This window comes from Syngnathus leptorhynchus, chromosome 11 (assembly GCF_054491065.1).
Source record: "Syngnathus leptorhynchus isolate UIUO chromosome 11, UIUO_Slep, whole genome shotgun sequence".
NCBI classification, from domain to species: domain Eukaryota; kingdom Metazoa; phylum Chordata; class Actinopteri; order Syngnathiformes; family Syngnathidae; genus Syngnathus; species Syngnathus leptorhynchus.
The window spans coordinates 1,961,279-2,095,918 of record NC_141205.1 but is presented as its reverse complement, the minus strand read 5'-3'; the positions used below and the strand labels follow the sequence as shown (position 1 = coordinate 2,095,918).

At 44.0% G+C, this 134,640-nt stretch overlaps 18 protein-coding genes, 1 long non-coding RNA gene and 1 other non-coding gene across 41 annotated transcripts in view; 11 read left to right on the top strand and 9 right to left on the bottom strand.

The window, feature by feature from the left end:
• lactbl1b (lactamase, beta-like 1b) overlaps positions 1-4,979 on the top strand; it is a 5,960-nt gene extending 981 nt beyond the window's left edge. For 2 of the 3 annotated variants that reach the window (XM_085924657.1, XM_085924654.1), the window contains exons 2-7: positions 877-1,084; positions 1,611-1,717; positions 2,420-2,577; positions 2,834-3,081; positions 3,526-3,631; positions 3,872-4,979. In XM_085924657.1, the coding sequence (XP_085780783.1) occupies positions 877-1,084; positions 1,611-1,717; positions 2,420-2,577; positions 2,834-3,081; positions 3,526-3,631; positions 3,872-4,850 (1,806 nt within the window). In that variant the 3' untranslated portion in view covers positions 4,851-4,979. Of the gene's footprint in view, positions 1-876; positions 1,085-1,610; positions 1,718-2,419; positions 2,578-2,833; positions 3,082-3,525; positions 3,632-3,871 lie in introns of those variants that run through there. The other variant, XM_085924658.1, reaches the window with a different exon arrangement.
• A 1,909-nt stretch (positions 4,980-6,888) lies between these two features.
• Positions 6,889-8,608, bottom strand: nmur3 (neuromedin U receptor 3). The gene is made up of 2 exons (XM_085924449.1): positions 7,738-8,608; positions 6,889-7,295 (listed from the first exon to the last, which is right to left on the bottom strand). Exons 1-2 carry the CDS (start codon positions 8,606-8,608, stop codon positions 6,889-6,891), a joined length of 1,278 nt encoding a protein of 425 aa, XP_085780575.1.
• A 7,634-nt stretch (positions 8,609-16,242) lies between these two features.
• LOC147048784 (guanylate cyclase activator 2B-like) lies at positions 16,243-17,133 on the top strand. The gene is made up of 3 exons (XM_085924704.1): positions 16,243-16,317; positions 16,395-16,584; positions 17,055-17,133. The coding sequence occupies exons 1-3, from the start codon at positions 16,243-16,245 to the stop codon at positions 17,111-17,113; spliced, it is 324 nt and encodes a 107-aa protein (XP_085780830.1). The 3' UTR covers positions 17,114-17,133.
• A 1,164-nt stretch (positions 17,134-18,297) lies between these two features.
• LOC147048783 (guanylate cyclase activator 2B-like) lies at positions 18,298-19,550 on the top strand. Its single transcript, XM_085924776.1, has 3 exons — positions 18,298-18,363; positions 18,903-19,095; positions 19,480-19,550. Exons 1-3 carry the CDS (start codon positions 18,301-18,303, stop codon positions 19,548-19,550), a joined length of 327 nt encoding a protein of 108 aa, XP_085780902.1. The 5' UTR covers positions 18,298-18,300.
• Positions 19,551-19,789: 239 nt separating this feature from the next.
• Positions 19,790-19,861, top strand: trnap-agg (transfer RNA proline (anticodon AGG)). The gene has a single exon. It is a non-coding gene; the product is annotated as a tRNA-Pro (tRNA).
• A 1,577-nt stretch (positions 19,862-21,438) lies between these two features.
• Positions 21,439-31,292, top strand: LOC147048780 (uncharacterized). The gene is made up of 3 exons (XR_015067605.1): positions 21,439-21,594; positions 28,293-28,419; positions 31,063-31,292. It is a non-coding gene; the product is annotated as an uncharacterized LOC147048780 (long non-coding RNA).
• On the bottom strand, positions 23,463-31,132 carry alpl (alkaline phosphatase, biomineralization associated). Of its 3 annotated transcripts, none has more exons than XM_085924677.1 (13): positions 30,989-31,132; positions 30,171-30,222; positions 28,290-28,409; positions 27,829-27,948; positions 27,014-27,129; positions 26,153-26,327; positions 25,773-25,948; positions 25,530-25,670; positions 25,306-25,375; positions 25,112-25,246; positions 24,841-25,032; positions 24,645-24,764; positions 23,463-24,587 (listed from the first exon to the last, which is right to left on the bottom strand). In XM_085924677.1, exons 3-13 carry the CDS (start codon positions 28,366-28,368, stop codon positions 24,313-24,315), a joined length of 1,599 nt encoding a protein of 532 aa, XP_085780803.1. In that variant the 5' UTR covers positions 28,369-28,409; positions 30,171-30,222; positions 30,989-31,132; the 3' UTR covers positions 23,463-24,312. The 3 variants fall into 3 exon arrangements, with proteins under 3 accessions (XP_085780803.1, XP_085780804.1, XP_085780806.1); XM_085924678.1 differs by having other exon boundaries at positions 30,175-30,222; XM_085924680.1 differs by lacking the exons at positions 30,171-30,222; positions 30,989-31,132 and adding an exon at positions 29,004-30,148.
• Positions 31,293-31,701: 409 nt separating the features above from the next.
• Positions 31,702-41,959, top strand: LOC147048779 (endothelin-converting enzyme 1-like). Its single transcript, XM_085923437.1, has 19 exons — positions 31,702-34,963; positions 35,066-35,152; positions 35,546-35,678; positions 36,356-36,568; positions 36,645-36,769; positions 36,839-36,985; positions 37,086-37,151; positions 37,383-37,571; positions 37,664-37,806; positions 37,870-37,984; positions 38,508-38,618; positions 38,701-38,799; positions 38,893-38,970; positions 39,034-39,137; positions 39,252-39,362; positions 39,545-39,612; positions 39,691-39,881; positions 39,973-40,068; positions 40,282-41,959. Exons 1-19 carry the CDS (start codon positions 34,901-34,903, stop codon positions 40,456-40,458), a joined length of 2,316 nt encoding a protein of 771 aa, XP_085779563.1. The 5' UTR covers positions 31,702-34,900; the 3' UTR covers positions 40,459-41,959.
• On the bottom strand, positions 41,788-48,786 carry LOC147048778 (endothelin-converting enzyme 1-like). Its single transcript, XM_085923438.1, has 19 exons — positions 48,637-48,786; positions 48,190-48,282; positions 46,194-46,314; positions 45,908-46,120; positions 45,708-45,832; positions 45,495-45,638; positions 45,261-45,323; positions 45,008-45,196; positions 44,804-44,946; positions 44,552-44,663; positions 44,354-44,464; positions 44,170-44,268; positions 44,009-44,086; positions 43,832-43,935; positions 43,499-43,603; positions 43,165-43,232; positions 42,719-42,909; positions 42,527-42,622; positions 41,788-42,448 (listed from the first exon to the last, which is right to left on the bottom strand). Exons 2-19 carry the CDS (start codon positions 48,280-48,282, stop codon positions 42,284-42,286), a joined length of 2,220 nt encoding a protein of 739 aa, XP_085779564.1. The 5' UTR covers positions 48,637-48,786; the 3' UTR covers positions 41,788-42,283.
• Positions 48,787-50,239: 1,453 nt separating this feature from the next.
• Positions 50,240-74,771, top strand: eif4g3a (eukaryotic translation initiation factor 4 gamma, 3a). 11 transcript variants are annotated; one of them, XM_085923631.1, is made up of 35 exons: positions 50,240-51,039; positions 56,040-56,112; positions 57,460-57,567; positions 58,341-58,433; positions 59,196-59,228; positions 60,819-60,839; positions 62,106-62,285; positions 62,556-62,667; positions 62,766-62,926; positions 63,258-63,392; positions 63,768-63,930; positions 64,207-64,953; positions 65,104-65,192; positions 65,649-65,988; positions 66,175-66,308; positions 67,484-67,603; positions 67,797-67,952; positions 68,030-68,227; positions 68,361-68,507; positions 68,626-68,874; positions 68,989-69,093; positions 69,188-69,326; positions 69,673-69,785; positions 70,188-70,278; positions 70,670-70,793; positions 70,871-71,109; positions 71,182-71,279; positions 71,357-71,529; positions 71,614-71,739; positions 71,819-71,900; positions 72,083-72,181; positions 72,265-72,411; positions 72,685-72,766; positions 72,946-73,092; positions 73,305-74,771. In XM_085923631.1, the coding sequence occupies exons 1-35, from the start codon at positions 50,873-50,875 to the stop codon at positions 73,484-73,486; spliced, it is 5,373 nt and encodes a 1,790-aa protein (XP_085779757.1). In that variant the 5' UTR covers positions 50,240-50,872; the 3' UTR covers positions 73,487-74,771. The 11 variants fall into 11 exon arrangements, with proteins under 11 accessions (XP_085779757.1, XP_085779751.1, XP_085779750.1 ...); XM_085923625.1 differs by having other exon boundaries at positions 57,460-57,627; positions 63,771-63,930; XM_085923624.1 differs by having other exon boundaries at positions 57,460-57,627.
• Positions 74,772-75,331: 560 nt separating this feature from the next.
• Positions 75,332-80,992, top strand: hp1bp3 (heterochromatin protein 1, binding protein 3). Of its 3 annotated transcripts, none has more exons than XM_085925000.1 (13): positions 75,332-75,635; positions 76,622-76,702; positions 76,802-76,970; positions 77,397-77,474; positions 77,587-77,743; positions 77,915-78,052; positions 78,135-78,194; positions 78,268-78,407; positions 78,743-78,833; positions 78,903-79,062; positions 79,149-79,260; positions 79,492-79,641; positions 79,787-80,992. In XM_085925000.1, the coding sequence occupies exons 2-13, from the start codon at positions 76,636-76,638 to the stop codon at positions 80,376-80,378; spliced, it is 1,914 nt and encodes a 637-aa protein (XP_085781126.1). In that variant the 5' UTR covers positions 75,332-75,635; positions 76,622-76,635; the 3' UTR covers positions 80,379-80,992. The 3 variants fall into 3 exon arrangements, with proteins under 3 accessions (XP_085781126.1, XP_085781129.1, XP_085781128.1); XM_085925002.1 differs by lacking the exon at positions 75,332-75,635 and adding an exon at positions 75,783-76,136; XM_085925003.1 differs by lacking the exon at positions 77,397-77,474.
• A 470-nt stretch (positions 80,993-81,462) lies between these two features.
• Positions 81,463-85,306, top strand: sh2d5 (SH2 domain containing 5). Of its 2 annotated transcripts, none has more exons than XM_085924145.1 (10): positions 81,463-81,693; positions 82,282-82,347; positions 82,411-82,491; positions 82,569-82,643; positions 82,730-82,876; positions 83,005-83,205; positions 83,294-83,480; positions 83,805-83,910; positions 84,004-84,140; positions 84,503-84,658. In XM_085924145.1, exons 2-10 carry the CDS (start codon positions 82,297-82,299, stop codon positions 84,514-84,516), a joined length of 999 nt encoding a protein of 332 aa, XP_085780271.1. In that variant the 5' UTR covers positions 81,463-81,693; positions 82,282-82,296; the 3' UTR covers positions 84,517-84,658. The 2 variants fall into 2 exon arrangements, with proteins under 2 accessions (XP_085780271.1, XP_085780270.1); XM_085924144.1 differs by having other exon boundaries at positions 81,469-81,693; positions 84,004-84,163; positions 84,503-85,306.
• Positions 85,307-85,399: 93 nt separating this feature from the next.
• Positions 85,400-93,421, top strand: kif17 (kinesin family member 17). 2 transcript variants are annotated; one of them, XM_085924139.1, is made up of 14 exons: positions 85,400-85,545; positions 85,889-86,128; positions 86,352-86,498; positions 86,603-86,704; positions 86,824-87,013; positions 87,131-87,586; positions 87,800-87,870; positions 87,955-88,120; positions 88,469-88,518; positions 88,593-88,714; positions 88,999-89,227; positions 89,478-89,736; positions 89,856-90,065; positions 90,303-93,421. In XM_085924139.1, the coding sequence occupies exons 2-14, from the start codon at positions 85,898-85,900 to the stop codon at positions 90,440-90,442; spliced, it is 2,373 nt and encodes a 790-aa protein (XP_085780265.1). In that variant the 5' UTR covers positions 85,400-85,545; positions 85,889-85,897; the 3' UTR covers positions 90,443-93,421. The 2 variants fall into 2 exon arrangements, with proteins under 2 accessions (XP_085780265.1, XP_085780266.1); XM_085924140.1 differs by lacking the exons at positions 85,400-85,545; positions 85,889-86,128 and having other exon boundaries at positions 86,375-86,498; positions 86,610-86,704.
• On the bottom strand, positions 90,850-95,477 carry LOC147048773 (specifically androgen-regulated gene protein). Of its 2 annotated transcripts, none has more exons than XM_085924143.1 (4): positions 95,379-95,477; positions 92,438-92,571; positions 92,180-92,375; positions 90,850-92,112 (listed from the first exon to the last, which is right to left on the bottom strand). In XM_085924143.1, the coding sequence occupies exons 2-4, from the start codon at positions 92,486-92,488 to the stop codon at positions 91,100-91,102; spliced, it is 1,260 nt and encodes a 419-aa protein (XP_085780269.1). In that variant the 5' UTR covers positions 92,489-92,571; positions 95,379-95,477; the 3' UTR covers positions 90,850-91,099. The 2 variants fall into 2 exon arrangements, with proteins under 2 accessions (XP_085780269.1, XP_085780268.1); XM_085924142.1 differs by lacking the exon at positions 95,379-95,477 and adding an exon at positions 92,798-93,161.
• Positions 95,478-96,697: 1,220 nt separating this feature from the next.
• Positions 96,698-100,014, bottom strand: yod1 (YOD1 deubiquitinase). The gene is made up of 3 exons (XM_085923784.1): positions 99,888-100,014; positions 99,068-99,276; positions 96,698-98,858 (listed from the first exon to the last, which is right to left on the bottom strand). Exons 1-3 carry the CDS (start codon positions 99,893-99,895, stop codon positions 98,167-98,169), a joined length of 909 nt encoding a protein of 302 aa, XP_085779910.1. The 5' UTR covers positions 99,896-100,014; the 3' UTR covers positions 96,698-98,166.
• Positions 99,182-106,289, bottom strand: pfkfb2b (6-phosphofructo-2-kinase/fructose-2,6-biphosphatase 2b). Of its 2 annotated transcripts, XM_085923782.1 has the most exons (18): positions 106,148-106,289; positions 105,872-105,952; positions 105,460-105,585; positions 105,028-105,124; positions 104,440-104,506; positions 104,273-104,347; positions 104,108-104,164; positions 103,891-104,015; positions 103,587-103,794; positions 103,344-103,490; positions 103,166-103,270; positions 102,911-103,040; positions 102,771-102,833; positions 102,550-102,614; positions 102,385-102,411; positions 101,720-101,887; positions 101,047-101,151; positions 99,182-99,280 (listed from the first exon to the last, which is right to left on the bottom strand). In XM_085923782.1, the coding sequence occupies exons 2-17, from the start codon at positions 105,930-105,932 to the stop codon at positions 101,086-101,088; spliced, it is 1,587 nt and encodes a 528-aa protein (XP_085779908.1). In that variant the 5' UTR covers positions 105,933-105,952; positions 106,148-106,289; the 3' UTR covers positions 99,182-99,280; positions 101,047-101,085. The 2 variants fall into 2 exon arrangements, with proteins under 2 accessions (XP_085779908.1, XP_085779909.1); XM_085923783.1 differs by lacking the exons at positions 99,182-99,280; positions 101,047-101,151; positions 101,720-101,887; positions 102,385-102,411 and adding an exon at positions 101,983-102,314.
• Positions 106,290-106,537: 248 nt separating this feature from the next.
• On the bottom strand, positions 106,538-112,013 carry phtf1 (putative homeodomain transcription factor 1). Of its 2 annotated transcripts, none has more exons than XM_085923781.1 (17): positions 111,531-112,013; positions 111,277-111,387; positions 111,096-111,152; positions 110,957-111,026; positions 110,728-110,886; positions 110,393-110,582; positions 110,211-110,319; positions 109,989-110,153; positions 109,547-109,789; positions 109,349-109,477; positions 109,004-109,273; positions 108,640-108,726; positions 108,398-108,484; positions 107,960-108,115; positions 107,777-107,872; positions 107,588-107,713; positions 106,538-107,380 (listed from the first exon to the last, which is right to left on the bottom strand). In XM_085923781.1, the coding sequence occupies exons 2-17, from the start codon at positions 111,304-111,306 to the stop codon at positions 107,360-107,362; spliced, it is 1,995 nt and encodes a 664-aa protein (XP_085779907.1). In that variant the 5' UTR covers positions 111,307-111,387; positions 111,531-112,013; the 3' UTR covers positions 106,538-107,359. The 2 variants fall into 2 exon arrangements, with proteins under 2 accessions (XP_085779907.1, XP_085779906.1); XM_085923780.1 differs by having other exon boundaries at positions 108,595-108,726; positions 111,531-112,012.
• Positions 112,014-112,504: 491 nt separating this feature from the next.
• On the bottom strand, positions 112,505-113,443 carry LOC147048769 (olfactory receptor class A-like protein 1). The gene has a single exon (XM_085923839.1). It carries the CDS (start codon positions 113,441-113,443, stop codon positions 112,505-112,507), a length of 939 nt encoding a protein of 312 aa, XP_085779965.1.
• Positions 113,444-115,699: 2,256 nt separating this feature from the next.
• On the bottom strand, positions 115,700-116,632 carry LOC147048768 (olfactory receptor class A-like protein 1). Its single transcript, XM_085924553.1, has one exon. It carries the CDS (start codon positions 116,630-116,632, stop codon positions 115,700-115,702), a length of 933 nt encoding a protein of 310 aa, XP_085780679.1.
• A 2,268-nt stretch (positions 116,633-118,900) lies between these two features.
• On the top strand, positions 118,901-120,125 carry ora2 (olfactory receptor class A related 2). Its single transcript, XM_085924204.1, has one exon. It carries the CDS (start codon positions 118,907-118,909, stop codon positions 119,864-119,866), a length of 960 nt encoding a protein of 319 aa, XP_085780330.1. The 5' UTR covers positions 118,901-118,906; the 3' UTR covers positions 119,867-120,125.
• The last annotated feature ends 14,515 nt before the right edge of the window (positions 120,126-134,640 follow it).

The following is a 134,640-nucleotide window of genomic DNA, read 5'->3' as shown; positions in this document are numbered from 1 at the left end:
TCTCTGGACGGATCTTGGCAATCTTATCGAACACCTGAGCTTCAATTTATTGCATTTGGGTAGCATGTAAGCACCGCTTGTTTGGTTAAGGATTTTATTATTTGATCATGGCCATTTGGTTGTATTGAATCTGGCTGCTAGAAATGAAAAAAAATGAATTCCCCCAGTGAAAACCATTTGGACCATTTGTGTAGTCAGATGGATCATTTGATTTGAATAATAATAATAATAACAATACATTTTATTTGTATGGCGCCTTTCACGAATGCTTATATAAAATCTTCCACACTTTGTAGTGAATCTACATCGATATTTATCTTTGTGAACTCAATTCCTCAAATACTATTCAGTGATATTCCAACCACGGGTGGACCATGGCGACACATAGCAGCGGGAATCAAGTGAACCCGCACGGGGCCAAAGGCAGCCATCTTGCGCTCTCCCCTCGGCAGACTGGAGTGAAGCGAAGTGATTCACAGGGATTAGGGATTAAGATTCCCCCCCTGACCGCTTTGGTAGAGTAAATCTGGGGATTATGATGTCGACAGGCTGGAGTTACAGGAGAGGAAATTGAATTGTGATGGCCAAAGAGTGGCGCCGACCATCAGATTATAGCGCAGTCCCAGCAAAATCACGAGAGTCTGCATTTGTGCCTTTTGTCAACATGGGACGCTGACATTTTTGGCGGGTCTGAAGCGGAATGATTTTTAGGTGGTTGATTGAATGCTAAGAAGATTGCTGTGTCACTGTTAAGGTCGTCCGTCCTGCTCTAGGGGTGAGTATCATGTAGAGTGCCAAGTAGAATGCTTGTGTGTAGGCTTCAAGTTATTATTGAGTGAGACTTTTACTAGTGATTGATATGAGATTCTATTCAAGACGCCACCTGCCGCCGCCGCCGCCGTCCCGCCGGCTCCTTCTCCTCCTCCTCCTCCTGCCGCCGCCACCGTCCAGTTCCAAGGGGTCACAAAACCCAAGAAGATGAAGGTGAAATGGTCCCAAGTGGGTTTGGTGTTCTTTCTCATGCTCTCCATGGTGATGACGGGATGCTTCTTTTGGCAATATCAGCTTCCAAAAGTGCAGCCAGGTGAGTGCTTTCGAACAGGCTTCGGAATCCTCAAATAATCAAAACTAGTCAAGGAGAAAGAATTTTGGCGTACAGTAAATCTGTGGTAAAAAGGGGTGTGGCATATTACGGAGAATTTACTTTTTTATGGCTTCTATACAAGGGTCTCCGGAGCCCATGTGTCATCAACCGAACAATGAGCATGATGTCCATCCAACCATTTATAAAACAATAGTTTCATGAAACAAGGCAGGATTGAAACATCGCAAATGAAAAATATCAAGTTTGTAATAACTCCTGTTCTCATATGTGACTCATCATATCTGGATTCGATGTTCTCATGTTCAGGTTCAAAATGCAAATTACATCTTGAACCTTGACTGGCACGTATTATGTGAGCACAACGGGAAGAAATTGCTGTCCCCCAAACGCCGCATGTCTTGGGCCTGCTTTATTCTCTCAAACATGAGTTATCATTCCATGTCCCTCCATGCTCTCTACTCATTGTCTTCTCAATCCTCTTCTCTATTTCCATTCTAACAACCAGATGAAGGGCTGGGTGACAATGCCAAATCGGAGATAAGGTGTCCCCGCTTCCCCGACCCGGTTCCGCTGCAGCATCCTATTCCCGCTCTGAAAGAGGCCCTGGAAAAGGTACAAGAGCCGTGGAGTCAGCGGGGGCATCTGTGTTCAATGTACACTACAGCTGCACTCTAATCCTGAGTGGAGATAAAGCACAGAAAACGTGATTAAACATGCGGAAAGCGGCAATGCGATCCCTGCAATCAAAGACTTTCGAGATGATAATAAAGAGGGCTTGACAGTTGACAAATATTTTGTATAATAATAAATATTTGTGCATTTTTTAAAATCTTTTTAATAAAGTTATGGATTTTTTTTCAATTTGTTGATTCATTGTCAAAATAATACAAATAATATTGCCCTTTTTAATAAAGTGATGGAAATTTTATATTTTTAATTCAATTTGTTGAATTCAATTAATCGATGATAATAATAGAGGAATGCAATTTGGCTCCTGAGCTGGAAAAGTTAAGAAAAAGGGGAAAAAAAGTTAAAAATCGCATAGTTTAAACAACCCTTCTTGGCCCCCATCATTATTTTCTGTTCTAAATAGAAAAAGACACATCTCGCTTTTGCACTTGAATATCTGTTTATTTAAGTGTGCTGCCAAGCCAGTGAGACACATCGGAACATATAGAAGCAGATGGCATCAGTATAAAGGTCTCTGAACATTTGACGTCTGAGCATATGTTGCGAGAGGAAGGGAAATTTTTACCATCCTAACATGCTTTAAAAGTTTAACATCCTCGAATGTGTCCTCTGTTCCCCCCACAGGTGGACATTTTGCTTCGTCAGAGCATCAAGCCAATTAGTCTGCCGGCTCTCTCCGCCATCGTTATCCTGAATGACACTGTTTTATGGACCGGCAATTTTGGCAAAAGGAACATCTCAGATGTATTCTCGGGACCCCCCAATGAGTACACCATCTACAGGTAGGTGACTTAAGAACACAACAGGTTATCCGATCAAAAGTAGACTTTTGGCATTCCGCTCATAATCTCTCAATTGGTTAATTGTGCATTAATTAATTATCAAGTTACGCTCCACAGTATATCAATTCCAACATAAACCCAAGTGTTCCATTTCGAATGTTCCAACACCACTGCCACCTACTGTAGTGGATGTGGAATTACACGATTCTAGTATTACCAGAAAAATCACGCAGAACTTTGCTTGATGGTGTTTCAGAATCGCCAGCCTGTCCAAAATCTTCCCCACGCTGATGCTGTACCGCCTGTGGGAAGAGGGCAAGGTCGGCTCACTGGATGACCCGCTGGAGAAATACGTGGACAACTTCACCATCAAGAACCCCATGGGGAGGTCGCGTGACTCAGAGCTCAAATACGTGACGGACGGTCTGATCTTCCTGGACAGCGGCGAGGTCCCTGTTCGATCCTCCTCTGTGACGCTCCGCAGGATGGCCAGCCAGCTCTCTGGTACCTTTAACACCTAAACTCACTGATGTGTAATATTTTAGTAGATATGAATCAAATACCCGTAGAATAGAAATTTGATGGAAATGTCCCTTATATCAAATATGTATTTTTTTAAATCATAATTCAGACGTGAATTGGATAGATTGGACATAACCAGACATTGGGGTCCTCATTTACCTTGTCTCACTCTATTGATATTATATTCACCTTGATAACGGGACCCAAAAGGTCATAACTACGACATGACTCTAATCTAAACAGCACAGCAGGTCCATAGCTGGCCCGATGAGAATCATATCTGTTTAATGGCACCATCAAATAGGAGGATCGATCGTTGCAAGAAGAACAGGGGAATTGCAACGTGTTGACAGGAGGCGGCGTACGTGTTTGTGTAGGTCTGTGAGCAGAATACAAATTTGCTGTTCAACTGCGTTCATTTTCAAGGTTTGCCGAGGAGACTCAGAGCAACAAACCTTCTCTGGAAAGGGAAGACTCAGTCGGCAATCAATCTTTTGCAGGATGACGTCCTCGTTGCCGATCCGGGAACCAAGTAAGCTTTAAATACACCTATTTGGGTCATAACGAGTAAATCAGTAGATTTCCATGAGAAGCCAGGCTATTGATATAGCAGCCACGTCATTTCAAATACAGACAATGCCCCTCCATTACTGAGGTCACATCATAGATATTGGTTTTTCATTCTATCTGAAAGCCCTAAGACAAATGATTGTGTGCTAGCTCCATTTAATCATGTACATCAATCAGTTCAACATAACATCTGTCTTTTCAGATGTCACTACAGCAATCTCGCCTTCTCGCTGCTGGCACACGTCATGTCTGAACGAGTGGTCAACATGGACTACCAGCGTTGGGTTTCGGAGAACAACCTGGACCGCCTGGGCATGGAGGACACAGGATTCGACATCACGCCAGGTCTCCAGGGCCAGGTGGCCGTGGGCGTGTACTCCAACGGAAAGCCCGCTCCGCTGTACGACTTGGGCTGGTATCGCCCGTCGGGTCAGATGTTCTCCACGGCGGCGGACCTGGCCAAGCTGGCAATGATGCTGCTGGGTGCCTATCACCGCAAACTTTTGGATCCCGACTCCTTGAAGATCATGCTTACGCCGCTCTTTAGGTGCGACAAGGACTACTTCGCAAATCGTACGGGGACACCGTGGGAGGTGAATGAGCTGCTGGGTTACGAGATGGTGCGTAAAGACGGCGACCTGGACGGCTACTCGGCCACATTCTCCCTAGTGCCGCGGCTCAAGCTCGGCCTGGTGGTGCTCATGGCTGGGGGTCGTTCCCAAAAGCAGGACGTGGTGGCCAAAGCCTATCGCCACATCATCCCTGCCTTAGAAAACGCCTTCAGGGAAACCCGCAGGGAACTCTCGCCGCCCCCGAACCCAGAGGCCTACGCGGGCTTCTTTACCTACAGCAACATCACCTTCTACGAAATCAAAGCCGGCTCGGACGGCGTTCTCACCATGCAGCAATTCGGCCCTCAAATCGAAGAGCTGATACCGCAAACGTACCGGACCATAAAGCTCAACTACCTGGTAGAGCGCGTCTTCAAGGTGGTCTTCGAAAGGGAGTACCCCTGTGTTCTCAGGGTGGGTTCGGCCACCGTGTCTTTGGAGGCCCAGGACGGACAACTGTTCAACTTCTACGCGTACGACAAGCGCGGCGTTTCCCCCGGGTTCGACGCGCCAGGTCTGAACACGTACAATGTGGTCAGGATAGCACGCAAGCCGTCCTTCTCCAGCTGAGTCCCAGCTACCTCAAGGGCACTTAGCGTCCTGGCCTTGAGAGGGTTGCTACAAATGAAGATGGAGGAGGACGTGTTGTGAAAGTGAATCATCTCCGCTTCCCGCACATCATTTTGCCCCCTGTCTGGACTCATGGTTTATTTTGTTTTTCAGTTTCCATTTGCTCTCCATTCACGCTTTTGAATCGTCATGTCTTTTTGTTGCTGTTTTTTATACTACCACTGAATACATATTTTACCGTGAACCCTCGCCAATTACAGTTACTAATGCAAAGCTTCTGACCAAACCCGAAATAAACATTTCGGGTCGGGATTATTCATGTAATACTCTGTCACACAGGTCGAGGCTGATGACAGACCTGAGAGGACAGAAATAACGCTTACGTTTAACCTTTTCTTTTCTGCTGTCTGCCTCCCTTGCCTATTCAGAAAATATCCTGAAAATGTCATCTGATGGAAATGTAAAGGAAATGTAAAGTGACAAGCATTTCAATGTGGTTTTTAGCATGTAAGACTGAAGGGAAGCAAATGTTGACACAGTGAAACAGAGCAGCCACAATACCATTAGAAGAAGATATAAAAGAAGCTAGGCGAACTATTGAATTTACTTTGGCAGAAATAAACTTCCAGTCTCTGATAAATCACAAGCAAGTTAATTCAAGCTATGTTTTAGCATGTCCTAAGTATTTTTTAATGCTCTCAAACCAGTCTATGTATCATTTATGTAACTAACCAAAGGATAATCAAGCCATGGGATAATCTTGTCTTTGCTGACTTTTATTGCAAGGGAAAGAAAATAATGCCGATTGCATGTAGCACATTTCAACTGTATTGTGATTTGTCATGTTACTGCACAGTCAAGTCAAGTTTATTTGTATAGCCCTAAATCACAAGCATTCTCAAAGGGCTTCACATAGACAAACAATTGACAGTTATTCTCAAAACAATTATTCACAACAATCACGATTACTTAAAACACAAGCTCACGGGAAAATCATGACAGTGTTTGACTTTTTTTTTCCTTTTACACAACAAGAATGACATTATTTCAATCTGATCCAGCTCCGTCTGAGTGCTTTTAGCCTGGGACCAGCAGGTGGAATATAAGATGAGCTGCTGAAATATGCAGGGTGCTTTTGAACAAACCAATTACATTAGGCAAATAAAATATCCTCACACACCCTTGTCTAAGTGATTGTACAGGAGAATCGCACATGAATAGTGACCAGGATCATGGCAACCCCATTTAATTTTACATTAGACAAAAAAACAAACACACACAATCTGCCCTTTTCCAAATGCAGTCTTCTCCTGGTGTCCTTCAGTCGTCTTTGGAGTTAAACGCGACATTAGTAGTGATAATTAAGTGCAGTCTGCATTAGATTTTGCTGCGATGACATTTCACTTCCTGGCTAGGGTTGAATAATGGCAGGCTAGACTCTCACAGTTAACACTCACCGTAATGTGCGTGAGATTTCTCCTTTCCACGCTTATGAATGATAACCGCCACCAAAAGAATGATGATAAGATAACACAGTCATGTAGTATGGTTAAATAGAATATTTATATGTTTTTTTTTATTTATATAAAAAGAATTATTAGAAATGAATCATGATCCCTGGTTAAAAAAAGAAACATGCCTCTAACGCACCTGAGACCCTTGTGAGGGAGGATAAGTGCTTCAGAAATGGATGGATGGATGGACGGACGGACGGACGGATGGGAAAAAATGGCGACAGTATACAAATGCCAATGAACGTTATCTGTGTCTTAAAACCATAAGAGTCTTTGAAGATAATTACCAACTTGCACAATGAAAATACTAAAAATCGGAGTCCCAACAGATGCAGTGCTGCAACATCTAAAGAAGCAATCCCACAACCGAAACCTCTGAGACACTTTGAATTGCCTTGGCCTGTGAGTACGCCATACTAAATTATTTTCCATGTTGTCTCTTTGTGTCACTCACCGCAACAGTCCAGGTAGCATGACATAAAACAGAAGTAAGGATCTGAATCTGTATCCAAAGGAGTATTATCTCAGAACACTGAAGTCTTGCAAGCCGTCTCTTGGCAAGCGCTTGAGAGTAACGAGGTGTCCAGTCCCCGCTTTGTTGGCGGAGACAGTAAGCTGAGCAACGAGTCCTGACCTCTGGTTTGGACCCTGGAGGTGGACAGGACCAGTGAACTCTTCGGGGGCGGCGGAGAGTCAGGTGTGCCGACCCGTGAGCACACGAGGTCTCGAAAGCACTCTCTGAAGCGTGTGGAGATCAGGCTGTAGATGACTGGGTTGACGGCAGAACTGAGGTAGAAGAGAACCCCCGACAGAATGTGGACGTACTGGTAGATGTTGTGCATTAGGTCGGTCCACTGGCTCACGGAGCTCCAGAGCAGACGCTCCATGTGGAAAGGCGCCCAGCAGACGCCGAACACTGCCACCACGATGGCTGAAAGATGAAGACACCAGTGAGTTTGAAATGAAACTTTGTTGGATGGCTGTGGACTCAACAGCAGACGGGGCTTTGATACAAATGATACCTGAAGTCTCTTTAAGCTGCGAAGCTCGCTAGAGACACCTCTGCAAATAACCATGACACCGAAAACATGCCTTGGCAATGGCCGCGTGGATTACAAGATCACATTCTGGCGTCAGTAAAACGTGTTTACCCCAAGAGCCAATAGCCCAAACTATTTGTATACATTGTATGTTTGAACACTGGGACTATTGGTGCTAAGTTTTAACACGTCAATGGAGTTTTCCATTTTGTGTTAGCATTAAGCTAGCAGGAGCATTTCTTCAGGCAAAAATGTTTTGATGTTTTAAATATACAAGCTAGGTGTTTAGTTTGACCTTCAACTGCAAGCTCAAAGCCTCATTTTCGAACTCACAGAGCATCTTGACGACGTTCGTCCGCCGACCGGCCTCATTTTGGACGCTCACACGGGTGTCGCTGAGCCATTTCTTCCCAAAGTAGCCTTGCCTCTGTCTTCTTTCCCTGCCCAGGTGCATGCCCATCACGAGGTAGAGCACAGTGATCACCACCATGGGAATGAAGAAGAAGCAGACGGTGGTGATCTGCATAAGCGTGTGGTACATCCACACTGGTTTTTGTATGGTGCAAATGGCCGACTCCCTCATGTAGCCCGGGAGGTAGTAGATACCGTGCAGGGACGTATTGGGTATGGCGCACACCATGGATGCCGCCCACACGGCACCGATGACCTGCTTGGCGTGCCTCTTGGTGGTTAGATAGCGGGTCTTGAGAGGGTGCACTACGGCAATGTATCGCTCCACGCTCAAGGCCGTGACGTTGAGGATGGACGCAAAGCAGATGGTCTCAAAGATGAACGTCTTGAAGTAGCAACCGCCGGTGCCGAAGGGGAACGGGTAGTTCTGCCACAAGTCGTAGATCTCCATGGGCATCCCGAAGGCCAGCATGAGAAGGTCGGACAAAGCCAAGCTGACAAGGTACAAATTGGTCGGGTTGCGCATCTTTTTGTGTTTGGCTACCACAGCGCATGTCAGAAGGTTCCCGCTCAAGCCCAGCACGAAGATGAGCAAGTAGACACCGGCCACCGGGAAGAAGAAGGGAGAGCGTTTGGGGCCGAGGATGTCCAAGAGATTGGCTTCAGTGTAGAGGCTGGTGCTGGCGCTGGTGGTAGCGCTGGTGGTGTTACCCACGTTGGAGTTGGGGGACGTGCTGGCGTTGCGAAGCGGTCTGGACATGTTTGACGAGGGACCTTGCCAAAAGAGATCCATCTCAGGACTGGGGATCAATCGATGCTTTGACGGGTTGCTCTCATTGAACTGTTTCAGAAACATTAGAAAAAAGAGATATGCTTGAGGGTCACGGGCATGCTGCCATTCATCCAGGTCACTTATCGATCTCAAATGCACAGCTCTGGTTGTCTTGAAATATTCACTTCTGATCCGAGAAGGCCTCATCAGTTCATGCAATCGAAGCTTAGGACAGACCATAATGTGAAAGCGGAATGAGAGAAGCCATCTTGTTCAAGATTGAAAGACCATTTCAAAACAGAAGAAGCTTATAACCTATCCCCACATACAATGATCTCGCCTCCGACAAACAACAAAAACACCGCCGCCTTAATTGAGGTTGTAGCTCCACTGCCTTTGTACAAGAGATCAACAGAACTGTCCATTTGAGATCGATTAACTGCCCTGGGAACAAACAAATCGGCAAATTCATGCCAATAGTTGAAAAATTCTGTCTGTCAAGCCGTCTGTCTGATGTCCAAAAAAACAAGAATTTCTATAAATCTAAAGGTGGTTTGAGACACATTGATTCGTCAAATGTCTCATTTTTCAAAACATTTAATGGTGTTCATGGTTGACGATGATTCTCATGACTCTCCGTCACTTTTGTGTCAGTTCAAATGGTATGAAAAATCTAAAGATTTTTGACAGTACAGAATTGCGGTTGATGGCACTTGCTTCACACTGAACAGGTTCTGGCTTTAAGACTTGACTCAGGCCTGCAGTGTGGGGGTTTGATTTTTCTCCCTAAGCTTTCTATTTTGCAGTTTGTTTCCATCCTGCTTTCAGTGGTACTGAGAGGAGCAACATCCTCTATGTCCTTGGCTTCACGCCTATCGACAATTCAAATTGCCGCATCAAGCTAAGGAGCATGTTTTTGTGATGCGATATAAAGCTGGGCAGTATATAAGACTCCATTCGGGAAATTCGAAGCTGACATTTGAACCCAGAACTTCTGAAGTGTAAACCACTTGTGCTGCACAGAGAAAGTCAAGCGAGAAATCTTTGAATCCATCTGAGAGAGAGAAACCTTTTTCTTCGTTTGGTCCCGCTTAATGGGAAGTAAAGGAAAATGCCTGATGTTGGAACGCAATATTATCTTTCCCTACCGCACTAATGAGCTCCAAACCGGCGACGCTCTGAGGATGATTAAAATTAGATTCCCTGCTCTGGTAGGTGCCAATCACCTTTTTTTTTTTTTCACCTCAAGGTTAATTTGGCTGCCTCATGTTCATAATGCACAACTGACCCTCGAGTCTTTGAAAGTGAAACTAAAAGTGCATGTTAAGATATTGTGCTTAAGATCACTGAAGCAGAATTACAAAAGGATGGTCATTTTTGTTCCGTAAAAACGTTTTCCTCCTGAATACCTTGAATCGTCAACAATCTAGATAGGCACGAACAAAGACAAATTAAGTACATTTTATGAATTAAAACTCACCTTCTGACTCTGCAGCTCTTAAGGCGTCTCGCGGCTCGCATGCAATAGTGGTTGGGAGGAGAAGGCAGAGGATGCACATCCTCCCAACCGACCATGTCGTACAGAGGAGAGAGAAAGAGAAAGAGAGAGAGAGAGAGAGAGAGAGAGAGAGAGAGAGAGAGAGAGAGAGAGAGAGAGAGAGAGAGAGAGAGAGAGAGAGAGAGAGAGAGAGAGAGAGAGAGAGAGAGAGAGAGAGAGAGAGAGAGAGAGAGAGAGAGAGAGAGAGAGAGAGAGAGAGAGAAAGAGACAGAAGGAGAATGTGCTGCAGGTATCCATAAAAGATGAATGAATAAAATCAAGCTGATGCTGAAAGGCATGTTGTTTAGAGGCTGAATTAAAAAAAAATCAAACGGTATAGGGTTTTTTTTTTTGTTAACTGTAGCGTCCACTCTCCAGCATAGCATGCCGAAGTAACAGGTGGTGCTGTAACATCTACTAATAAGAAGGCAAATGAGAAACCTGAAGAAAGTCAATTGACACACTTCAGTTACTTTGTAGATATCAACCTTTTTAGAGTTTTTGTGCAGTGATTTTGAAGCTGCTGTTTTTTTGTTTTCAATCATTTCAATAGTAATAATAATAATAATATAAATAAATAAAAAATGAATTATGTAAATGATGGTTCAGCAACAGGTGGATTTTTTTTCTTCTAAAATTTCATGGCTGTAGGTTACAACGCCAGTCGCCCTAAATACTATATATTCACCTCTTCCCAAATTGCTCCTCTACGGGAATGAGAGAATAAAAAGATATGCAAGTGACCTCCTGTTCTTTTACGTGTGCAAAAAGTTGAAATGAGTTAACCTTTTTTGTTCCCGCTTATGAAATGATACCTGAACAGATTGCAAAGTGCTGTTTTTCCCTTTGGGAACACAAATACATATAAGTATAGAATGTGAAGGCTTACACACGAAAAAAAAATTTTAATTTCTATCAAAAATTCTAAATTGCGCATCAAGACCTGCGGTGTGAACGTTGTCATAGTGAAACTTATTCTTGTGCATTTTTCCCTAGTCAGATTATTTAAATTTATGTTTTATTTTTTTTGCCAATGGGAGGTACAAACATTTTTTCATGGCCTTACTGAGTCAAATAAAAATGTGCAAGTAACTGATGGCCCTACCAACAAGATCACTTTACCGTCAAAATGAAGCCCCTCGACGCCAATATAGTTCCATGCTAGAAAGATGGCGCTTCAGCCTTGCAATAAACATCGCCCTATGAAATATAAACTCGATTCCACCAGCATTCAGATGTGCGTTCATGAGTATTTGTCAAACTGTAATCTTGGCTTGACGTAAAAGCACTGCGGAAGTGATGATTTACGATAAAGGCAAATACAATACGGGCCTGTGTGAAAATACAACAAGCCAAGTGCTGTTTGTTTTGTTACCTCCATAAAAGCATTTAAATATGGACATATGAGGAACGCAAACTGTTTGGTTCACATAACTTAACTGACCTTGACCACTTTGTGTCATTTTAACTGGTATGATTGTTACCAGGACACTGCAATGTTAGTGACAATGAAAAACCTTGGGTGTGTTTTATGGGATGACGCAGCATACAGAATTTCAATCATATCCCCAGGAATTCCCGGGAGGGATGAGAATGCTAAAAAGGATGCTAACAAAAATAACATTTCTAATTATATGTTGTTTGAAAAATCTATTGTCATCAAAGTGTCCTTGAGCAAGATGCTGATATTCTACCTTGCATGCCATTGGTGCCCATTGTTGTATGAATATGTGTGCGTCAATGTGTGCTTTTAGCACCATGTGGTGTACATAAAAGCGCAATATAAGTGCAGTCCATTTCCCATGTGAATAAAATGAGTTCATTTTAATCGCATAGCTCAAGCTTTGCCTTATTATTGTGGAAATAAATTCAATTTGCGGTGACATTATGGGCCATCCTCCAGGTGGTAGATGGGATTGGTGAGGTACATTAGCCTGAAGCATAATTGCACACTGTGCAGGTGTTCGGCCGTGTCGCAAGGTGTTAGGACTTTGGGTTTTAAAGCTGGGATCCAAGAAAGGGTCAGGATTTTAAAGTAAGCTTTCAACAGTAGGGTTTAGATCAGGGTTATGGCTTCACTTTTCATAATACTGTAAACAGATGTGACAAAACTGTCAAAAACAGCTGATGAGATTTGCAACTACTAAAAAAGCAACTTCCTTTGCTTCTATCGAGCTTTCACGAACTGTAGTTAGTCCAGTTACTTTTCGCGCTTTGCGACGTTAGCCTGTTGGCCTCATTGTTGCCAAATGTTGTTTTGTTCCCGCTTTCATCTTGTTTTTACAACACAATACGGAATGGCTTTCAACCCACCTGCTGATAATTAAAGCCATAAATTTACTTGGAGTCAGCAAAGGCGTTAAAGCCATGTGTAGTATGCTTACAACATGCAGGTGCAATTATTGGACCTTGTAATACGCTCCAATTGATTCGTATACGTTTTAGACACATTAAGGTAAAGGAGGTAAACAGCAAATATAACCAAACATGATCAATGCAGCCACCTAATAATAACTCGTACTGCTCTAATTGTCTACGCCAAGGCGACCATTCTGGCTCATTTTCCATAAGCAGATAAGTCAGTCACACCTAGTTTATCTAGTGGCGACGATTCATCTTTAATAAAAGAAAATATAGTCGAAGCCCAAGCATAGGTAGTGGTGCTGCTGGTAAAGTGGACAAGGCTTTAGTGGGGAATAGGTGTTATCAAGTAGATGATGGGGAGAGGCCCCACGACAGATCCCTGTGGCACACCAGAGGTGTCAGAGAAGGATGGGACTGGAACTGTTTATACTTTGCATGGAAAGAGTGTCCCATCCATGTAGGAATGAGGGTGTTGTGAGGATTTGGAAAGCGCTCTGGCCACCATGTCGTGTAGATAATCCGCCATACAAATCCACTTCATTCAAGGGTGATTGTTGAGAATATAACTTTTTTTTTTTTTTTTTGGGAGAATTTCTGAACTGAAAAGTGGATTGTTTTTTTTGTTCAAGTTGGAGGCATAACTGGAACTAAAAAGATGGCAGCAGTTTAAAATATTTTTGAAACTGTTCCAGTGTTAAGTGAGGAATGGATGTTGTGTGGGGAGGGAGTCCGGTCGATACGTGGATGGCTTGGATTTCCATGAGTTCGGTGATTGCTGAGAGCTGCAAGGTGGAAATCAGTTTGTGAATGCGTGAAAATTAGCTGACATGCTGAGTTAAGTGCTCCATCTGAAGTTTATGATGGATTTTTTTTTTCTCATTTAAAAATGACAATGGAATTGTGGAGCCAGGTTGTGTGCACTCCAAAAAAATAATCTTTTCTTTGGATGAACTTAATCACTTGCAACGTGCATTCGAAACTTAAGTACTCTTTAGAAGTGTTTAGGTGAGGGCAAGGGAGTCCCAGATTTGGCTGCCTAAAAATGCAAACTAAACAAAGTAATCTAACAACATTTTCACACTAATTATTAAATAAGTCACACAAGGCAAGACTATTTTAATTCATCTTGACGTCAGCAAGACAAGAGGTGTCCTGGCATGCTTCTCTGCCACTGCCGCGGTTGGTCTTGGAGGTTGCTATGGCAACGACAAGGACGTTAATAATGTGAGGGTGATTTTTGTAAATGGAAATGTGCGTTTGTGCATCCTATGTATTTAGTATACCCAAATGTCACAGTGCCTGTGGGATGAAATAAATGTGTCTGATTTATTAGCCGAAAAAAAATCCAGTAGTTTAATTTGCTTTTTATGGCATTGTAAAAAAAAAACTGTTGGGTTGGGTCTCGAAGGTCACATGGTGAGGCTTGACATTTTACAGAGCAAAGAAAATCCTATAAAATGTATACAACTCTACTCTGAATTTAGATTCTTCAGCTGTGCTTTAAGTTATGACTGTCACCTTTTATATGTTGTGTACTTTTGCCTTACATTTGACAATATACAGCACTACAGTAGCATGGGAACTAATAGCATTGTTTATTTTGATAATCAAGGATGATATAAGAGTGTTCAAAAATCTATGACTATTATGTAACATGATTGACCTTGTCATCTTTATAGCTTCTGAAAAAAAAATAGGTCGGCTGCACAAGAATGTCAAAAGCAATGAGAAAAGAAAAAAGTTAGCGCCTGAAACAATTCATGTGAAGTTTAATTATAGCACACATGGATTTGTTACAAATATTTGTGTGGTTGACAACCCAAAAGCAAAGAAGCAAGACGGCAAGGCAGTATTACAATTAAAAAAAAAAAATTAAATGAAGAGAAAGGTAAACAAGTTACAAGTTAAAAAGCCAAGTTCCCCTCAAAATCAATCTTCAAAGGAGCAAACAAACACTAGGACAACAGGAAGAAAAAAAATGTTCCCCTCACTGTCTGAACACTATTGCTAAAAAACAAAAGTTTATTATTTGTGCCGCCCTGATATGTGTCAAAAAGTCCCAAAACAGATCGAGGGGGTTTCGTGATCTCGTGAGGGAGAAATACAATGTTTAGACAAGCAATCACGTGGCAACGTGCTCAGGTAAATGTTGAAATGTATTCTTTTCATGCGCGGCTGATAATTTACTCGCCCCTAGTTGTGCTGTTTGTTTTCACAGTTCAAACACGGCACAAACTGTTTTGACAATGTTAGAAACAGGTTTTCCACGGTACCGGCATACATTTCCAGGTTACAAAGTTTGCTACCAGACTTATTTATTTTCATTTAATTGTTTTATATTTATGGTCTAGACTCTAGACCATGAAACAATCAATATGAACTGTTATCATGAGTATTACTGCATTTGTTTTGCTCCAGCGCTGCACACTCCAATTTAATACAATTTCAGTCACGTCAAATGGAATGGAATGGAATCTATATTGGCTGTTTATACATGAACACATTTATTCAGATTAAAAGCCTGGAAAAAAAAACCAGGTAATTCTGCCATACGCCTCACATGATGTTTCTATTCATGAATTGAACCCCATGCAACAATCCAAGATATGCTATGTATGTGTCACTTTACTGTGTTGTTGTAAAGACTAATTTCCTCCTTGATATTTCAACACAATCAGTCTGTCGTCGTCTATCGCTGAGCTATTATCTTGACTTTCTGTAGTTATCTGTACAGACTTACATCTTGTTATCTGTTGAGGGCCAGTCTTAGACATGTCTTCATGCACACATCATATTCATATCTGTGCTTGTGGGAAATAGTTAGTCAGGACGCCATTGAAGTGACTCCATGTTTATTTTTTTATTGTTGCTGATACTCTATATCATGTAGCTCCTTTTTCCATGGAACTATTATGCATAAACTTTGAAGGGTATTGTTCACATATTTTGTTTTTATAGAGATTCATGTCATAATTTCAGTATAGTTTGAAACCACATTTTTGCGCACCAAAGGAAATAAACAAAACATTTTCGCGAAAGAGCATGAGCAATAAATGTTTGATTTGCAAGAGCTTAAAACTTAAAATCAAAATCTAAGTACTTGAAGAACCCAATTCCACAGAAAATCAGGCTCTGCAGAAAATGAATTGGTAATCGTCAGAGTTGTTTGAATTCCTCAAAAATCAGTTTTGCCACTTTAGTCTTATTATTAGTTGTTTCATTTCCAAAATCCCAAATTAAACTCAATCAATAGAGACCATCAATAAAGCTTTGTGGTCATATGGCTTAATGGATGTGGCCTAATTGATTCGCCATCAGTCCAGCTTGAATCTCACGTCTCCCCCAGGGATAGGCTCCAGTGATGATGTAAAGAGCTAGAAAAAAATTAAACAGGATGGATGACGTTCTCCAAAGACCTACTTAAGTTTGTCTGACTCAGCAACAGTAGCTATGGGGTGAAACATCAAGTTCACATAATTACTCATTGCAATAAACTACATTCTGTGTGCTCTGGCAAAAAGTTTTGACGCACAATACCTCATTGGATCAGACATTATTATTGACACGAGAAACCTTCCTAGCTAGTGTTGAGTGGAACAAGCTAATTGGCTGCAGCAGGATTTATGGATGCGCTACTTATTAACCCGTGAGAAAACTTTGCTCCCATTGGCCACACCTCATGTCACATGCAGTAAGGATTTAAAAAGGTGCCTTGGTCCCAGAGAAGCAAGCAGACAAGATCAACATCGCAGAAATGAAGATCACACTCGCTTGCGTCGCTTTCCTACTTCTGGTCGTGGCCCGGAGCTCTGAGGCCGTGCAGGTGGAGGTAAGTGAGAAACCAGAGCTGATAGTCATCCTCAGGAAATAGCAGGACCTCAAAGTTCTTCTTGTGTTTCCCCTCAGGAGAACGGTTTGTCCTTCTCCTTGGAAGCCGTCAAGAGACTCCAGGAGATGTTTGAGAGCGCCAGGACACCGGTGCTGAATCCGCGGCTGCGGGCCAGCTCGGCGTCCATGTGTGAGGAGCCCATGCTGCCCCAGGAGCTGCTGCCCCTGTGCAAGCAGAAGGGGGCGTCGGCATCACTCGCCAGACTAGGTGAGGATCCTCGTTACTTCTCCTTGCATTATTATAAATTGTAGATCTAAGTTGTTTACATGTTCAAAGGGAGTGGGTGGAAGCACAAAGACCTTATCTGTTTTTTTACCTTCATAGGAATTCAAAAAGTGATGTTTGTCACTTTTCAGTCGGATAAATCTTACTTCATGTCTATTATAAAAATCATTTTGATTGTTTTTGATTGACAAGGGATTTGTGGGCTTTTCATTTGCTGTGAGTCATCGTCATAAAAATGACTTTTAGATTTGGTACAGCATTTGAGCTCATCAGGGTCACCTATAGACACTTTGAACCTTTAGTTGAACTATGCAAACTTTTGACAAGAGAGCAGTCACATCCACATGCATGGACAATTTAAAAAGGTTTTCAGTGTCAGGTGACTTTTGGTGAGTGTCACTCTTTATTTGGCAATGTACTGTAGATGCTAAGTGGTATTCTCCTTGTTGCAGCATTGGTGCCGCTGGACGTCTGCGAGGTTTGCGCCTTTGCTGCCTGCAGCGGCTGCTAAGCCAACACCACATATGTGCTTTATTTCCTTATTTGTATCTTTCATGTCTTCATGTCCTTTATTAAAAAAAAAAACAAGTTCTTAAAGAAGAAAAAAAGGGCCAAAAGTAGACCAGGAATCCATAAGGAGTTTTTAAACTCAAACTGTTACTTAAGAAAACAAAAAAAAACAAAAAAATTGTTATCTTATATTTGAAATAGTTTTTTGTTACATTTCTATCTTACCATGCTTCGTGTGCCTATTTAAACATCCTCTTCTATGTTGTTGTCTGGAATAAAAATGTGTGTATTGCAAGTCACATATGCGTATCTGTGTCTTTCTAACATCAATAGACGAATGAAGCGGAATAAGCACTTTTTTTTTTACCTCAAAGGGAATGTTTGCACTCTGTTGACACATCTATTCAACACACACTCTGATAAACACATTTTCTTTTCTGCTCCATCCAAGGTCACGGATATAGGTCTGAATAAGGAAACCAAAAAATCAATACAAACTACAAAATGATAGCCTGCATAAACTCAGTGCCATTTCAATCTATCTCAAAAGTGGTACAGTTCGATTTAGTTTCATTCAATGTGTTTGTAAATTCTGTGGCGTTTGCATATTCTCCCCGCGCCTGCTATGTATCGTGACAAAAACATGTAAGGTCGCTTAAGTGAGCACTCTTAAGTTTTTCATGAGTGTTGTTTGTCGTATGCGTGGCCTGCCATTGGCTGGCAACCTCTTCAGCGTTTTAAGATAGCTGGGATTGGCTCTGGCACACCTACCAACCACTCTCGTGAGGTTATACGGTTCAGATAATGAATGGATGATTTTCAAAAAGTCAATATTTTTTTCCCTTTACAATGAATCACTAGATTTCACTGCTTGCAATATTTCAAACTTGCAGCAGAGATCAAATAAATGATGACTCTTTGGAAGCTAAAGTCAACAGTGAAACTTTCCTTTGACTGGATGAATAAATGCAGAGATGTCATTGGTGCAGTCTTTAGACTACTCTTAAGGATCCAAGAATATCCCAATGAGTTTTATTTACACACACGCCTTCATTCCTGGTATAAATCAATCATTCCTAAGCCTCTCCATGCCCTTTATAAGCATCGGCGCCGCCCTGCAGGAGGTACATGAGAAGAAAAACCCTCACCTGAAAGCATCTCTGCGTTTTGGTCCTCATCTCTCTCGCTATGAAAGGTTTGGTGGCTCTCATCTTGCTGTTGTGCAGTACAGCCCTGTGTGTGCAAGTCAAAGTATGTATTTATTTGTTGAGTTCATGAAGAGCTGTGATTGTATACCTTATATAAGTAAATTATATAACAGATCACTTCATGAACAACTTGAAGCTTCTTTCATGCTAACACACTGCAAAATTGTTGCCCTGCCAGTTAAAATAATATTCCAGTTCAAAAAAAAGTTTTGTATAATGATTGTGGTTTTGGGAAGGGGGAATCTGGACACAATCTTTTAGTGAATTTTATTTATTGAGGGAGTTAGTTAGTTAGCTAGTTAGTGAGCTAAATCTTTTGTTCGTTTGTTCGCTCGTTGAAAAAGAAGTGCAAGGTCCACAGGTTTGCATGAAGTAAAAACAAATTGTGCACGCATGCTATGTTTGCACGGTGCAATCAACACTTGATTCCAAATCTCACCTGACATTCCAATCCACAAACAAGGTGGCCAGTTGTCATGTTCAAGTTTGTCTCATGCCTTTTTTTTGTTTGCCCATTCACACAAAGCACACACCCGATGTATGAAGAATGCTTTTGAAGCTGAACTCTCTTTCTTCTCGTAGGATGGTGACAGAAGCTTCCCCTTAGAGGCCGTGAAGCAGCTGAAGGCCCTGATGGACAGGGCGGGGGCACGTCTCGGTCCGCAGCTCGCTCGCAGCCACGGGGTGCTTGCCGTGTGCGCCCACCCCGTCTTGCCTCGGGTCTTTTATCCCGTGTGCCGAGGCCAAGGTGCTGCAGGGGTCTTCTCCAGACTTGGTAAACATAAGCAAAGACTCATATATTCAGTGGGGGGGGAATAAATAATAAGTTCGGAGAAAATTACAGCTTCATTTCAGTACGTTGTAATTTATTATTCTTGCAAACTGCATTCCCGTAAAATAATGACATTTTCTTTAGAAAAAAGAATGATGAAATTCCGTATCATATAATTGGTTATTTTATTTTTCTTGTAAAATTGCCCAAAACAATTCTTGTAAAATGAATTACTTGAATAATTTGGTAAGGCCATAGAAAACAAATAATGGACGGCTTTGAGGAAATCCTGGTCCTCCATCCGAGGTCTCAGTAAAGGGAAGCAGTGAATACTTTGAAGACCTGTCCCCACAACAATTATGACTTTTTGTTGGTTGTCCTTTCTAGTGAATGTTCTCATATCTTCTGACCCATGTGAGATATGTGTCAACCCCTCGTGCTTTGGCTGTCTGCGCTGAGGCTGACTTTGGAAGAAATAATCATCATTGGCAAGCAACAAGAAAATAATGATACTTTTTTTTTTTTTTTTTTACTTTATAGAATTGCAATGATTATTTTTAATGGTCAACTCGCATTTTATGTTGGACTGTTAATGTATTGATGGAAATGTCTTGATGATAAAATGTGCTTTCTTTGCATACGATTGCTGGTTCCCCTGTATTTGAGACCTAAAAACGGGACTGCAATAGGAAGGCGTGGCTCGTTGGTCTAGGGGTATGATTCTCGCTTAGGGTGCGAGAGGTCCCGGGTTCAAATCCCGGACGAGCCCAACTTTTAGCTGATAATATGTATTTTAAACAAGTAAATGAATCAACAAGTTTAAAGATGGTGTCATAGTATCTAAAGCGATTGGACTTGGCGAAGAGATGTTGCAGGCTCTTTTATTTGGGGCATGTCAGTTTTGCTACTTAACCACCAGAGGGCAGCAGCGTCTCATTTATCCTTGCACGTTTAGGGTGTTCCTCTTGGCCATTCATTTGGATGAGTTCGACCGAGCTGAATAGTTTGTAGTTGAGTAGCGTCTAAGCATTCACACCTATCTTCAACATATGCACTTTTTATATGAGAGGAAGCCAAAGTATTAAGATTTGAAAAAACAAACACACACTCTTGAAGAGATAACATTCAAAGCCAAAACCACAGATCTGTGAAGCAGACTTGTCAAGCAGTCAGTGTCAATAAACCATAAAGCAATTTGAGATTCTGGACATTCTCTTTAAGGCACTGACAAATTCCCAAGTCCATGTTGCACATCTCAGAATAGGAATGTCATGTTTTGCTATTAGATAAGGGAGAATCACCCCCGTGTCACCACGTCTCCAGTTCAGGGTCAAAATGGTTTCCCAACACACACAGCCAGAGTAAGTAACATGAAAATCCTAAATTACGTTTGCTATCAGGAACTTAGCTCCGCTCTCTATTATTCGTCCTTCGCAGTGGATAAGAGATATATTTGGCGATGAGTAGCGCTATATTATCACTTTCTATGACTTGCTGGACAGTTTGTGTTCAGGGATCCATTGGCAATTGTTAGCCCGAGAGCTGTTAACATGAAGGCCGTGTGCTTGCTTTAAACACAACATGTAATCATATATGCACTGCGAGGGGGCCGTTAACATTTTTCAGCCGTAGCAAGAAAATAGGAAACAGGTGTCCGATCACACTCACAATTTGCTTTCCTTCCCTAGAGACTTTATACAGTCAAATTCATTTTCCCTTGAAAGCTGGCTCAATGTTTTTCAGATAACACTGCACACCCTCACTCACACACACATGCAAGGAAAAAGGGAAGTGAGTGATATTTCCCACCTCTCTTGTTTTAGTTTTGAAGGAGTCATGTGAGGTGTGATTGAAGGACTGGAGAGAGATTTTGATTTTCTTTTTCATTCTTTTTGGCAAACATCTTGAACAAGATAGTAATACTTTACGGTCAAGGCCAAAATGATTGATTCATTGATAACTAATGATCAATTAGTGAATAAATGATTTTCGATCAGTTGATAATTTAGATAATCTTGCATTGAATAATTTCCGATGTGTGTCATGCCCGATTCAAGCAGCCTGATTATCTTTGTGTTGAATCAAAATAAAAGATTTGTTTTGTTTTGAAAACCTATGATCAAAATTTTGAGACATGTGAGATTGTTTTGAGTGATGACCATGGACAGTAAAAAAAGTAACAAGTTGTTAACTTGTGTCTTAAAGCCATCGGATTGTTATCATGGGTCACGAGGAATATTTTCCTTTTCGATTGACCTAACCTAACTCCCTTGACCTCAAACATGGCTATTTGCTCAGGTGCATGTGATAGTGTCTGATCGCATTTCTCCAATGTCTGACATTTGTTTTAAGGACACATTTGCGTGACAAATTGTCTGCCGGGCCTCATTCTTTTTTGTTTTATATACCTAAAACCTGAACCATGGGTGGAACAAAGGAACACTGGCCATGCATGAAATAAATAAAGATTGGCCCATCCCACTTGAACAGAAGCCATTCAAGGTAAGCGATGAATCCTTTTCTACTCCAAAACTGTCATTTAGGTAGCATGCTTAATAATGTTTAAACTTTGTTGGTTACTTATTGACAACATGTTACATTGAGTAGTCACCCCCTTCACCTATTTTAAGTTAGTTTTTGCTTCTTCTGGGTATCCTTCAAAGACATTGATCAGTTGTAAATTTAAAGCATGACTAATTGTCCAATCAAAAGTAAGCATGGAGGCTGCTTGGCTCACTGCTCCACTTTTATATTTACAAAGCTATTCTTGAACTTGTGCCCACTAAGAGAATTGTTGATTCTTACAGTTTGCATTCAAATCACATCTTGTTGCCAAATGTTCCATTTGCCCGCACTGAATTGGGGGAAAAGGGCTTTTGTCCTCTTTGCCCTGTCTACATGAAAGTTGTTGCAAAAGGCCTGGAAGCTAAAAGAATGTATTTCATCCTGACTGAGAGCGCTCGAGACAGTCTGCTTAACCATATATGTCTGGAGGTAATTGTCATTTTAATTGTATTGAAGTTTTTTGTCTCCTCTTGGCCAGGACTCCTTTGAAAATTACATTTTAAATTTAATGGGGGGGATTCCTAGAAAGGAAAAACAAAGTTATGCCTGAAAAGATCCAGGAAGTGTGTTGTTTTGGTATGAAGCTGCATTTTTGCTTTTTTCAAGGGCTCTTACTGTCAGTGTACCAATTCCCACCCAGTGTAGGTTCCAAGACGGGATGAAAATGCATCAAGTCTCACTGACAAGGAAACACGCAAGTCACGTCTTTAAAAAGGAACTTGTCTTTGGGATTTTGACCGATTGCAACTCAATTTGAACCTGATTGTTTTTAAACTGCGAACAAGTCATGGCCAGTACACTTTCCTTTTTCCTGAGGAAATCTTGGCCTGGATAGCCACAGTCGGCAAGGTCAATGATAAGGGCATAACAAGCATAGTGGTTCACTTCCTGTGAGACATGCCAAAGTCACTTTTGAAATGCTCGTATGCAAATAGTTGGATCTTGGGCGGAGCCATCCAAATGTAACGTTTTGCTAACGTTAAGCAAACACTTGATGTGACATTCCGGGCTGTTTCTGTCCAAATTTCATTTGTGCTCGACTCAGAAAAAGCTTTCGAGCTGTCTCGAGCCTCATAATATTGTCGTGAATTGAGGACCCCCTGTAGTTAAAATGCAGAGTGAGAGTCAGGTGCCTTCTCACTCTCCCACTGTTCCCCGCGTAACTACAGGCGCTGGTCCAAGAAGGAGTGGGAAAGGGTCGCTCATTCACTGCAGCTGTGATGGTACTGAATGTGTATGGCCGCTCTCAGGAATTGTAAGAGGAGCCAGAGTTTAGAGGAAGCTCAGGGTAAGGGAAACTGACTGGAGCTGTGAATAATATGACCTAACAACAACATGCATCATTCAAACAAAGGCATTCATTCAAAAGCCTGGTATTGATTTTAATTTTAATTGAACCCAGAGCAGTCCTCAGACTTTTGTGTCTTGCTCTAATTCATGTGCAACCCATGAAATCTTTTGGACATTATCCCAGAGCCTGTCATCAGCTACAGCCGCCCTGCCCTCGAGGTCATAGGTAATGAAATTCTTTGGTACAGATCATATGCAAATGAGTCAGAACCATGGTGCAACAGTAATGACGCTTTTTCATCACTTCACTGGTTCTTTTATGACGCTGAAGAAGGCAGAAGTACAAGCCCAACATGTCAGGTAATGCAACCTAAAATATCTTGTTTGAGATAAAAGAACCAGTGAAGTGATTGACGAGTGAAAACAAAATGAACTTAGTCCAACAATGACGCTTTTTTCCTCAGAAATTGTTGAAGCTTACACATTTCACAAACTTGGAAAGAGAAAATGTAGACTCTCAAAGATTTTTTATTAGACACCACTTGAGGAATAAACCCAATCAAACAGCCAATCATGGGCGCCCTACAATTCAACATCAATCCAACTGCTGCCACAGAGCAAATGGAACAATGCACCGATTGAGATTTATTTGGGGATCTAGTTTAGTGATTAATGATACATTCAAAAGTGACTTTATCTTCACACATAGCACATTTCATCATCCCAACACGTATGAGGTAGATGTTATTGTTTCAAAAAACTCACAAAAACAGCAAAGCCAATTTCAGCAATTTTCAACCACTATGCCATGATTTAATTCCACTTAATTGGTGAGAAAACGACTTATTTACAAAAACTACAATGTCTCACAAAAGTGAGCATGCCTTTGACACTTTGAACCCAATTTGGACATTTGCACTTCAAGGTCTAGTCACTTTGTTTGCCAGTGGTGTAAACATTAATGGCTGTGCTTTATTTTGAGGGGACAGTCAATTTTGTTATACAAGCTGTGCACTACTTTCTACATTTCTTGTGCTGCAATGTATGAAATATATACAAACATGCAAAGTTTGTATTCGCTTTTATAACATGGATCCTTTCTTCATCTGTCTATGCAAGCGACATATATTGACAAACAGTCGATGACAACTATCTTTATACCTGTTGCCTTTTTTGTGTGTGTCAGATTTGAGTAAATCTTTTTTGTGATATTTTTCTTCTGTGGTGAGTTTTTTGTCATGTAAAATATGCACAATAAATGCTTCACTATTGCAGAGGGAGATTGTTGAAGTGTTATCGTAAAGATCAACTCAAGGACAGTAAAGAAGGAGATCAACAGAGGGCAAATAAAAAAATGCATTGCCGTCAATAGAGCAATCGTACGACTGCCAACGCGACGACAACAACAACGGAGAAGCCGGGGCGTGTGGCGTCATCAAAGACGTAACCGCCCTGCTCGCAGTGTGCCTTGTTGCTCCCGATGCAGCCCGCGTACGCCATCATGTGCGCGATGTAGTTCTGCTCGTGCACGCCGTGCATCAGGTGAGCCAGCGGGCCTTTGGCGAACACGGGAACGTCCTCGCCGCCGTGGGTCTCGGAGCTGAGCGGAACAGCGGCCTGAGGCTGGTAGTGGATGTCACCTGCGTTGGATTTGATGGTCAAATTTCAGTTTTGATGATATTACGATGACCACTTACCATAGTTAACGTTGGAGATGTTCTCCCTTTCGCCGTCGACCAATTTGTATCCGGGGCCGTTGCCGTATGCGATGGCGGTGAAAGGCTTATGGTCAACGTCGCTCACCTCGGGGGCCAAGCCTACAGAAAGAGACAAAGTATCGGCGTCTTAATATTCCCACAACATTCATAATACTCATATAAATATCACGCCTACCGAAAATGCTGTTTCCTCGAAACGTGTAACCTCCAAAGTTGAACACGTGCGAATGGTCGGCGGTGACGACAGTCAAGGTGTCGTAGACGCTGGTCAACAAGTCCGCTCGGCCGATGGCCCGGTCCATTTCTACGGCGTCGTGCAGAGCCAGTTGGGCCAGACCTCCGTGGTGACCGTGGTCGATACGCCCGCCTGAAGGATAGGCCATCGCGTCATTTTGATTAGCCAACCAATAGGCTCGGTTATAACTAAGTGTGGTGCACAAAGCCACCTTCTACAAGCAGAAAAAATCCATTGGGGTTCTTCCTCAAGATCCTGATGGCCACATCCACCATCTCCGTGAGTGACGGATCGCTTTCATTGTTCCTCTCCAAGTCATACGTGAGATCCGACGGTTCAAAGAGTCCTAAAAGGGGGACAATACTCAGCGGACCGCAAGCGGAAGAGAAACACGGCAAAACTCACCCAGTAAGTAATTGACATTGATTGGGTTGAGCGATAAGAGCTGAGACCTGTTCCACACGTAATGGCCTTTCTGCACAATCAAAACAAGAGTATACTGAATACGCAATATACAAATTTAAAAAAAATCTCATTTAGAAACTGAACTCTGGCTTGAATGTTCATTTCAAAATAACTCAACTAAGTCAGAAATGAAAGCCTAATTTGGAACCCGTTTTTTTGTTTACATTGTTCTTGTTTTTGTTGATCCACTCCTGCACCAGGTTCCGACCGTCGTTGCGCGTGCCGTTATGTTTCTCGACGGTGGGGTACTCCACGTCCAAAGTATTTTTGGGAAACATGTACTTCCTTCCTCCGCCCATCATAACCTGCACAGCCACAACATCTTCAGTGCTTTGCTATGCTCTGCTCTGCTTTTTTTTGTTTGGTGGATGGGTAATCTCAACCGGCTGTGTTTTCGTACAACTCACATCAATGTTTGGGATATTTTCAAACAGTTGCCTGGCGATGTCTTTGCAGCCGGCCTGCAGCGCCTCAGCCGGCATCTCGTTATCCGAATACCAATCCCGGTCTACGCTGTGCGCGTAAGCGGCGCTGGGTGTGGCGTGGTTGATGCGAGTCGTTGTCACAATGCCCACCGACTTGCCTGCGAATACAGCAAGGATGAGAATTCCCTTGTACGATTTAAATCCACTATATAAAAAGACACTTTTTTTTTTCTTTGCTGTCCGACATGAAATGTCTGGTAGGATGAATTTCTACTTGCTAAATGCCAAACAAGTGTCCCATTATCTTCGACACTTAGCTAACAAGTATGCAAATTGTGCCCGCTAGTCGTCAGCAGCCCTACCTGCATCTTTGGCCCACTTGAGGATGGAGGTGACCTCGTTACCCCGCGTGGTGTTGCACTGGGAGCGGACGGCATTGGCGCTCACGCCCACCGTGCCCGCGTTGGCTTTGACCCCGCAAAGGAAGGCCGTGGCCGTGCCGGCGCTGTCGGCCACCTGCGCATCCGTGTTGTATGTCTGCGCAGATCATATCATGGTTAGTCTAGAAGCGGCATCTTCTATTAAAAGTATGTATAGAATGCAATATGATTCCCTGCCAAATATTCTCTCACTACTTGGCTGCCTGGCACGCACCCACTCACTCCACTCATAAAGACATGCAATATGAACCATTTGATTTTACAACTAGCATCCCGATGGGAGATTGTTAACGCATTCCAAACAATGCGGAAAACTTCCAAAGGTTGCATCATTTCAAGTAAGACGAAGAAAAAAAATGAAGAAGTCAAAGTCATTCACCCCAAAAATGTGCACTTTAAATTTAGACTATGGTTCAAGTAGGACTACAATTTATTGTTTTTAGGTTTAAAGTTACAAATCTTAAAATTGGGCAGGTTAAAATAAGACTCTTGTAAAAATACCGCCAAAGATTGAGTCGGTTAGATTACAACTAGTACAGTTTAAAGTAAGTACTGCAACCTATCACTAGTCTCTTAATAAAATGTTGCACTAATACTCATTTTTGTTGATGAAGCATAATATAAAAAATAGTCTGTCGAAAATGTGGAAGGGTGAGTGGCATTACACAACTTGAACAAAAAAGGCACACAAAAAAAGATTTTCAAGTTGCATTAGTTTTCTTGTGCAACGATTATTTTTTTTTTCTTCAATTTATTTATTAATTATTAATTTATTCATTTCACCTTGGAGAAAGCCACAAAGGGGAACTTTTCCATCTCCAGCACAGTCTCCTCTCCAGACTGTCCGCTCAGCTGACCCTTCAATATCCGAGCGGCAGTTACCGTGGGAACGCCCATCCCTTTAAACGCCACAAACAGGTCAACTGTTAACAATGCTTTGCCCTCACAAGGAAATCAATAAAGCGATTCATCAGTCAATTAACCATATGCCATTCATCGATTAACGTTTGAGCATACCAAGTTATTTCAGCTCTGATTCATCGCAAATGTTTCTAAATCACCACAGTTGCATCACTTGGCTCTTTCCACAGATTCCTTGAAGTGACATAACATTTCCCATTGCAACGTTCTTTCAAACAGGTGAGCCGCTCATTGGTTCTACGTGAATAAGTATGCACGCCATGCTGGACAGGAATGTCACATTGTGGCCCGCATCCAAAAAGCCCAGCGTAGGGGCCCCGATGAAAGACTCCACTTATTGTTCCACTGATGAGCGTGCAACGTTGTTTGCTTTTCCAGTGTTGGTTCACCGCCGCAACGTCTGAGCTGCGTTACACTGCGGCTTCAATTTGGATTTAATGCTTATCGAGTAGAGCTGAACGCTTTAGAAAAATAATTGAATTCAGATTTTTTCCGCCTCGCTATCGTGAATGCGATGAAGTCCGTCCCTGTGTGTATTTTAACACCCAAAAAATTATTCATTCCGTATGACAACATTTTGGCCTTCTAGCTTATTGCGCTAAAATCGAGGCGTATCCGCCATGAATTAATAAGCTGATTACGTACACGCTAGCCGTAAGTGAGGCGTCGTGACTCACCATCACCGAGGAACATGATGAGGTTCTTGGCTCTATTCTGGTTGAGTGTCTGCAGCCTTAGCGCGTTGTTCAGGGTTCTTTGGGCCCAGTCTCTCCAGAAATTGGGATCCTTTTCTTGTGCTAATGAGGGAAGGTTAATAAAGAGCTCACAGTGAATTTGGTAAGAAAAACATCCATTATGTTTTCTCATTAATTTCAAGGCTGAGTGGGCGAGAGTAGTTGTATGCACGACAGACTCGTTGCCAGTCAATCGCTGGGCACGTAGATAAAAGCCATTCACAACTTGGGACAATTTGGAGTCTTATTTACCTTGCATACACGTTGGTACTAGTAACTCACAAGTAAACATTCTATACAATATACATTTGATGGTTGGGAAATGCTGATACCATTTGCCAAATATGTACCTCTGAGCTGACATAATGATCATGTGATTGACAACAAAGTTTTTCCCATCTTACCAGGAAAGCTTGGCTGACTTGAACATGGCACAGCCAACAGAGTGCAGCAGATGACAACAAGTTGCAATGTCCCCTTCATGTTGTCAACTCAATGTGTCCAAAATGTCGTCTTGCTCTTAGCTGCATCACAGTGTCATAAGAATGAAAAAAATAAATAGTCACATGAAGAGTACTGAGTCACAAATTTTGTGATGGGGGGGAGGGGGGCAGAGCAGTTGGCTCTTGCATAAAAATTGCCTTTCAAAGACATGCATTGATGTAATTTACCTCCATGCCACTAGAGGAACTCTTGTGCATTGTACTGGAAAGCATATAATTGAATAAATTTGAACACCGGAAACGTTGACAGGAAGCCAACAATTTTCGACTGTGTAAAAGCCTATCGGTGTTTCGGTAAGAAATATACGTGGCTATTTTGGTTACTTTTATGTTATGACTTATTTGACCTGTTGATCGCTAGGAAACATATTCCTGCAAGTATTCTCTTTAGCCAGTCAGTTCAATTCCTGTTCCCTTCCTGTGAGCTTTCCTTAGTCATAGTCTTATGTAGTAGTTCACATCTCTTAGACCATATGAAAATGTTTTGCATGGAAAAGAAGTCTATCCACTTGGAGAGCAATAAAATGGCACAAAGGAGCTAATGGAGGTAATACAGGTCTTCCTATGCCCTTCTGCTGCCAAGATTTGTGAACATCTGCTTTAGCAATGACTTACCAACAGGATGTAATGTCTCAGGGGCCCGTGTCAGACCTTGCAAGTCTTCCCAGTGGCCTCGCTGTGCTAGAAAGTGCTCACAACGGGAGCTTTTTGTAAAAGGGTCTGCTCAGTAAGGCTTTCAACTACGATTATTCACACCCTCCCTCTTTCTTCTTTGGCCTTTATAGCTTTCAAGGTTGTTTTAATGGGATTGAGCTCCATAACGCCAAGAGGTTTAAGGGCCAGAACAAAGCCGATTAAAAAGCGATGATTGACTGCACACACACAAAGCAAATCTTACATTGGGGAATGGTTCTTTTTTTCTTGCATGGCTTGATAGAATTTTGGACAACTATTGCACATCTGCATCAGTTTCGAGTTTATGGGTTACAATCTCAGGATAGTTGTTTTTTTGGATCTGAACTGGGTCAGCTGGTATGAGCTCTATTTCGCAAAATAATATGACCGCTACGGTAGCAGGGTACATCTGCGCAGTGAGGCAGATTGTTCGCAGTTCCCTGAAAAGATGCTTGTTGTGCTCGCATCCAGCCATTTATTATTGTAAAATATGTCCAGCATTGCATGTGGGAAGAACAAAAGTGTGACTAGTTCCCTGCAGGAAGACTCACATACATCATTCAGTGTTTGACGAAACAAAACAACACCTAATATAGTTATGGAAGACGTCAAATCCACCAGATACTCGTCAAACTAAAACCTAAAACACTTAAACATAATAAATTTAAACCCCAAACATGTTAGCCAACGTCAAATTTAACTCCACAAAGTCAAATGCAAATTTTGACTCAAGGGACTACCCGGCTTGCAAACTAGTTCGTTTCCTTCGGAGGACCAACCCAAATAAATGTATAAACGTCTACACACCAAACTGATGAAAATCAAAGACTAGTAAAAAAAACAGTTCTAATTTAGAAAAAAAAAAGAAGGGTAATAAAACTTGCTAGCAACATCTCTATTTGTAATTTTAGTATTGACACAAAGTTGTTGCAGTATATGTCTTGGCGGGCCAAATATAATTAAACTGCGGGCCAAATTTAGCCCGCGGGCCATAGTTTGATAGCCATTTTACATAACATTACATATAAAAAAAAAAGGAACCTGCCGTAGGTTCTTGTCAGTGAGCGCAATTCAGCATGTCACAACCAACTAAAGTGCTGCACCAACCTGCCTCAGTCAGAAGGTACCCGGTCCGCCCAGAGGTAGAGATCCAGCCAGCCTGCACATGAAGAAACAGAGCAGTGCCACCACAGCCATCAGTAGGAGAGCAGACAGCACGGTGGTTAAGATCAAGTGGTGGGCCGCTTCAATCATGACTTCACCATACATCAAGTTGATCAAATAAAGGCGATGTCAAGACTGAGTACCAACACCGACTTCACTCCTCTCAATCCTCAAAGTGGGATTAGGATTTGGAGCACCGGCTCAAATGACCTCCAAAAGCAACAACAGACGATTCAATCTGAGCTAGTCAACGGTCCAAAGAAAGAGCAACATGATGTGAGGCCAACCATATTCTGATTCTGATTATAATGTTAAGGGATCCAAAAATAAGATATTGTTGTCATTATATATGTTATCTAATTAATTGATGAGTCATTAATTGAATAATTAGATGGTTATGGAGATGTTATTCTGCTAAATATTGCAACCCTGCATTCTATGCCATTAAGAAACCAATGAACTATATACCATTAGGAACCAAGCCATATAAATGCACCGTTACATAATCTTTCTCCCCACATTGACCAACGGCATGCACCAACCATTCCCCAGAGGAAAGTCCCCCATGCAAAGCTTTAAAAAAAAAAAAAAAAAATACAAAATTGCATAGTATAAACATTCAACATTTGAAATGCTGCATAAAAATAATTATTACTTAAGCATGCAAAGAAAGAGAGGGACGCAAATTGTTGAATGACTATCCAAAAACGCGCTCATTTTCCAATCTCACCCAAAAAGTTAAGTGCAGCAGTTCCACTTACTGCTCAAAGTGTCTCCTCAAACGCTGCCCTGTAATGTTTCACCTTGATTTGTGTCTCCTTGTCGTTGCTTTCAGCTTTTTAAAGGCCCGGAGTGGTTCTACCGAGGCTTTTTGAGGGGGACGGTCAGCAACCCATGTGGAGGAGGGGAAAGGCATAGAAATAACAGGCTTATTAACTGAGCGCTGGCTGAGAGGGCGCAGCGTGGACTCGGAGCGCTCCCTGTAGGAAGCCTTGATGCGTGCTTTCGTGACTAACTTTACCCAATAATGTATACCACGAATAAAAAAATAAAATTAAAAAAATAGAAATAAAATGAAATCAGACTTTGACTTTGACTTACGTTTGTTATTTATATTTTATGTACACATATACAATCACAATTTTAAAACAAATTATTACAAGTATAAATCAATAATCTTACTCACATTAATAGTTATAATAGCGTTAGCAAAAAGAATCACCCACCAATTTCTACATCCAAAATATTTCCCAGCGCAAGTGCTCGACAACTTCCGGTATGACGCTAAAGAGAGTTGGGAACTATCTTGATGCCGATCCGCGCATGGGAATCTTTGGATTGAATATCGAGGGGGGCTGGCTGGGTTGTTTGGCCCCCACCCCCTGCCCCTGCCCCTCGGGCCAGAAAAGAGTACCCGACCTAGTCACGCCAGTGGACCATCTGACGGCACTGTGAGTACACTTCCCTTTGTGTGCGTCTTCAAAAAAAAAAACCTTTTCTCTCGTATGGAAATGACTCAAAAACGGCACGGATTTCAATTTACGCTAACGGGGCGCTAACGTGAAATGGCATGTATCTTCGAATGTTTACTACTTCCAAGTTAAACTGTTATTAATGTGCGCTTGATAACTATATTGACGTCTGATGTGGAAGTAAATGTAGATTGCTGCCATGGGAAATTAGTCAAGAATACAAACGTGGTAAACAATCACAACTTCCAGCTCAAACATCAACTCTAACTTTACTGTCACATAGAGAAAGAAAAAATAGCATTTAGCCGTCATGTACTTTATAAAAACCATATAGTTTATAACCATATTTAAACCGTATACTAAATAAAGCAGTTTTTACATCACGAGTTTATGTCCAATGACATTTTCCTCCATCTGTTATGCACACGTTGGCCACCAGGGGGCAGTTTAATTCATGTATTCATGATAAACAAGGAAGAGTTTTATAACTATATCTCAGTAAGCTTCATTAGTAGTGAATAAGAGAGAATATGTCTTGTGAGTATTGTTATATTGTCTGTTTGCATGGGTTGCTGCTGCATTTGTGTTCAAATATACATTGTGTTCCAAATATCCAATGCATGTTCTGTTATCCTGCCTTATTGTGAAATTAAGTCAAAACAGCCCTGCACATGAGCGTAAACAAGTTTTGATAGAGTGACTGTACTGTACATCTTGTCACAGTGCATTGCAAGTCGTATTTGTGTCATATGATAGGGTAGTTCCACACTGTGGTTTGTTTTTTTTCTCTTCCTCATGCTTCCTTATCGTGTGCAGTAAAGCAATACAAATATTGTTACCACACAAAACATGATGGCACAAGTAGGTTCCCCTTTTCTGTGATTGATCGACGGTATAACACACACGCACACAAACACACGCACGCGCAGAGTGTGGCTTTTGAGTGTGTTGTTTGCTCAGCAGTTATTCATTATCGACGCGTCTGGAGAGTGTACGGCGGAGAGCCACAACATACAGCCGTGTAGTGGGGAGGGCCTCTTATCAAGGCCGAAAACACTAGCATGTACCGTACCGCTCCTTTTAAAGAACAAATCCCTTTTTCAAACAGTTGCTAGGAAACAAAGGCCCCTGAATGACATGTCACTTTTGTCAACGCCACATGCAAATGTGTTTGCCTGCCATCAAAAAAATTTCAGCCGTCATTGTCATTGCATTCTATTAGGTCACCACTAGATGGCAAAAACCTACACACTGACCTTTTAAACTTTAAAATTTAAAGGTCCAATGCATCCAGAAGGTATTCATAGTAGTAATTCTCTTTTGTCATATTTTATGCTTCGGGCTCATGAAATGAAAATGCTGCAGTGATTGTTGTCCCTTTGTGCCTCATAAGCAAATCCTGAGGTCTACGCACAATTCCTTTGCCTGCATGTCAACTGTGTGATGTGTGTGTGTTTTTCCCTAATCTTGTCCAATCCATTGAATTAATCACAAGTAGACTGTTGGGATTTTTTTTTTTTTTTTTTTTTAGAAATGTTGTTTATTTTACTACACAATACTTTGTGACCCTTTTTTAATCATACGTAATATTATATTTATATAATTATAGAATTTAAAAGACAAATACCTACAAAAATACAAACTAAAAATAACTGCACTAAATACAAACTAAAGCTAAAGCTATTGGAATTTAAAGACAAAATAAAATTGAACTATAATTGAAAAATAACTATTACAACCCTGACACACACACACCCCACACACGCACTGCGCACTGAGGAATGTAAAGAATTCCAGAGCTGCAGCGTGCACACTAATAACCACGTGGCTCCCAATACAAGCTTTGTTTGCTCTAGCAATGATTCTAAAAATAAACAAACAGATTTTTTTTTAAATTACTTTTAAATTTGATGTGAAAGCCGCTAAGCTGGCTTTATTTTCCCTGCCACCACACGCCCATAATTATCAGTGTTTTCCACTCCCAAAAGGAAATGAAACATCATTGCTGTGAGATAGGGGGGAAAAAAGCGACCTTTTCCTGTGCCGTGTTAACGTCAGAGGTCAGCAGCTAAACCCATGAGACGCTATCTGTCGCTCTAAGCGGGCCGGACGACCTCGGCCGTGTGAATCGTAAAATGTAAGAGCTGGTTTGGCGCGAGTGTTTGCTTGTTGAGTCACGGGCACAGGTTGTTTGTTTCCATTCCGTATAGAAGAGCAAACAAACAGCGAGCGAGCTGTGGCGTCCGAAAGGCAACAAGTTAGCTCATGTTGCATAACCGGGAGATTTTTCTCAGAAAGTATTTATCATTGTTTGGTGGCTGTTTGTTAGTCAGCGGTCGTGGTTCCGAGGAATGCGCATTTTACAACATGGTTCTCTTCCTTCAACTTTTCATTAACTGATAATGCAATATTCTTCAGCAGTTGACTGCTTGACTAGTTGTTGTTGTTGTTCTGCATCCACGTTAACCTTTGCCAGCATGAATATTTTGAGCTCCTTCCACCTAGTGTTGCTGGAACACGCGTCATCCTTCCAGGGAAAAGCAATTAAATGAAACTCTTTCTTTCCATGGAATGTCCAACGGCGGGATAAGAAGACCGTCGTTCCCTTGTGTTTATGTTAAGTCGTGAAGACAAATCAAGCGTGTGGCAGCAAATGGCCTTTGTGGTTTACAGGTAGCTGTCCGGGTCAAGTAAACATATCGCGTTACGAAGGTGTTGAGATAGGAGCCAGACGAGATGGCTCAGACTTTATTTACAGTTAAAGTCCAAGTCGCTTTTTTTTTTTTACATTTTTCCTCACATGGGAAATGATGTACAGTCAATCGGTTATAAAAAAAAAAAAAAAAGTTTATATTAGTTTAGGGGGCCATTGATGACGCTTTCAAGAAGAGACCAGGCCACCTATCAGGTGTCGGTTACTATGGCGACAGGAGCAAGCATGTTGTGGGAGGGGAATACGCTTTCCGAGGCGACTCCTTCTCAGAACTTCTTGTCCTATAGGAAAGAGACGAGGCGCGGCCTCGCCTGGCCTAAACTTTCTGGGAATGTGCGCAGACGCACAAGTCAGTTAGCACTCTTTCCTGTTTTTTATTTTTTTTATTTTCACGGGTTCCGTCTCTTTTCACACCAGGTGGAACCAGCAAGTTGTAAAAAAAGATTTAGGGGAGGTGTTAAGTGTTGTGACGTGCGGCGGCCACGGGGATGCCTTTGAAACGCTCACCGGCCGGACCGGACCGACCAGACTGTTCACTTGCCGCAGATGGGGTGATGAAACCCGAACCCCCAAACGTGGCGTAGACAGCTGAAGGAGGTCGAAGAACAAGCATGGAGACACTCAGGGACTCTCTTGTGCATCTGACTTTTCAGATGTCGTCCTACAAGAGAGCCACACTGGACGAGGAAGATCTGGTGGACTCCGGCGGCGATGACGTCTACCAGTCAACACCGATGCAGGTAAGACAGACTCAAGAAAATGTTTCCAAGGTGTTGTTTGGATCTGGATGAACCTGGTAAACCTAAGCGTCAGCAACTCAAGCGCACCTTCAAGTTTGTCAACCAATATTTCCATTGTGAATAAAAGGAAAATATTTTTTTGCATGTCTGTACTCGTGAGGAAAATGAATGAGTGGATGAAGCCAGAAAATTGCATCAATGATGCATATATATGACCTATGAACTGGACATGTTGATTTTTAATAAGTGGTGAACTGAACTTTGACCTAGTTTTGCAAAGAAAATGAACTTTTCCCAGCATTGCAAATCGAGAGTGCCATAGCTGTCTTTGTATAGAAGTCCATTTTTCATAATATGTCCCCTTTCATTTAAAAGTTATCAATGTGTGTACAGGTGAGTCTCCGGCGGGGCATCTCATGCTGGCCGGAGAGAACGGCGAGGGAGAGGCAGCTTCTGTTTCTGGTGTGTGCACTGTCTGCGGGCCTATTCGTATCGCTCATCACAACCGCTGTCTTCTACCGGCAAAGTGAGTTCTTCTTTGAGTTGTATAAAATTGGCTTTATTTGGCTTTTGTTTTGAAGTTAAACCAAAAGTATTTTGTGGAATCGTAGCAGCCGCACCTTTGGCTCTGCTACCCGCCTTCATAGTCTCTCCCGTGGGTTTCAACATCCTGATTTAGAAAAAAAAAAAAAAAAGCTTGTGGATGAGCCATTTTTCTCTGTCGGTTTTCCTCTGAGTTGCCATGGGAAGGCCTCATGCCACTTCCTGCCATTCACAAGTGTGTCACGACGTGTGGTGGCATAATGGAAGGAACAGAGGGTAAATCCTCCTCGGGGTGCTAACCTCTCGACTCGGACGGAACTCAAGTCTCCATCCCTGTCCGCGGCGCATCATATCTTACGAGGAAGCGTTTTTTTTTTTACTTATTTTTAGAGCTTGAACTCGCCAGCATGTATTCTGTAAAGAGGTGTCTGTCACTCTCTGACATGAATAATTATTAAAACAGACTTTTTATGATGAGGAGTGAAAAGTGCATGTTGGCGTGAGTACGTCCAAAATGATTCTTTCCAGATGCTCCTTCAAAGCCACATGTATCTGTTTGGCTTTTGAAATTTGCGTTTGCTCCAAAACGTCACGTCCCGCATGACACCGAGGAAGAATTCATGTGATTTTTTTTTAAGCCGATTTTGTTCTCCTTGACAGCACATCCGGGCGTTTGCCTGACCGAGCCGTGCATCAACGTGGCCAGCGCCGTCATGTCAGCCCTGGACCGCACGGTGGACCCCTGCCAGGACTTCTACAGCTTTTCCTGCGGCGGCTGGATGAAGAACAACCCTCTCCCTGAAGGCAAGTCCCGCTGGGGCTCTTTCAGCGCCCTGTGGGAGCGCAACATCATCGTGATGAAGCAACTATTAGGTGAGTTTCGCAAACAGTTGATTGTCCATCACGTTGCCGTGCTGGTTTCATTTTTCGGTTGTCGTGATTTGAGCAGAGAACACCACGATGAAAGGTCTGAGTCGAGCAGAGGAGAAGGCCCAGAGATACTATCAGGCCTGCATGAACGAGACAAAGATCAAGCAGTTGGGAGCTGAGCCATTGCAGCGACTCATCACGCAGGTTTGTGCTTGAGCGACGGTCGCTGTCTCAACTCGATCAACTTGACAAAGTCCATCGGATGTCCTTTAGCTGGGAGGATGGGCCCTGACCGGACCGTGGGACAAAAACAACTTCCAGGAAGTCCTACGTGCGGTGTCAGCAAATTACCGCACCTCACCATTCTTCACCGTGTTCGTCAGTACCGACTCCAAGAACTCCTCCACTAACATCATTCAGGTGAAGACGCTGACCGCTGATTTCTGAGTTCCGTGTTGGGGATTCGACTCCGATTTAATTTGGGGCCATGACGTCTGAGATGTTTCTTGTGCCGATGTAGGTGGATCAGTCCAGCCTGGGACTCCCTTCACGGGATTACTACCTCAACAAAACAGCCAATGAAAAGGTATTGTGGGGCATTATACGCATACAAATAAATTCATCAATGAGGGGACGTTTAAATCCACCCTGGGCATGTTTTCATAGCATTTTCATTTCAATTTGTTTGAAAGTCTTTCACAATCAAATCATCAAAACGGGACATTGGAGATTTGTATTTGCATAGTTGAGGATTACCATGGTAATTGTTTGGGGAGGGGAAGCTACACAACCACTCATTGCTTTGTCTTCTTGGCAGTATCTGGTGGCATACCAGAACTTCCTGGTGGAGTTAGGGGTCCTTCTGGGGGGCTCAGAGGAGACGTCTCGGCTACTCATGGGGGAGATTTTGGACTTTGAAACAGCACTGGCCAACATCACCGTACCCCTGGAGGCGAGACGGGACGAGGAGCTCATCTACCACAAGATGGAGGCCAAAGACTTGAAGGTGAGTTTGAGCTATTTGTCAGAGCACAATAAGATAAAAAAAAAGATTGCTTGCCATAGTGCTGAACTTGAGTTGTCTTTTTGTATGTGTAGAGTCTGGCCCCTGCAATAGACTGGATCCCTTACCTCAATGAGGTCTTCGCTCCCGTGCCCATCAATGAGTCCGAGCCGGTGGTCGTCTACGCCAAAGAGTATCTCCAGAATGTGTCGGACCTCATAACAAACACCAATAAAAGGTTCGAGTCTTGGCATTGTTGTTAAGTCGAATAGATTTTTACCGCCCAGTGACTGTTTTGCAGCCTTCTCAACAACTACATGGTCATGAAGGTGGTAAGGAAGATGGTGTCCGTCTTGGACCAGAGGTTTCAGGATGTTGAGCAGCGCTTCCTAGAGGTCATGTACGGAACTAAAAAGGTGAGTAAAAATCTGCTCTTTGGTCCTTCCCCAAGTCATTAAAGCGCATGTCTGACATAGTTTAACTCTTAATTTGACTTTACACGGATTATTTGTGGAATTACAGTGACCGAACAGACACAGCCCGAAAAAGGGAGCATTGTGGAAAATATAAAAACAAAAGCTTTGCGGCGGTACTAGACAGGAAACAGCTAGGCCCTCAAGTGGATTGGTGGCTTTGGTAAAACAGAGGAGGGGAGGAAAAAATGCAGTTGACCTTTTAGCATTTATCAGGGTGAGATCCTGTTTGTTTTGCTAGCGGGTCAAGCTGTAATAATAAAGACAACGCGTGCGTGTGCATGCGTCTCTTACTTTTACGGGCCTTTGCTTTGTTTGATCAGAAGTTGTGCATGCGTCTCTTACTTTTACGGGCCTTTGCTTTGTTTGATCAGAAGTCAAAGAAAATGCTCAAATTGGGTCCACGCCAATTTTTGTTTTGACCCTTCTCCCCTAATCGTCTGACCTCCTGCTGTTCGTAATGCAGAGTTGCACTCCTCGTTGGAAGCTGTGCGTCAGCGACACAGACAGCGGCCTTGGCTTCGCCCTGGGCGCCATGTTTGTCAAAGCCACCTTCGCAGAGGACAGCAAGGACATGGTGAGTGCAGTGCGTAAGTGCTCGCTCGTCTAGCGTGAGATGCGCCCTTCTCAACGCCCGGCCCCTTCTTTCCGCCCCGCAGGCCGAGGACATGGTCAGCGACATTAAAAGAGCGTTTGAGGACAGCCTGGAGTATGTGAGCTGGATGGATGGTGACACAAAAAAAGCGGCGAAAGAGAAGGTGAGAGGACATAGAAGACGGACCTTAGGGAAGCGCAGCAAACACTGCCCCCTGGTGTCTAAAAGTACTCACCGCTTTTTTTTTTTTTTTTAGGCGGATGCAATTTACAACATGGTGGGCTATCCGGAGTTCATCATGAACAACACCAAGCTGGACAAAGTGTTCAATGATGTAGGTAAATGTGGTGGCATTTAAACCAACCTCATCAAAAACAGCCAAACTCTTTCTTTTCAGTTCGAGGTCGTGTCGGATCTGTACTTCCAGAACGTCATGCAGTACTACAACTTCTCTGCCAGGGTGACAGCCGACCAGCTAAGAAAAGCTCCAAACAGAAACCAGTGAGTGTCATCCAAGGGGGGGGCTTAGAATAGTGGAGTACTGGAACCACAAAGTGCTCAACGTAGAGATTGACCAATAAGAGTATTGACCGGCACTTTTTACATTTTGTGCAGGTGGAGCATGACCCCCCCAACTGTGAATGCCTATTACAACCCCACTAAGAATGAGATTGTTTTGCCAGCAGGAATTCTCCAGATGCCGTTCTACAGCCGTCATTGGCCCAAGTAAGCCTTGAATTTAAAGTCTCCCCCCCCCATTTTTGCCAAAGGAGTTTTCTTTCTTTTGTTAATTCGATCTCATGCGGTTACAAACGGATGTTTGCGCCGATGTGAGGGTGGAAACAGCAACCTATGGAAGCAGCTCCTCTTATTCAATGGTAATCATCTTTTTTTTTTGTATGGTGCAGAGCTCTTAACTTTGGCGGAATCGGGGTTGTCATGGGGCATGAACTGACTCATGCTTTTGATGACCAAGGTTGGTAATCATTTGCCTCTAACAGGTCATGAAAAATAATTAGTTGTAGCGTACGCGTCTTAATTCTGTTTTTAAAAGGGAGGGAATTTGACAAAGACGGCAACCTGCGCTCTTGGTGGAAGAACTCATCCGTGGAGGCCTTCAAGAAGCAGACACAGTGCATGGTGGAGCAGTACGGCAACTACAGCATCAACCAGGAGACCCTGAACGGTCGCCACACGCTGGGCGAGAACATCGCCGACAACGGCGGACTGAAGGCTGCCTATGAGGTTAACACGAGCTCGCTTGCTTAAAGACAACAAGCTACATCTTTGGAAGACAATGCCCAGCTTGCGTAACGCCTCCCTCCTCTCCTGCAAGGCTTACGTGAATTGGATCAGAAGGAACGGTGAGGAAGCCACGCTGCCAGCTCTAGGAATGACAAACCACCAGCTGTTTTTTGTGGGATTTGCACAGGTTAGTTGCATGTGTGATTGACAATCTCCAAATTTCAATTGACCCATAGCAGAAATTTTGTCAATACATCAAATAGATAGATATAAACACAATAAATGTATGCTAATAGCATGTTGACATCCATTCAAGTACTTAAAAAAAAAATGAAATGGAAAAAGCAGAGGGACGGGAAGCGTTGTAGATGTCGAGTGAGCCTTCCTGTTTTGCCATCAGGTGTGGTGCGCCGTGAGGACGCCCGAAAGCTCGCACGAGGGCGTCATCACCGACCCGCACAGCCCGCCCAGATTCCGAGTCATCGGGACCGTCTCCAACTCGCACGAGTTCTCCAAGCACTTTGGCTGCAAAGCAAACGCTCCTATGAACCCCAAACATAAGTGCAAGCTCTGGTAATGCCTCGAAACGGACAGTAGAGGGCGGTATGAGCAAACTGACTGTGGAGGCTCACTGGCCCCGAGAACCACTAAGAAGCACTCCATGCCTTTGATGGGACGAAACGTGCCAATTTTGTGTCGAGAAAATCTTTTCTTTTTTCAAAGGAGACACATTCTACCTTTTCCCGGCTCACACTTTTAAACCAGGTGTTTTTTTTATTTTTTAAAAATATGGTTTTCTAAAAACAAAAATTGCCCAAGGATCAAGCTTTACATTTTCTTGTCTTGGTTAGTGGAATGTAAATTAATCATAGTTACAAATCAGACAGAGAGCAGATAGCAATATTTAGTTGAGTCTTTTCATTTCAAACTTGATGGGTTGTACTGGGCCCATTTATTTGTTTACGAGCCATTCAAAGTCAATTTTCATGCAATATAGTGTTCCCTCACATCCATTCCAAGCGGAGTGCTGGTAACTGGTTTGAGTAAGAAGCAAGAAAACCTGCAAAACTTGCTGCAAAGTTGCGAGGGAACACTGGATGCCCCTTTTAAGGACTTCTGAGCTACAAATTTTAGTGTTACAACCTTTGACTTTTTAGTCACTACTGTGCCAGGATTTCCCAAACGTTTGAATGCTAACAATACACAACACATATTACCGTAACATGGACGTCTATAGACCTTTTTAATCTATTACGTGTAAAAAAAAAAAAAAAAAAAAGTCATTGGACAAGAAATTCTCTGGTTAATGCTCAGTAACCTAAGTTTGGGGAACCCTTCTCTCACTTGGACAGTGGTGCCTTGAGATACAATTGACCCTAATTCAACGTTTTACAAGATAGCACAGTCTTAAATACATTTTGACACTTTGTGGATAATGAACAATTCTTTAAAAGAGCTTTATAATTCCATCAGGCCCATAATAGCATCACACAAATGGTGGACAGATAATAACAGTACTGGCTGGCATATATTATTTACCCCCTACCAATTTTTAAAGCATTTACACACTAATTCTTTACATTTTTTCACACTGCAAAAGCCATTTACAACGGCGTGTCCGCCAGAGGGCGACATTTCCCCGTTAGCGCTCCAGCCTGGAACTCAAAGTGTCAAAGATTGCTATTAAACACAAATGTATTTTGGGGGAGGATAGCCGAGATTAATTGCATTTTCATTCTCTTTTGTATCTTAAGGTACCACTGGATTTTATATGACACTGAATTCAGGACCGGTATGTTGATGTTGACTGTTGAAATATGAAAGTGAACTTAAAGATGATTTCAAAGCCATATTGAATGTCTTACACAAATATTGAGGGGAAAACCTGCACTGTTTGAGGTACAACTTGGTCAAGGTGTCATTTATTGGGAAAATGTTTTTGTATTATGACAAAGCCAAATTTGGACTGATTTAAGCATATACAGAAATAGAACGGCACTCACAACCAAAACCAGTTGTACCGAGTAAACTTGTATGTACGTGTCAGATTATTTTGTATATTAAAATGATTATAAAAACATGTTTTTCTTTTCCAAATCGTTTTCTGAATCTATTAGGGTTACGGGTGAGCTGGAGCCTCTCCCGGTTGACGAGAACTCATTGGCATGCTCTGAAGCAGTGTACCTGATCATGATCCTGCTCAAACAATCAGGTGTGTTGGAGGAGGGAAATCAGTCATTTCAAAGATTTACCATGATAATGCAATTGCAATATCAACCTATCTGCAGACAATTCATTTCCAATGGTCATGATCCGTCTGAGTGTCATTTTCATCTAACTGAATCTGCCCCTATCTGCACTATCCCTAATGTCACGGGGTCAATGACATCATAAGAGAGCCATTACCAAAGATTGCACTTGTGTTTAGGGTTCATGGGCGTGTTTTCTTTGCAGCCAAAGTGCTTGGAGAAGTCGTGCGAGTTGGAGAGGCTCCCGATGACTCGGAATCTAGGTGGGCTGTGCGGGTCTTTGACATTGTAGTAGTATTGGTTCACGGTGCACCAAATCTGATGGCGAAAAGGTACACTCAGATGTTTACTAACAAATGTAGTCTTAAAAAAAAAATCTTACAAAATGTTCCAAACCTGTGCAAATCCCACCAAAAACAGCTGGTGGTTGGTCATTCCCACCGCAGGCAGTGTCGGTTCCTCACCGTTCCTTTTGATCCAGTTCACGTAAGCCTTGTAAGTGGGGGGGGGACAGAGCATCCATCACGTGACACAGGCTGTACACTGACACCCAGAGACATAGCTGCATCTGTCAATAGGCGTGTTAACCTCATAGGCAGCCTTCAGTCCACCGTTGTCAGCAATGTTCTCTTCCAGCGTGTGGCTACCATTCAGGGTCTCCTGGTTGATGCTGTAGTTGCCGTACTGCTCCACCATGCACTGTGTCTGCTTCTTGTAGGCCTCCACGGATGAGTTCTTCCACGCAGAGCGCAGGTTGCCGTATGTGTCGAACTCTCTTGCTTTTTTTTTAAAACAAGATCAGGATGCGTCATTGAATATAATCAAATGTCATCTGTAACAATATTTGTCTTTGTTAATTGCTGTTGCTGATATTCAAAATCTGTGAGCCGTTTATACACGACCATTCCCAAAGTGCCGCTAACAACTCGAACCATACTTACAAAACTACATCAATAAGTGAAATCTAAATATTAGAGGATTATCGCATCTCATTGGTTTTTACATTGAACTATTACCGACAAATGATTACGAACCTTTTTTGCCAAAAGCGTGAATCAGTTCGTGCCCTATGACGACCCCAATTCCACCAAAGTTAAGAAATCTGCAACATAGAAAAAAAGCACACTCAAAAATGAAAACCGATGAAATTGAAGAAATCCTTCACAGTTGATATTTAGGCTTCAATATTTGGTATAACTTGAATGAATTTTATTTATGAAGGCAAAATTCTCGAGACCAAAACAAAGTGCCCAGCAACGAATCTTGCAACTTTTTGAAAACCTCACCTGCTTCCTGAGATGCTGGAGACGTTTGCGTTAAGCCAAAGTGGCTGCTACAGTAACGTGCGGCCACATATTCAATGCTTACTTGGGCCAGTGGTGGCTGTAGAACGGTTTCTGGAGAATTCCTGCTTGCAATACAATCCCATTTCCAATGCGGTCGTAATAGGCCTCTACTTCGGGAGGGGTCGTGCTCCACCAGCAAAAAAACACAAATTGCCAGGCCATTAAGTGCTGGGTCAAATATCAAGTAGGCTCTTGTGATACAAGTGACTCGACATGTTTTTTTTGAGACACAAAAGCAATTTAGCAAATCTATAAAAAGAGCCTTCAAGCTGTTCAATGCCACAAAAGGTGGAGCAACTTATGTAGGCAGACAATACCCTGTCTTTCTCGCACTCCGTGGTCCAGAGACACTCACTGGAATATTGTTGGAGCTTCTCTTAGCAGGTTGGCTATCACCCTGGCAGAGAAGTTATAGTACTGCATGACGTTCTGGAAGTACAGGTCCGACTCGACCTTGAGCTGGAAAAAAAAAAAAGAAAAAGGAGTTTTACTGTTTTGATGAGGAAAAGTAAATGCGACCACTTTTACCTACATCATTGTACACTTTGTCCAGTTTGGTGTCGTTCATAATGAACTCCGGATAGCCCATCATGTCGTAAATTGCATCGGCCTAAAAAAAAGACGGTGAATATTTTTAGACACCAGGGGGCAGTGTTTCCTCTGCTTCCCTGTCTTCTACGTCCTCTCTCTCACCTTCTCTTTGACGGCTTTTTTTGTGTCGCCATCCATCCAGCTCACATACTCCAGGCTGTCCTCAAACGCTCTTTTAATGTCGCTGACCATGTCCTCGGCCTGCGGGGCGGAAAGAAGGGTTCGGCTGCTGAGAAGGGCGCATCTCACGCTAGACGAGCGAGCACTTACGCACTCACTCACTCACCATGTCCTTGCTGTCCCCTGCCAAGGTGGCCTTTGCAAACATGGCGCCCAGAGCGAAGCCAAGGCTCCTGTCTGTGTCGCTGACGCACAGCTTCCAGCGAGGAGTGCAGCTCTGCAATCCAAACAATAAGAGGTCAGATGAGGTCAGAGGTGACATTCCAACTACCCGTTGAAGATTTACCATTACAAATCCACTTACTTTAATTCCGTACATGACCTGTTGAAAGCGCTGCTCGGTATCCCGAAACCTCCAGTCCAAGATGGGGATCATGTTTATTACTACTTTCATGATCATGTAGTTGTTGAAAATGCTGGAAAGCAGACACAGTCATTGCTGGTTAAAAAATAATAATAATAATAATAATAATAATAAATGTGTGGAAATGGAACAAATAATAATCATTCATAATAATCCACCAGATGACACGTTTTTTGCTTGAACTCAACAGACCTCTTATTGGTGTTTGTTATGAGGTCCGACACGTTCTGGAGATACTCTTTGGCATAGACGACCACCGGCTCGGACTCATTGATGGGCACAGGAGCGAAGACCTCATTGAGGTAAGGGATCCAGTCTATTGCAGGGGCCAGACTCTACACACAAAAAAGACAACTTAAGTTCAGTTACTGGTTCTGACAAATAGCGCAAACTCACCTTCAAGTCTTTGACCTCCATCTTGTGGTAGATGGGCTTTTTATTCTTTCTCCCCTTCAGGGGTACGGTGATGTTGGCCAGTTCCGTCTCAAAGTCCAAAATGTCCTTCATAATTTTCTGTGAGGTTTTCACGGAACCCCCCAGAAGGACCCCTAATTTCACCAGGAAGTTCTGGTAGACTGTCAGATGCTGCAAACATGCAATGAATGTGAATGTGTGTGCATGCTCGCGTGCGACCCAGTGCGTGCATTACATTTCCGTAGGCTGTTTTGTTGAGATAGAATTTCTGCGAGAGTCCCAAGCTGGACTGAGCCACCTACAAACAAAAGAAATGTCAGTCAGAATCACTCATCAGCTCCTTATATTTGGGTCACTTTAACAGTTGGTGGTTTCCTGCAATTCTATTTATAGGTTCATCAGATTTTATTTTTTTTAATGAATCTGCCTAACTACAACACACAACAAAATCTGTGGCAAGCTGGCTCACAAAAATGTTGTTCCGGGAGGACTTGAAGTCGGCATAGACCAATATGGTGAAGAACGGGAATGCGAGATGGCGTGCGGACACCGTGCGTAGGACTTTCTGGAAGTTGTCTTTGTCCCACGCTCCGGTCAGGGCCCATCCTCCCAGCTAAAGGACAGCAGAAGTGTGTGAGTGTGTGTGTGTCAGATGGACTTTGTAGAAATCTGAAGCACAAACCTGCGTGATGAGTCGCTGCAATGGCTCGGCTCCCAGCTTCTTGATCTTTGTCTCGTTCATGCAGGCCTTATAGAATCTCTGGGCCTTCTGCTCTGCTCGACTAAGACCGCTCATAGTGGTGTTCTCTGCTCAAATCACAACAACTGAAAAATGAAACCAGCACGGCAACGTGATGGACAATCATCTATTACGAAACTCACCTAATAGTTGCTTCATCACAAGCATGTTGTGCTGCCAGCGGGTGTTGAAAGGGTTCCAGTTGGACTTGCCATCAGCGAGAGGGTTGTTCTTCATCCAGCTTCCGCAAGCAAAGCTGTAGAAGTCCTGGCAGGGGTCCACCGTGCGGTCCAGGGCTGACATGACGGCGCTGGCCACATTAATGCAAGTCTCTGTCAGGCAAACGCCCGGATGTGCTGTGGAGCACAAGAATGCCTTTTAGTCCAAATACAACGGCGATGGTGGAAAACCAAAGCCCATAGAACTCACTTTGCCAGTAGAAGACAGCGGCTGTGAAGAGCGATAGGAATAGGACCGCAGACAGCACGCACCACAGAAGGTGAAAGCGCCTCATTCTTGGCGTTCTCTCAGGGCAGCAGGTGTCGAAGCCCTGTACGTACATTGACAAATTGCAAAGATGGATTTGAGGAGCTTCGTGAGGCGCTTGGCAACCATCTTGTGGTACCCGGCCCTCCATTATCTGTGCCCACCTTTTAACCTTAGTTTAGTCATACTTGTTATTTTGTGGAATACAGTGCTTGATGTGACCCAGAGTCCATCTCTAGCGGCGCCCACATAAGATGAATTTGTGACCTTCCAGTCTTGAACTTGCTTAAGAAATGTCTTTTTGGACTTTGAGTCCAGATCCAAATTGAAAGTGCTGCATCCATGAGCAAAAATAAAAGAAAAAAAAAACGTTTTTTCACCAATATTAAGAAAAGCTGCTTTATTTACAGTACAAGCACATAGTACATTTCATACACAAGGCTATGTGCTTCACACAAATAGACACAAAATCATTTATAAAAACAATTAACCACATTCAGAAGCAAAGCATAAGAAAAAAACGATCTTACCAAATTATTAAAAGGATGTACAGTACATTTCCAGCATCAACAGAAGACTTTTAATACAAAGATAAAGTAGATTTATATAATTACTAAAAGCTCGTATTGTGAAATTGATTTTTTTTTATTTAAAAAAAGGCCCAGTTAAGTATGAATAGGAAAATAAAAAATTTATCATTTTTTTCTGAGGAGCCCTCCATTCATGACTTGGGAGTCACTTGAGGTAGTGATCACTGTCCATTGGAAATCAAAATAACACGGATTAGCTAGTGTAACAACATTGTTAGATTGTGTTCCCAGGACTGTTGAGTTGTTGGGCAACACATGAAAGTGTCAGAAGTGTCTGTAGTCAGAAAGACAGAACACAACCAAACAGCCAGACATCTATCTCTACTTAGGCCCACTCCAACCTCGTAAAAGGATTTGCTTTTCCATTGCTGACCTTTCTGTCACAAGTCACCAAGATATGCAAACAATCGTTCTGAAAGGCGTTTTTCTAAGTTATTGTTCATAAGTGATGAGTATGACGATCTCTTCCCTCCTCGCTAGAAGTCAGGTGCTGTCAATCTTCTCAAGTTCTACTTCAATTTCAACAAGGCGGCCTCCTGGGGTGCTCTCGCAGTTATTTATCCGAAGTTGTCGCACACGGGCCGGCTGACTGGCGGCGCGCCGACGGCCACGGCTCGGCTGACTGCCAGAGGGACGTACGCCGCTGCAGCTCCTGCTCCGGCTGGATTGACGGCGGGCGGACCGTTCCGGCGAATAAGATGCCGCCGCCCTGCCATCGCCGAACGCAGTCAGTGGCGGGGAGGGAGCTTCCAATGCGGCCGGCAAATTAGGTAAAGAAGGTGTTGCCTGCCGCCTCGTCGGGGTCAGCGAATGAGGTCGTTGTCGAGAAGGGCGCTCTGGCTGTTGATTGAGACAGAGGCCCCATGTCTGGCTTGTAAGAAGCTGAAAGTGTTCTGCTCATGTTTTTCACATTTACAGGTTACATTTGTTTGTCAATGACTATTTCAGACACTGGGTGACGAGAGAAAGTGACAAAAAGCAGGAAACGCATTGCAACGGCTTGACAGAACAACACAAAGTGAGCTCCAAAAGTCAGTTTGTTGGAGATTTCACCTCCAAAAATCCATCAACTCACCAAATTCTTTTGTAGATGTGAATTTGAATGCAAATCTTTTTTTTTGTTTTTACACATAGACCTATTATATAAGTGCCTATGTTCAGTCCAGTTTACTATCCCATTTACGCGACCATAAGTGCTTTAAAGTGGAAAAGGTTTTAGACCATGGTGGATGCAAAAACCCGTGATCGCCAGAAGCCAACTAATTTTAAGATCCAACAGCAAAATTCACAAAGCAGGATCTCTCAGGTGTTATGAGGCAACTATACGATTTTGTTGTTGTCTGTCTTACCTGCACGGATGTTGATTGGTGGACATCATCATCATCACTACCAGAGTTAACCGGTTCTTCCTTGTCCAGGATGGCTTTCTTGGATGATGACATCTAAAATGTCCAGATACACACAAGAGTCTCTGAGTTTCTACATGGTATGCAACTTTTTCAAGATCAGCTGTCTACTCTGGTGTCCATTGCTAAGACATTCCTTGCCAGACGCAGCTTACAACACAATCCTTTCGAATACTTTTACAACCTGCTGGTTCCACCCGGTACGAAAGAAAATGTTTCTATACTTGTATACAACTGCTGTAAAAGGTGGAAAGGTAAAGATAATAATTTGGCCATTTCTTGTGGTCGATATTTTAAGGTCCATGATCGGTTCATTGGTTGGGCCCTTTTTCCAAGACATAAAATAGAGTAAACGTACAACCGTCTTCTTATAAGCACAAAGAAACTTACGAGTTTGTTCTGCTTACCGAGGGTGTTAATCCAACAATCAAGACTTGTGCGCTTTCTAATGTATTGTCTGTCCTGGTCCAGCCAACGTCCGTTGCTCCTCTTTTTCAAATCTCTGCGAGAACATCATTTAAAAGCTTTATGAGTCGTTTCAAAGCTTTGTGACATGTCATTTACAGGCACTTGCTTCCTATCACCAGTTTAAATTGTGCAGAATTAGGGGCGGGGTTTTCTTCCCTATATGAACACAAGGTGCTGGCAAAATGAAGCCTCCTGAACCACTATTATAAAAGAAGGTCCCAATGTGGCCGAATGAAGCTTTACGAATCCTTGAGGCTTTCCAGTGAGGTATATATTAACGCTTATTGAAGTTAAAATGTGTTTAAGTGTGACCTTTTGTGACTGACCGTCAGCCTAGAGTAGCAGAGTAAGTTTATTGAATACTGGATTGACCATCTGAGCCCGCAGGCTTTTGGAGGAGACCAAAGACTGATATATTTTACATGCATGTAACAATGTTTTTTTTTTTTTTTCGATATGTCGTTACAGGGAGCAAAATAGTCCAAATCTATCAATTGGAATAATTGCTGTGTACAAGGAATTGATCACTTTTTTAATTCTTTGTCCTGGATTTAAAGACTTTAATTGGTGGATAATAACGGAGCTGACTTGAAATATGTTTCTCTCTATAAACAATTTTCAATTATATTTGTAGAATATAAATCAATTTTGCAGTGTTCATATTTTAAGGACTAAAGTGTGTCATCTCATGAAAAGCCACTAGGTGGTGCTAAATCATACAAAAACTACAAATCTATTATGAAAAATTGCCAACTCTACAGTACATACTGCTAAAAAAAAAAGTAAGAATAAAGAAGAGAATGTATACAGAAAATTAAATAGGCAAAACAATGTAAATCTAAATGAAACTCACGTAATATTATGATTTAAGGGAAAAAAATCACGAGATTATCAAATCATATTTATTTTACAATTCTTCATTGATATTATCCAGCAAAGGAAAATATCTCTCAATTAACTCACCCTAATAATAAAATGAAAATATTATTAGCCACATATTCTTGTCATGTCCAGATTTGCAGATGCAAATAAATAGCTTGTAGAGGTCTATCCTCCTTCGGTGCAAAATAAAATGATATTCTGCCAAAACAGTCGTCCCCGAGTTGCTTCTTGGTTATAATGGGGGTGGGTCCCTTGGACAAAACTAGTTGAAAAGCCCCGAATTCTCACTCATTGTAATCACAAAGACCAGAACATTTGAAAAAAAAATACTCAATATTTTATTTGAGAAACATCACATAAAACAACGTTTTTAAACTCCATGCCAATGTTGAAACAGCATCGTACTATAAAACACAAAATATGCTCGACATTGGAGAAGATGCAGAGGACGACTAAGGACGGTAGAGGGCGCTACTAGCACACAGTCCCGAAGGGTGCCGATGATTAAAAAAACCTTTATTGTAAAAACATACTGTGAAAAGAAAACTGAAAGTATGGCACGCAAATGCTGTGTGGATTTGATTTCAATTTTTGACCGTTTCGTGTTTTTATTGTACATTTGTGGCGTGTTCGTCATATTCTTTCTTGTGTAAATGATTTGGAAACTTTTTTTAATGGAGAAAATGCTGACATAAACGTGCATGTGTACAGTCAGTCACAGCGGAAGCGGGTCGTCCGTCGCTCGGTTGATTAGCCGAGCGATTCCGTAATTGGCCGAGAATTGCCGAATCATCTGTCCTACCCGGACGGCTGGAGAAGCGGCAGGCAGCTGCGCCATGTTGGCCGACTCTCATGTATATACGGGCAAAATATGAGAGAAAACACACTTGACGAGCAGGCCAACTAAATCTTCCCGCGCGGGAGGTTGAAGACTCTGCGGTTTGTTTGTTCCCCCCCCCCCCCCTCTCTCGTGGAAAATAAGCAAAACCGGTGGGGGGGCCGGAGATCCGCAGAGGCTCCGGACGGACTTGGGAAAGCTCCCAACCGTCCCCATGAAGAGCACCGCTGATTCCGGTAGCGACTTTCCATGAAAAAAAGGAAAGATCCGTGTTGCTATTTGGGCTTCTTCTCCCGCTTCTCTGGGGGGGTGGGCTTGGGGCCTGCTTTGGCTCCATGTGTGCGCGTTAAAGCGACGGTCCTTTCACTATTTGTAGCACTATTTTGTTTTTACTGTGTTAGTTTCTCCCTCTTTCATTTTTGAATTGATTTTTTTACGATGAGTTTACCACCGAAAGTAGTTTCCAAACCCCCCGCCGCCGTCACCGTGAGTGGACCTGGAAGCGGACCCTCTCCGTCGAGCCAACTGCGGGCTACCCTGACCTCCGTGTCGCTGCCGCCGGGAGCCTCAGCAGTCCCCCTGCCCGGATCCGTAACGCCAACTCCGTATCCTTTGAGCCGCACGGTAACCCATGATGTTCCCCAACACGTCCTCTCCCTTTGTTTTGGGGCCAGGAGTTGGACTTTTCTTAACGCTACAGTGAAGGCTCCATATGATGGTGGTGGTGGAAGGGGAGGGGGACAATTAGCTAGGATGCTAAGTGTGCTAACGCTAGCCGGTTTTCGAACGCCACCAGTCTACATGATGATTGTTTGGGGGACACACCCAAAGTCTAACTAAATCTCCTGGTCAGTAACGCGTATTTTTATTCTATTGTAGTGTCAAAGTGGGCTGACATTGTTAGTTCGTGCCAGGCTTTCCTGGCTCTCGACACCGGTTACCGGCGCCCGGCCGGCCGGCCGGCTTTGTTCGCTTATCTTCGGTGGCTAACTGCATCGCTTCAGAAGGTTGCTAATGTTAGCCCCAAAATAAGGGCCGCTTTTGGGGAGGTGGTTGTCGTAGCATCTCCTCTCCAGTGGTTGAAGGGGATGAAAGGGGTTGCACTGACAGGCCTGTCAGCTCGATGAGCCCTTAAAAAAAACACGTTTCTCGGGTGGTTTAGGTGCAGCAGAGGTGGTACTGTTCTCATCATCCAAATCCCATTTTCTGTGAAGTATTTACATGTGTTTAAGTGTAATCCTCTTTTAAGTGACTCTCCTAAAGCCAACTTGGACCCGAGTTACCTGAAAACCCTCCAAATTGTCCGACATGTTGGCAGTAGAAAGGCAAATGAACTTCCAATGTTTGCTGATACAGCAATTCGTGTTAAAATAAGTGCAGTGCTCGTCAATGATAACGGTTTCCATCGTTTTCACATTTTGAATGTTTGTCCACTGCATAATCCATGGGACCGGCTGCTGACCAGTTCAGGGTGTACCCTACGTCTCTAGCCAAAATGGCGAGATAGTCACCAGCCACTACGTGCACCGACACGGCCAGTTCATATGTCGCGACAATTTATCGACACATTGGAAACTTTGACGTCAAGCTGTAAATATTTTTGTGAGATATACATCATGTGAAGAATGCCTGGAAGCGGTAAAGTCATGCAGGAATGTCATTATTTGAATTCATATCACAAAATTTATTGCAGATCATTAAAGTTTGAGAAGCACTCGTAAGCAGTAAGCAAACTATTAAAGGATGTCATGTAACGTGTCGCCTGGTCGTTGAACCTTTGTTTTACTAAATGGCTCCGGTGTCTGTCAAGCATTAACATCCATGGTGTGACGCCAAATGTCATTACCACAGTTACCCTCACCTGCATTGTTGAGAGGTGTTCACACAGAGTACACGCTAGCCTACTTTACAGTGGAGTGAGTCATGTCATCTCCAGTTACACTTCTAGCAATGTGTCAGTGTGACATTGGCCAGTGCCATCTCTGCCCAGTCAGTGAGTAATTGGTCCAAGATTGGTTGTTGCTTGATCTAAACTGCAAGTCCAAATGCAAAAGTAGGGCCGCAACAATTCATTGAAAAAATAAACAAGCAGCGATCATTTTTTCCGCATAATACAATACAACTTTCTTTACAACAGCTGCAACAGAGCAATATAGCAACGGGACAACCACAAAGACATTGAAAATAGTAAATTGAAACAAAAATTTGTATGCAGTCATAACAGTCGCAAGTTAGTCGAGACTAATGTTGCTGCAGTACTGTAAAGCCGTGCACGACTTTGTGTGGAAATGAGTTCGGGCCATGGGGGCGATCCAGGCGATAACGGTCAGTATATGACAGAATCTCTCAGTCTGGAATCATTTCAGACTTTTATTATGAAGAGGTTTGCATTGTTCAAGAAGACCATGTTTTTTCAACAGACTGTTAATTTTCTTTTCTAATTTCTAGTTCCTGTTTGTTAAATGACTACAAGAGGGTGGCTGATATTGGCCGCTGTCGCTAGTATCGATGAACTAAGCCTGGCAACGGTACCATTACCAGGTATCGGTACTCGACTTGCCCATCCCTACCATTTTAAGGTCGGCAGTGTTTGGGATCCGCATTGCCACCTAGTGGCCCGGCATGCATATTACGTTTTTGCAGTTCGGCTTTGAGCAGGGATCATTTTAAAACTGAATTGAAAAAAATTGGTTGTTGTAGTGTTAGGTGCTTGTTTGTAACCCAAAACTCCTGCGCATGGAACACAGTACAGAGACCGGTGTCCTTGTTTGACACTCTTGATTGTTGAATCTGTTTAACCTACTTTCCACTGCCAGGCTGTCAAAGTTTATCACTGGTGTATAGAACTTTTGATCATTATAGCATGTGTTATATAAGTGGAATGAATACATATGTATGGCTTGTTGAGATTTTTTGCTGCAGGGAGTTCCACCTTGACGTCTGTGCTATGTCATCTGACTTGTGAATGTCTCGTGACTGACTGCTGATGGTCCGATGCACCTCTTTCAATGATCTTAATCACCTTTATGTAAAAGCATTCCTCTTCCAGCCAGTGGTTATATCATCCAGTTAGTACCTTCATTGCGGTTACCATTATCCTTATTTCTCATGTAGTCACTGAATTGTGAGACATTTAGAAAAATTCACTACAACCAATTGCTTCTCGATGCGAATCCATGACGTGTTGGAAAAAAGACAAAATGTTTTTTCAGAATGTTTTTATTTTGATGAATGAATATATGAAAGGATGGACGTAAAATAAGTACATGTATGACCTGACCTTTTTTTCTTCTTCTAACTAACCTCTTGGGTCATATATACTTGACATTGCGTCTGGCACACGGCTCCCTAAGGGATCACCAATTCCCACTTGTTGGGATGGTGCGCTCCCTGTGGTTGTGTAGTTTGTTGCTGTTCCTGGTTGCCATAGGAACGCTCAGCACTTGCATCTGCTGGCGCGCAACCTCTAACAATGGCGGCGCTGCTTAGCATTCAGTGTGAGAGGCCAAGGTGGCGCTTCCCACCATCTGCCAACAAAGGGCCAGGTCAGCCAGCCTTGCTTGAGCGTTGAGCTCCCCCAGCCCCCTTTCCTTATTTCATTCCTCAGACCAATTAGATGATCGATAAATGGATTTAAACAAGTTCAAAATTAGGTTGAATATTCTCATCTTGATTTGGATTACACTGACGACATGACGCGTGTCTAAAGTGGACCCCGTGGGATGTTAAAAAAAAAAAAAAGCGGCTAGTGGCAATAGTTGGCTCTGCGACAGTTTATCCCACCACTCCCCACAAATTCAGCTATCTGCATTTTTGTCGTATGTACAAGTTGCGCATAGATGGGTCAGGTGCGTGTATGTGTGTCAACTCCCTGTGAAAATGTGGTTATGTCAATGCGCTCTCTGTGGGACGTTTATAAATAAACTGCTGAGCTGTTATGAGCCAGCATTCAAGACGGCGTCTTCCATAGCGGGCGTGCCCGTGATTAAAGACAGCTTCCTAGTTGATGTCATAAGACATGCTCGCTATTGTTCGTATTGTGCATCTCAGATGTGCTTTTTTTTTTTTAAAGGACAAACGGCTCCTCCGTGGGATTTTCGATGTTTAATGTGCTGTCTCGGGGTCATGTTGACGAGGTTGGATGCTGCAAGTGCTTTTTTGAGATAAATGTGAACTGGTTATTGATGGATTCCTGTTTTTTTTTTTTCTCCTCAGTTCCACCTGACACACTTTTTATTTCCCGTACAGGATGATGATTTAAAGCAGATGATGTGGTAGTCACCCATTCTGACATATTTATAATTGTGTTTTTCTTTATTATTCTTTTTTGCCGTTGCTGGCACTGTAATTGGAACTTTTGTAGCATTTTGGAGATGCTGCTTTGATGCAGACTGGATTTTGTCAATCATAGTGTCATGTGAATTTAACCTGTATCGGGACTGCACTTGAGTCACCTGGGGCTCACAAAGGCGGAACCTTGGCGATGCCTCTTGCTTTGCTGAGACGTTGACATTGTTTGACAAGTTTTTTTTTTTTTATGGCAGCAAACAAGTTAGGCCAAAGTTCCTCCATAAATTTACAATGGATCGACAGAATTTTTAACAGGCAAATAACCATGAAATAGAAGCTGGATGGCTTTCTGTTTGTTATATATCCCATGATAAGACTTGGTTCCCAGATTTTGGCTTGTGAGGCTTGAATTTACTAAGCTACCATCTATTGTTCGTATTGCCGTGGTCTCAGCTGCAGCATGCGGTGAAAAGCTTTGTTAGTGCCAAGTGTGTGTGAGTGTGTGTGTGCACGCGCGCGCGCCTTTGGGAAAGAACAAGCAAGAGGGGAGTGGACCAGCAGCAAGAAGACAGCACGTTTGCACCATCTGGGACATGTCCGTTCACTTCCTGCGCCTCCCATCTTGATTCGTCGTCGTCTTGCTTAGGCCTGGCAGCAGGCCAAGAGCATCATCTGGATTGCCGGCTTGTGAGAATAGCAAGCAGTAACTTTGAGCCAGGAGGAGGACAGCCATGTGCTGTTTTTTTCCCCGAAACCATGTGACCAGCAGTTTACGAGTGTGACAGACAAGTGGCCAAGCAGGTTAACCGCGGGCTTCCCTCACATGTCCCTCTTTTGGGTCCTCTGCGACGCCTCACTAAGTGGCTCTCTGCATCTGCCCATTCTCAGCGTTGCCGCTTGGTTAACATTCAAGCTGAGGACTTTTGAAGTGAGTCATAGCAGGACATTATCAGTTCACACTCTAGGCATAGTCTTGTGTGTAGGCTGAGAAAATCCACTTCATGTTTTCCCTTTGACACAGTGAATGGTTTAAGGTACATAGTGTACTCTGAGAGTAAGGGGTTTGTTTGGTGGTTGGGGTGGGACTTTGGGGAATCCTTGCAATGAAACCCAGCAAGGCTTTGTGGAAATCCCTTTTTGAAATAAACCTACTTCAGTATGGTTGATGCATTCATTCTATCATTTGGACCAATTTAAAACTTTCTGTTGGTGTCCTAAATGTCCTTGTGCCATTTGAAAGCCTCTCTCTTGAAATAAACAAACCAAGGGAACCATGTATCACCGTTGTGGTTTTCCTTAAAATGCACCTTTGCAGGATTCCTCGGGTTCCACAGTCACTGGATGACAGAATCTTCTCCACACAGCCTGGAGTTGCCGCCGTCTACAGTGTGAGTATACACACACACACACACACACACACACACACACACACACACACACACACACACACACACACACACACACACAGCTGTGCATCTTGACACATCTCATAGCAAAGTTAAAATATGAGTGCTAAAGACCATGTGCAAGTACAGTGGTACCTTGACTTGGTTTCTGTACTCTACTTTCTGCATGCTACATGTGCACCATTTAAAGGGCGTGACCTGCCAAGTGATTTCGAGTCAAGTTGGATGGCGTGAGCGTCCAGGTGTGAGTTGTGGCCTACAGCAGGTCCATCCGAGTCTTCTGATTTTGTATTTGGTAGATACCTACCACTCCAATATGTAGTCCATAAGAATCATAAAAGTCTCATTCCTAACGCGCGTGAGCATCTACATGGCAGATGGGTATGACTCACCTTGTCCGGCAGTTCAATTCAAATGATTCTGCTTATTGAAACCAGTTGTGCTTTTGGCTACAGGGGGAGCGATTAGTTTGCAGGGCACGCTGTATAATCACTGTAAGATGCGTCAATTAAAGCGATGCCCGTGGCGTGAAGCATTTGTTCTACGTGAGAGGAATGAACGTTACAGATCCTATACAGCTGCACCTCCCCCACCTCACGGCTCCATATGTCCTCCGCCTCAGCAGAGCAGGCTCCTCCCTTGGTAACAGCAGCGAGATTAGTTGCTTTATCCTGCCTGGGTCATGTGAGGGAAGTGTGCCACACAAAGGAGCTGGGGAGACCAGCATAAACCATGGCGGCTTCACCCCCGGGTCCTGGTGCCCGCAGCCGAGTTGCAACCATGAGCTAGCTGAATGTCATCGTTGTCAGGAAGAAAAAAGGCTCTTGTCGTGGATGGAACGCGCAGGCTTCTTGTTGCCTCGCTGCAGTGTCTGCTCTCATTCCGCCGTGCGTCGGAGTGGTGAGAACGCTGCCAGCTGTGGCACGCGAGCCCTTTTCTGACATTCCCAGCTCAAGCCGGTGTGCACTTTCACACAGCGTGCCCAAATCAGATGATTAGGGTGGATAATGTCAATAATGAAGCACTTTTGCTCCTCTGTGCTCAAAATCCAAACAGTAAATCGTAAAATCACATAATAAAGCCATTACTCCACCAGTAATATAGGGGAGGGAGATTCATTTGATTTCCATGCCGTCGCATTGATGAGGTAGATATATATAAATCTATCCTTCCACGCATGACTTCAGCACCAGTGGCAGACAACGAGTCGCTCTTAACACAACATGGCAGACGATCAGACTTCACACCCCTGCCAGCATTTGCGTGTTCCAAGTGTCTCATTAGCAGCACTGATGGGGCCTTAACCGCACTGTTTTCCCCATCCCGCAGTTCCCCAGGCACGCCGGCCCTCCTTACACGCCTCACGACATCACAAAGGGACACCCGAGCTTGGCGGGCACACCACCCGGTCATGCCCACTCCCCGGCGCTCTCTCAGGTATCCGTACCCACAGCTCCCACGTATCGCTATCCTAAGGGCTGGGAGACAGGCGGAGGGGTGAGTTTTGTGTGACGTTCGCCGCCTTCATCCTCTCTGCGTGCTTATGTTTGCGTTGTCGAAATGTTTCCTTGCATCCGGCACGTAAATATCTTTTTTTTTGTTTTGTGCTTATCATAGGTGCAAAATGTGCATAAGTTAAAAAAATAACCACCATGTGTACTGTTAGTGAATCCGAATAGATTCTAATTTTTGGTTACAATACCGTATTGTTCTAGGCTTAATTTAAATGAATGTTGGCTTTTTTGAGGGTGCTCATTTACATTTGTAATTTGTGATCAAGCAAAATACAATGGCAGCTCAATTGTGCATGAGGCCAATTTAGGAACATGAGTGCCATATATTCCCTGTAAATGTGTGAGCGCATCATAGGAATCTTCAGTGTTGGCAGTTTGGTCGCCCACTGTGAGTCCTGGGAGCAGCTCTGGTCTTAACGTGCTAAAAATAGCACACTCAGCCAGCACACTCTTAAATGGGCACAACCATACTAAGAAAAGGAGATAAACTGGCTTCTCGCATGGCTCTGATGAGCAATAATGCGCCGCAAGAGTTGAAGGGTGCCAGCCATTATGTACAAGATGTCAACCCCATTTTAATGACATTCATTGCCACAACATCTAAACAAACAGGCAGCCTACTTCATAGCAAGATGAGCTGTGGCTGATGAAATGTGTGGACCTCAACTGACTTAAAGCTGACCTCTGTCTTGACAGTCTCCATACAACCCTGGACAAAATGCTGGCTCCGCCCCTTTAGTGTATTCTCCTCAGACGCAGCCAATGAATGCACAGCCGCAGAGTCGCCCGGTGAGTGTCACCCCAAAGCCCTTTATTCCTCCCAAACCCGATAACTATGACGGTGGTCGGAAAACCTTTGCGCTCAAGGGTCGCATTTGATTTGAAAACAAGCCGATGGGCCGGCCAGATTATATCGTACATTAGGTGCAGAAGTAAAAACAGCGTACTAATGATAAAAAGTGATTTACATTATATAAATGGATAAAGAAATGAAGAAAGCAGTGTTTTTTTGTTGTTTTTTTATTGGCCAAGAAATGTCTTTCATACTGATACTTTGAGCACAGACTCAAAGCAGAAATATCCATTCACCAATAGTCTTAATTTCGAGTGGCATTTGAGTCAATTAAGATCTTGAATTCCAACCCCCAAAACCCCCACATCATAGTCCAAAAGATGATAAATCCAAATCTGCCCAAAACACTTTGTGGTACAAAGGCTCACACTTATCTACAAACTTCATCTATTAAATTGTGAAGCACTGCTTCTGTTTTAACTCCTGTGTGACTACGGCGTGATAGTATATTCCAAAGTGCATTGTCGCCGCAGGAGCGGATGTCTGTCATAAATCAAACAACTCCTGCGGTTTAATGTTCTCAATGAGTTCAAGCCCTGGTTAGTCAGTTAATTAAGACAAAGTTGCTGCATCATGCTCTCCTGCAGTTTGATTGCTCTGTACCGTCTCCCTGCTACATCGCTCATCTCTTGTGTCTCTTGTGCTCTTCCCTCTGCCCGCTTTGCCACCACTGCTTCAAACACCTCCCCATCAATCAGTTCGCGACCGGCCCACGACCGACCCACCATCAGGTACATACTTCTACGACTATCGCGTTCCACCATGAAATGTTGGCCATTTTATTCATGTTCAACGGACGACGCAGTGGAACCCTAGCTTTAAATGCACATTAAGGTTCTAATTTCAAAAAGGTTTTCTATTTCCATGAGAATTATGCTTTGTAAACTAGGTTTTATTGAAATGATTTGCATCCAGGGTCTTCACTTAATCACAATAATTGACTTACTCAGCCGTTCCAAGTGCCCAATTTCAATGCATCCCAACTATTGAACAAACCACATCGCATCGGCTTTCAGTTGGTTAGCTCAGCACTCGTGCTAAATGGCACTAAGTTAGTGCTTTAACCTTTTAGGCAAAGGCTTGAACACAAGTAACGCAGAAGCACTTGTATATCGTGTAACAATACTCAAGTCATATTTTTTATCCTATGTGACTATTGACTAATATTGCCGTACTGATAAGCTTGGACGAGTTGAGACATCTCGGTGAACAATATATGTCTATACTGCCCTCAGGTGGTCAATGCAGGCACAACCGAATGATCAGCACAATGGCCATTCATTTGCTGCAGGGAGAAAAAAAAATGTAAACTCCTTTTTTGTCATTATTATTATTACATTATGACACGACTCACAAAGCATCAAATATCAATTGCACTATGTGTTCCTGACATTTGACTCCTGTGATAAGGTGTCATTAGAGTCAAAGGAAAACCTGACTGAGATCACGTCTGATCGGTGTTGTTGTCGCTATGCGGATCTTAACTTGTCCAATTACCAATGACCTTTTTTTTTTTTGCGGCTTGCTGAGTCATCATGGCCATCCCGACCACGTAGCTCAACTGTAGTGTTCAGCTTTTGATGTTTTTGGTACCCCCTCCCCTCTTGACAAGTCCTATGAGGTCAATGAGTGTGGGTCGTTTGGTGTCAAGTGTGAACGCACATGCACGCAGGCACGCACCCACACTGAGCGCATGCGCTGGCTGTCACTAACTGGCGCTACGCTCTGTTGTGCCGCCACGGAAGTGGAGTCGGAAAGCAGATGAAGCCAAACAGTAAAGCTTTTTATTCCAATGGAGAAGCTTCCATTGTGCCCTGAGTAAGACACTCCATGTGCAGCCATGAAGAAATTCATTCATTTGGTGCAGAGTGGCCTATTCTTTTGACTTTAGATGCTTACTTATGTGGGCGAGTGCATTTGGGCCAAAAAACAAAACAAAACAAAAATTGCTTGGATTCACGCTGCTTGATTTCAGTGTCAGAATTCTATTGTGTGTGTCATTTTGTACTGTTTCCAAGTCTGTTTGTGTGCTGTGGCGCAGGTGTGTGGACCCGTTTGTTTGTCCTTGTGTGCGATTCTGTGTGTGTGTGTGTGTGTGTGTGTGTGTATATGTCGACAAGCCAATAAATTCTGACTGTACTCAGTAAGCGGTTTCCACTCGCCCTCCCACTTCGACGCTCATCCCGAGACTTGTATTTTTATTCCAAGTGGTCCGTGTCGGGTCGTCGGAAATGATTGCGTGCTTTCTGCGCGTGTGCGTGAGCGCGTCTGTCTGCAGTCTTACCAGTGCAATTGGCTTTTCTCTCTTTCCTGCTTTCAAGGGAGGATTCAGGCCCATCCAGGTAACCCGATTGCAGACCTGCATGGCATGATGATGAGTGAGGATGACGAGGAGGGGCTCTCCTGTACCCTCCTCACGATTCACACGACGGACCTCTGGCGTCGTCTTTTGTATTTGTAGACAACAGGGGTGGGGAACTTCTGTCAACATTTCAAGTATTTAGAGGACCAGACTAAATTTAGGAACAAATCCTGATGCAGAGATAAACTCCTATTTATTATTAGACACGCTAAACATTGTGAGCTGTTTTAGCCCACAGGCTGGAGGTTCCCCACCCCCTTTTTTTAAAAATTTTTTTTATAGAGGAAACGCTTTGACTTTTGTTCATTCATCATTTGCCATTTTCTTTTTTCTTTTTTTTTGCGTATGACTCATCTCCTAACCCGCTTGCTCACTTGCACAAACAGCATGCAGCATTCACAATGTATATTTTAGTCATCACATCTTTTTTTTCCTAGAGTAGTAAGGCTGTCTAGAGAAGCTGTCCCTGTTGAATGGATGGGGTTTATTTTCCATCTTTACGCTGATCAACTTGGCAGAGTTTTACTGAGCAATTTTTCAAGAAAGGCCATTGTACTTGTTTTATGTCAATTTTGAAATGCATCTTTCTCACCGAGTTGAAGCTGGATGAATTTCTGACCAAAAAAAACAACACTACAACACTGCTTATTTGGCGGCTTCACAAAGCCCGGTGCTTTGTATGATGTCACAATAGTAACCTTCCGTGTTTGCTTTCTTCATCGTAAATGCCAAGTACAAGTGTTTATTTAGTATATTAATTCATTAATGACATGGGGCTATTTGTCCTTTTAGGGCGTTGGGTTTATCATGCTCATGAGCGAATCCAGTGGAACTATTGCAACTTTTTAACCTCTTAAAAGCACGTGGTTGTTTGTTGGTAGGTTAGTGTGTTGGATATTTTGTTAACTTGCAGGCTTGTGCGCGAACTCCATATCTTGATTTCCAGGAAATATGGAAAGAATTGGTTGGATTTGAAATGCATTTTTGTCCGACAAAGCCTTGTCTTAATGCACATCACCAACACTACCAGTAAACGAGTGGTACACTATCATCTGGCACCTGAAAAAGTTATGTTTGCGTTACCACTCCCTCCCTCCCTTTTGGTTTTCATTTTTAAAAAATATCTTCCGAATAAGCAGTATGGAAATGGACGGTGGAAATGAGCATAACAAAGCAAGACCACCCAGCATTGTTGAGCAACAATAGCTTTAGCTTCCTCTCCTCCTTTCTGTTGTTTTCCTTTCAGTTTTTCCAGAGGACTCAGATGCAGACTGCAAGGCCCACCATCCCTACAAACACCCCCACCATACGGCCCGGCTCGCAGGCCCCCACGGCGGCCGTCTACCCGACTAATCAAGCAATCATGATGACCATGGCGCCCATGCCTTTTCCGTCACCGCAAGCTGCACAGTACTACATACCCCAGGTCAGGCGCAGTGTGTATACATTTGTTTACAATGTCTTTATCCCAAGCCAACAAAGACTTCATTAGAATCCATTTTTGTAATCTGTGCAAATTGTTTCTGCAGTTACACAGGCAATGTTGTGACTTGTCACCATGCTGATTTGCTTTTTGAGATAAAAAGTAGAAGGAAAGCTGTTTTACCAGTTTTCTCGTGAAACACACTCCTCTAAATGTGCCCGAGGAGTGGAGTGCTCTTTTCTCGTCCTTATTGACGTCTTTGTCTCTCTGCAGTATCGTCACAGCACTGCCTATGTGGCGCCTCCTCAGCAGTATTCTGTCCAGCCCCCGGGATCTGGCACCTTCTATCCAGGTCCAGGACCAGGGGAGTACCCGTCCCCCTATCGTGAGTTGGTCCAAATTCAAAACGGTCACAGCAAAACACCACCAATTGTGTGTGACCATGTAGTCATACTAACACCACCCCCCTCACCCCACCCCAAGATCCCCTCAGGTACCACCCACCTGTGTCACCTTCTGTCCCAGCCCCCGTGCCCACAGCCGGCCCGCCGTACTACCCGGGGCAGACGGTGTACTCGGCGTCGCCGCCCATCATAGTGCCTACACCACAGCAACCTCCACCAGCCAAGCGCGAGAAAAAAACAGTGAGGACGACCTTAGTAGTTCATTCAGCACCATTTTATCTCTTGGTCATTTTAGTACAAGTATGGTTTTTTTTTTTTAGTTCATGGCATTCCTGGCATATGCGGTTACAAGGTCATATCTAGTATACAGTCATTAATTCTCTTTCATTGTGTTTTCATGTTTTTTTTAACTGATAACCAAAAAGTATTTATAATACAAAAATGTACTTTGCCTATAACTTTACGACTGCGTTAGTGGCAGAGCACTGTATAAATGTGTGTTACGAGGAGCCTTCAGCAGCAGTTGTTGGACATGTGCGCTTTAGTGAGATGTGCTCTTTTCGTGCCATTGTCCTCCCAGATTCGTATCCGCGACCCCAATCGGGGCGGAAGGGACATCACCGAGGAGATCATGGCAGGGGGGTCGGGGAGCAGGAACTCAACGCCCCCTGTCGGCCCTCCTTCCTCCACTCCTAACCCCCCTCAGGTAGGCTCAGCGTACTATCGCTTTAAGAGCAGCCCGGCTCTAAATGCTGATGTGGTGGCTTTTTGTCCTCCCTGTGTGTTAACAGTGTGTCTTTCCTCTCCCTCTGTCTTTCTGTGTTTGATTTTGTTTGTTTTGATTTTTGGCATGTATCCGTGTCCTTTTGTGCCGTAATTACCGTCACATTGAACTTCATCCCGTTGCTCCGTTTGTCTTATTACACACCGCACCTCATTTTGATTCATTGTTTCTGCTTCCTTTTTGTTGTCTAATGCTGCCTGGCATGGCATCTGTGTGGCTTCTGTTGATTTGTGTGCTGCTTAGTTCTCCTGGCCCCACCCTCATTATTATCCTCACGTTTTCTACCTCAAACCGCAGCAGCCGCTGAGCAGCAGGCAGACTCCGGAGCTGCAGTCGCCCTCGCAGCTTCCCCAGCCTCAGCACGGCTCTTCTGAAGACTTTGCGCCGGAGCCCTCGGCGTCCCCGCAGCAGCCGCAACAAGCGGTGACAACCGGTGCCCAAGACGCCAAACCAGGGCCAGGTGGGCCTCAACACATACATTCTTTTTTGGGGTTGATCAACTTGTTTGGATTTGGAAATACTTGTGTTCCCATTGAAAATAAAAAGATACAAGTCCCCCAAAAATTTGGAATACTCTGCTTTCTGATAACATTTTAAAGTAAATCTAAACGCGCCTAAGCATCTTTTCCATGATTTGTAAATAGCGCTGGTAAACGCATGAAATGTAACTTTGTCCATTGATGATATCACTATTTTGTTTGCTAACATTTGTTAGCTGTGCTTTTGCTCCTTACAGGTGTGTCACCAAAATTGGAAGCACTCGTCCAAAAGTCTTCCCTAACTGGGCTCCTGCAGCCGGAAGCTCCATTGGAGAGCCTGGAAGCCAGCGCTCCAGCAACGGAACCCTCTTCCACTGTTGAACCCGAGCTTGCCTTCCCTGCATCTCAGCCCGCCCTCGGGGTCCTGCCGCCCACAGCTGTCGACACTGGTGACCAGCCGCCCTCGACTGCTTCATTCTGCTCTGGAGAGGAGCATAAATATCCTTCGACGGCGCCTTGTATTCCCACCGCTGACAACACACTTTCGGACGCCCACTCTCGGACTCCGACTGTCTCACCGTCATCGATTTCCAAGGCTGTGAACGGTGTCTCGGATCCTGACACCGATGCAGACGTGCCGTCCCCTGAGATGCCTTCGGTGTCCCCATGTGGAGCAAATCCTCTTGTTGCTTCTCCCTCTTTTCAAGAGACCTCTTTGGAAATCTCACCCTCTGACGTCAGGCCGGAGGTGCCCGTCGCTGCTGAGCTGGCTCCCATGACGTCTTTGGCGATGGTCGCCCTGACCTCCAGCCCCGTCGCAGCTTTGCGTGTCTCGGTCCCCCCCGGCCTTCCCCCTCTGGTGCAGGCCACAGCAGAGACTGATGAGCCCAAGCAGCCCCTGGAGAGAAAGGACCTTGCCACCGGGGTGGGGGCAGAGGCCACTGGAGTCGTTACTGAAGCAGAGCCCCAGCATAATTCATTCACTCGGAAGAGCCCCACTACAGGTACATGAACACAATGGAAACAGAGCTTACTTATAAACTTTGACTCCGTACAGTATGTTTGCTTTTAAATTCGAGTCATTTGAAATAATTGGCGTACCAAAGAAACTCCCGAAGGTGTAAAAAGCTCTAAAGTGTAGCTTTTATTTGCAGTAAATCAAGCTTCAGCTGCTACACCAAAGACCTGGAGGAAACCAAATGAATTGATTCACGCCAGAGAAACACCTCTGAAGGAGAATGAGGTAAGAGAAGGAAGATGCTTGGACATTTTTTATGTTGATATACACTTTTTTAAAATGAAAGCCACTGAAAAATGTCAGCGTATCAAAGAAGCATGACTGTTGGAAAGAGAGTGCGAAGAACAGAAAGGCACAATAAATCATGTGGAAAATGTTTCCTGGTGTGCTGCAGGAAAGCGCTTAGATGTGACTTTTGGGTCAAGCAAGGTGTTATCCATCATCCTCGCTGCTCGTTCAGCACACTGTTTGTAAATTCAGCTTCTTTCATTTCCTGCCTTCATTGATGGACAACCACACCCCTACTTTTTTTCATGGCTCGTTCTAGTTTAACGCCGTTGACAAAGCTTCAAACCACTATTATATTGGACATATATACAAATAAATGACCAGTCGCTGGGAATGTATAATGCCAGTACGGAGGTAAACTGAGGAACCTGCATATATAAACTCTTGCTGCAGGACAAGCCTCGGCTCGTCGACCCTGCCGTTGCGGATCCGGCGCTGCAGTCGACACTGCTGGGGGGCTCCGGGGCATCGCCATCGCTCTTCGCCTCTGCTGACGTCCCAGCTCCTGCCAGCAGCCCCGAGGCCGACAGAAGGCTGGCTGTACCAGAGGAGAACGGAGATGCCGAGCCGGAGGCTTTAAGGAACGGGGCGGGCCATACCTCTGAAACCGAGACCAACGACAGTGGCGCGTCGCCAAGGGACAAAGACGATTCCATTGGGGCCTCGCAGGACATAGAAGGTGGAAGAAACTCCACTCAAGACTCGTGTTGCATAACTCCAGAAATTAACCAAAGTATATACACACATATATATCTATTCATGCAAGAGTATGATACCTTTTAATTTTTTTTTTTTCAGTTTAAAATATTTTCAAAATACAGCTTTCCTCTTTGCTTTCCTACTCAAAAGAGCAAATCTAATTTGATTTGTAATGGCCATCGGTCTTATTTTTTTTATTTTCCTTTTCACAATGTGCTAGGTGGTCCTGACTTGTCCGATCCCAGCAAGAAGCGACAGTACGACAGGAGCTACTTATTACGTTTCCAATTCATGCCTGCCTGTGTACAGAAACCTGAGGGTCTCCCACCAATTAGCGACGTGGTGCTTGACAAGGTGAGTACCCCATTTGGTAGAAGTCGATGGAGGTTGCGTTGATTATTTTTTATCTACCATCTGGTCCTTATTTACATGTTTATTGTAAGGCCTTTGAGCATGGAATCCATTTCATTGGTACCCAGTTTAAGGTCCGCCTTTTGTAGTAAGAAAATTCAACACACTAGCAGGAAGTTGAAAAAAAAATGCTTTACAAACTCTTTTAGCCTTTATTTGACAACCTACCAAGTGTGCTGACTTGTCTTACTAGTGGGAAAAAAATGCCATGCAATATATGGACCGTAAGCTGATGCAGCGCTCAAACGGCTTTCTCTACTGGCCGCAGAATCTCTTCTATTCAGTTTCAAATTTTTTGATTGTGCAACAAATCTAATAATCCAATTGCGGGATGCGGTGTGAAAGCGTGAATAGTTGCAGCAAAATCCTACCTCCGCTGTGGAAACCGCAAAGGTAGATCTTCTGCGTCAAAGAGGCTCCTGATTTTAGTGTGTAATGGAGAGCGCGGGGTTCTGCCGAAATCCTGTTTTGATTAAAATCACGCTGCCATTATGTCACACTTGGCAGCATGAAGAGCCCCTCCCACCTATGTCAAGAGCCGCGAAACTGGCTGATGTCAAAACTCCTAGTTTTAGACGAAGAAGAGTAACAGAGAGGTCAATGAGTTGAATACATCCCCCCTCTCTCTCTCTCTCTCTCTCTCTCTCTCTCTCTCTCTCTCTCTCTCTCTCTCTCTCTCTCTCTCTCTCTCCCTCTCTCTCTTCCCCGCAATAGTCCCTCTTGCTTCTACGTTCCTTTCTTTCCCTCCACATCTGTTTCTGACTTTACTCACTGGACGGCACGGCCATTTGAGCAGGGGTGTTCCGTAAAAAAAATACACCAAGCAAAACAACTTATAATGTTGCAAGGCTGTCAGTTGCGACAAGTCACCTTTAGGCCAACCTTTGGTAGAAACAAACCCTTTTCTCCAATATTGGTGGAGGATGACTGCTCCCCCTGCTGTTGAAGATTCAGCCATTTTCTATAGTGCTTAATTTAAGGTCACGGGTGAGCTGGAGCCAACTGAATTTGGCGAGTGAAGCGGGGCATAACCTGAGCTGGACACATGTAGACAAACCACCATTCATATTTATATTCACACTTGATGAGTAATTTACTTCTCTGCATGCCATTTGCAGATGAACCAAAACAAGTTGCCTTCTCGAGCGGTGGATCCCAGGGTGATTTCCAGGGGACCCGATTTCACACCTGCCTTTGCAGACTTTGGCAGACAGATGAGTAGTGCAAGAGGCGCTATGGTGAGTCGCATAAATACCTGACAAACTCTTCTGGAGCTCCGTGACTGCTTTCATTTGATCAGGGCCCAAGTGGTCAACACTAATTAATGCCTCCCTCAATTACTGTGTGACTTTGTCCCCATGAGGAAAAATAAAAATACATTTTGAAAATATCTAGCTGTTGAAATCATTCACTTCCCATCTTCCTGCACAGCTAATGAACATGGGCACGCGGCGGCCTCCTCCAAGGAAGATCATCATGAGCGTGCCGGTGAATGATGAAGTTAAACTGCAGAGGGCAAAGAACGCCTGGAAGCCGGGCGCCAAGCGGGAGTGTGCGGTCGAAGACCCGGAGACTTTGAGGACACAGGTAGGAAACCCGATTTTACCTCCCTTCCACAGATGGAATTGCTGCATTTTTTTTTTGTGGGGTCTTGTCTCCTCCAGGAGCTGTTCAGGAAAGTGCGCAGCATTCTGAACAAGCTCACGCCGCAGAAGTTCAGCCAGCTGATGAAGCAGGTGACGGACTTGACCATTGACACAGAGGAGCGACTGAAGGGCGTGATCGACCTCGTTTTTGAGAAAGCCATTGATGAGCCCAGCTTTTCCGTCGCCTACGGGAACATGTGCAGGTGCCTTGCTGAGGTAAAGCTAAACTTATAATAATTTGATACCCACCTTTGAAAAACAACGTTGCAATCAGATTAATAATTGTCTATATTCTGGAGAGAAAATAATACTCGCTGAACAGAAGTTGCGTGCGTGCGTGTGCATACAGCTCAAAGTGGAAATTGCGGACAAGCCCAACAACACAGTCAACTTTCGTAAGCTGCTGCTCCACCGCTGCCAGAAGGAGTTTGAGAAGGACAAAGTGGACGACGTGGTGTTTGAGAAGAAGCAGAAAGAGCTGGACTCTGCTGATTCGGTATGTGCCGGAATTTTTTAAGTTGGTGATTTTTCTGAGCGAGAAATTAATAGTCATGTCATGGGAAATGATTCATGGAGCCATTCATAGTTTTTTTTTCTTTATCATGTCCATGCAGTCCACGGAGCGTGAGCGGCTTCAGGAGGAGTTAGAAGAGGCCAAGGATAAGGCGCGGCGACGGTCCATCGGCAATATCAAGTTCATCGGGGAGCTTTTCAAACTCAAAATGCTGACAGAGGCCATCATGCACGATTGTGTTGTCAAGCTGCTAAAAAACCATGACGGAGAGTCTCTTGAGTGCCTCTGCAGGCTTCTCACCACAATCGGAAAAGACCTCGACTTTGAGAAAGCCAAGGTGAGCCCCATGGTGAGATTTTGACGGCAAACATTTGTAGACGCGAGTGAAAAAAACGGATCGACGGAGCCACAGACACGCACCTCGCAAGTTTGAATAACCCACTTGATTTCATCCTCTCCCTAGCCTCGAATGGATCAGTATTTCACTCAGATGGAAAAAATAGTGAAGGAGAAGAAGACGTCGTCTCGGATACGCTTTATGTTGCAGGACGTCATTGACTTGAGATTGGTGAGTTTGTCAAAGGCCTGCGTGTGATTTTGGTCCATTTCTAAAGTGGCAAACACAATGTGAAACTGCTACGTGTTCACCCCTGTTCCTGTAGCACAACTGGGTGTCCAGAAGAGCCGACCAGGGGCCCAAAACCATTGAGCAGATCCACAAGGAGGCCAAAATTGAAGAGCAGGAAGAGCAGAGAAAAGTGCACCAACAACTGCTCTCCAAAGAGAACAAGAGACGAGGAGGTGAGGCCACCTGCGTAATGGTTTTCATCCCAGTCACATCTGCGCATCTCCAAACGTTCCAACTTTGTGTCGGCAATGTTTTACGCAGAAGCCACCGCTGAGCTGCCAGCTGTTACACAGACCGTCTGCATTTTATTACAGAAATCACTGAACGTTACCTCGTTGCCCCATATCGATGAATGTGACAGAAATAAAATGTGAAAATTCAGATGCATTGTTCAGGAAGTGAATTTGTATAGGATGGCTTCTCAGTCCTTTGACGTCCAGCTTCAATTATCTAACAGATTAGAAAAGTGACCTTACCCTCTAACCCTTTGCGCTACAATGGTCACATTTTGTTTGATAGATCTGCGAGAGCAGAGAGAGCCGCGCATGCCCAGAGAAGAGACCTGGAATACCGTGCCCATGACCAAGAACAGCAGGACGATTGACCCGAATAAAATCCCAAAGATATCAAAGGTAAGCTACCGCTGTGATGTCGGGTCTCTTTGCAGAACTTTTTTAACGCCCCCCATAGGAGCTTTTTGAAGAAATGTTCCCTCATGAGTTGAACCAAGTTAGAGGTATGCATGCTTAGAGCGGCGCGCTATGATTTTGAGAGCGGCGCGCCATGATTTTGAGTCCACAGATGCACAGATAAGATATGTTATATATTTGTAAAAAAAAAGTACTTTTTGGACAAATGAAATGAATTTGTCTATTTTCCTGCATTTCTCACGACACATTGCACACTGGTTGGGAATCACTATGAAATAGGCAGTGCCAAATTCTTTACAAACATTTAGAACGTGACCCTGATAAATCATTGACCTGTTCAATTTAAGTCTCCCTCAAGTTGGTGTCATCACACTTTCTCTCCAGCCTCAGATGGATGAGAAGATCCAGCTAGGCCCACGGGCTCAAGTCACATGGGTGAAGGGAAGCAGCGGTGGAGCCAAGGCCAGCGACTCAGGTCTGATCTTTAGAAATTGATTTTCAGTATCTTCATGTCTCTCTCTCTCTCTCTCTCTCTCTCTCTCTCTCTCTCTCTCTCTCTCTCTCTCTCTCTCTCTCTCTCTCTCTCTCTCTCTCTCTCTCTCTCTCTCTCTCTCTCTCTCTCTCTCTCTCTCTCTCTCTCTCTCTCTCTCTCTCTCTCTCTCTCTCTCTCTCTCTCTCTCTCTCTCTCTCTCTCTCTCTCTCTCTCTCTCTCTCTCTCTCTCTCTCTCTCTCTCTCTCTCTCTCTCTCTCTCTCTCTCTCTCTCTCTCTCTCTCTCTCGCACTTTCGAAATCTAATGTCTGATGTTGTTTAGAATTTGTGAAAGCTCCCATTGATCTGGTCATTCTTTTCTTCTCCCCACTTTTAGAACTGTTGAGGAGTGGCAGCAGCCTCAACCACTACTCTGTGCTGCAGTCTACACTGTCGTCTCAACAGCCTTCGTCTGCTGCGCCCCAGAACCCGGACTTTGATTCGAGGCGGACTCTCGGAAGGTGAGTTAAAATGATCATTAGTTTCAGCTATGGTTATTTGTGCTTTTCCCACAAAAATATTTTCTGTTCATTTCCAGCAATCGTAGCAGCGTTACGCGGGAGCGTAGTGAGAAATCACAGGTCCAGACAGCGCCATCGTTGTCGCCAAGGCTCACATCTTTCAACCGGGGTGACAGTTGTAAGAATCTGCAAGACAGCCTTCCCCCAAAGGAGACACGGAGAGAACGGGAGAATGAGGCAGCAGAGCACCGCAGAAAAAGTGTCACAGAGGACAAACCAGAGCCAGAACCAGAGCGTAGCAAGACCAGAGAGCCTGGTAAGCAATAATGAAACACAATGTTAAAAAAAAAAAAAAAAAAATCTCAGACTCATAGTTGTTTTACGACAGTCAAACCGGAGCCAGAAAGGCTGGTCCTGTCTGAGGAAGACATGGAGTTTAAGTCCAAGTCCATCATTGATGAGTTCCTCCACATTAATGATTACAAGGTACTGACATTCACTGGACTTTTAATCCATCACCTTCTTTGAGTAGTCCATTGAGTTGGCCATTGTGCTATCTGCAGGAGGCCGTTCAGTGTGTGGACGAGCTGGTTTCGGCCCCCCAGCTGCACATTTTCGTGCGTGTCGGAGTGGAGTCGACGCTGGAGCGCAGTCAAATCACACGGGACCACATGGGCCTGCTCTTCTTGCAGCTGGTTCAGCAGGGAGTTCTGCCAAAAGAGCAGTTTTACAAAGGGTATGTATATCCCGTGCACACTGCGCAGGCACAGCCTTTCCATCAAATTAGCTTTGGTACCAACCAGCCAGCATGCGTACACAGGTTCGCTGAAATACTGGAGCAGGCGGACGATATGGCTATCGACATTCCTCATATCTGGCTGTACCTGGCCCAGCTGCTAAGCCCCGTGCTGAAGGACGGAGGCTTCTCTATGAGAGAGCTCTTCAGGTACCCAGTGTGCCCGCTGCCTCCCTCGTGGCTTGGATGTGTAGACTCATTAGTTTGATCATGCTGTTTGTGTTCACAGTGAATTGAGCAAACCCTTGTTAGCTGTGGGAAGAGCAGGAGTCCTCATATCTGAAATACTGCACATACTATGCAAACATATGGTAAGCGACACGTTGATCTGCTGTCCAAACCTGCTTGTTTTGTTCGTGCGGACGAAGACAGACGCCGCAGATGTCGGTGGTGTCTGTCACAATGAAATGGAATCACCTTGCACTATTGTTACTCAGCTGTATTTCCATTTTTCCTTGTTGTCAATGTATTGATGGACTTATGCACACCTCAGAGCCATACAGCTGTGGGTTCTCTGTGGAGGGAATCTGACCTCAGATGGCCTGATTTCCTGCCAGAGGGAGAGGATGTCCAGGCCTTTATCTCACAACAGGTACCCCGAGCCGCTCCTACGGCCACCACTAAGCCTCGGTCCACGGAATTATCTTTGATTTATCTTTTACCTCTCGCACGCAGAGGCTGGAGTTTACCCAGTCGGACGCCACGCGACCCGAAGCAGCTCTCTCCAAAAAGACCATGTCCCCTGAGGAGCTGAGCCAGCAGCTGGACAGGCTTCTGCTGGAGGACAAGGCCAGCGACGAGCAGATCTTTGACTGGGTGGAGGTACTGAGGGGCGCTCGCTGCGTTCTCAAAGACTCGCAAATACTTGAAATTTGTTACTGTTGAGTTTATGTGCAGCGATCCCTCGCCACTTCAGCAAATACATTATTTGTAGTCAGTAAAACAAAATATGTACCATTTTGGTCACAACACACCTATTCATCTCTCACAGCACACTAATGCGCTGCAGCACAATGCTTGTGAATGTCTTATTTACATTCATGAAGTAGTTCTTTTGTGTTTTAAGTATTTTTGCTTTACGTATCTGCCACTTAGGCAAACCTGGACGAAACGCAGATGAGCTCGTCGCCCTTCCTGAGGGCTCTGATGACGGCCGTGTGCAAGGCAGCGGTGAAAGGTAAGCCCCGTCCGTTTGTTTCTTTGCCAGTCATAGATGAGTGGGGAGACTCACTCACTCACTCACTCACTCACTCACTCACTCACTCACTCACTCACTCACTCACTCACTCACTCACTCACTCACTCACTCACTCAACTCTTCCTTCCTTTCTCCCTTCCTCCTTGCTTCCTCGGCAGACATTGGCACCAACTGTCAAGTAGACAAAGCCATCATCCAGAGGAGGCTGCCCGTATTACTCAAGTACCTTAACTCAGACACTGAGCGACAGCTGCAAGCACTTTATGCACTTCAGACGCTGATAGTCTCCCTCGATCAGCCTCCCAGTAAGTACTCCTTCATTACTTGAGATGCTGCAAGTGTCCGCCGAGCAGGTTCTCTAAAGCAGTGAATAATGTGTTGCATTTGGAGGGTGTAAGCACTGCATTGTGACCAAACAAAGTTGCAAAGTCAGTATCATTTGAAAAAGACACAACACAACTTTCCTGACCCCAATAACCAAATGAATCTCCATGGATCTGTCTCGGCTATCTGCCAGACCTACTGCGGATGTTCTTCGATTGCCTCTACGATGAGGACGTCATCTCGGAAGAGGCGTTCAACAAGTGGGAGACCAGCAAAGACCCCGCAGAGCAGGAGGGCAAAGGTGTGGCCCTCAAGTCGGTCACGGCCTTCTTCACGTGGCTGCAGGAGGCCGAGGAAGAGTCGGAAGACAATTGAGGAGACGTGTACGGCCCCGCTCCATCGACAAAATGTTGAACGTGACCCATTGGTGTTCGCTGGAATTCCTTTTTCTGCGGTACGGTTTGGAAACATGCCGCCTTTTTCAGTTTGAATTCCAATGACGGAAGCACTAAATACATGTATTATACATAGAAAATATTTTTGTTTTAAATTTTAACTTACTTTTTTTGTTACTTTTTAATAAGAGACTTAAAAAAAAAGAAAAGCAGCAGCATAGATTCTGGACTCTTTAATTTATTATTTTTTTAAGGACTGCAAATATGAAAGCAAGAACCCGAAGCAGCAGAAATAATAAGAATGATAACAAAATATTAATTTTGACAAAGGAATAGAACAACCTCCCTGGATTCTGCACTGTTTGGAATGAAACAGGGTAGCACAAAATCATTTGGGGGTTGAAAAGAAGCCAAGCTTGCGGTTGGTTCAAATAATCCCCCCAAAACCTCCCTCGGCCTCTGCTTGTACTGGTCACGTCGGAGCGGCGGAAAACGGACAACCGCAGACGAACAAAGTGGACGCGGAACCATAAAATGCCAGGAAGGAGGACGGAGGCACTAAGGTGAAGCAAAGCGCTCATGACAAAAATGCTTGTAATACTCCAGCCCCACCCAGCTCAATGTAAATACATTAAAGATGGAGAGAAAAAAATGTTTTTGAAACTTGCAGATGATTCTGTATGTGTCTGTCTTCTCAAACCCCCTTCTCCTATTTGATGCTGAGACACCCTCAAAACTCAAATATCCACGTCATCCATTGAACTACTATGATTATGCTCTTAAGGAATATTTTCCCAACGACTTAATCGCCTACGACTTCCCTTAAAACACTGCTTTGAGTGTCCTCAGTGAAATGCTGCGTACTTGCATCAGATTGGTGTATGAGAGAAACAAACACCAGGAGGGTTAATGACCACACAAATTTGATCATGATGTGATTTGAATGTCTGCTTGATGCATTCACCTGCTTTGTGAGCATGGAAATGTGTTATTCTGCAGTATTTTCACTGTCTTGATTTTTTTTTTTTAAGTGCTTGCGCAAAAGTGTCAATGCAGCTTTGAAGAAATACCTTCAATTCATTGGCTGGGATGATTAAGCCGTTTGTTTATTGTCACATCTTGACTGTCCCTTTTCTTCGACAACTCTAGTTCTCTTTTGCCCACCAAGAAGTCACATTATCACAGTTCTGTTTGATAAGTTAGATTTTTTTTTCAATATTTACATAATATATATATTTGGTTTTTTTTCTTTTATATAAAATCTAATGTAAAATCTAATGTAATGTAAATTATATATTTGGGCCATTTCTTTATTGTAAAGAAAATTTACAACATTTAAAGTCTTAATTTGATTAGATAATGCTCAATTTAAGACCATTATTAGAATAATTTATTCAACACGTGCATTTTAGCTTACGTTTTATCTAAAAGTGATTTGGCAAGTCCATCCATTTTTTTTTAAAATCAAATGAATTCTCCAAAAAATTATTCAACTCCTGATTTTATTTTCCATGTCACTTGGAGGATTAAAAGAACTGTATAAAATCTATACAGAATAAAATAAGTGCAACTGCAAAGTACCAAAATCACAAACTCCAAAATAATATGAATGAACGACATAATCCTATAGTTTTGCGGTTCCCTGAACAACTCTACGCTTTTGGACCACAACTCCCATGAACCATAGGCGCAGTTCCTCCCTATTCACGGTCATGTTTGTAGTCCTGTCGCCGCTAAGCCTCGTAATTGGTTTGCCACGGTAAATAAGAGTTGCATTTTAATTACGGGGTACTGTTAAAAAGAGGCTTATTTTAATACATACGGGGATCAATTTGAACCATAATATTGAAGGAAAGCCTATTTTGTTCCCATCAATTTCAATTGACCATGATGTTAACTTGAAATTTGTGTGTTAATTCGATGAGATAGTTCTAATAAAACAAAGAACGAGGTGAAGGAAAGGGTGGGAGAGTCCACTGCCGGCCGGCGGTGCGCCATGACAGTCGAGACGCCTTGACGTCACCCAGCACTCGAGTGGGGCGGGGCCCGTAAACAGAGGAATCGAAATAAACCCTCGTACACTCATTTTTATCTCGCGAATATCTCCAGTTTTCCCCATAAAGTCAAAGGTAAGTTTGTGTTGCAGTTTCAGAGGAGCTCGGAATGCCGTACGTGGGAATTGTTGCAGGCCGGGGCGAGTTTTTGCAATGCTCGCGCGACGCCATCACCACCACCGCTCTATATGTGTGTTAACACTGTGTGTGCGTGGAACATTAACTAGAGGACAAAATGGCGAAATTGGCGATTTTTTTATCCGCCGACATTGGTCAGGAGTCGTAAGAGAGCAACCGTTTCGAAATGCTTTGTCGACCCCCGGGGGAGTTCGTGTATTTAACAGTTTTAGTCTCTTGAACGGCGCGGGGCCTCCGTGAATTGAAGTCAAATTTGCCTTTTTGAATCCTTTCACAGTGGTGGGCCCTGAACTACCCCCCCCAATTCATTTGTTTTCTGCCCATCCAATAGTGTGAATTTGGTGTTATTCATTTTTGAATTTTATTATTTGGGTTTTCGATTGATTGAAACCATTTCAACTTTGCTGCCACCGTTTGCACCTCGTTCTGGACATCTGGGTAGATATTTAGTAATACGTTACCAAATTTCCCTAAATTGAAAAAAACATGTAAAAGCAAGCTCCGGACCTCTGAACTGTGAGGCGGACGTGTTCACCATGCCGCACTTGTGATTGTTTAGTTTTTTCTCTTTTGAATCGCACATTTCTTGTTAATAAACAGTAATTGGGAAAACATGACTGTAATACACTATGCCAAATAAAATTGGCTGATACTTGATTGGAATAATAGAATTATTGATTATGAAATTACCTTATAGTGACAGCCCTGCATAACAGACAACTTTGCAAGAATAGGGATCGAGTATTGTACCTCTTTGCACATTTCTTGAGTAGTTCACAAACTAATCTTTTTAGAATCAATGATTGGTCAAGATAAAAGTTTGGTAGACATGCACAAGATGTTGGATCGCCCAAACCAGCTCTCCGTAGCTTCCTGTATGTATGTGGAGCAGCATTGTCTAATTTTTCCTAAAACATTTGCAGATCACCCTCCTGTGATGCCGATTCGCCGAGCAGCAGCAACTCCAGCGCAGGAGAAGCCCCCTTCGGCTGCAGTAGAGATAGGTGAGGATCAACTCTGAGCTTAAACGTGGCTATTTATGAAGCAACATAGAGCCAAAGTAACCTTCCGTGAATTTCCTTTTTTTGTTTAATGATGATCAGTGCACGAAGACACCCCCAAGGAGTCTCCATCCGTCGAAGGCGATCCGCCCGTGTCCTCCGCGGAGACCACCGCTAAGGGCGAGGCAAAGGCATGCGACGTGGCTGAAAACGGCGAGAAAGCGGACGATGGGGCTTGCGACAAGTTGGATGACGGGACAGAGAAAAAAGAGTGAGTTCTCCCCGAGTGCGCCCAGTCACCACAACGGGGGACCTGCTGCGATATTTCACTCTGATAGCTCTTTTATCTGCTCACATGGTCCATAGCTCCACCGTGTGATGGCAGGCTGCTCGCTCCTCCCTAGTGTGATGTTACATTCCCACTGTGAGGTGATTTTAGATTGCAGATTAGATCAATAGAAACAAAAGGTTTGGTTGACTCGGGGGTAAAGGGCTTTCAAGCGATTAAACTATTTTATCGCATTTTTGGTATTGTTAAGTTCATCTCACTTTTCTTTTTATTGTGAAAACATCTGGTCTATTATTTTAGCTTTTCCTCACTGTGGTAACGTCTCCTCTTCTTGTTCTTCTGAGCAAACGGGAGTGCACTAAAGTAGCTACGACTTATTTATTAAGACAGATGTTCTCAAATTTTCAGTTTATCCGGACAGAGTGACAAATGCAAGGACTGCGTGGCTGGCCAGTGCGCAACACACTGCTATGTTCTCCTACTAAGGTGAGGATGCGATAGAGATAAGGGTGGGAACCATCACAGTGAAATATCGCTCCTTGGCTTTGTTGAGCTACGACACTCAATTCTCCTCGCTGTCTCCTCTTCCCCCTTTTAGGCTGAAGGATGGCTACAAGTACAAGAAAGCCAAAGTCAAGAAGGTGAAAAGGACCATCCCAGTCTGGGCCAGCATCACTGCCAGAAAGAAGCTTCCCGTTTCCAATTACGCCGGCACGCAGAACAGACTGGATCATCTCCTCATCGAAGCCATCACGGTGTGTGTGTGTGTGTGTGTGTCTGTGTGTGTGCGCATGCAAGTCAATTTGCTCCCGTTACAAAGAGGTTTCCTCATTTGTGAAGGTTCATACAATCTTCAAGTTCAAGTTTTCCCGTTTCCTTTACCTGCGGGTAGGTGTTAGCATTGTCAAAACCTTCTTTTTGTACAGTCACAAGGGTCTGGAGTTTCCTACCAATCGGTCATAAAGTACATCGCCAAAAAGTGCCCCGACATGGAGCTAGACAAGAAGAAATTTCACATCAAGAAGGCGATGAAGAGGCACCTGGAGAAGGGCACCATCAAACAGGTGAAATAGCCAAATCAAGGCGCACGTTTCAAACCTCCTTCGCTGCTCATCACAACACATTTTTCTTCCATTGTGCTCTTAGCTGAAGGGCAAAGGCCTCTCGGGCACTTTCACCATCGGGAAGATGACCTCTGCGTCCAAAGTAAGTGCCTGGTGCTCCAAGAATTGATGTCACAAATGCTGATGGTGATGATGGCGGGCGCTGTGTGTCGCAGAAGGCCGGCTCTAAGCAGGAGGCGCTAGGAGACGCTCTGCCGCTCATCATTACGCGTCTGTGTGAGCCCAAGGAGGCTTCGTACCTGCTGATTAAGAAGTACTTGGAGCAGCACTTCCCCAGCTTTAACATCGAGAACAGGTGTGTGTGTGTGTGTGTGTGTGTGTGTGTGTGTGTGTGTGTGTGTGTGTGTGTGTGTGTGTGTGTGTCTGTGTCTGTGTGTGTGTGTCTATGTGTGTCTATGTGTGTGTTGAAGGACATTCTGGTTCTTAAATTGAATGCATTCTTCTCCTGCCTTGTAGTCCAAAGTACTTTGAGGCACATGTTGTTTCCATACTAATAATGTATATGCTGCAATGTTTGATTGCAGATTGCTGTGTGAAAGTAAAATACCGCCTTACTGCGTTCTGTATAACATGCTGAATCTTCTGTTGTGAAACTTTGGCTCAATGTACCGTCAATGATTTCCCCCCCAGACCAGAAGTCCTGAAGTCGGCCCTGGTGAAGGCGGTGGAGCGAGGACAACTGGAGCAAATTACAGGGAAGGGAGCCTCCGGAACGTTCCAGGTAAAGTCACCCTCATTTCTACACATCTAAGTAACGCAAGCATTTTTAACTCAAACCATTTTATCACAGCTGAAACGTACCGGCAACCAAGTGCTCCTGAAAGGCGGCACCTTGGAGGACGCCATCTTGGCGGCCATCACAGCTATGAACGAGCCCAAGACGTGCAGCACCACTACACTGCGCAAGTATTTAGTTGATGCCAACAAGGATGCCAAGGAGTACCAGCTAGGTAAGTCTGGCCCCCTCTAGTGGACATGCTTGTAAAACCGCCAGCCATGTTTTTGGATGACAAACTGGAATGTGTATACTATGAAGTGGCCAATCTGAGGAGGACCCTGACAAAATGTAAAGTCCTCGGCTGGATGGAGCAGATCACCGGTCATGGTTTCACGGGGACTTACAGGCTCTGCTTTCCGTTCTACCCAAGGTAATACTTGTTCAAAAAGCTTGTTTTTCTTCAAAATTCAAATATCTCACTATGAATGTATCACACTGGTTTTCTGTCTACATTGACTAAATGCACAAAAAGGCCAATCCACACTTTCCATGAAAATAAATCAAATAATAAACATCGAGACCTCTCGACTATTAGTGCAGACTACCACTAACTCGCTTTACTTCAGCAAAAAAGACAATTCATTTATTGGCCCGTGTTCAGCCCAACTACCCTGTATCCGGACAAGTTCAACAAGGTGTCCACCAAGCCCTCCTCCAGGTCCAGGCAGAGAGCTGCATCTGAAGAGGAGGAGGAGGAGTCCGAAGAGGATGAGATGGAAGACTCTGAGGACGAAGCTCCCGTGCAAAAGAAGTGCGTGCTCCAACTGTTCTCTTATCGATCCAATAGTTATTGTGCACCCCCAACTCTAATTTCTATCACTACCTATTTGTAAAACATGAGTTGAGAATGATCATTTCAATGTTCAAGTCTGTGACTCGTTTTGATTGGACTGCAGGTCCACGAAGAGACCCCCTCCCAGGGTCCGCCAGCTTCCTGCTGCCAAGAAGGCCAACACAGACAAAGGACGCCCCCTGGCCAAAACTTCTCCCGCCAAGAAAGTGGCGGCCAAGAAGGTGACGAAAGCAAAGGCATCGGCTTCCAAAGCCACCACGCCCGTCAAGAGGCGAGCAGCTGCCAAGAGGCCAAAGACGCCCACTGTCAAACGCTTGAACAGACGGGGCTTCAAGCGACCTGCCACCCCAGAAGAATCACCGGAGGAAGAGGAGCCCAAGGAGGAGAAGCCTGAATTGAAAAAGGAGCCTGTGGCCCCGAAGAAGCGGGGCTCTACAAAGAGCTCCAGGCCAGCACCACCAGCCAAGCGGCCTGCTAAAAGAGGCGCTGCCAAGCGTTCAAAGCAGGAAGACCCCACGCCTGAAGAGCCAGCGGAGCCTGAAGAGCCAGTGGAGCCTGAAGAGCCAGTGGCCAAGAAGCCAGCGGGGAGAGCAAAGTCCAGACGCTCTGGAGCTCATGCTAGCCGTAAGCCCCCTGCCAAAAAAGCAGCACCTGGCAAGGGGTCCACCCGGAAGTCCAAGAGAGGAAAGAACTGAGCCCTGAGTCTGTCACCACCTCCGTTTTCACCAGTGCTCCCTTATTTGTCTTCCCCTTTCTTAATGGGGCAGTAGTTCCTTTATTTTTTTCTCATATCCACCATAGAAGAAGGTGGTACCATCAGTTTGCTTTTAATACGTTTGTAGAGAAGCGCACTTCAGCTCAGGCCTGACATCCTATAAGTGAGGGCCTTGTAGCTTTCTATTTTTTTTGTTTCTTTACCTGGTCCGCTCCGTGTTGGCAGCTGGTTTTATTCCAGGAAGTGAAATGGTCATTTTAGTTCAGACCTACAGCCTGTTCTAACAGTGTGGTTCAAAGAACCAGCCTGTTAAAAAAAAAAAAAAAAAAAAAAAAAAAAAGAATTTGCGTTGTTGCGGTTCTTATACATCCAAACATCAAATGTCCCATGTTTTTTTTTTTTTTTTTTATGTATATACATATGAATGTATGTGTGTGATAGAAAACTGGTTTTAATGCTTCACAGCTGTAATTCGGTGCGCAGCTTCATGTTGTGAATAAGGAAAAAGCTGCTTAGGGTAGCGTCTCCACCCCCTGCATGTGTATTTTTTGTGTTGTTAAGCCTTTTTTCCAAGTAATAAAATGGCTCTTTGTACATGACTTCCCCCTTTGCCTGCCATACACAAGAACATATAACACAATTAGTGTTATTTTCTTTTTCAGTGCATTAGCTGTACCTGTACAGTACTTTGATATTGTTAGTTTAGGTTTTCTTACATTTTGATGCATTGAGGAGCACTCTTCAGTGCTGGTTTGAACAGAAATGAAAGAAACAGAAAATGTGTGCTAAGGCAATGTAACCATCATAGTGAAAAAAGACAATACACAATGCTGGATGAAGTTCTTGTATGACTAGATTACAGTAGAATGAAACTGACCTTTTTATGACTAAAATAGTTCCAATTTGTAAATAAACAAAGGTATAGAATAAAACGTTTTTTCCACAACTAAAATGATAAGTTCCAAGTTTCTAGACTGATTAAATTGTGAGCAAACATTTTTAGACCCTAAAGTTTAAAAGAAACAGCACATGATTCATTTAGCCGTGAGCGTGATAACAATTAGGGGGCGGAGCTATTTCGAATTCCATCGCGTGGAGGTGTGCTACTTCCGCCTTCTGACTTGTGACGTCGCAACCGTTAACAAGTAGCAATGTGAGAGGTGCGAAGGTGAAAAGAACATAACTTGGCTGCCCGTTCCTCGCCCTCTCCTCTAACCCAATACCCACCAGCTATCTCGGCTTGAACAGAATACCCGGGTCGAAGCACCAGCCGAACTCGGACAGCCGGACTTCAGGTGATTAAAGGCGGCGGGGGCGTCGACGAAGACGATCTCGGTTGAGAAGCGAGACGGTCCGCGACTGTTGAGACACTGTTGACTGTTTTTTGTTCTGGGGAAAACCTGTCGAGAAAATTCGAACTAAATGTTTTAATTAGTGTCTTCATTATATCCGCCAACTTGCTTGTAATTGTGGAATATGGTGAGACGCAACACAAGAAAAATGTTATCCATCATCCACATTCTATACTTCTTCCAATTTGGGATTTTTAAAAATGTTTACAACTGTTTTTTCCCCAGATGAAATCGTGTGAATGATTGACAAACCAGATGGAAATTTCAGTGTCTACTTTGAGTACATAGCATAAACATTAGGCGCAACACTGTTCAAATAACACATGCTATGTATAATTGCAATCTGGACCTTCAAAATGGATAAAAATCCAATGCTTATTAGCATCCTAAACACAGATTGGCTATCTCTGCCTTTGGTCTGTCAGTCTTCCTCTTTTGGTTTGATCTGATCAGATAAAGTTGACAAAAACTGCAGTTCAACTTAACAGCAAATAGAATTCTTCCTCTTTGTACATTGATGCATATGTGCAGAGATCTCACGACGACATGGGAGAAACAGCAATTAGAGAGGATGGTGCAGTGATCCGATCAGCGGAGGTCAGTACAATTAGTATATTACCGCCCTTATTGGACATCTAATGCTCCGTTTTGGCTCCAAAGTATGTCGGCTCGTTTTCGGTGGACGACAGCTGCCTGGATGACCAGATGGAGCAGTTGCACAAGAACCTGAAGACCCTGAAAGTAAGACCTGCTGCTTGACTTTCAAATTGTTCCAAGTTCAAAATCCATTTTTTGTACCGCTGTACCTCTGCTGTCAGACATGCAAGAAAAGGAGGCCTGTATACCTCAAGTTCTCCATCAAAGGCGTGAAAATGTACGACGAGGATGAAACGGTATGTATCTTAATTTCTTTTTTTTTTCTTCTCTCTAACTGCACTTAACAATGGTTATGCGCTCCAACCTGTCTTCCGTCCTGCAGACCCTCCTGATGGCCCACGCCCTTCGTAGAGTGTCACTGTCCACCGCTCGGCCCAGCGATTCCCAGTTCGCCTTCGTCTCCCACAACCCGGGCAGCGCCGACGCCCAGCTGTACTGCCATGTTTTCAGAGCCAGACACGCCAGAGCCGTAAGAGACCAGCTCGCAAGCTGACATCTTTGTCACACAAAAATGAGAATGTTAAACAGTTCATCGAGATAGATGTAGATTGTTTGGCGTGGGTGAAGAAAGTATGTGTTTGTCCGTTTTCCTTTTAGGCTCAGTTCCTCAACCTTCTGCTGTGCCGCTGTTTCCAACTATCTTATTTGGAGAAGCACCCGGACGAAGCCCAGGAACTTTCTTCCGGCTCCGCACCTCGACGTAACCCGTCGCTTCTCAACCATGGCTTCCCGCTCAGTGTTAGCGCCCTGGTGTCTTTCAGAAGAGCTCCCTTTCAAGGCTTGATGTTCGGATCCAAGGTCGCGTCAGACAAAGTGGTTTTACTTGTTTTTCGAGACAGTTATTAAAACACAATTGACGTTTGGTTTTTTTTTTGGCCGCATGCAGAAACATGACAAGGTTTGTGACGAGCAGCATCTCGGCAGCCAAGACGAGGTCTTTCCCACCTACTCGCCGTCCCTGGTGCGCAAGAAAGCCATTCGCAACAAAGTGTTGCGCTCCGGGGCTTACCGCTCCTTCACGTTCACGCCGCTCAAGCAGCGCCACGTGCAGGAGCGCCTCAGCGCCTCACAAGGTGGGCCCGCAGTTCACAAGGCGCTCTGCAGATTCAGGGAGTTGATTAGGTAATGCCTTTGCTCGCTCGCTCAATGGGGAGAACACCTGGAGGTGTTTCTTTGTGAGCTTTCGCAATCCTGTCACGGGTGCTCATGTTTGAGTCTTGAACAAGACGGAACATGTTTGTTTTTCCTCATGTTCTATGTTTGTCTTCACCTCTTGCGAGTACAGTGAATCTTACCCACACACACACATGAAACGCAGGCGGCTCAGTCTACATGCAATAAAAGATGTGTCCATTGCAACAACCTTCGAAGGATGTCTTCTCTTGTCCGTGCAATAGAAAAGGACCAAGACAAGACCCCAGCAAGACGATCCCGGACTCCGAGCCTGGCCGAAACTGAGGAAGCGCTGGCTCAAGCTGTGTGGTGTTGGGATGGTATCGCAACGTGAGTATGCTTTTCTTGTTTTTGCTTCCTATTTCTTCTCAGGTGTCTTGGTAACATGTATGTGGTGAGAATGCTCCTTTTTCTGCGTCACAGTGACAGTAGCTACTCCCTCCTAGCTGATGACGTTTTGGGATCTTACCTCCTGTGCCCGCACCCCAAGAAACCCAAAAGCGGATCACTCATCATTCGCTTCCCATCTGGCCTCATCACCCACCTCATTCAAAACACACGTAAAGGGAATTTTCTCTTGGAGGTAACCGGACAGAATGAGTGTGCAGCTCAATCACAAATCTGTTTTGTGATGACTTTACTCCCAGTATTTTAGTCTTTCCCAAAGGAGAAGGAGTATTGAATAAATATTGCGATCAATATTGATTAACTGGGGTAAATTCCTACTGAGGGCCCAGTCACCAGTTGCGCGGTCCGCTACGGAATTGTTCCATTTTTCTACGGCTACATACCACAATAGCCTAAGTTGTGAAAATATACTGCAACAAATTGCAAAAGGCAAATAATCAGTAAATGTCATCTTTTTCTCAAAGCTAAATAGAGAAATGTTATGTCTGTTCTTTTTGTCTATGGCACGTGGTAGAAATGCAAAGCTGAATTTAGTTCCATCGGAGAGCTGATTGAACATTACACGGAGAACCAGGATGGACTGCCGTGCCGGCTGAGCTGCGCTCGGGTCAACCACTGCTACGAGTGGGAGGAGGAAGACTACGCAGAGCCCAAAACCCAGGAGCTCGACACAAACTTGAACAAAAGCAGAATGCGGAGGATTATGCAAGGAAAGTGGATAAAATTTGGACACTAGAAGTGGGCAACTGCAAACCTTTTTTTTTTTTTGCACGTCATCTTTCATTAAGTCACATTATGTGCGGTGGGACATTCCAAAGTGTATTAATGCTTAGTGCACCTTTTTATTCACCCTGTTGGCACTTCAAGTATGTGTAATGTATAGGCCATTTGTTCAAGGCTGTTTTTTGTATTTGCTGCTTTTATGTTTTTATACGTGTATTTTTTAAATCAAGTTCCACAGTGTTTATAAGGCATGTACTTGTCTTTGTCTTCGACCACGTATTTGCTTAAACTTTATGGGAAAGAGCCCAGGTTGTTAAATCGGATGGCAAAGCTGTTTTTCCCCTCTGCTGTCTAGATGCTGCAAATATATTTGTTTAAATGAAATTGTTTTGTCAGTATCACTAACACTCATGTCAGCACTTTAACAGAAACCCAAAGAGCTATATTGTGATAATTGCCCTTACCAAGATGGCCACTGGACCAGAGCCTGCTGTTCTGTTGACAGGCATATATATTTCAAGTTTGCACCCACTGCGTAATGCGACACATTCACTAACTTATTTGATTGCTTTTGCACCAGTTATGTGATCAAGCTGCCCCTTGCAAAATGGCCGCCCTGGAAAAGAAACAGCAGGCTGCTGGTTGCTAGGCACCGTCCAAACCACTCTGGAGTGGCAACAGAAAAGGCTGAACGACACACGAGAAGCGGAAAACAAATTATGCCTTTAATCGGCTTTCTTTTGTCAACAGGCGAGTTATTTTCTACTGAACTTCAGCTGACGTGTTTATGGAACTGTTTGACATCAAGTTTTGAAACTACTGCAAGTAATTCTGGTGAGTGGTCAATTCAAATCAGCCGACCGGCCTCCATATTAGGCACACCATAAACTGTTTATAAAAAACAAAAGTATTGTCTACGATGTATTCTCACAAATGTGTTTTGCGTATTCTTTGGCTTTTTTTATGTGATGCTACCACAAATCCTAAAGGCGAAAGAGGAAATGTGTGATGAGAAAAAAACAAAACAAAAGCCTCCTGCAACCAATAAGGCTACTTCAATTTTCCCAATCTTTATTTATTTAATCAAGGCACATTTAAAAAAAGTCTCACATCACACAAAAGTGTCACATTTTAATTCAAATGAAAACAGTGATTGAGAATCTGATCATCCTTCCAGGTGGCTGACATGGGGTCAGAATCTGTGAAGGTGGTAGTCCGATGCAGGCCCTTGAATGACAGGGAGAGAGCTCTGGGTTCCAAGATGGTGCTGACCATGGATCTGCAGCGCTGCCAGTGTTTCATCAAGAAGCTTGCATCGGCCGACGAACCCCCCAAGCAGTTCACCTTTGACGGGACCTACTTCACCCATCAAACCACAGAGCAGATGTACAATGAGAGCGCCTATCCATTGGTAGAGGTGAAAATAAAGAACATCTGAAGCTAAACATACTTATCACAAGTGAATGTTGCCTGATGATGCGAATCTGGTCATTCAGCAAAACTCAATGCAGCTCTGCTTACCTTTTGGCTTTGACATGATAGCAACCCGTGGGAGATGTGACCCAATTCTTTTCATACAAGCGATTTAAAAATAACTTACATCTGTTCCCTTTAACATAAAATGTCTAAATATCTTACAGGGGGTCACCGAAGGATACAATGGCACAATATTTGCGTACGGCCAAACAGGAAGTGGCAAGTCCTTCACGATGCAGGGTGTGTCTGAGCCTCCGGCCCAGCGGGGGGTCATCCCACGAGCCTTTGAACACATCTTCGAGAGCATTCAGGTGGATTTGGCGGCACGTACATGATTGATTATTTGAGAGTTTGCCCGTGTATCAAAAGTATAAAGTAGTAAAAGTTCGACAAAAACTTTGCCTGTGTGCGCTAGTGTGCAGAAAATGCCAAGTTCCTGGTGAGGGTGTCCTACTTGGAGATTTACAACGAAGAAATACGAGACCTCTTGGGCAACGACACCAAGCAGAGATTAGAGGTGTGTGACGTCCTTTACTCTCTGTAACATTAGAAAGTCTGTGCTTGGAATACAATGAGAAGAAACACTCACTGGACAAAACTTTAATACCTCAACCACTTTTTTTTTTCTGCGGCTAGCTAAAAGAGCACCCGGAACGCGGGGTGTACGCTCGGGACCTGTCCATGCACACGGTACACAATGTGTTCGAGTGCGAGACGGTGATGGAACGCGGCTGGCGGAACCGCGCCGTGGCCTACACCTTGATGAACAAGGACTCATCTCGCTCGCATTCCATCTTCAGCATCCACCTAGAGATGTGCCGCACAGGTCAGGCCATATGTACAAAAACTGTACAAACACATCCTTTGCTTTTTGAGGTGAGAAGATGATGACATATTAAAAGCTTTATAGCGCCGGTAAAGAACTCTTGTTGTCTCACCACAGACGCAGCAGGCCAGGACCACCTCCGAGCCGGGAAACTCAACCTGGTGGATCTGGCGGGAAGCGAGCGTCAGTCCAAAACGGGCGCAACGGGCGAGCGTCTGCGCGAGGCCACCAAGATCAACTTGTCACTCTCGGCCTTGGGCAACGTCATCTCGGCCCTGGTGGACGGCCGCTCCAAATACGTCCCCTACCGCGATTCCAAACTGACCCGGCTGCTGCAGGACTCGCTGGGCGGCAACACACGAACCCTGATGGTGGCCTGCCTCTCGCCGGCCGACAGCAACTATGAAGAGAGCCTGAGCACGCTGCGCTACGCCGACCGAGCCAAGAGCATCCGAAACCGGCCGCGCATCAACGAGGACCCCAAGGATGCGCTGCTTCGAGAGTACCGGGAGGAGATCAAGAAGCTGCGGGCCCTCATCTCGGGCCAGCTGGCCTCTGATGGCCCCGTTCCACGTGAGTAGACAGAGGAATTCTTATATTTCAAGTTTAATTCCTGAAAAGTACATTTCATATTATGATTGTATTCTAGACTTTTCAAGTCTTCTCAATCCATAGCAACGACAACTATTTTATTTGGAGCATTAGGCTCGTATTTGTTTTAATGACACGGCGGGCCGGATCAAATGCTCCTGCGCCGAGTCACGTTTGAATGCTTAAATGCTGTAGCCGTCGTGTCCGAGCACCATGGAGAGGTTTCCGCCAGCCCCACCGATGGTGACAAGGAGAAGATTAAAAAGGTAGCTTCCAGCAGAACGTTCCCACGCTCACATATCACTTGACGTCACGGCCGTTGGAGTTGACTTACTACTCTGGCCTTTTAGGACTACGAGGAAAGACTGGCCAGGCTGCAGGCTGACTTCAGCGCCGAGCGGGAATCCAAGGCCAAGCTGCAGGAGGACATTGTTGCCCTGCACACCTCCTATCAGAGCAAACTCTCTGTCCTGGAGAAGATCAGATCCACCAGGGGAAGCTCTTCCCCAAAGAATGGTGAGATGGACAACTCGTGAGTTCTAAACGTCAGCAACACATGTGCAATACGGAACCAAGTACCTGCTACAAATACCGAAAAAGATCTTCCAAACGAGTGTGGTGGAAATCTAGGTCAGATTACAACAATAATACAAGCGATTTATCACTTTTGATGTTTCATAAAAAAATGATATGTAATTATGTGGACTGCGCTTAAGCATTGAACTAATGTAGACATTATATAAATAAATAAATAAATAAATAAATAGCTAAATAAATAAGAATACCTGAATTTACAAATCACAACCCATCAATAGGAAAAGGTTGATTGTTTTGTCTTTTATTTGCTTTGTGTCCCACCCCAAGAGAGCCCCAGCAGTGTGACAGCAGACCTCTCCCCCAACAGCATAAATGAGGTGCACACACTTGAAGAAGAAAAGCGCTCCGCCATCAACATGTAAGCCTGCCTAACTTCTGCTTTGCACCATAGCTGAGCCAGCCCACTGCGCCATGTGCTGCTGAAGGGATCCAAACAAGTCCAGATGGAGTGCCAGAAGGGTCACCTGGTGTCAGCACAGCAGGGGATGTGGAGCAGAAAGAAGCCCTGGAGAGGTTGGTGGCCTTACTTTCATTCAGCACCAAGCACAGTTCAGGTGGCTCGACCTATTTCATGATCCCCAAAACACTTTTCAATCGTTATCTTATTGTAAATTGTAAAAAAAATCTCTGTAAATTGCCTTTCCAAAAATACCTTTCCAACAGTATTCATTTGGGAAAATGCTACATTGACCAAAAGGGATTTCAACAAGACTAAAAGCCACTTTGAAAGACATTCAGACCTCCACCTGGCCAGAAGCCACAGCTGGACTTGAGCCACCTCATTGTCTCCTGTGCAGGCTACAGAAGCTGGAGCAAGAGGTGGTTGGCGGCGAGCAGGCCCGCAACAAACAATTCCAGCAGAGGCAGCGGCAGAGGAGGAAGGTGGCCGATCAAAGGAAAGCTCAGCTTGTCAAAGCTTTGTCGGACAATAGCGAGGAGAGCGACAACGTGCTCTTCAGTGTCTACGACTCCATTCAGGAGGAGCTTCACGCCAAAGGGCAAATGCTACTCAAGGTCCAGGGAAAGGTCGGTCACTGCGCCACAATTATTATTGTTGTTTTGGATAGTCTAAACTATTGATAGTCACCTAAATATAAAATGATGTTATTTTGTCTTTTAGATAAACATAACCCAAATTCAAGATGTGTCCTATTAAAAAGTAAAAAAAACCCACATTTAATCAAAACTCAAAGACTCACTGATGTAATTGTCAGTCAAAGCGGAGCATGATTCTTTTTGTAAGAGCAGCATTTTTTTTTTTTTTTTAATCAATCAGCTGAAAGCGGCCAAACTGGAGATCCGCGACCTGCAGACGGAGTTTGAGGAGGAGAGGAACGACTACCTGGCGACCATTCGTCGCCTGGAGCGCGAGGGCCAGCTCCTTCACTGCCTGCTTGAGCGCATGTCGCCGCTGGTTCGCCGTGACTGCAACTACAGCAGCTTGGAGCGCCTGAAGCGAGAGGCCGCGTGGGACGAGGAGAGCGCCGCTTGGAGGATTCCCGACGTGACCGTCCAGAGAACCACGCTGCCCTCAGGTGTTGTTGTTTTCTCATTTGGGATGCAGGTGGACTCGACTCACATAGCCCGTTGAAAGTGGTATTGCATCCCGACTGTGTGTCAATTTCAAGACGCTCTTCGTGTCCTCTTCCCTCAGCCGCGCCTTCAAAGCTCTCCCCGCCCATCGTCCCTGCTGACGATCCCGAAACACTTGCGGCCCAGTCTCAAGCGCGTGTTCCTCAGCAGGATGAGGAGGACCGCTACAAGGAGCTTCTGGACCGCAGCGACAGTGAAAACATTGCCAACACTTACTTCAGATTCAAAAGGGCCAGCCAGCTGCTCAGAGGTGAAACAGCTGCGGGACATGGTGAGATTTTTAAAAAAAAAAAATTCACATTGTCGGTCTTCATGCATCAGCAGATGCATATACAAGCATACGCAGCGACTACCTTCTGTCAATTCCACAGATTGCAATGAGTATAAAAAGTCCACACACCCCTGCTTTTGTGTGGTGTGAAAAAAATTAGTCATTAAAACGTTTTTGCATCAATTGTGTTGGACGAGGAAATGAACCTGAAGTCAACGAGAACCTGTTCTTCTGCAGCCACCCACGGCCCCACCCTCTCACCCAACCGCAGCGCAAAGGCAAGCCTGGACTCGATCATGCCACGTCCCTTCCGCCTGGAATCCTTGAGCGTCCCGGCGTCCAAGGCAAAGCGGAAAAAAAACAAATCTCCTCAATAACGGAAGCAAGTGTCACTTTCACAAATAATGTCCAACCTCACTAGTTTTACAATCTTACTGTTTCATTGAAGTCACCATTTTAGCATTTCTTCCATCCACTAATATATGGTAAAGATACTTTTAGGGCTGCTGGCCCTGTGTCACATTTCATCAACCTCCATCATAGAATGAGTTGACAGTAAGCGAGCCGTATCAGTTTCAGAACTTGACACCCCTTATTTGCCGTGGAAATATAAGCCAGAGAACAAACACACCCACACACACACCTATTAGCCAAGCCATGCGCCTCAGCCTGCGAAGGCGACAATCGGCCATTACATAACCACACAAGGAAGAAATTCAAACATGCAAAAGCGCAACACAGCAGGCAGTAAGGTCTGTCGACTAAGTTAACATGCGTGCCACGCTCGAGCTAATCTGATCATGGCAGAACAGCCGGGCCGGCCTCCCAAGTAAGACAATCCTCAGTGACTCCGAGTGGTTGCTGTCAAAGGTTTTAATTTTCTTGTTGCTGTGTGAAAAAAAGGACAGAAATGATCTTTGTACTTTTGAAAGCCATCAAGCATGGTACACACATACTGCTCCTTTAAGTTCTTCATCCTCTTCATTCTTACCAAATGGCCTCTTTTGACTCAGGAAGTGGACTTACTTCTCTGCTTACTTGTCCTTGAGCAGTCCCAACTTTCTGAGCGCCTCTTTTCTGTCGGCGTCCATTCCAGGCACCATCATCACTGTGTACGTCACGCAATCGGAGGCGACTGGCGGATCCTCAACCACACCTTTTAGTTCTGGATGCTTCATGTCATTTTTGTGCTTGACCAGGACACTAGGTTGCTCTGGAGTGGCCACCTTCAATCTGTTGACTTGATCAGGATGAGAAAGCGAGGTGGCCCTGGAGTAGTGGTGGAAACTAGCACTGCTCTGCAGCCCCTTGTTCCTAGGAGCGGGTGCTGGAGCCTGGCAAAAAGACGGGCTTCTTAATGGACTTACATTGGTGGGTCTTTTTGAAAATCCGTTGCCCGCAGACATATAAGACTTTGGGAGCTCCAATTGGGTAGTTTCTGAGTGTTGGTCTTTGAGGAGGCCTAACTTTTGCAAAGCTTCCCGTCTCACCACTTTGGGATCTGTGGCGTTCTTGAGACTGTACGATGAGTTTGAGGCGGGGGTCGCTTCCTTTTCTCTCTTCACGGGGATATTTGAAAACATTTTGGGGGGTTTGGGTACAACAGGTGGCGGGCCTGTCATAAATCTGCTCACCTTGGAGATGGCTCTGTCAAGCCTTCCCACATTTCCAGTGTTTGGATCTTCTAGGATGACAGGAGGGCCTATGGTGTGATCAACTGTGGGACATAAAGGGGTTTTCTTTGTGGAGGCGCTCCTCCGCAGGTAGACGAGTGCATCGTAGGATAAAGGTCCCCTTTCACCTGTCTTCACAAAGGTTTCTTTGGCTTTGCAGGAGGGAGGTTTCGGAACGTTGACCTCGTGAACACCGGCAGGCTTTTGGCTCAATGAAAGCCACTTCTTGTTTAGTTGAATTCCAGCTTTCACGCTCGGTCCAGAACAATTGGAGCCGCTCGCCAAAACAAAAGGTGTTGGTACAAGATAGTTCTGGATGGCTTTGTTCTCCACTTTCTCCCTGATGGTTTCCAAAGCATTGTGCTTTTGCAGACCTATAAGAAAAAAGATGTTTGTTAGCAACGAGGCAAAGAACATTTTTCACTGTCCAAGTGAGCTCACCATTGAGCTTAGTTTTGCTCATGGAGGCTGACAGGTGCACCAGTCGAGAGGCCAAGCAGCCTGGGTCGGGCAAGAGGTCCACTTCGTCGTTGGAGAGTCCGCTGTCGTCCTCTGTGTCCAGAGACTCGATGGTCTCTTCCAAAAACATGAGGCAGGCTTTCTCCTCAGCAGACAAGTGCTCCAGACTATCATCGCTCTGGAATGGAAAAGGACAATCCGGTTTTCCACCTTGGAGAAGTTTAGAACCACAAGACTTACAAAAGCCGATTGTCCGCTTTGTCTGCCGGTGTTGTCCATGTCAGCCAACATCTCCAGTCCAGTCCCACCTGGCCAGGTCTCATTTTTCAGGCATTTTATCCAAACGTCAGAAGGTCCAAAATAGCAGTGTCACTCTGTGATGATGGGTAACAGTTTGAGACACTTCTAGAAGAACACACTGACAATGAGTTAAGAGATAACTAAACGTTATTTCTTGAAATCTCTGCCAATGTTGACATTTTCAAATGATCAACAACGTCCCTTCGTAGTTATTTTTAGACCAGGCCACGGTTTAAATGTGCTGAACAAGTTCTTGATAGCATTGTGTCATGTAAAAAGATGGAGTAGATTTATACGAACTTATTCGTAAGTAAGACCAATTCTTTGTATCCCTAAAGCGAGTCCAAGTGATGATAGTGCATTTTAGTGTCGTGTTTGTGGCTCAGATTACAACACGCACGCCATTTCTAATCGTCCTCAGCATGATCACATTAATCGCAGCCTGCACCTGCAGCACACACAGCCCTACTAAATCCATTTGAAATTGCGAGCGAACAAAATAATATTTGTCCTTATAGGTTTTGGCTGCTTGTCAGCTCTTGAGATGGAGAAGACCGCACTTCATTGTTCACGCTGAGCGACCTTCAGCTGTCAGGATGTGAACGAGAGATAACATTTAAAAAATGTCAAGCTAATGCAAATGAACGTGCCCTCCAGATGATTGATGACGTTTGGCTGTGTAGTCTGCATCATACAACTGAGGTTTCATTCATATTACTTCAAAGACAACCAAAGCTCGTGAGTGAACGATCCGTTCAAAACAACGAGTCTTTTCAGTGAACGAGAGTGAACGAATCACTTCCTAAAGTGAAGCTTTGACCATGTTTGTCATTTTTTACACGTCCTGAGTGTTGTCAGTCACCTAAATGTTGAACAGAGGCTGTGATGTACCCAAGTCAAATTCCTTGTTTGGCACGCTCAAACATGGCGAATAAAATTTTTGAATGTTGACTCTTGAATGATTTTTCCCTAATGAAGTGGCCTGTTATTAGGTACACCTGAAAATGGCAGTGTACCTAATGGAGTGTCCAAGTGACGTCACAGATCATCCAGCCAATCAGAAAGTGGGGGTGAGGGCGGGTGTGGCACTTGACCATGATTTCTCCCTAATGAAGTGGCCTGTTATTAGGTACACCTAAAAATGGCGGTGTACCTAATGGAGTGTCCGAGTGACGTCACAGATCCAACAGCCAATCAGAAAGTGGGGGTGAGGGCGGGTGTGGCACTTTTCACTTTCACTTAAATTTTTTCCCTAATGAAGTGATTAGGTACACCTGTGTCCGTGTGACGTCACAGATCAACCAGCCAATCAGAAAGTGGGGGTGAGGGCGGGTGTGGCACTTTTCACTTTCACTTTTTTTTTTTTCCCTAATGAAGTGATTAGGTACACCTGTGTCCGTGTGACGTCACAGATCAACCAGCCAATCAAAAAGTGGGGGTGAGGGCGGGTGTGGCACTTTTCACTTTTTTAAACTTTTGACCATGATTTTTCCCTAATAAAGTGGCCTGTGATTAGGTACAACCTGAAAATGGCGGTGTACCTAATGGAGTGTCCAAGTGACGTCACAGATCAAACAGCCAATCAGAAAGTGGGGGTGAGGGCGGGTGTGGCATTTTTCACTTTCACTTAAAATTTTTCCCTAATGAAGTGATTAGGTACACCTGTGTCCGTGTGACGTCACAGATCAACCAGCCAATCAAAAAGTGGGGGTGAGGGCGGGTGTGGCACTTTTCACTTTTTTAAACTTTTGACCGTGATCTTTCCCTAATAAAGTGGCCTGTGATTAGGTACACCTGAAAATGACGGTGTACCTAATGGAGTGTCCAAGTGACGTCACAGATCAAACAGCCAATTAGAAAGTGGGGGTGAGGGCGGGTGTGGCACTTTTCACTTTCACTTAAATTTTTTTCCCTAATGAAGTGATTAGGTACACCTGTGTCCATGTGACGTCACAGATCAACCAGCCAATCAAAAAGTGGGGGTGAGGGCGGGTGTGGCACTTTTCACTTTTTGTAAACTTTTGACCATGATTTTTCCCTAATGAAGTGGCCTGTTATTAGGTACACCTTAAAATGGTGGTGTACCTAATGGAGTGTCCGTGTGACGTCACAGACCAACCAGCCAATCAAGAGGTGGGGGTGAGGGCGGGTGTGGCACTTCTCACTTTCACTTAAGCTTTTTCCCTAATGAAGTGGCCTGTTATTAGGTACACTTCATGGACACTTCAATAGGTACACTACATGAGGTAAAAAATAAATAAATGAATGAATAAATAAGAAAGTGTAGCGAACGATTCGGTGAATGATTCTTTTGAAGAAATCTTGAGTGTCACCGATTCTAAAGATTCAGTTCACTTTAACGAACTGGAATGCACATCATCACTACCTGTCACTCACTCGTGAATCTTCGCGAACGACCAATCAGCAGCGCGCGATAGATGGAGTAGTATTTTCTGATGTATATGGGTTGTTTCCACGGGATGTGATACTATAGAGAAAAATGTGTGCGTTGCCGTTGTCGACATTACCGTGTGTTTACTTGATTGTTCTTTGTCTGGTGTATTGTGAGGTGTATTGCTTAGTTGTGTGTGTCATTGAAAAAAAAAAAAACGGATCAGTGTGTATGTGTGTGTGTGGGGGACGATTCGTTGAACGAATCTTTTGAGTGATGTGGTTCTAAAGATTCAGTTCACTTAAAAGAAAAGGAATGCACATCACTAATTTTAACATATTGAGAATAGATATACGTACAGTAAGTACATGGCTGTGTAATGATCGTTTAGTTCTATACTAGTGATGTTGAAGATTATTTTTAGCTTGTACGCATGTCCTCTGTCAAGAGGCTATTCCAAAAGATGAAGGTTGATAATAAATGTCGTACCTTGAAGTGGTTTATGCTCCATGTATTTTGGTTGTTTGAGGCGAAAGTGTTCCTCTTGGGCTCGCTTTCGGTGCTTACCTGCGCGAGGGAGGGTTAAGCTGTCAGCCAGTCAGTGAGCGCTTCTAAGACGCGTTGTCATGGCAATAAGCCGAAACTAAGCCCACCTACTACCGCTTATTCGGTGAGAACCAATTGAGAAGCATCAGTGACTTTCACATACAATACGAGGGAATTACAATATTTTGAAAAATATTTTCCCCAAGTTGAACACCACTTGGAAACCCTCACCCTACTTTGATGCATCCTTCATAAAACAAAACAATGGGGAGAAAAAAAAACAAAAAACTGCTTGTTGTAGCTTTTAATTGTGACTCATCACTGCAGAAAAAAAGTCAAGTAAATCCAGTTATGTAATGTTCGGTGTGCAACATTCATGAAAGAGTGGTGATGAGAACTTGTGAATGGCAGAGTGAAAAATGACAATATATCATTGCAGTTCACATTAAAAAAATAAAATAAAAACCTGCCACGACTTTTTGGCAACAACTTGCTACCGAGCAATGTTCTCCAGTCAACATTTTCAAATTCATAATTTTGTGAAGTGTTGATACAGGACCATTATTTACCATCTCCTTGAAATGAAATCAACACGCAAATAAAACAAAACTAGTTAACTTAAGTTACACAATCTCAGAAAAGTCAAAAATCAGCAGTCTAACTAGTAGTATGTTGAACAATTCAACCTTCTCAGAAAAATCTGGTTTTAAAGGGGAAGTCAGCTCCCAAATATGTTCTGTGCAGCCCAACATTGTTCTGGTTAAAGTTTTGTTTGTGGAATATGAATGAAACATTCATTCATCTCTGGGGGCTGCCATTCTGCCCCTGAGATGAACAGGTGAATTTTGCTTCTCACCACTGCAATATTAATCAGAATGTGTCTTTTGACTATTAGGGGCACATACAACATATTATTGGGGTTGACTGTCCCTTTAAAAAGCCTCCAAAGTAAAACCGTTAATGTCGTTAAGGTCAGTAAATCTCACAACTCTTCAGCTCAGTGTATTTTTTTTTTTTTTTCCATTTCAAGCTTTCTTTCACTTGTTTCTTGCATTTTCATGTATGATGAGAAATGGTAATTGTGCCCTGCAAAGCACAATTATCAGAACTTGCGACACATAGGAAAGTAGTAGACAAGTAGTTTGACTTTCTTGTCCAAAATTAGGCATGTTAAAATGTTAAGGATTGGCATTGACCACACTTTCAACGTGGATTTGCTATTATTTTCAAACCAGAATTTGAAAGTCAAGTGTCACAGAACAGTAAGTGAAGTTCTACCGTTTCTTTTGTGTCATAGTTTTCAGTTGCACGTGCAACCACGGCTTGAAGAAACCAAAAAAAAAACCAAAAACAAATTGAGAACCATTTTCCTCACTGGAATTGCAAACACACTAAGCTTGGTTTTGATTAAAGGAAAGTCAATCTTCACATTTATCCAAAAATGCAAATTGTTAAGCAGGGTACACGCACACAGATAATATAGTAGGCTTTTTTTTTTCCTTAATGTATAAATGGCCATGTGCATACCCACATTCATTTTTCTGTTTTTCATTGAATCCACATGATAAACTCTGACCTGATCAGAGATGTAAACGCTTCATGTCAAGTGAGGTTACATTTGAAATGCAAACAATATTTTTTCTCCATGAAAACAAAATCCTGATTGACATTGCTGGCCTCGGGCAGAACCTTCAATATCCAAATTTGGTTGGATCCAGAAAAATTGGCCATTGGTCAATTCCCATGGTTATGTTACTTTTACAAATTGCTGACTTTCTAAGTGCTTGCCGAGTCATCAAATAAGCTTTTTTTTTTTTTGCTTGCTTAAAAATGTTCGTTTTGGATATATGAGGTTTCCCATCGACCGACGGCAGCAATGTGTGCAGACAGCATGTCGAAGGCAAATATTAACAGACTCGGTGAGCTGTATTTCAAAATGCAAAAAATAATGTTGACCGGTCAAAACTAGTCTGCAGGAAAAAAAAAAAGGCATTAGCAGTGGCAGGTGGGCAGTTAAAAGGAGAACGCTGAGTGTTGTGGTTGTCGGTGACTGACGTGAGGTAGACCAGTGATTCCCAAACGCTGTGGCGTGGCAATTTCACTTCATTGATTTGTAAATAATTTACTTCCTACAAATAATGTCGGGGCTGAGCATTTAATCGTTTTAATTGACATTGCACAAAGGCTTCAATTTGGGGGGAAAATAAACCTGTTTCAATTTGGTCGGTCGGCTTACGGACACACGTATAAGTGAAATATAATTATTTATACACAAGTGCTTAGAAGTGATTCTCATTTCCATTATTTGTTTTTTGATGAAACGAGAACATTTGGTGTGATGAAGCCAAATTTGCTGTTGTAATTGGACTAGTGTGATTTTATGCCACAGAGTTCGGTCAATTTGTCAGTAAACGCTTAAAACAGTCACTCAGAATTTATGAAGTAAATATCTCAAATTGAAATATATCAATCGAGTATATTTGACTTACTTATTACTTCACTTGATAATCAAAACCTTTATGTATAATCAATTTTGACCTAAACATAATTGCATATTAAAGGGCAACTGCAATCTTGGTGGGGAATCGCAGTGAGTTGATTTTTCCATTTTGGTGGCGTGCCATGGGATTTTTCTTGCGTTCAAATATGCGCCTAAGGGTCGGGAAACACTGAGGTAGACACGGCCACAGAGGTGGAGGGGTAGCACAAACGACCAAAGCAAGTCAACCTTTTAGATCTCGCCAAAATTGGTGTGGCCCGTCTCCTTGGCGTGCTCGCGTGCTTCCCTCTGTCCCACCAGGCCCGTCTGGCACACCATGCAGCGCAGCGCAAAGCGGTTGACGTCCGTGAACTGCCGCTTGCGGCGAGCCTCGTCGGCCAGCTCCAGGGACTGCGCCAGGATGACGTCGTCGCCGGTGGAGAAGACGGTCTGAGGGGGCGAGCCCGGCGCCTCCCTCTGCAGCGGGTCGTAATGGATGCCGTCGTAGATGAGCAGCACGCGCTTGCGGTAGCCGGCGTCCTCCCCGAAGCGATCCACGCGCACTGTCTGCGTATCCACCACGCAAATTTCGCACTGGTAGAACTTGGACAGGATGGACACCTCGATAGCGCCCCCCCACGTGTCGCCGCGCCGGATCCAGTCACAGTAGTCCTCGTTGCTCTTGCCCAGAACGGCCTCCGAGTACGCCGCCGGGTCGCTGGACACGATCTGGGCGATGAGGCCGCGCATTTCGGGAGCGCACGTCGGGTCGTACACGCCGCCCTCCACCACGTAGTTGACGCTGGTGAACAGGCAGGAGTTGTCGGCCGGCACCACTCGACGCGCCAGCGCCGGCAAGGCGTTCAGACAAGGCGTTTTGGTCACAACGGGATGGGCTCCCAGTTTGGGCTTGTTTTTCTCCTCCTCCACGATCAGCGTGTCGCCTGTCGGGGGAGGGCAAGTACAAGGTGTTAGGCCAGAAGAACCTCCACCGTCTTTCATAAATATAACCCCTTCATTGATTCTAAAACACCGTGCACCATTCAAAAAGTACTTCATTCATAAAGTAACATAAAAACGACCTTGTAGATGCTACTCGGGTCAAATTCTTCACAATGCCAATATTTCTTTCAAATAAAGAAAAACTTCATACCAGACTTGATTGGGTAGTCCTTGAGGTGAGCGTCCCCGTTGCGCAGGTCCAGGCTGGAAGGTGGGTAGCCCACCATGATTTTCTGCAACTCACAGGGGATGCCGGTCAGCTCCTCCACTTTGCTTTTTAACTCTTGCACGCACGACTGATGAGTCAATCCTTGCATCATGTGAGTACCGTTTTTGGTCTTACAGCGAAGACGCAACATCCTGCCTGACAGGAAGAGGACAAATATGGAAAATTGACAACAGCAGCAACAATTCAGACATTCTTATGACACTCCTAAATGACACATAGCCATTTGACTCATGTTTTATGCAATCTCTCTGTTTTTCGGCTTTTTTTTTCCTCGCTGATTGTTTTTCCTCGATTACTGCTTTATTCAATTACTCTTTGATTCCATTACTTTTTCACTCCCCACTTCATCAGATCTATAGCCATTTCACTTTTTCCATTCACAAAATTCACAAAAATGTTCGAAAGCCAAAAATTCACTTTTTCCATTCACTAAATTCACAAAAATGTTCGAAAGCCAAAAATTCTAAATTTTTACATATTTACCTCAAGTTTCCACTTTTTTTTTTTTTTTTAAACCGATTTGTATCCTTCTAACGTGAACATTTTCAGCTCATTCCATGTATAAGATTTCCTGCCATTCAGTCATTTGACATCATTGCATAGTATTCCACAAATCTTCATTCAGTCTATTAGCCTTCACAAGCGATTTCTCTAGTTCTGATTATTATTCTGAACGAAGGGTGGTGGGTGGCTGATGTGTAATTGTATTTCGAGCAAAGCTATACTGGGCTAGCATGCTAACCTGTCCATTAACTTAGCGTTCAGTGCACACTTTCTCTCCGAGCGGCCATCTTCATCCTCGATACAACCGATCACATTTAATGACAGCCGCTACAACTTAATTGGCCAGTGTGAAGCTTTCTTTTTGTTTTTTGTTACCTGTAGCCGCCCGTTTCCAACGCCTCGAACAATGCTTACACAGCTAGGGGGCGGGGCGAGACGTCATACGTAAGACACGTACGCGTGACGTCACGATGCGTTCACTACCGTAAATTCTCTAATAGCTCACAAACGGGCATTCTTACCGTGATATTGGGCAACACGTATGCCCATTAAAAAAAAAAAACACCTCACACGTTTTGTCATGCAGTCAAAGTTGAAGTAAATAAAACTCAGTCACTAGTGCAATAAAAGTGATTTAATTGCCTTTTAAAATATGACCAAAAGACGTGCAAATACAAGTGGGTTCAACAATATAAACGAGATTTTAAAAAAAACATTGTAATACTATACTATTTTAAATGCAATCTCTTTTAGCAATTAAAAAGGCACAAGTATCAGCATCTAGCTGATGGTTTCCACCATTCGGAACTGGAGTCAGGTTGGACAGTTGGTCTGCGTGTGAGCGCCTGTGCATGAGGAACTCCTTGAGAGGTTTTTTTTTTTTTTGGATCAGAAACAACAAATGGCTAAAAGTGCATTGGTACCTGCGGCTCTAAAGATTCAGTTCACTTAAAAGAACTGGAATGCACATCACTAGTTGACAGACTCAAATTACACTGATTTGATGACCTAGTATATACATTAATTCATTTAAGTAATTATATATTATATTGTAAAATATAATATATATATATATATATATATTTAAATTTAAAATATATTTTATTTCTTTGTTACAGTCAATCAATAATGCGAAGAGCTTTGGCGTGCTTCCTTGACAGACTAAACTGCTGCTCGTTCGGTCACGTGACTTTTTAAAACGATACGCGCACCGACACAGGGCTTCGCGCGATGAGCTCAACACATGCGCCGGATCCATCACTATATAATACAGACATGCAGCTAAGAGACACAGCAAATCAGTAAGCCATAATATAATAATAGTCATGTTTCAGAGGAGAAAATATATGCCTTTTTGCAGGGGAGTCAAAGTAGAAAAATAAAGAAAAAAACCTTACTGGTACATATTTTGTGCAAAGATGTTTCTTTATCATCATTCAGAAGCGGACGCAGCCGTTTGTTCCTTCATGGTTGTCAAAATCGATTCCTTCACACAGGGAACCCTGCAAAGAAAATCATTTTTAACTGAAGGTACAATTTTCCACATTTGATGTGAGTGCAATATGATGTAATGACAGGACCAGTCTAATAAAGGGATAAAGAAGACTAGGCTGGCTATTTGTCATCCAACATACTCACAAACAGCCGCTTCCTATGTAAGGCTATAAGGTTTAAAGAAAGAAAGACAGAAGAAGAATAGAAATGTAGAGGCAACAACAAGGCACACATACAAACATGCTTTTTTTTTTTTTATGAATGCAAACATATTTGGTGGCGTTTAGAATAAACATCCATGCAGACAAACAAAAAAAATGTGCCACATCACAAGCTTATGTGAAAAATTTTGCCTGACAGGAGGACAGGGTTCCCCTTACACCAGAAAAATAGTGTGGTCTCGCCGTCTTAGTATTCCATCCTATATTTAAGTGCACTTATCAATCTCTATTCTTTCTTTTCTTAGACAACACAGAGTGAAATATGATGAGGGTGGGGGGATAGTTCTAGATATGCCGACTGGGATGGGGGTGGTGAAGGGTTAGCAACACGGGCGGCGACGGAAGCGACACTGACTTGGCTCGACCGTTCCTCGGGCATCAAAGCCGACGGCGTGGGGGCCAGGGGCAGCCAGGGCTGGTTGCCGGCACTGTACAGCCGAGGACGCTTGACCTGGTCGTGACTGGACAAAGGTGTGTAACTATTCCGCCGGAGTAAGAGGGTCGAGTCCTTGGGGATTTGACCCTGGCACGTGTGGAGGAAAAAGAAAATGTAGAGCTGGGAAGAGGCAGGGGGTGCTGCACAGCTGGGAAACCTCACTGGACACGCTTGAGAATTCATTCCAAGCAAGCACGGCCAGCCATAAGATCAGCTACGTAATCATCGGCTCAAAAAAATGGAACATTCCACAATGAGGAAGGAAAGGAAGCAAAAGAGGTGCAAGTGTCATTAGACTTCAGAATAAAGATGGAAATGTAGGCATTATAGGGTGGTCCTGCGCGGACTGTGAAATTCTTACGGAATTGGGAATGTGCCGTAACCAACACCAGTCCACTAATCAAGTCATGAATACAGTAATGATTTGTATGATACCTTTGAAAGGCATAAATATCAAACAATCCAGTTCATTCATGCCATTGATGAGATCAAAACTTCAAATGTCTGGGACCCCCTGTAATGCAGATTAAGAATGGGCAGAAATAATAATTGGAGGAATTCCGAATGCGTTGGCGTAAACAAACCTGTTGTCTAGCCCAGTGTTCCCCGACCTTAATTGAGGCAAGGCACACATTTTACATTTACATCTCATGGTGGGGCCTCTCTCCCAAATAAGTCACAAAAATTGTGACTACGCTCTCGCCTCAGTTTTCGCACAAATCTAACTTTTATACTTGTGACATACTCACAAGAGGTCTGTCTCGATGGGTGTTCACTGCCTCCACGTTGAGATAAAACATTTCCACTTTACAACCTGGAGGGAGAGAGAGGAAGAAGGAGTTTGTTTATACATGGAAAACTGACTGGAATGTACACATTAGCAGCTTTTTTGTATTTAAACCACAGATGATAGCATTTTTTTTTTAATACTAATGTTTACTATCAACCAAATCTAATAAATGCTCTATACCATATGCCACTGGGGTGAGTTTGAGGACAGTGTGCAGCGGACATTTCATGTAGGGCAGATCTTCTGTGACGAGAAGAAAAGCAGGACATAATCAGCATCACAGTCAACATGTGGCACTGGCATGACTCCTGCGCACACACCTGCACTTTTGTCCAGGAAGTAGGCCAGCAGACAGCGCATGACCGCCTGGTGGCAGACCACCAGCACGTTGCCTTGCCTCTCCAGCTCCATGATAACAGGCTCCAGACGCTGGACCAGATCCTGGTACGACTGAAAGAGCATGCAAGGTCACCTCAATGTGTTTTTTTTTTTTTTTTTAATATGTTTTTTTCAGTCCACACATGCAAAGAGCTCAACTTGCATGTCACATGTGTGGTGTGCGTGTAGTCAGTCACCTCCCCGCCTGGGTAGCGATAGTGATATTTGTCCTGGTCCCTCAATGCAAACTCTTTTGGGAACGCCCTCTGGATCATCTCGTACGTCATTTCCTCACACACGCCCTGAAAAAAAAATAGAATAGAGTTCTCACGTTGGATCTCGTTGCAACTGAGATTATAACGCGACGCCGCTGACCGCGTCGATTTCGTTGAGTATCTTCCACTGTTCGTAAGGGACGGCCAGCTCCTCCGCTGTCTGTATAGTGCGTCTCAACTGGCTTGTCCACACCTTCAAGTCTGATAGCTCATGCTCCTCGATGAACTTGCGCAGTGCACGGGCAAACTTTAAATAAAAAAATCCACATTTTCCACAATTTGAAACAGTTCTGAAGTGTCTACATACATAAGTTTTGGTTTGTGAGCCCAAATGACCTCTTACCTGTTTCCCTCGGGGAGATAGTTCTGAATCCCCTCCAATGCGGCCTTCGAGGTTGTGGTGGCTCTCGGCATGGCGACACAAATAGATGGAGTGTGAGTGCACATGGATGTTCATGAGATAGTAGACGATCTTGCTCTGGATGTAGTCTTGAATCCGGTTCACCATAAAGCGACGCCCCACGTTCATGACTTTAATGAAAGACAGGTCCCTGCAAAGACAGCAGCAGCTCAGTGTCACCCTCTAGTGGCTATCAATGCATTGTAGTTGCACATGCTGCTGCTGCTGTCTTTTCTATAAATCTTACTTGTCATAATCATCAGGATCCAAAGGTTGGTAAGTCACCTTGTAGCATTCAATCCGTTTTAGGAAGTCATCCATGACCCGCTCCCGGTGCCTCTCGGGGTAGTCCGGACTGGACACCTTGACTTCCTGTTAGGGGGGAATTTGTCGGCATGCGAGCTCGCGGCTTATTACATAAGATTACAGCTATAAAGTGTGAATATGAATAGAAGCTTTCCTACCATGATATTCGCAGCAATGACCTCGGGGTCATCACACACGGACTCGACAAAGAACACCTGTCGGCAAGACAAATTTAATGTTAATGCATTTTTTATTTCATGTTAAATTCTTCAGAAAACTTGGTTTAGGTTTACCACTGCAGCTTATTGGTAGATGACACTCACCTTGAAAGAATTCTCCTTCACAAATGCTTGAATGAGGTCTCGGCGCTCTCTTGTTGTGTTGGTTGCGTCGAATACCTGACGAGCAAAAACTCGGATGAGAATTTGCGCTGAGTAAGATATGCTTTTAATGAATGAGAACAATAAAATAAAATGCCAGTGGGACTCACAGCAATCTGACCGCCCTCGTCTGTCAAGTACACCTTCACATCTTGCAGGGCCACAAGAGCACACTGCCTGAAAGACAGACAAAAAGTCAACTCCTATTAATACTGTCTATCCTATCTAAAGCTGTCCCGATTAGATCACATGATTGAGGCCACGAGCTTTCGCGCACATCCAGAGCTCATGATGGCAAAAGCGGCACAGACTGAGATGTGGAAACAATTTCCTACAAGGCCAATAGAGTCAGTGCAAGCTGAAAGTTAGCAAAGGCGCACTGAGGGATAGCCGGACAGCTCGCTAGCAGGTTAGCAAATGTCACACATTTAAATTGACCTTCAATTAGAAAGAGTGTGGAAAGTATTCTCAATATTTTGATCCATGGGGTTTGGAATAAAAAAATAAAAGTGCAAGACTAAATATTGTCCATATTTATTTTAAGCTTCAATGTGAGACAGACTCAGTCCGGCCGCGAGACAGCTGCAGCATTTGCTTTCATATTTGGGTCACGATTTAGCAGTAGGAAAGCCGTCCAGCGTCTGGCATGATGATACTCACGCACATGCCAGGTTCTGGTGACTGGAAGCAAAACTTACTTCCTGATCTTCATGGCCTCCTCGTTGTCGTGGCGGAAGAAGTCGTAGGACTTGTAGGCCCTCACAGCCTCTCGGCGGTACACACCAAGGTTAAACACTGCGGCGACACGTCAGAGGTGTTGTGAGGACGCCTCCGGAGCTAAATTTACCAGCATCACAATAAAACCAGCCCTATTTTTAATCTAATAACACACTGAAAACTTGAGGGTGTCATATAGCGTCCAACATTTCCTCACTAATGTACCACAGCAGCACATCTACAATCACCAACACAAGCTATTGTAGATATCTAATTGAAGACCCACCGCTAGTTAGATAAATAAGGATGCCACTGCTCTTTCAATCATTTTTTTGCTGTTAAAGAAATGGTGAAAACGTAAACACAAGTCCAAGTTGGAACGCCGCCTTGTACAGCCAAAACGACCACTTTACCTTTGGTGGGGACACCAATCCAGTTGAGGTAGCGTGTCAGCTTCTTGGACACGTACGTCTTCCCTCGGGCGGGCAGACCGATCATCACGATCACGGTGGGGGAATTTGTCATGTAGGACGCCCACGCTGCATTGGAGACAGGAACAATGTGAAATTACATGATCAATTGGCATTTTTAATGAATTATAAAACATCTCAAACGACATCATATCAAGCACATCATCAGATAATATTATCTTTGAATGCAATGTGTTTTCCCCTGATTATAATGGTGGTAGTTTGCAGTTATCCACAGTGCCTCTACAAATGATGCTGGGCAGCTCGTCAAACATGTTTAAATGTGTATCTCAAAATAAACATGACGTTTTTTATGCAGCCCTATAAGAAGTGTGTACCTAATGAACTGACTTACAGCATTTCTTCTCGTTCATCCTCTCGTCTGTTTTCTTGGTGTGGGGGCGCCGGTTCGACATGAGCAATTAAGGGATCAATTCTGCACACAAATGATAATGTTATATATTCATGACATATATGTTGCTGAGAGAATCGACACTGAACCGTTCGGACCACGAGAATCGGTTCTGCTGCCACATCATCGGCCCGACCGACCGACGGACGACGAGGCGGGAAACTTAGCAACACACAAGAGTCTGCCGACGTGTCAACAACTTCATCGTTTGCATCATACCTCGTAAATTGTACGTCCGGAACCGGAGCCGCTCGCTGGCGGTGGGTGAGTGCAGGTGTCGGTCGCACCGTCCTTGGGTACGGAGCGAGATAGCCCGGCTGGTGCCCTTCCAAGCCGACTGACGGAGGTGTGTGTCCCTACGTCACACCGACAGTACCGTAAAGATGCCTATAGACGAGACACATATTTTGACAAGGGGATTTTCGATGACGTTCGAATCCAGAGTTTTGTGATTAGATTACGAACGTCCCACCAATTTGAACATTAACATGGGGTCTAAGTATAGGAAAATGAAGGTATACTTGATTGGCGATTCAATTAAAAGTCATTGTACAGACATGTTTAATTAAAAATGTTACCTAAATAAAAATAAACATCACCAGTGGAGTGGAAACATTTTATTGTACTAATCATGATCTAAATAGGGGTAAGACCCCACCCCATTCTAAAAAAAAAAAAAACCTCAGAGGAACTGTTATTGCAAAAAGTGCACAAATGCTTATAATATAAAATCATAAACATGATTGCATCACTTTCTTTAAGACATTTTATCTAGAGTTTCAGGTTCACCCAACCACCCACCATGCATTAACCTTCTTGCTATCTTTGCTACACAAAAGAATGTTCACACGACAGTGTGACCCAGTGCAAGTTTAACATTCAAGAAATAAATCATCAATATACATTTTGAGAATGTTGGGAAATTCCTGTATAAAATCAGTGAGTTTACACGTCATTTTCCATTCTTTTATCCTGTTCAGGGTCACATTGAGTTGAAACCTACCCCATCTGACACATTGGGGAAAAAAGGCAGTCTACGCCCTGGATTGGTCACCCATCTATCAAAAGGCACATATTTTCACTGTCACTGAATAAGAACTGAATCTCCCAACTTGCATAGTGACTTTCATGACAGTGGTTCTTGATGGAAAAGGCAGATAGTGGTCATAGTCTATAAATACATACAGTAAGTGCTGGAACTTGAAATAAATTTAGAAAAATCTAAGAAGCCCACCTGTGTTAAATTACTGGCATTACGTGGCATGTTCTATGCCACAGTTGACTATACAGTATTTCTTTCACTTTCCCAGCTATGTTAAACCACATTCAAGTGGACGCTTCGTAGAATGAGCCGTCATGTGACGGTCAGTAGTTTTGCACGTCTGGTTGGAAGGCGACGGACGGGCAAGAAGTCCTCTTGTCGCGTTCACATCAAGGTTTGATTTTCCACAGCTACAAAAGATAAACACAAGAGATCGAAAGGTCGCATCATAGAAGAAGAGCAAAAAATGGAATTGCATTGTACGGCACTTCAAAGTTATACGCTGACCTGTGTTGAAAAAGTATATTGTAATGGGAGGAAAACCAAAACCAATCCAGGCTCTATTCAAGGGCAACACTCCATTTCAATTCTTTTTAATGATGACTATTATGACTCACTCTGATGTTGAAGCCCAGCAGGTCACTGACCACAGCAGACACAGCCGACAAGATGACCACCCTGGTGATGTTGTAGATGAGCGGGTTGACGGTCAGACCGAGAAGGCGGAACGGCGTGTCCAGCTCCTGGCGGGAGGTCGGGCGTTAAGGACGACTAACACAGCAAGACGGTTACACTAAAGTGCTTGCCTTCATCAGTTTGGTAGCCAGTTTCAAGACGTTGTTCACAATGTTGAGCTCCTCTTTCTTGTTGGGTTTTTTCTCTATTTTCAGATACAGATTGATCTGAAAGGCACACACCTTGGTTGTGACACCTGCTGGATTGTGAATCCATATTTAAACAGAATGTTCATGTGATTTGCAGGTACTCACTTGTTCGGTGAGGAGCACCGAAGAGTTGCTGTACTTGCAGTTGGTCTCGGAACCCAGCGTGGCGAACCGAAGCAGGAAGAGGATCATTGACGAGGCCCACAGCAACAGCTCCCAGTTGGTCAGCGAGTCCAGGAAAGTCTTGTGGCTTTGTAGAAGCTAATTAATAGATAAACGTAAACAAGCAAGCAAATCAATGAATATTTACACGTTGGTGACTTTTTTCCATCACGTGCCACGAAAAAAAAAAAAAGCAGTATATGCAAAAATATGAAAAAGAACAAGTGTCAAGTGCTTCATGCACTTAACAAAACAGTGCATACAAATGACTTAAGTATTATTTTTTTTCTATTTAGACCTTACTCTTTCTTACTCAAGGAGCTATTTGAATGAATATTATGGTACTCTAAAATGACCACTTTGTCAACATACTGCTATTACCTGTGCACAAATGATGAATGAGATGGACAGTGCGAGGAGGAAGATTGTGGACACGATAACGTCGACGGAGCGCTGCGGCCCTCGCCTCTGCAACGAACCAATGAGGCGATGGAAGCGGCGTGACAAACCGGCATCGGTGGTGAATAAGGTAACAGGTCCAGGTTGTGATAGGTCAAGAAAGGTGTGAGGTTACACACCCGTAGGAAGGAGCGCAGGGACAGCCACATCTTGATGTTCTGCACCTTTTTCAGCCGGAAGTGAGGGATCTCCGACTTCTTGGCCCTGCGAGCGGACGTCAGGTGGCTGAAGTGCTTGGCAAATAAAAGTCTCTGTGGAGGAGCCATCATAGACAGTCAATGGATGGAATATTTTGTGTTTTGGAATGAGTTGTTAAGACGTTTTTCAGTCATGAGTTAATAATAGAAGTACATGGCAGTTGTATTAAACAGTAGTGGAACCGAACAGTACTGGCAATGATTCTACCACTAGAGGGAGCCATCATAACACTTTTCTTACACACAACACTGGTCTCCATGATGTCCCTCCCATATTAAAAATGGTAAAGAGATGTATCATTTCAATAATACTGTCAAAATAGCCACTCACCTGCTTATAGGTCCTCTCGGCCACGCACATCATGAAGAAGAAGAGCCCCGTGAGGCAAAACCTGAGCACGGTGGTGATGAAGAAGAAGGCGTATGCGTGAGGGCTCGCCGGGCTAAAGGCAATCTCCAGGAGCTCGGCTGCCGATGGCGAGCTGAGGCTGGACATGTCCAGACGCTGCGCCAGGCGGAAGGCAAAGGGCAGGAGCGCCAGCGTGGCTGTCACTAGCCCGCCGAACACCAGGTAGCCCACACCTTGCTCCGCAAGCTTCACCTTGAGATGAAGAAGATGAGGTATTCGTATATTATAATATTACGATAATATCAATTGGAATGATGTATTCTGTACCCGAGTGAGGATAATCCCGCTGATCTCCAGCACAGACATGTCTGCTTTTTTGCATTCGCCCTGCTCCCATATGATGGCGCTGACTCGGTCCCTGGAAGGATGGCACGCTTGGAGCCAACACAGCTGGTGCTGAAGACGTACCACGTATGGTTATTAAAAAGCCTCATAATTCACACATGACATGGTATTGGGTCTTACCCCCGCGATGCCTTGCTGCAGGCTCTCGTCGTCGCTGCTCAGCGTGGTGGTTTGCTGTAGCGCGAGGCCGCCCGCGAACCTCACGTTGTCCTCACTGTCGCTGCTCCCCGTGGTGGCGGAGTCAGGGTCCTGGAGGAGCTCCTCCCACATGGTGTCATCCGTATCGGAGGCCGGTCGGGAGCCCACGCTGACTCGCAGGCGCTCCACTTCTCGAGGCTTTGCCTTCAAGGTCCCACCTCCTTCCTGCAACAATTGGGCCGAAAAAGAGCATCTTTCAACTCAAAGGTCCAAATTAAGCATTGCATTGATCGACATGCAGTTCTATAATTTTGAAACATTCCAAATCTTTGCGATACACGTATTGCGCAGGCCGATTTGTTTCTGAAACCTGAAGGCTTCAATAGGACAAAAAATGTTTCAAGTGGGGCACAAGAGGGTTCACCTGAGGCCTGACTGCTGCTTTGCTGTTGGACTTCCGAGAGCGCACAGAAGCTGGCGGTGCAGACGGCGGCCAGGAGCTGGCAGGGACCACGTCCACCGGTTGCAAGCCCTCTTCTTCCTCACTTGAGAGCTCGTCTGACGCGCCGAAGCCAGACTTTCTTTTGCTCTGTGACAATATTGATTTAGATTCCATGCACTTAACAAAACCTACTGATGACAATACCATTCTCTTGGGTCGTTGGACTTCCTCAAACTGCGATGAGCGTTGCTGTTCCTTGGCCTCGCTCTCATTCTTCTCATCGGATTTCTTCGAACTCCTGCCCTTTCGAGGCCTGACCGAGACAGAAAAGAAAGCAAGTCTGCTTTAGAACCTAAAGTGGTTGGCTGAAGCCCCGAGTAACTCACCTCCTCCTGCGGGTGGGATTGCTGCCGCTGTTGCCGTTACTGACGACAGGACCGCCCGCTGGCCAGCGGCTGCACTCGGTGGACACAATCTGGCAATGCACGGTGCCCAAGAGCAGCATAAGGCACAAGGGCCCAAACGCCTCACTGGCACTTGCCCCGGGGACCTCCACATAGAGTACCACAGCAGCCACTGCAGAGGAAGAGTGACATGGAAATGATGAAATGGTTATAGGGCAGAATATCAAAATCTACCTCTTTCTCTGGTGCTCAGGTGTGAAGATGAATTACTGAAAAAGCAGCCCTACTCTGTAATCTGTTGTATTTACATAGCTAACCTTGCATAAAGTACAGCAGCAGAATGCATGAGGAGATAGGCTTGGAGGTGACCTGGATCCACCACGGGAAGAAGAAGGGGAACAGCAGCACGCGGACCAAACCCTTCCGAGTCAACGCCGTCCAGGGACTCTGCGGTTTGGCCTTGCTGAACGTCGACCCTGCAAAGGGCGAAGCAAAGCAATGACGGCTCAGAATGCGATACGGTCATTTGGCAACTTGGAGTCTAACCTCGAACTAAGTCAACATCAATGAGGTCTGACTTGATGTGGCCGGTCTTTTTGGGTTTACTATCCAAATCCTAGTGGAGAGAGAACTTGGATTTAGGAAACACCCAGGAATCTCCTTTTGTTTTCCCCCCTTGTCTTACATTTAAATCTGTCTGCTCCAGAGACTTCTCCCAGACTTGTTGATCGTAGGCGCCAATCTGTGGCATCAACAACATTGTATTTTACTGAAGAGAAAAATCATTCAAAACTTTCTTAGCTTCATGATGGCTATTTGGCGCTGGCGGGCAATATATAGCCACTTTTATACATCCACATACGCACCTTCTCTTGATACCAGGATATTCTGGCCATTGTGTTTTGTTGCTGAAAACACTGGTCCCAGAGTCAGCTCATTTCAGAGTACACAGACGAGTTGAGGACAGGAAAACACCACTAAACAAACAGGAGGGGTGACGATGAACTCACTGACCTTAACTGGGAGGCAATTTATTAAGCGATGTGGCAGAGTATGTGGCTGTAAGACTATTATAAGGCTAGGCAACAGGTAACGCGGAAGACAGATCGTGTCGGCTTACCTTATAGGAATGGCAGGGTTGGCACATTTTGGAAGACGCTATGTAATCATTACAAGTTATTCTAATGTTTATTTGCTATTCTAAAGTTTTCTAATCCATATTTCAGTGCTCCAGGGTTGTATTGGGGCGTTGCCTTCAACGGCCCTCGACGCGAACATTAACCAAACTCCTATATGAATGTCTTTAAAAAGTGTTTACAGTTTACTCAGTAGCCATAATGAGTTTATGTCAGGCTTTCCGTAGCACCCATCAGTTTTCACAACAGTGCAAAACTTCCGCTTTTCTTTTCCGGGTTAGTTGTGAAAAAATATAATTCCTAAAGTTTGCTTGTCAGGCGAACTTGCTGCACCTTAAGAGCCACAATGGAAATGTCATCGATGGAATAATGAGAAATAACTCAATATTAGGGTATAACGAGAAAAATTCATTCTCTTGTACGATTCAACACACTTATTAGAATCACGCAGTTTGCAAAGCGAGAAGCACTTATTGCCTCTCAGACAAAGCCGAGGATTTCACACAAAACAGTTTGACCAATCAGAGAGAAGCATGGAACAATACGATTGCGTCTGCTTTACAGAGGGTCCTTGGTTTACGACAGGCCCGACATACGACATTTCGAGTTTCCGGCATTCTTTGTTTAATATTTGATTATTATTTCTGACACAGAAATGTTTTAAAACAGATATTGAACATCAGCGTACTACAGCTTTAGTGCGTTAGTGAAGACCGCACAGCCTCATTTGCCATCTTATCAATTTAAATTTGATTTAAAAGTGCACGTTTTACAATTTGTCTTTTATTTTGTCTTTATGCCATAACTCTGACCAAGAACAATATTTACAACATACATGAGTATAAAATGCTGCAATAAATTCATTGTTTGAGATTGTGGCTTTCCACTTCATAGCTGTCAGTAAAAGTCAGAGACAGATCAGTTGATGGATCACAATAGTCTATCATAAAAGAGAAAGTTAATTGTCGTGTGACTCTTGAGTGTCATTTGACACCAACTTGTCCTGCTCAGCGGCACACATAATTTTGTCCTTGACCTTCTTGTTGGAGGAGATGATAAAGTACGGACTGAGGAATGCATAACAGGAGGAAAAGAACACCCTCATGTCCGCCACCACTGGAGACACCTTAGCCTCGGTCAGCATGTAGATCCAGATCACATTATCGATGCCGAAAAAGAAGACGTACAGGACCACCAGGGTGATCACAGTTTTGCCCGCTCGGGTCTCAGCCGAATGGGAGCGACGGATGCCTCTCACCTGCCGGCCGTGGCGATGAAGAAGCAACAGAATGTAACCACTAGAGCCCAACATTAACGCCACAAAGGCAAAATCCCTCCCAGACACCGCAACCCCGTTGATAACATAGGACAAGCTGTCTCTGAAGTCCACGTGGCAGAAACCCAAGTTGAGCGTGAAGGCTGGGACGGTGCCGTTCCGCGGCGCCATCGAGAAGAATGGAGCTGCGATGCATATAGCCATGTTGAGCAACCACAGTCCGGCAAAAGTAGGGAGGACCAGTGAGGGAAGGGCAGGCTTCAGCCTGGACAAGTGAGGCCCGGCTGGGGCGATGGTCACCGCCTGGAACACGCTGAGCATGCAGGTGATGCACACAGAAAGCGCCCGACCAATTCGGTAGCCGTAAATCACCACCTTGCAGCCCGCGTCGTCCAGCAGGTCGACGAGGCCGAACACCGTCATGGTCTGGGGGACGCAGCGGGTCAGCAGGAGCAGGAGGTTGGCAAAGGCCAGGTGGCACAGGATCATGTCCACGGGAAGGAGTTTGCGCTCAATGAAGAGGATATTAGCGAACGCCAGCAGCACCACGGTGTTCCCCAGGATGCCCATTCCTGTTTGCAAGAGGAAGGAGACGCCTTTGATGGTCACGCACAGATCCATGCCACCGTGGCCCGGACCGGGCTTTTGGGTTCAAGCAGACAGAGGCGCACTTTGTCCTGAAAGGCACACGACCAATCTCACCTGAGCAAGTAGACAACAGGCTGATCGACAGGCTTTAACATTGCACTCGATGGCTTTTATAGCCTCCCATCTCCCAACGGAGATCTTTGAGTTCAACAGTTTCGATTAAATTAATTTGGCAAATTAAAACCACCAAACAGACGGGACGACGCTCTGGGAATATTTATGATATTATATTTATTCCTAATTATGTTGAAGGTGCGTACTGCTTTGAACAGTTTTGTTTTTCAGCCAAATTAAATGGAAAACTTGTTTCAGTTAGTTCAAGTCAAAAAGTGACACTTGTATATCATACAAACTCATTGAACAAAGAACTATTTCTTGATTTCATTTTGTATAATTGTAAAGATCATGGCTCACAGATTATGGTCATTCCTAATGAATCATTCAAATATGAATACAAATAAAATAGATAAATATAGTAACAAATATTAATCATGAAAATATAACATTTGTAAAAAAACAATTCACCATATAGTAATGGACCTGCATGCAATGTATGAGTATCTTGGTTTTGTGCATATCAATCTCCTCAAGTGTTCTAATGACAATTCCCACAAGAGTGACATTCTTCAAATCCGAGGACTCAAACAACGTTGTCACACTTGACAATAGTGCCACCAGCGCTCTCATCCTCTTCACATCCTGTTTCAGACGCAGACGAGCAAGACAATTAGTGATAACAACACATGTTGCAATTCATTGGGGACACAGGAACAACCTGTTGTTGTTCTTCATCCAACTCCAAAGGTTGTCATTGATTCAACTTCTAATTATTCCATGTTCGCACCATCAGGTTATTATTGCATGTTTGCGTTGCTGCTCATTTGTAGAGAAATTTCTTTCTCTAGGGAGAGATGTTATTTTCACTTCTGTGCGTTTTACATGTTTAGAGAGCTCATTAAAATGGCAAGTTCAAGCACGTTCTTTTGTATACCTTGGGTAAGCAATATGGCATCTGATTTGCATTGTAATTTAAAAACAATAAAAAAAAATAAAACCTCAAATGATCTGTTTGTTAAAAAACAAACAAACAAACAAACAGTGAAATGTTTAACTCTGAAATGCTTGCACCTACGAAATTATCCTTTTTTTTTTCTACGCAACCTCGAAAATGGAAATTATCCTTCTATGGTTTAAGAAACCAATCATCTTCAACAATATTTTAACCCACACAAATGTGAACTGACCAATAGTATAGATTTGTAAAATAAATGAATAAATAATTAATAATGATAACATTTTGGTCAAATAGGAGGTTTCAGCCCAATGTCACCGTTTTAACATTACGGCCCTCAAAGGCCTTGTTTTGTTTTAAAAAACAAAGCTGAACAAAATTTAACCCAAAGTTCTTCATGGATAGGTTGAGAAAAATGTACATGAGATAAATTAGGTGAACTTGCAAACTGATGCTGAAAAATAAGTTTGTGCTTGTGTGATTCTCACGCTGGACCAGTTCTGCTGTACTAGTTTCTGAAAAATACACTGTATATTATACGTAGTTTTCCCCCCCCAATTTTTTTGTTATGTGTAACTATATGAAATGTCTTCAGGAGGAAAGTGACACAAAAGGAATCTCGGAAGTCTTAGAATTAGAAGTACGTGCAAATGTATGACAATCAATGTTTTCCAACTTTCCAAAGGATGCTTCCAGCCTAGTCTTGAACATTCTATTAAACTAGACATTTAGAACCTCATGCCTGTATTGAAAAAAGGAACTTGTGATCTGGTTAGCACAAATATATACAGCAGTGCGAGGAATCATTATTAAATATATGTATTTATTTTCAATGAAACTGATTCAGTCTAGTCAAGCTTGGCTCAAACTTACATTCCTTATGCTTCCTAAATCAACACTTGGGACAGCTGCAGTTTCCACGAAGCAAGCGACAAGATTCAAGGTTGATTTTGTTTTATTGGAGCTCATTCTTGGAAATATACATCTGATTTAATTTAGCAAACAGCAAAGTTAAATGTTATTTTTCTTTTTAGAGCTTCATTCCAAGTTGGTTCATCATTCTGACACAAATTTACTGGATTATTTTTAATTGACTAGTCTACAAAGTGCAGTGACAATCAAATACATAGACAACGTTTTGAAGACATTTTGTAAAGGTAATATTGATAGTTCAGCTCACTGACAGAAGGTCTAGGAAAACAATCTTGTTCAAGAATTCATTTCGACTCCTGAGTGTCCATTGATGCTAGCTGTTCCTGCTCAGCCTGACACACAATTTTGTTCTTGACCTTCTCATTGGAAGAAATGATGAAGTAAGGACTGAGAAACGCATAGCAGGAGGAGCAAAATACCCTCATGTCCGGCACCATGAGGGACACCTTGGCCTCGGTCAGCATGTAGATCCAGATCACGTTATCCACGCCGAAGAAGAAGACGTACAGGACCACCAGGGTGACCACCGTTTTGGCCGCTCTGGTCTCTGTCCGATGGGAGCGTCGGAGGCCTCTCATCTGGTGGCTGTGACGGTGGAGAAGTAGCAAGATGTAACTGCTGGAGACCAACATCAGGGCCACCACGGAAAAATCCCTTCCAGAGACAATAACCCCTTGGATGATGTAGAGCATGTTGTCTCTGAAGTCCATGAAGCAGAAGCCCAGGTTGAGAGTGAAGGCAGGGGCGGTGCTATTGCGCGGAGCCGTGGAAAAGAGAAGGGCTGGAACGTATATGATCATGTTGAGCAACCACAGCCCGGCGACGGTGGGGAGCACCAGGGCAGGAAGGGAAGACTTGAGCCGGGACAAGCTCGACCCGCTGGGGGCGATGGTGACCGCCTGGAACACGCTGAGCATGCAGGTGATGCAGATCGACAACGCCCGGCCGATGCGGTAGCCGTAAATTACCACCTTGCAGTGCGAGTCGTCCAGGAGGTCGGTGAGACCGAAGACCGTCATGGTCTGGGGTATGCAGCGGATGGTCAGGATCATCAGGTTGGCAAAGGCCAGGTGGCACAGGATCATGTCCACGGGAAGGAGTTTGCGCTCGGTGTAAAGGATATTGGCGTAGGCCAGCAGCACCATGGTGTTCCCCAAGATGCCCATTCCTGTTTGCAAGAGGAAGGAGACGCCTTTGATGGTCACGCACAGGTCCATGCCACCGAGGCCAGGACCAAACAGGCAGAGAGACACACCTGGTTTGAAATGCACCACCCAAGCAGTTCCTAAAGCATGCTCACCTGAGCAAGAGTATGGCACACAACTCTTAAAGGCCAACGTTTATAGCCTCCAATGTCCTTGGAGATCTCATTTGCCTGGAGTTTCAGTAAAAAAACAACAAAACAAAAAAAAACCTCACAAACAATTGGAATCAAGTCGTCTCAAAGGAAACGTGTGGCCTGTCACAGAAGCCGAAGGGAATACGCTTGATCCGGGTTATGTTTTTCATCCCAATTTCTCAGCTTTAACAAAAGAAGCGACATAATCAAGGAGTAGTTTTGGACTTGATCAAAAGAGTGGCCGAGGCTTACATAAAGCCATCTTGGTATGAAAATTGCTAAGAAGTTCAATCCTTCCCATCGCAGCAAAAAGCAAACATTCAACTTGATCGGAACAAACGTTGACTGATGTCAGAAATGTTAATAAATAAGAATATGGGAGGAAACCGGATCACCAAAAGAAAACCCACGCAGGCACGGGGAGAACATTTAACAGTATGGATGGACCTATGAATCGTTCTTAAATCGAGATACATTCAATTTTACAAGGTGTGTCGCAAAATACTATGCGAAAGTATCTATACAGATGGACGGCGGGCTGATGGATGGATGAATAGATGAATGGATGGATGTGGCATGACGTCCAGCCTTCCACAATGTGATGATATAATGAACCTGAAAGCCAGAACTATATTAGTATTGCGTGCCATTTGTTTGTTTCTTGGATATTTCGTCAGTTATTTTTCGAAAATAGATCAATGTCATTCCGAGCGGATGCAGCCGAATCGGAAAAATGAAACCACACTGGCCTTAAATGAGCCATCAGGAGACTTTCGCATCCTTTGTGCTATTATGCTTGGTGACGCAGAGCAGCAGGACAATTAACGCGATAACAATTTATGTTGAACCCATTGGGGTGAGCCAACCTGTTATTTGTATGAATTGAAACCTCTTGCCTAATTATATTCCCTTTGCTGATCATTTGTAATGTTTTTTTTTGTTTAAATGAAGCTTCTTTAGTCTAGGGACAGGGTTGTTTCATTTTTGTATGTGTTTACATGTTCTGAGATCTCATTAAAATGGCAAGTTCAAGCACGTCTTTCTCAGTGGACTGCATCGTGTGCTCAAGTAGAACAATTACAATCGAGGCTTGCCGAATGATGTAAACGTGGTAATGACGCAAATCATTAGTCATGAATGCTGAAACTTAAATCCGAAGACTAGATGATTACGATTTAAACATTCAAAAATCAAAAAGTTGTGGTTTTACAAAGATGATTCGGAAACTGGGAGCATTTCTTCAACTTCACTCTTATGCTTGTGTGTTTTGGTGTGGGCCTTCTATAAGCCGCCCACACATTTGAGGAAGTTTCCATACCCCTATGATGAAATGAAGAAAAATTCATGGTGAATGGTTTTCAAACTTCAGAAAAGCTTATTTACTCTCTGAAAGGCATCACTTCAATTGATTTAGAAAATATACAGGCTTTTCCTGAAAAATATATACCAAATATCCACTTCAAATTGCAATTTTCATTTTGTAGTGTACAGTTTTTATTCAGTCCTGTGTGGCCTTAATACTCCATCCTTGGTCTTAATTCTCATTTAGAGTTCCAAAAATCCGTAAACGGTTGCAATTGCACTCAACATCATCAAGAAAATGTGTTACGGTGATGTCGCGATGAAGCAGTCATCTGGATTGATCTCAAGTAATTGCAGTCAAGTGCCACAACAGGGCAGAAGCTCAACCTCCGTTGAGCTGCAGACTATAAAAGGACCAAGCGAGTGAAAAGGGGGCACATCGGGGTGGGGTCCACACTGCCAGACGCTTGGCTCAGACACGGATGCGTTAGGTGAGTGGGCAAATAGGAGACTTTGCTTCTAAAATGTACCACTTCATTTGAGTTAAAGAGAATATTTTGAAACTCTTAAAAACGTGACTTCATTCTCAGTGTTACAATCTGAAAAAAAAGAAAAGAAAAAAACGTATTTCTTCTAATATTAAAACGAAGCTTTGGAAAAATGTCCACATTTTGATGACATTTGACATTTTTTTAGAAGAATCATGAAAAGTTTTTGCAAACATATACAGCATTGTTCTCAGAATATTACAACTTCAACGGACAACACAAAGACCTTTTAGACTTGAAACCATTTTTTTTAAATTCTTCAAACAAGCCAATTCTTTGGTGTGTGGCAGTTTTGCGAAGGAATGCTCTCAGAGGAGTTGGTCCGCGGGATGCTGTACCTGTCCCTGAGCGTGGTGGGCGTCCCCGGGAACCTGATGGTGATCCTGGCCTTTCTGTCGGCGCACTACCAGGACAAGCGTCTGCTGCCGGCCGACGCCATCGTGCTTCACCTAGCGTGCGTCAACCTGATGGTGGTGGCGGTGCGCTGTCTGCTGGAGACTCTGGCCTCATTCCGTCTGGCCGCCGTCTTCAATGACGCCGGCTGCAAAGGCGTTATCTTCGTGTACCGCACGTCGCGCTCCCTCTCCATCTGGCTCACCTTCATCCTGAGCGCCTATCAGTGTTTGAGCGTGGCCCAGCCCAACTCGCGCTGGGCCTCGGTCCGTACCTGGCTGGCTCGCCACTTGGGCCTGGTGTTCTTGCTCCTTTGGCTGATCAACACGTGCATGAGCTCAGCCGCCATCCTCTTCTCCTTCGGGGCCAGGAACACATCGGTCCCGACGAGGCACGGCATCAATGTGCAGTTTTGCTTTGTCAATTTCCCCTCCAAACTCTCCAAGGATAGCAACGGAGCAGCCCAGGTGGGCAGAGACGTCGTGCCCATGGCTCTCATGGCTCTCGCCAGCCTCATCATCCTGTTCTTTCTCTACAAGCACAACCGGCAGATGAGGGACCGACGCGCCGACAGCGGATCGGAGCGGAGGGCGGCCAAAGCCGTGGTGTCTCTGGTGACCTTGTACGTGGTCCTCTACGGGATGGACAATGGGCTCTGGGTATACACACTCACTTTGAGGACGCCCATGAGTAGCTCGCTGGTGTCGGACCTGCGCATATTCTTCTCGTCACTCTACGCCGCACTGAGCCCGCTTGTCATCATCGCCTTCAACAGGAAGGTGAACGGCAGGCTCGGGTGCGGCGTCCCGGCCGTCAAAGTTGGCAAGGAGCAAACTACAACACTCACTAAGAGTGCTCAAGAGCATTAGATACGTTTTCTCCAGAAAAAAATGATTTTTCATAAAAGGGAAATGTATTCTCCTAATATCAGAATGCATTTAATGAAAAATATAAAACTTTCTGAAATCATAAAGATTTTGTTGGGAAGGATAGCATTTTTATGTGACTACATCTTTCAAATTTCAATTTGAACTTTTTTTTTTTTTTTTAGCACAGGTCGAAGTGCATTCTGGGATGTAATCAGTAGGGGGCGACAGCCTTCAGGACACAATACTTAACTCGGGCAATACGAAAGTACATTGTCGTGATACTAAAAATCATGTTCAAATTTGGAATAAAACTCAAATGTTTTATATGCAACTAACAGAACAGACTGTATATATTCTTAAATACATTGTTGGTAACTTTATTCCTTTTTCTCATTCAAGTTACTCTCTGTGGAAGTTTACAGGAAAACTATCACAAAATAAAGAGAATTCGACAATGAATAAAGGCATTATTAAGTATCGGTACCCATAGTATCGGTGCATCTCTATCGAATCGTGAGGGGAGTTTGACTCGGGAGCTGCTCTTTAAACTCCAATTTGGAGTTTAAAACAAGACAAAGAAAGAAATGGAAAACAATGTTTGTCTTTCGTATGTTTAGGGACATCTGTTGGCATGGGAATTGGATTTCAAAAAGGGTGTGGAGGATTTAATAGGTGAGATTGTGTTGTCATCAAGTTTGGCAAAGCAAACATTTTACAGAGTGCTTGGGACATGTCATGTCATGTATCTGAGGTTTTTCTACAATTTTCCTCACTTAGTAAATTGTGTTCGAATCAAATTGAGGCATGTGCCCAAGGTGGACTGGCATCATTTTGTGCTTGTGCAGAACAGTTCATGCACACATCTTGTGTCCTGCAGCAAAGGTCACAAACAAAACAAAAACAAAATATTGAAAAAAACACAAAACAATCTGCAGATGATAAGTTCCATGTGTCTTACTCTTCAAACCACTGAAATCTGATTGACACAGATACACAGACTCCGGTGGAATGAAGGATAGAATACACGGATGGTTTCACGGATCGCCAAATTCCAAAGAAAAGGAAAGGGGAAATACAAATCTGCAGACTCCTTTAGGAACAGAAATGAGTCTTCCAAACCAGACGATTATTTAACATAACAGAAAAACAAAGCAAAGCTGACCATTTGATTTAAACTTACCTGGCAGTAACATGCATCAAATTAATGTTAGTAACTAACAAGGAAGTTCATTGATAAATGAGATTAACACACACACGCACGCACGCGCACACACACGCACGCACATGCGCACACACAAAAGCAGCAAAATGGCAGCTACTTGGAGGACATCTCAAGGATGAAGTAAATCCCAGTGGCTGTCTGTTTACCTGTGCAAGGTACAGGCTTTTTTGTCCGCCGTTCCCACCAATGATGTGGCGCTATTGGGAGCAAACACCGCCCTTGAGCCACGCCCCCTTGATCCTGCTGGCAGGCCACACCCAAAGTGGTTTTTGGAACAAATTCTGTGTGGAATTATTTTTAAAAATATGATCATGACTTTATTCTTTTAAAACTCTTTGTAAATTCTTTTCAACCACTCTTGTACTATTAAACCTGCCAGCAATATTTATGTAAACGCGAACAAGTTTTTCCTTCACGATAACGTCTTCACTTTTAATGATTTGAGTGCGTGACTAATTTAAATCGAATTAACTTTTTTTTTTGCATGTTGGATTTAATTATTATTTTTGCACTGTCATAAATAAACAACAAAAATGAAACAATGGCTGATTTGCAAGTGAGGAATGTTTTTTAGCCACTTCCTTGTGCGTTTTGACTGTTGACACGGTCGTCGTGTTGCAACTCGTCTGGAATGCACCCAGAGCTCTCTGCAGCTCACCTTGATCCAAGAAAACAGCAACAGCGTGCACATTTTGGGCCTTTATGTCCTCATGTGCAATTTATGCAGCAAGTCACGGTGGCTTGGACGCACGGCTTGAACCGTAGCGCAAGGCTCCTCAATTTCAGACAGCCAGCAAAAAGTGCTAGAATTCGGACATCATGTGGGATGATGAAAAGAAGCAAGCCAAAAGTGCAACATTTATGTTACCTGTGGGATCTAGTAAGAGAGGCGGACATGAGGGACCACACTGAAGGACTGGAAGGAGCCTTTCAATTTTGAGTTAATTCTTTTAAAATGACATTTCTTTTGTGGTAAAATTATAACTTATATGCAGTCAATTACAGGTTTGTATATATATTTTTTTACCTTACTAAATGTCTTATCTTCAATTATTTTTATGTCTTGTTTTTTTTCTTAACAAATAACAGCAGAATTCTCATGTATTTTTTGACACACAAAAGGTTTTCTTGTAAAATTTGATCTTACTCTTAAAAGTATTATCATCCAACTTTCTTTTCATCTCATAAGGTTACAGCTTTAATTTTTATTATTTAGTAATTATATTCCAGCAACGTTCTTAATTTTAATGTTTGTAAAACTACCCCGCCCACAGAATGACATAAAATGACTCGAAGATTACTTTTGGATGCTGGCAAGACATAAACAAAGCAGGCAAGTTCAAAAAGCACAAACTTGTGCAATCCGCACGATCTCAGCTAGTGTTTCGTGTACGGGCAGGCACCAGAGCGACGGGCTGGGAGCGGGCCGGCCTTGCCTCAGTTTGGCTTACATGAGCTGTTATGAGCAAGCCACTTGCACTGAGACTGGAGCAATGTGACAGAGCCAACTGCAAAATCCCTCGCAAGGTTTGCACTCAGGTCATTAAGCTGAGTAGCTCAAGAGAGAACATTGGCAATTGCACACCAGGGAAGGCTTTCACTGACAACTTTAAGGCCTTTGCCTTTAATGCAAAATGTCCCCCAGGTGCCGTTTCCTGCCCGACTTCTGACTAAATACATTCAAAACAAACTCGGCACTTTGATTTCCATCTCCTCAAGTGATTGTATTGAAATGCAATTGAAGCAGGGATAATTTAAGGCTTTTTTTTCTTTCCATTCTTAAAAGCAGTTAGCAAAGGCTGTTTCCAAAAGGGAAAGGCAGCGGAAACATTACGTGAGTAAGATACGATATTTAGATACCTGCAAATACTTTTCAAGTAAGTTGTTGATTTTGAAATATTGTTTTTTTTTTTACTGCATTTTTGCATTGCAATCATTACAACTACAATAAAGCTAGTAAACGTAAGCCACTTCAAACAATGCAAAATACATTTCAAAACAACACAGCATGCCAAATGTAAATAAATAAAGCGGAATCCCGTCTTGACGTTTTCCCCAGTGGAATTTTCCACAAGTCCCTTTTCTCCAAATGGAATGCAGACAAGATGCAGCAAGTTAGTTGAGAACGGCTTGCGGGTAGGAAGAGTATATGTTGAAAAGCGGCGCGGCCCGGCCCGGCCCCTTCATTACCCGCCGCGGGCCACAAGTCCACAACAAATAGCTGTGGAGTTGTGATTTCAGGTGAGCCTTGCTGCACATTTGGTCACTTGTGTTAATATCCAAATATAAAATATAAATAAATGAATTTCAAATAAGCAGGAGCTGCTCACTTCACATCTGCTGGGAAGCTTTTACAGCTCCACGCCTTGCTGAAGTTATACAATGAAGGCATGTGCTGACATGCTAGCATATTTCATCTTTTTCTGCAGGGGGAGCCAAGTGAATGACAAGCGCTCGGTGTATAGCCTGAATCAGATTTTTGGAGGGTTTCATTTCCATGTAGACAACATAATGGTTAGCGCACCTGCTTCACATTTCGGAGTTTTGGGGTTTTGCCCCCCGCCCTCACCGTCCCTCCCCCAAGGGTACAAGTCTAGTACAACATAAAATGAACAATAAAAGGTAAGATAGGGGGGAACATTTAAAATAAATGCGGAAAAGTTGCGACAGCTGTTGTAACAGGTTGCCGACTCACAGGCGCCGCCAGTACGGCAAGCCCAAAGTCAACTAGGATAAGTTCCAGCTCATTAGCGAATCATGTACGATCCAAACAGGAACATGATTTTTAACATTCGTTCAAGTGGGGTTGGCAAGCAGCATGCATATGCTATAAGAATAAATAATCATCATTTTTCTCATATTTATGATGCGATTGGCAGGCAACCAGTTCAGGGTGTACCGTGCCTACTGCCCAAAGACGGCTGGGATTGGCTCCAGCACGCCCGTGACCCTGAATTAAGAAATGAATATAATAGGAATGATTTTTTTTTCCTGCTGAAATGGAGCTATAAATTAGCATGCATGTTAAAATTCATATTGCGCAAGCTTTGATAGGTCAAACGTGAAAACAAAAAAATGAAAATTGAACCCCAGAGTTCAAACACATTAAATTCATCTTTTGACACAAGAGAATTGCAGCCTCCAAAACAAGATAAGGAAGGAGAGAGGGCCACCTGTCGACCATTAGTGGCATTACAAGAATGCCCAAGTACTGTCCCTGGTCCTCAGGTAAACAAAACTAGAATACAACTGAAAAAGTCAAATGTGTGACATCACGCGAGACTTCAGAAAATTATGCGAAGAATGGAAGGATTCATAACACGTATTTTGTGTGTGGGTGTGTGTGTGTGTGTGTGCGCGTGCGTGTCATTAACAGTACTGTATATACATATTTAGTATATATTAGATGAATCGATGAATTTGAATATGATGAGAGAAACTCACCTAGTAGTACAAATATTGGCTAAGCACATGCAATACTCTTGGCAGGGGCTAGGGGGTGCTATAGCCCTGTCAGAAATCAGTGTTATTTTTTTAATTATACTATTTATTATAGTGTGTATAGTATTATAGTGTGCATTATTTGACCAAAGAATGTCAAAGACATCTAAAGAAGTAGTAGTTTTAGACATCTGAGTAGTTTTTTAAAATTCAGAAAAATGCATCAGATGTCTCCTTTAGCAGGAGTAATATTGAAACGCTTTAAAGTTAATACATGTTTTCTAACGGTGACACTTTCACTTGGGAATCCATTCATTCAATTTCCCACGGGGGAAATTAGGAGGCCAACCATGCAGCTTCTCAGTAAACTAGCAGCTGCATTATAATATGCATCTCCTGTCTCTCTGGACCATCAATATCTCATCAGCCATCAACATTAATGCTCACATCTGGCCCATTCGGGGGGGAGACCCTCTCAACTCGCAGCTAATTAACGCTAGAGGTTGAATGAAGGCGATCCACTTGACCCCGGCCTGCCCGTGGAAGGTCGCTTCCCGGGAGATTGCGGGATGGTGAGGTTGAAGGTCGGCCTCATCGCAGGGCAAAGTGCGGTGATCAAAATCCACAGGGATTTTCTGTGGTCGGTCCTACGAGATGACTCGATGGCAAACGTTTGTTCAAGGTCTTGGAGATGTTAAATCGGGATCTAGCTTGTCGACTGGATTTTGGGGGGGCCTGGACTTGATGTTTTTCTATCTGCAATTTTGCATTGGAGGTCAGTGGTATTGGTCTTAATTTTCCACTTGTTGCAATGTCGCTGTAATCACATGCTAATACATACGATACGCGGGAAGACTTTAACAATGTGTATGCTTTCACGAGAAGCAGACGTAATGTGCCGAGGGAGCCAAAGGGATCGCAGAGCAGCAGCAAAGTGACACCTGGCCAATGTGAGCATGTGTTCTCCAAAGTGCTTCAATGCGTCACGCAGCACGAGTGTTGACACTCTCTACCAGAAAAGCACACTGCCGTTTGCTGAACCACATCTCAGCGAATGGGCTCATTTGCTGCATTGACAGAAGGTGTGTGTGTGTGTGTGTGTGTGTGTGATGGGAGCAGCGTGGTTGGAAGAAGGCTTACAGTAAGCCAAGCATCTCCAGGAAATTCTGACGTTTTCTTTTCCAAAAAAGGGAAAACCTTTGACATTTATCAGGTTGGGAGTCTGCAAAGGTCATTGCCTGCTTTCTTCTTCCCCGCCTCATCCCCTCTGGGCGTGTTAATGCCGCAGCATGGGATTGGCGGAGGGGGAGTGGAGAGCCATGATGTCCGACATTGACAACATAGGTCAGACGTGATGGAAGCAGGATATCAAGAAGCTTCTGCCTTTTACCATGCATTTGAATATGACGTGTGTGTGTGTGTGTGGATGGATGGATGGATAGATGGATAGATAGATGGATAGATAGATAAAAATAAAGAACAGCGCCGTCACGAATACCGAATTGAGTCCTAATGCCACCATAATGCATCATTTGATGTTATAACCGTACTCTCCACAAATCCCTCGCTGGACCGCAACCTCCTTATTGGAATCTTAATACAATTTCCATCAGTCATGGCTCAGTTTGCCTCGGCGGAGCTACGACGTGTTCAGGTTTTCCAGACGTTGACAAGGTAATTTACAGTTTGCTATTGTAACGAAAACGCCTCTAATAAATCATTCACCTGCCAGCTGTCCTCACTGGACAAAAAAAGATAATAGAAAGTTACAAATTAATCCACCTTGAGTCACAATTCAGTGAGCCTGTTTCACAAGTTATGATTTTGGCCCATCATGTTTTTTTTTAGGGGAGACACATCAAATACGATTGTGTCTACAACTATTCGTTTTGTTACCTTGACAACAGACCAAAGGGGACTGAACAAGAGAGCGTAGCTCCAAAAAAGACAATTAAAGTGTTTTCACTCAGGGCAGTAACACATCACACGCCACACAGTGTGTATGTGGCACACAAACACATCACCAAAGACAAAATAATCACCAGCAAGTCCACAATGTCACTAACTAATTAAGTATGTGGCACTTTTCAGTAGCTAACTGCTAGCTAACTCTCTGTTCACATTAAGAATACATGTAGCTCACTTTGAAGGCTCAAATCAATAGTATTGTCCAATTACTGCAACAGATGGCACACTCAGCTCCAAAGCCACCAAGGACGGAGGCAAACTATTGTGAATCAACCAACAGAGAGGATAAATAAATGAAGAGAGAGCAGAAGTAACTTAAATTGTCACTTGAAACGGCATTTGGAGGCGGGTGCATCCGTCCGTCCCCAGAGGCAAATCTCTATTTTTTGCCTTTGAACGCATACTTCATACACTCCCGACGCATTTGATGTTTATCGAGATGGAAATGATTCATTTGTCGAACACGAAATCCCCGCTGACCCACTCTTGATATATCAGGCTATTCTGGTGGTGGCAATCGGGTCACCGTGACAAAAACAAAGGGTGGAGTAGCGCAATCATTATTTCCCCAAACTGGTTTGCAAATTCAGTTTAGTGACTGCAATCTTGAGTAGCGCTGTCCATGGTCCTGAACGTGTTTGTTTACATGATAGTCTATCACTGGGAATTGGAGCTAGAAGCAAACAAGTACAGCGGAATCATCCCACTATGTAAAGCAAAGACATTCACACCATGGACAGCGTCCCTCATGCAACTGTCACCGAAGAGTGAATTTCCAAACCAGTCCGAATTGGGCACTTACAAAAGACACTTGAAATCGTCTGCAATGTTGAGCGTCGCTATCCATGGTGCTGAACGTATTTGATCACTGGGAATCTGAACTCGAAGCACCTCTACAATACATTTGGAAGTAAATAAACACAGAAGTAAATACAGTGTGCGTAATCATCAAACTCAAATATTAAAATAATAATAATAATAGAATATAAAGCGAACACATTCCGCACCATGGACAGCGTCACTGAAGCAGCTGTCACTAAAATTTAATTCAAATCAAATCCGAATTGGCGCACTTTAAAAAGACACTTGAAATCATCTCTATTTTAGGAAGTGATGCACAGCTTCCTAAATCCCCTCCAAGACCAAAGATGGATGCCGAAGCACGTCGTGGTCCGAGGCTGGGCTTCCCTGCTATTTGCATTTGTATGTCGGTCGCAGGACAACGCCATGATGAAGCTGCCATGGTGAGAAACCCTGCCGGGATTTATTCAGCGGCGCTAGTTGTCGCGAGCCATTGCTAGCCTGTCATCACGCTCATCAGAAGCTAATTTACCACATGTGGTTTTGGGTGCCTAACTGCAAATTAAAGTCAAATATTTGCCAATTGTGCTTCTCATCCGCTGCACTTTCTCTTCCGTTTGTCACTTTGCACAAAAATAGAGAGCACACATACAGGTAGGCCGCTGAGGCTCGAACACAGAACCTAATCACCGTGTAGCCCGCATGCGAACCACGTGCTGGAATTCCAGAACCCCCCGCATTCATTTGCAGCCCCAGTCATTTCTTGTGTCTTCTCTTGCTGAATATTCACACATGCACACTTTCTTCCTCTGACAAGAAAATGCACAATTTACACAGGGCGCGCAAAACTTCTTTCATCCAATAAGCCGAATGCAAATGAGTGGCGGCAAAGAAGGTCAAGCTTCAGTAAAAAGGCTGAGAATGAGCCGGGGCTTGTGGCGCATTCATACTAAATTTTAAACTTGACATTTGAATTGCTTCTTTATGGGATAGCAATTGCTCTATTTTTACAGGTCAAACTTTTTCATTTCAATTTCTTTCCTGAATACGTTTATATATTTTAAAAAAAGTAACAGCAACGTGTAGCGTTGACTGACAGGTGCTTATTTTGAAAACGTTAATGAGAACGACACAAAAGACGCAAGTCCCAACACCTGGAACAAGCTACCGTGGAGATAATTGTTTTTTTTCCCACATCCTGCTTTTGATGAACATCTCTTTAGAATGCGGCGGTGGCGGTGGAAACGTATAAAGCCAGGTGTTTACAAGTGATGGTGCAGACAAAAGATGTCTTTGAAGGACCCTCTCCATGGCATTCTTTGTACGCTGTGGAGTGAAAGGTTTTAATGGCCTTCCTGTGTTATTCTCTAGCGTGTTATGATGACTTGATTGGACTCGAAGCCTTCTTTTATTCGTGCGCGGGCCTCGGGTTGTTATGGTAATTCCCGTGAAGTAGATTGCACGTCGCTGGCCGCTCCACTCGGACCCAGGAAGAGCATTATCGAAAAGATAATCAATAGCGCGGCACATACGCAGACACTCCGAGTGACCGCGGCGGTTATCCGAGAAATGACGAGAAGGATGGAAGGCGGCGAGAGGCCCTCGGGTGCCGTTGGGCGCCTCGCTCGGCGGACCTGGGCTCGTTTCACGGTTGCCCATTAGCTGGCAGAGGCGCTCTTTCCGCCTTGCGCGAGGCAGGCCATTCAAAGTGCTTTACACAGCACATAAAGAAGCGGGTAAACAATATAAAATAGAATAATCGCCTCGCGGTACTTCGGCTCGATGCACTTTACAACCGACGTTCCTCCAGAGACTTTCCATTGGTCATGTGAGAAACCGGGCTTTGATTTAATGAATGGCATCGAGGCCAGCTTCTTCACTTACTCTCTAATGTGCAATAATATCACTGGAAGTTGACTTTGAACTTATATTGTTATTTTTATTGTTATGTCGACAGCTCGACATTTATCCCCCAAAAGAGTTTTCCGTAAACGCATCAATCTGGATTAAGGATCGAACGGCTCACTAAATGAGAATTGCGCTTTGACTCAGAAGCTTCATCTTTTCTGATCGCCGCTCGCCTTTAAAAATGGCCAAAATGTCAACTAAGGTTACGACATGGAAAAGGATGGAGGTGGTTTTCACGCTCCTTTGTCTGGCGTGTGTAATCTGCAAACACACTATTCCAAATTGCTCGGAGCGGACTAGAGGAAGGGCATGGGTGGGTGGGTGTTGGTATTTCACCAGAGAATCTGGCAGTGGTTGTGTTGGCAGCTAAATGCTATCTTGCTTGACAATTCACTTCAGCTTGCTCACTCTCAATTCTCCAAGCCTGCTGCTATTTTTTTTTTGTCTTGGTCCCGGTTGGTATAGGAAGGTGTCTGTGTTGTATACTTCTCGATCCCACAGAGTGCAATGCTATTGTTGTCGCGCATTGTTGTCTTCACCACACTTGTTGTGTGTATGTGTTTGATATCAGCTTTTAAGATTATTAATTAATAAAATAATAATAAATACATAAATAAATACAATAAATAAATAATATATCATATAAATAAAAATAACAAAAATAATCACATTCATTTAATTAATATAGATTTTAATAATCGGCTCGAAACGTAATATAAGAAAATTAGTAGGAGAAGAAGGAGGAGAAAGACCAAGACAGTGAGAGAAACAGGACAAGACAAGAAGCTCATGTTCGATTATGGATAGGCAGGAGAATGACGAGATGCATGAGCCAATGTTCGTCTTGTAGATCTGATTGTCATATTAGTAGAATGAGCTTCCAAAACAGCAAAATCGGTAGGGCAGTTCAGACAATCACAATTCATGGACTAATGAGAAATCAGTTCATTCAGTTCAGTTTCCAACCATGTGATGAATTGTGTCCTCCTCCACGAGTATGTCTCACATTCAGTTCACAAGTAGTCTTAAATAATGATTCACCAGATTGCTCAGCGGCTTAAACTACTTTGCCAACTGGTGGCGTGCTTTTAATCTGACACTGTTACGCTGGCGGCGCACGCCCCGCCGCCTCGGGCCGGCGGTGACGAATGGTGTTATTATTATTATTGAGTACGGCTAATAGGAACAGCACTCATCCACTTACTAGCTCCTCCATCACGGCCTCTTCTGCAGTGCGGAGGGCAGCTTCTGCACAGACCCGACGACTGAGGACATCTTCAATCACCCTTGGGGGTCAGGCTGTACAGTTCGCTTCGCACGGTGAAGGAGACACATTATATATCTGCTCAGTGATGACATCATCACCCGAGCTCGGGCCAAGACGGTGCCGCCGCCGCCGCCGCCATCTGCTTGGCCCTCGGGAAGTCTGTCGATCGCCCGCAGCTGCCCTTCTGACATCCCAAACTCACATCAATGCCAGTAATGAGTGGCCGACAGCTGCCTGATGGACCCCGTGAGTCACTTTTGGTAAAGGCTTGATCATCAAACATCCATCCATTCATTTTCAATAGCCCCTGTCCTCATTAGGGCGGTTGGGGGTGCTCAACTGACTTTAGGCGAGCCGGGACTGGTCGCCAGTCATTTGCAGAACTAAGTCAAATTCACATTAATGGACAATTCTGGTGCTATAATCACAACATGATTTGAACCCAAACTGGGGTAGATCTACCAACCATTTGCATCCTGCCAAACAGGAGATCCTATGATGTGTTAATAAATGTATGCTCTACCAAAAACATGACTGTTGCAGGGTAGGCTATGTTTAATATTCTAGTCGAATCCTGGAACCATTACTGTACATCATTGCCTACCCATGCTGTATGTGGCTCAATTGAGGAGTTACAAAATTCAGCCTACAGATGGCAGCGTTTAATCTCAATCTAAATTCAGGAGCAGCAGCAACGCATGTGAGAAATACATATAAAATCCTTGCAAAAAATATATGGAAGACGTTAAATTACACACAAGATTAAAGAGAGAGAGAGGTGAATGCCCAAATATTAGGTACTGGCACAAAAAAACTGGTACGAATAAAAAAAACAAGTATTCTAATCTTTGAATGAGTTTTGTGATGCAGATTTTGTATTTGGCTAGAGGCAGGTATACTGAAATGCTCCAAAATCACGATTGCGCAATTACTTCCTGCGCATTGATAATGGCGCAAAAATAAAACCCTCACACGTACGCACGAACGAACACGGGCATGCAAAAAAAAAAAAAAAAGGAACAGTCCGGGCGTAAAAATGCATTACAACGCCTGGAAGCAGAGCCTGAGGATGACGCCACAGGAGGCGTGGACGCTCCGTGAGACGCACACGAACTGAGGCGAACGAGCCTGCGTGCGCGCGAAGAGAGAGGGGGAGAGAGAGCGAGAGAGAGAGAGAGAGAGAGAGAGAGAGAGAGAGAGAGAGCGAGAGAGAGAGAGAGAGAGAGAGAGAGAGAGAGAGAGAGAGAGAGAGAGAGAGAGAGAGATTAAATGTTGGCTACGCGGGAACATGATCAATGCCACAGTTCTGCGGGAGGTTTCACTCGATGGAAGAGAGAATGCACGCCGCTGCGCGCACCACTTTGCCGGGCTGCCACGCGTAAAAGCCACAAAGCGTCTCCAAGCGTGCACACGCACGCACGCACGCACGCACGCTGACCTGACCGGACGTCCTCATGCGTGAGTCTCGTCATCTTTCAAGGTGAGTGGAGCTCTTGTATTAAGTTACAAAAAAAAATCCAAGTTTGTTAGGGATAGGAGTGTGAGTGGACTCATGTGGATGAGATTAATTTGGTGCTCTTATGGACTCTATGCTGTCTAGGGGGAAGGATTTTGTCCTGCTCCTCTAAATGTGCATTGATTAATCACCACTGTGCATGTGGGATAGACACACACTGGGAGCACTGGGATGGAGATAAAAAGCTGCACAGGCACAGTACAGTTGCGGACGTGCCAAGCTCCCCAATGTTGACCGGTGCACATTGGTGTCATATAGTGTCCATTTAAAAGGGATTTGCACCCCTTGAAACTCCTCTTTCTTCCAACCTCCTGGGTTGGCCTTATCTGGACAGGCCAGTTGGAGCTGCTTCTATTCTTCTTCCTCTTCTTCTTCCCGGACCCCTCCAGAGGGGCTCGAGAAGAGGAGGCGAGAGCGATGGAGCCAAGTCGACGGCCTCAGCCGCAAAGGCAGCGAGCCTGCACTTTTATCAGTCGCCTGCTAATTTTAGAATTCGAATGAGAATGGGAGCTGAAGTTGGATTTGGGATGAGCAGAGTTCATTTGAGCGGTTTTAGCCTGGATTTTACACTAGCTGCAGGTTCCATATGATTCCGAGCCTATTGGAGAGGCTATTTCCATGTATATACATTACAAGTGGCACATCATCAATATGACTGTTCTAATGAGGGAATACGGCATATAAAATACAAAGCCTGATTTTGATCCAGTCATTTTTAAAGAGATGGAAGTGGTTGTTTTTACAAGAAAAAAATATTAATATTAGAAGAATGAAGGATTTATTTGTAATTTTACGAGGTCATTTTTAAGAGAGAAGTCATCAGATAATTATGAATGATGTTGTCATGCATGTATTCCATCATTTCTTTTATGGAGGAAAATCGTAACTTCTACAGTTTGAGAGGGCTGATTTCATTTTATGCCGTTTTCATGCCCAGTTGTGTCACTTGACAGCGAAACATCTGGGTTGAAGCGAGTAAATCCAGCCCGAGTTCAGCTAAGTCAGTGACTAGAAATACATGATCGGATTCCTCATTGGTATCCAATTAAAAATCAGTTCTTGTTTTCAGAAGACAGCAACTGGCTGTGCATAAAAAACAGCTTCTGTTGCATTGTTTATCGATCTCTGATCGTGGAGCCTTTTTTAGGCAAGGGGGGGGGGTCATTTCTATTTTTTATTTTGCCGTCCTGAACTTGGAGGTGATGCCAGATGACTTGCGTCTTTGAGAACATCTGTCTGTGTCATCGCCGGTGAAAGCCATCTCTCTGATGCCCATTAATGGTCGAGAAACGCAACCGAATTTTGAAACATCATATTATACCGGTTCAATCGGTAGCATTGATGCAGGAGGGGTTGGTGGGGGGGTTGATGTGGGTGGGTTGGGGGCAGGGGGGGGGGGGGCTGATGTGGGTCAGCAGCACAGGCATTAGTGCATCAGGCGAATTAGTGTATGTAACACAATTACATAGTGTGTGAGTGCACAGCGGCGGTTACTACTACTATAGTCATACCCCAGCGTGCCCTCCCCCCCAACCGCCTCCAGAGCATCCACACCTCCCCCAAACTGTGAGCCCATCGCCCACCGAGAGGCTGATTAAACTCGACCGTTAGGATGCTCCAGCCCAGCAAGGAGGAGGAGGAATAGTGTTAGTGCAGTAGCGTAACATTAAGTACACCTGCCTAATTTCATAGCACACAATACAGGAGATTGACCTGTTAACAAAAGTGTGTGATTGTGTGTGTGTGTGTTATGCTGGCTGAACGACATTTTTAACAGACAGGACTGTACCATTTGTTATTCTGGGGTAGAGGTGGGGGGGCACTTTCATTGTGACTGTAAAAAGGAACAACTTGGTTACCATAGTTTTTTTGTAAAAAAAACAAAATTTGAAGAGCTTATCCCAATTTCATTTGGGTAAACTAAAACGATTTTGAAAATGTGAAAGTGTGTTTTTTGACTTGATATGATCGACACAAAACAACACAATATCACCACCCACAATCGTGAGTCTCCTCCCACAATCGATGTTAGCTGTAGTACCAAGACTGACCTTTTGGAGGGGGGACGGAGCCACCGGGCATTTAAACTGCAGCAAAGTACAGAGAAGAAAAAGTAATGTCTAGGCCAAGGTTTGTGAACCTATAATGCATATTGAAAAGGTTTAATATTCATGATTGATAGCCCTAAATGTGTGTGTGAATCCCTCTTAAACTCCCACGCCGCAAGATTATCGCTCACAATAATCTCGCCATCTGAGATAACAGATTGGAAAAAGGCTAGCTCAAATTTGGCCTCATTATTTTAATGAAAATTTTGATTAATAATGCAAAATCAAATTTTTATCCAGGGAATTGCTGGGATAATTAGTCGATAAAAATATTTAAAAAATATTTAATATCGTATAACCCAAAAGTGAAACAAATCATTATCTTGATAAAGGCTCACATTTTCTGTGAGCAGTTGTTTTTCAACCTGGAGGAAGGTTGCAAGTGTAACAAGGTGGGGTGGGGGGGGGGGAGTGGAATTAAGTGCGAGCGGAGGCAACGAGAGGAAGGAGAGGCAGTGAACGTGAGGAAAACGTGCGGCTCACCTGCCAGATGGCCACTCTGGTTGCTCAGCATGCAGCCAGCAGTACACTCTGTCGCCAAGC

Excerpts from the sequence above, each read along its gene's own strand:
- nmur3 (XM_085924449.1), bottom strand. The coding sequence starts at position 8,608 with ATGGATCTCTTTTGGCAAGGTCCCTCGTCAAACATGTCCAGACCGCTT. Across the intron at positions 7,296-7,737 it reads GAACGTCGTCAAGATGCTCT|CCATCGTGGTGGCAGTGTTC; the intron begins GTGAGTTCGAAA and ends TTCATCTTTCAG.
- LOC147048784 (XM_085924704.1), top strand. The coding sequence starts at position 16,243 with ATGAAGATCACACTCGCTTGCGTCGCTTTCCTACTTCTGGTCGTGGCC. Across the intron at positions 16,318-16,394 it reads CTGAGGCCGTGCAGGTGGAG|GAGAACGGTTTGTCCTTCTC; the intron begins GTAAGTGAGAAA and ends GTTTCCCCTCAG. Across the intron at positions 16,585-17,054 it reads GGCATCACTCGCCAGACTAG|CATTGGTGCCGCTGGACGTC; the intron begins GTGAGGATCCTC and ends TCCTTGTTGCAG.
- LOC147048783 (XM_085924776.1), top strand. The coding sequence starts at position 18,301 with ATGAAAGGTTTGGTGGCTCTCATCTTGCTGTTGTGCAGTACAGCCCTG. Across the intron at positions 18,364-18,902 it reads CCCTGTGTGTGCAAGTCAAA|GATGGTGACAGAAGCTTCCC; the intron begins GTATGTATTTAT and ends TTCTTCTCGTAG. Across the intron at positions 19,096-19,479 it reads AGGGGTCTTCTCCAGACTTG|TGAATGTTCTCATATCTTCT; the intron begins GTAAACATAAGC and ends TGTCCTTTCTAG.
- alpl (XM_085924677.1), bottom strand. The coding sequence starts at position 28,368 with ATGAAGGGGACATTGCAACTTGTTGTCATCTGCTGCACTCTGTTGGCT. Across the intron at positions 27,130-27,828 it reads CATCATGTTCCTCGGTGATG|GGATGGGCGTTCCCACGGTA; the intron begins GTGAGTCACGAC and ends TGGCGTTTAAAG. Across the intron at positions 26,328-27,013 it reads CCTTTGTGGCTTTCTCCAAG|ACATACAACACGGATGCGCA; the intron begins GTGAAATGAATA and ends TGATCTGCGCAG.
- LOC147048779 (XM_085923437.1), top strand. The coding sequence starts at position 34,901 with ATGCCTTTGAAACGCTCACCGGCCGGACCGGACCGACCAGACTGTTCA. Across the intron at positions 35,679-36,355 it reads CGCTGTCTTCTACCGGCAAA|CACATCCGGGCGTTTGCCTG; the intron begins GTGAGTTCTTCT and ends TCTCCTTGACAG. Across the intron at positions 38,971-39,033 it reads TGGACAAAGTGTTCAATGAT|TTCGAGGTCGTGTCGGATCT; the intron begins GTAGGTAAATGT and ends CTTTCTTTTCAG.
- LOC147048778 (XM_085923438.1), bottom strand. The coding sequence starts at position 48,282 with ATGTCATCATCCAAGAAAGCCATCCTGGACAAGGAAGAACCGGTTAAC. Across the intron at positions 45,324-45,494 it reads CCTCCCGGAACAACATTTTT|GTGGCTCAGTCCAGCTTGGG; the intron begins GTGAGCCAGCTT and ends TTTTGTTTGTAG. Across the intron at positions 44,947-45,007 it reads TGGAGGTCAAAGACTTGAAG|AGTCTGGCCCCTGCAATAGA; the intron begins GTGAGTTTGCGC and ends TTTTGTGTGTAG.
- eif4g3a (XM_085923624.1), top strand. The coding sequence starts at position 50,873 with ATGAGTTTACCACCGAAAGTAGTTTCCAAACCCCCCGCCGCCGTCACC. Across the intron at positions 60,840-62,105 it reads GAGGATTCAGGCCCATCCAG|TTTTTCCAGAGGACTCAGAT; the intron begins GTAACCCGATTG and ends TTTTCCTTTCAG. Across the intron at positions 63,393-63,767 it reads CCACTCCTAACCCCCCTCAG|CAGCCGCTGAGCAGCAGGCA; the intron begins GTAGGCTCAGCG and ends CTCAAACCGCAG.
- hp1bp3 (XM_085925000.1), top strand. The coding sequence starts at position 76,636 with ATGCCGATTCGCCGAGCAGCAGCAACTCCAGCGCAGGAGAAGCCCCCT. Across the intron at positions 77,744-77,914 it reads TCCTCATCGAAGCCATCACG|TCACAAGGGTCTGGAGTTTC; the intron begins GTGTGTGTGTGT and ends CTTTTTGTACAG. Across the intron at positions 79,261-79,491 it reads TGCTTTCCGTTCTACCCAAG|CCCAACTACCCTGTATCCGG; the intron begins GTAATACTTGTT and ends GCCCGTGTTCAG.
- sh2d5 (XM_085924144.1), top strand. The coding sequence starts at position 82,297 with ATGGGAGAAACAGCAATTAGAGAGGATGGTGCAGTGATCCGATCAGCG. Across the intron at positions 83,206-83,293 it reads GCTTGATGTTCGGATCCAAG|AAACATGACAAGGTTTGTGA; the intron begins GTCGCGTCAGAC and ends GGCCGCATGCAG. Across the intron at positions 84,164-84,502 it reads AAGGGAATTTTCTCTTGGAG|AAATGCAAAGCTGAATTTAG; the intron begins GTAACCGGACAG and ends GGCACGTGGTAG.
- kif17 (XM_085924139.1), top strand. The coding sequence starts at position 85,898 with ATGGGGTCAGAATCTGTGAAGGTGGTAGTCCGATGCAGGCCCTTGAAT. Across the intron at positions 87,587-87,799 it reads CTCTGATGGCCCCGTTCCAC|CCGTCGTGTCCGAGCACCAT; the intron begins GTGAGTAGACAG and ends TAAATGCTGTAG. Across the intron at positions 89,737-89,855 it reads GAGAACCACGCTGCCCTCAG|CCGCGCCTTCAAAGCTCTCC; the intron begins GTGTTGTTGTTT and ends CTCTTCCCTCAG.
- LOC147048773 (XM_085924143.1), bottom strand. The coding sequence starts at position 92,488 with ATGTTGGCTGACATGGACAACACCGGCAGACAAAGCGGACAATCGGCT. Across the intron at positions 92,376-92,437 it reads AAAGCGGACAATCGGCTTTT|AGCGATGATAGTCTGGAGCA; the intron begins GTAAGTCTTGTG and ends TTTCCATTCCAG. Across the intron at positions 92,113-92,179 it reads GAGCAAAACTAAGCTCAATG|GTCTGCAAAAGCACAATGCT; the intron begins GTGAGCTCACTT and ends TTTTTCTTATAG.
- yod1 (XM_085923784.1), bottom strand. Across the intron at positions 98,859-99,067 it reads GGACTACCCAATCAAGTCTG|GCGACACGCTGATCGTGGAG; the intron begins GTATGAAGTTTT and ends CTCCCCCGACAG.
- pfkfb2b (XM_085923782.1), bottom strand. The coding sequence starts at position 105,932 with ATGTCGAACCGGCGCCCCCACACCAAGAAAACAGACGAGAGGATGAAC. Across the intron at positions 104,165-104,272 it reads TGAAGGAGAATTCTTTCAAG|GTGTTCTTTGTCGAGTCCGT; the intron begins GTGAGTGTCATC and ends TCTTGCCGACAG. Across the intron at positions 103,041-103,165 it reads ATCGCTACCCAGGCGGGGAG|TCGTACCAGGATCTGGTCCA; the intron begins GTGACTGACTAC and ends ATGCTCTTTCAG.
- phtf1 (XM_085923780.1), bottom strand. The coding sequence starts at position 111,306 with ATGGCCAGAATATCCTGGTATCAAGAGAAG. Across the intron at positions 111,027-111,095 it reads TGGAGCAGACAGATTTAAAT|GATTTGGATAGTAAACCCAA; the intron begins GTAAGACAAGGG and ends TCTCTCCACTAG. Across the intron at positions 108,727-109,003 it reads CCGAGAGGACCTATAAGCAG|AGACTTTTATTTGCCAAGCA; the intron begins GTGAGTGGCTAT and ends GCTCCTCCACAG.
- LOC147048769 (XM_085923839.1), bottom strand. The coding sequence starts at position 113,443 with ATGGATCTGTGCGTGACCATCAAAGGCGTCTCCTTCCTCTTGCAAACA.
- LOC147048768 (XM_085924553.1), bottom strand. The coding sequence starts at position 116,632 with ATGGACCTGTGCGTGACCATCAAAGGCGTCTCCTTCCTCTTGCAAACA.
- ora2 (XM_085924204.1), top strand. The coding sequence starts at position 118,907 with ATGCTCTCAGAGGAGTTGGTCCGCGGGATGCTGTACCTGTCCCTGAGC.